Source organism: Amborella trichopoda, chromosome 1 (assembly GCF_054954075.1).
Source record: "Amborella trichopoda isolate Santa Cruz 75 chromosome 1, AtrichopodaSantaCruz75HAP2 v2.0, whole genome shotgun sequence".
Lineage (NCBI taxonomy): Eukaryota > Viridiplantae > Streptophyta > Magnoliopsida > Amborellales > Amborellaceae > Amborella > Amborella trichopoda.
Window position 1 is genome coordinate 50,811,427 of NC_142336.1, and position 124,594 is coordinate 50,936,020.

At 36.1% G+C, this 124,594-nt stretch overlaps 6 protein-coding genes and 1 long non-coding RNA gene across 76 annotated transcripts; 4 read left to right on the plus strand and 3 right to left on the minus strand.

Moving 5' to 3' along the window:
* Positions 1 to 4,335: 4,335 nt before the first annotated feature.
* LOC18448933 (peroxisomal membrane protein 13) lies at positions 4,336 to 16,792 on the plus strand. 11 transcript variants are annotated; one of them, XM_088871001.1, is made up of 6 exons: positions 4,336 to 4,460; positions 6,422 to 6,517; positions 13,272 to 13,490; positions 13,602 to 13,681; positions 15,167 to 15,208; positions 15,358 to 16,792. In XM_088871001.1, the coding sequence occupies exons 3-6, from the start codon at positions 13,277 to 13,279 to the stop codon at positions 15,670 to 15,672; spliced, it is 651 nt and encodes a 216-aa protein (XP_088727127.1). In that variant the 5' UTR covers positions 4,336 to 4,460; positions 6,422 to 6,517; positions 13,272 to 13,276; the 3' UTR covers positions 15,673 to 16,792. The 11 variants fall into 11 exon arrangements, with proteins under 11 accessions (XP_088727127.1, XP_088727130.1, XP_020532054.2 ...); XM_088871004.1 differs by lacking the exons at positions 4,336 to 4,460; positions 6,422 to 6,517 and adding an exon at positions 7,735 to 7,893; XM_088871006.1 differs by lacking the exons at positions 4,336 to 4,460; positions 6,422 to 6,517 and adding an exon at positions 8,039 to 8,161.
* Positions 16,793 to 20,536: 3,744 nt separating this feature from the next.
* On the plus strand, positions 20,537 to 32,228 carry LOC18448934 (MACPF domain-containing protein NSL1). Of its 4 annotated transcripts, XM_088871009.1 has the most exons (9): positions 20,537 to 21,013; positions 21,542 to 21,632; positions 21,886 to 21,955; positions 22,085 to 22,241; positions 28,029 to 28,215; positions 28,869 to 28,949; positions 29,057 to 29,240; positions 30,643 to 30,809; positions 31,241 to 32,228. In XM_088871009.1, exons 5-9 carry the CDS (start codon positions 28,072 to 28,074, stop codon positions 31,904 to 31,906), a joined length of 1,242 nt encoding a protein of 413 aa, XP_088727135.1. In that variant the 5' UTR covers positions 20,537 to 21,013; positions 21,542 to 21,632; positions 21,886 to 21,955; positions 22,085 to 22,241; positions 28,029 to 28,071; the 3' UTR covers positions 31,907 to 32,228. The 4 variants fall into 4 exon arrangements, with proteins under 4 accessions (XP_088727135.1, XP_088727136.1, XP_006859050.2 ...); XM_088871010.1 differs by lacking the exon at positions 21,542 to 21,632; XM_006858988.4 differs by lacking the exons at positions 21,542 to 21,632; positions 21,886 to 21,955 and having other exon boundaries at positions 22,003 to 22,241.
* A 3,005-nt stretch (positions 32,229 to 35,233) lies between these two features.
* Positions 35,234 to 39,782, plus strand: PRPS20 (chloroplast 30S ribosomal protein S20). Its single transcript, XM_006858989.4, has 3 exons — positions 35,234 to 35,488; positions 36,236 to 36,402; positions 39,429 to 39,782. The coding sequence occupies exons 1-3, from the start codon at positions 35,353 to 35,355 to the stop codon at positions 39,654 to 39,656; spliced, it is 531 nt and encodes a 176-aa protein (XP_006859051.3). The 5' UTR covers positions 35,234 to 35,352; the 3' UTR covers positions 39,657 to 39,782.
* A 2,390-nt stretch (positions 39,783 to 42,172) lies between these two features.
* On the minus strand, positions 42,173 to 75,979 carry LOC18448936 (ARM repeat superfamily protein). 12 transcript variants are annotated; one of them, XR_016058746.1, is made up of 17 exons: positions 75,913 to 75,979; positions 75,568 to 75,631; positions 75,332 to 75,437; positions 72,648 to 72,710; positions 62,440 to 62,543; positions 61,213 to 61,279; positions 61,034 to 61,105; positions 58,443 to 58,604; positions 57,335 to 57,408; positions 57,140 to 57,237; positions 50,673 to 50,794; positions 48,471 to 48,568; positions 47,903 to 48,040; positions 46,789 to 46,836; positions 45,528 to 45,642; positions 44,746 to 44,843; positions 42,173 to 42,388 (listed from the first exon to the last, which is right to left on the minus strand). XR_016058746.1 is itself a non-coding variant. In XM_011630512.3 (17 exons), the coding sequence occupies exons 1-17, from the start codon at positions 75,971 to 75,973 to the stop codon at positions 42,302 to 42,304; spliced, it is 1,563 nt and encodes a 520-aa protein (XP_011628814.1). In that variant the 5' UTR covers positions 75,974 to 75,979; the 3' UTR covers positions 42,173 to 42,301. The 12 variants fall into 12 exon arrangements, 11 of the variants coding, with proteins under 11 accessions (XP_011628814.1, XP_088727161.1, XP_088727155.1 ...); XM_011630512.3 differs by having other exon boundaries at positions 50,687 to 50,794; XM_088871035.1 differs by having other exon boundaries at positions 50,687 to 50,794; positions 61,205 to 61,279.
* Positions 75,980 to 79,856: 3,877 nt separating this feature from the next.
* LOC105421783 (Tetratricopeptide repeat (TPR)-like superfamily protein) lies at positions 79,857 to 83,651 on the minus strand. Its single transcript, XM_011630543.3, has one exon. The coding sequence runs from the start codon at positions 83,419 to 83,421 to the stop codon at positions 80,638 to 80,640; it is 2,784 nt and encodes a 927-aa protein (XP_011628845.2). The 5' UTR covers positions 83,422 to 83,651; the 3' UTR covers positions 79,857 to 80,637.
* Positions 83,652 to 98,073: 14,422 nt separating this feature from the next.
* On the minus strand, positions 98,074 to 100,956 carry LOC105421779 (uncharacterized). The gene is made up of 2 exons (XR_967148.3): positions 100,531 to 100,956; positions 98,074 to 98,280 (listed from the first exon to the last, which is right to left on the minus strand). It is a non-coding gene; the product is annotated as an uncharacterized LOC105421779 (long non-coding RNA).
* Positions 100,957 to 106,051: 5,095 nt separating this feature from the next.
* Positions 106,052 to 117,391, plus strand: LOC110008524 (uncharacterized). Of its 46 annotated transcripts, none has more exons than XM_088871059.1 (7): positions 106,055 to 106,546; positions 107,754 to 107,776; positions 108,518 to 108,595; positions 108,800 to 110,152; positions 110,668 to 110,704; positions 115,564 to 115,620; positions 115,987 to 116,528. In XM_088871059.1, exons 4-7 carry the CDS (start codon positions 109,966 to 109,968, stop codon positions 116,084 to 116,086), a joined length of 381 nt encoding a protein of 126 aa, XP_088727185.1. In that variant the 5' UTR covers positions 106,055 to 106,546; positions 107,754 to 107,776; positions 108,518 to 108,595; positions 108,800 to 109,965; the 3' UTR covers positions 116,087 to 116,528. The 46 variants fall into 46 exon arrangements, 15 of the variants coding, with proteins under 15 accessions (XP_088727179.1, XP_088727204.1, XP_088727178.1 ...); XM_088871068.1 differs by lacking the exon at positions 108,518 to 108,595 and having other exon boundaries at positions 106,062 to 106,546; positions 108,800 to 108,880; positions 109,995 to 110,152; XM_088871053.1 differs by having other exon boundaries at positions 106,053 to 106,546; positions 107,754 to 108,595.
* Positions 117,392 to 124,594: the final 7,203 nt, after the last annotated feature.

A 124,594-nucleotide genomic window follows, 5' to 3' on the forward strand; every position in this document is an offset into this window, starting at 1 on the left:
ATGGTCCCATAATATATTTTTCCACTTTTTATTTAAATATTGTAATACTCGGATCAAGTGTCGGCAGATACTAACAGCTAGGCCATCTGAACTATCGCCGGTATGGGCCAAGATGGAGAGAGCAACATGTCCACCGATTGAAATATCGAATTAAATATGGTGGGACACACTTACTCCATCACTTATCAGCGGATATATGGATGGTGAAACCTGAGATTCACTAGTATGTTAATGGTAATATTGATTTTATTTTATTTTTTGCGAGGAATTTACGTGCATAATCTCTAATATATTTGTGAAACAAAGTTCAGCCTTTTTTCTTTTGTAATTACATTCATAAATAGTTATTGTTTAAAATGTTGTCTTCAGATCTTCAATATCTAAAAATAAACAATTTAGGAATTACATATTGCTTTTAAATTTCGGATCCTAAAAATTGAAATTTGTGTGTGAAATATGTGAAAATTTGGCCCAATTTTGGATTTTGAATATCTGAACAAATTTAAAACTTTTGACATCCAAAATTTTGGATCTTAAAAATATGAGATTGTACATGTTTCCTAGTAGTTTGGAACGAAAAACAATCAAAGAGAAAAAATATAAAAAATACAATTTTAAACTAATTTAAAAATTCCATTATTTCATTAATTTTATGAATATACCTTTTTTTCTTTTTTATTTTTTAACCCAAAATATGCCTTCACAAATGCGTCCATGTGGACCCCTCATAGACCTAATGGCCACAAATAGGCCCCAAAACTCAAATATGTTAGATCCATGATGAGCATTCACAAACCACTCATCCCGATTCATAAGCAAAACTCAAGGTTCAAAACAACGAATCGGTGATCGGACGATTTTGGTTTAAAAAAAGTTCAAAAATCACTAAAAATAGTATTTTTTGAGTTTCGAAAAAAAATTTGGTTGTTATATTGTGTTTTCGTTATTTTATAATAATATGTGAATATTGATACGTTGTTTTCCTATCTTGATGTCTATATAATAATTACTTATATTATGATATTATAGTATTGCATTAAACATGGTTCAAAAAAATACTAAAAAACACTTTCATATTATTAGATTACGGAAATTAGTACCTCTTATAAAGTAAAATTAGTATCAGATCAAATATTCATTTATTCTCTATACTCATCCAAAATTATCACAACCTAACCAACAATAATACTTTATACTAAAATTATAATAATTACTTTATATTTTATAACTATTATATCATACAAATAAAAATATTGAATCGTCTTATAATATCATCTAATATAACTTCCCCCTCCACGTTTTTCTCTCTTCTCTCTCCTCCCCCATGTACTATCACCTAACTCGTATATCTCTCTTTCATAGCTTATATTTCTTAATAACTCCTCACCCTACTTTTTTGCGCTATTCTCTCTCCTACTCAATACTCTCTCGTGTAACTAATTTCCAAATAAAGCCCTCTCATCTATCTCTTTCTTCTTAACCTCACTTAATTCCTCTCTCTCTCGTAACTCCTATTAAGCATTTACAGTAAATATTTATTTATTCATTCTCTCCTCCTATACCCTCTCCTCGTATCTTCCTCCAATCAGTTTCTGTCTTTATCACTCTCTAAAATTATTTATACAATTGTTACAAATATGTTTTAATATCTATCCCTGACTATATTCATATTTATGAACAAATAATACTCATTAATATAATAATATGAACATATAAATTATAATCTTATAATTTCAATTTATTAAAATTAAAATGACAACAATGTTAATCATAGCTCCATTTATGATAATTATATATTATTCATACAATAAAAAATAATACTTATATTGGTGAATGCAAACAAATAAAAATATTATATATTCTTTCTCTGTTTGTATTTTATTAAATTTATCAATTATTTATAATATAATTGTCTTTTATGTTTAGCCTTTAAATTTTTTATTATTATGATTTTGACCTTTTATTTCAATTTTTTGAAAAAGAGCACCTCAAATATATAATGATAAACTCTTTTTAAGTAACCCAATATTACTATTATTTTTGTCTCCCCTACCATATTAAGTCATTTTTACGTGTAACACTGTCTCATCTTCATTATATATATCTTTCTTTGTACATTCTAATTCATTATTTGACTCTCTCAAATCCTCTCTCCATAACATACATGCAACTCTATTCCTCGAATCATACAATTTACTCATCTCTCGACGCCTTTTTGCACATGCATATCGCATTAAATGCAAATCTAAGTTGCTTTTTATTTATTTGGAGACTTTTGATTCTCTTTCTCATGTATTCTCTCCCTATTTAACCATTAATGGCTCTCTCTCTCTCTCTCTTGTTTGCGCTCGAGTACTCACATACATACCTCTTTGTCCCTCAAACATGTACACCTCTATTTCTCTCCTATGATAAACACTTTATATGGATGCGAGTTCGATATCTAATTTCTTATTATTCACTTGCAGTACAAGCGATTATCTATTTCTCTCTAAGGTGATGATGTGTGTTCTCTAAATAAGTATGTTGATTTCTATTTATTTTGTTATTTTATTTTTTATTTTTATTTTTATTTTTATTGTTTATCTAACTTGGTGGAGACATGTACTATCTTTTTTGAGTGCATATAACCATGTGGGTGGGATGGTTTTTTTAAGGCTATGATTCATTTTTTTAATGCTATAATTTATTTATAATAGTTTTAATTAATTCTCAAATTCATGTCTTCTAATTCCCATTTTTCCATTCCTTTTGCAATTTCTATTATAACAGTAATATCATCTATTTGGGATGACGTGGCTTCAATGTTTGAGATAGAGTTTTCAAAGAGAGACAATTTTGAGTAGAGATAGAATGTCACTATGAGAGAGAGATAATTAATTAAAGTAATTAATACATAATTTTAATAATAACTATAACTTGAGATATTATGATAATATATTAAATAAAAAATAATCTAAAATTATAATTTATAGATAATATTATAAAATTATAAATTACAAACAATATTTTTTATTTCATAATTGTTGAAATTTCAATGAGGTGTTCGTGCTTCATAGATATAGGCATTGTTTATCCATCATCCATGTAATATTTTTAAATAGTTGAGCTATCTATTGCCCTTAAATAATTGCTTATCCATTTATTGTCAAACTTTTTTTATTATGGGGTTATGGTTTCATGCCTAACAAGTTTAGCATCATAAACATCAATACAACATCTCAAGTATCTACAATAAATCAAGAGTTATTCATTTTAATCATCCAAAGAGTGACGAAGTGGAAACGGGCCTTTCTCATCACAATTTAGATATTGGTGATTAGTTACATCATGGGTTTTTTCTTCTTTTATGGAATAAGTATTTGTTACCTTTATATAGTTTCATAGTTTATCTCATAAAAAATGGCCAAAACACTGTCTTGGTTTGGATGGCTCATGTTCAAGACTAAACAATGTATGTGTGTAAGGACCATAATTTTCTCCCAGTCCAGTGGCGCGCACGACGATAGAGGGTGAGACAGAGGCCTAACGTCGTTTGGAGCATCGCCGCGAGTGTATAAGAGTTTAATGCCATCTGTGGTAAAGAGGTAGAGGAGAGAGCAAAAAGACACATCACCATGCATATAAGGGGCAGAGCCATTTGCGCATAGCCGCAAGTGCTGGTGGTAGCGCCACATGCGTGAGACTTATCGCCGTCTATGAATTTAAGGCCAAGCGTCAGCCGTGTAAGAAGATACAGCGCCGGCTGTGTAAGGAGACCCATCGTCGTCTATGAATTCAAGGGCAAGCGCCAGTTGTGTAAGAAGACGCAACGCCGGCTATGTAAGAAAACCCATCGCCGTCTGTGAATCCATGGCCAAGCACCGGCTGTGTAAGAAGACGCAGCGCCGGCTGTGTAAGGAGACACATCGCCGTCTGTGAATTCAAGACCCAACGCCGACTGTGAAGTAAGGAAGGAAGAGGCACCGCCAGGACTGTTGGAGCAGGGTAGTCCATGAGGGACTTCATTTTCTTTTCCCCACTTCTCTTTCTCTTTATCGTTAAAATATATGGCTGCATTCTTTATGTCACTTGGAAGTGGTTTGTTGCCACCTCACCTCCCTCCTTATGCCACTTGGAAGTGGTTTGTTGCCACCTCACCTCCCCCAAAATATATGGCTGCATTCTTTATGTCACTTGGAAGTGGTTTGTTGCCACCTCACCTCCCTCCTTATGCCACTTGGAAGTGGTTTGTTGCCACCTCACCTCCCCCGTCTCCTTACCCATTTATCACCCAATTCGCTCTCTCTCTCTCTCTCTCTCTCTCTCTCTCTCTCTCTCTCTCTCTCTCTCTCTCTCTCACTCAAAAGCCTCCCAACCTTGACCCCTTTGGTTAACTACTATCCACCATCGAAGAGTACTTGTTAAAAGCTTTAAGGAGGAGACCGTGGATGAAGTTTTTGGGATACCGGTGCATTTAGGTAAGTGGATCCATCACCATTGCATTATAGTCATAAGGATTCATGGATCTTTATGCTTATGAGATGAGTAATGAAAATGTATACGATGTGGCGATTTTTTATGATTTGTTCATTGAAATTTGGGGCTTTTGTCTTATGATGAATGTGGATGCTGAGAATGAAAGTATGATTTATAAATTTTGTAAGAAATACATGTTTATATGTGTGTACAATGTAAGATAATAGTTGTTATCATGTCTTCACCATGAAATTGAGGTTATGGAACATGTTCTTGAGGTATGTGTGGCATTACTGTGAAATTTTAGGACTGTACATGTTTTTATATAAAGCTTTTGAATAGCCAAACGATGTCCGATTGGCCTCAAATCACCACTATTGGAAAGATATACGAGTCTAGTAAAATGTCCATGTTTGCTCATTGTTGAAATTCTTTATAAAAATGAAGTTATTTTTCAAAATATAAGTGTGTATCATTATTGACTGTTTTCCCTGAATTTTCCACTGATACTATTGTGGTAATTGATTTTAACTAACCAAACGAGATCCATTTCCTGTCAAACTACAGTCATTTGAATGGTCTTTGAGAGGGCTAAAATTTGCATGTAAAAATTATTTTGAAATTATTCTTAGATGGAAAGTTGTACTTTATTTTATGAAAATAGGCCACTATGGACAATTTTGATCAAACTCATAATTATCACATTGTTTGGCACAGACCTTTAAACAATCAAATGGAGCCTAAATGCTTTTAAATTGCTTTGTTAGAAAAAAAAAAAAAAAAAGATATATATATATATATATATATATATATTGGCTTAAATTTTAATTTTGAAATTGTCTCAAAATACTTCACAGTTTAAGAATTATAGTGATACGAAGAAGGCAATGTCGTTGTTCCATGTACAATTGTCTTCAAAATCACCCCCATTTGAAAGATGAGTGTTTCTACTATAAAATTCATTTTGAACTATCTTCAAATTCCAAACGGACTAAAAGTTACGACCTTAATTGTGAGTGCACGTCATTGCCTATAATAGCAATAAATGTGATTTGTGATACTCAATATGTGATACTGCTATTGTTACAATGAAATTGTTATTGTTATTGTGATATTGTTGCTATTACAGTGATACTGCTACTAATATTGTGATACCGCTACTGTTACTGTGATACTGCTACTGTTATTGTAATTTACTACTTTTACAGTGATATTGCTACTGTCATATTGTAATACTGATACTGTAAGCCCTACTGATACTGACCACTACGCAATTGGCCACTAATTGGTAATGGGTACAATGATACTATTTTATACTGTGATATACTGTTGAATACTGTTATGTCGGTATTTGTTGAGTGTACTTCGACCCCAATAATATGAATGGGGTCGGGAGGTGAAACTGGATAACAGGGTAGGTCGCTCCCGCCAAATCTTTATTGGCACTATGCATTAGGTCACCCAATGGTAGTGCAATGCAATCGCGTCGGAAGGGCCCATGTGAGGGTCATGTCTTGCAAGGCCATTGCCTATCAAATACCTTAAAATGCGTTGGGGACGTGTGTGTGAGGGCATTACAAAATGGGACACCTACTTGTCATCGTCATCCATCCTGAACGAGAATAGAGATTTTATAATACATGATTTGCTTGACCTGATCAATGGAACTTATATTTTAGGAGTAGGCTCTTATAGTTTCTATTGTGTGAAACTGTGAAATATTAGTCTTACTATCCGCTTAAAATGAAATGATTTATGATTCATACACTGCATGTTCCTGATTATTGATATGTGTTTATCCTTATACTGTGAGAGTATTATAGAGCATAATAGAGGAAACTTTCTTGATATATCTGTAAATTAGTGAGCACTGCTATCACCGCTTATAGAAGTTGAAATGCAATGGTGGATATTTGCTTACTGGCCTGTTAGCTCATTCCATGTTTTTTTCCCATGATTGTAGAGTGATAGTCTTGATCTGAAGGACAAACGACGGCTTGCGTGCCGAACACGTGTAGCTTGAAGTTTTGGAGAAAATATCCTGCAGAAGTTTTTCATAGTAGGTGTTTAGTAGCTGTGCCATAGTGATGTTTTTGTACTTTGTATTATGTGGGCCAGTAGTGCCTTGAAATGACTGTAAAAGCATTTTTGGTTAGCGGATGTTAATAGAAATGACTGTGTTTTTGTGTTAATATCTGTAGGATGTATGGATTTCTTTTAGTTTTATTTCGTAGTTTGCTCTTGAGTTCGTCTTTTATATGCGATGTGCCACTCCCACCTCAGTGGCGTTCGCGACCTCCGGTCGCGATCCCGCACTTTGCCGCCCTCCAGTAGGGGTCAGGGGGCGGAGTCATGACATTATGCAATTATGCAAACAATGCAGCTGATTTAATCATAGACAAAAACAACTTATATACTTCTATTAAAAATCATTTGAGCTTGCTACTTTCAAAGTCAAAAGCAAATTTATTGAGGAAGAAAAATAAACAATTTTCTAAATCAAAAGTAAATTTATGATTTTATTTATTCAATTATGTTTTATTTTTTTATTTCTTTCATTTTCTGTATGTATTTCTTTATAATTTTTTAAATCCAAAATAAAATTGAAAAGAAAAGGAAAAAAGAAAATTTTTCCTACCATTATGGTTAGTTTTGATTGCAATAGACAAATGTTTATTATAAAAATTTTATAAATCAAAAGCAAATTTCTGATTTTCTTTATTCAATTATGTTTTTTTTTCTATTTATTTAATTTTTTGTATGTGTTTCTTATAGTTTTGAAAATCCAAAATAAAATTGAAAAGAAAAGGAAAAAGGAAAAATTTGTTTACCATTATGATTAGTTTTTATTGCAATAGATAATGTTTATTATGAAAATTTTCTAAATCAAAAGCAAATTTTTTATTTTCATTATTCAACTGTCTATATTTCTTTATAGTTTTGAAAATCCAAAATAAAATTGAAAAGAAAAGGAAAAAAAGAAAAATTTCCCTAACATTATGATTAGTTTTGTTTGCAATAGATATATGTTTATTATGAGTTTATTGTAAGTATCATGTGACATATATTTTGTATTTTTATGTTATCTAATTTTATAATATTCATTTATAAATAAATAATATATTTACTTATGTAATTAAAATTAGCTCTTTATAATAAATTATTATTTTAAAATATAACTACAGGAAAAAAATTTATTTACGTAATTAAAAGTAATTTCACGTGCACAGCAAGTGCATATCACCGGTATTTGTTACTACTCGACTTGCTGACTATAGGGGTGATGGTTACTTTTGTTCCCAAGTTTTAGAGAGAGAGAGGGGCAAATGGCAAAAGCGATATATATCTGACATACTAGAGAGAGAGAGAGAGAGAGAGAGAGAGAGAGAGAGAGAGAGAGGTGCATGTGGAAATAGCACTTAGGTTCCCATGCAGGTCAGTTATTAATAGTTATTTATTGTCATTGTGGCCACCCATAAATGTTTTTTACTTTATTACATCTCTGTAACTTGTGATTGGTAAATTGAATATCTTATGATAAAATTTATATGTCTTTGATGGGTTACCTTGATTTTCTTGCCTAACCTGTTACTATTATTAGATGGACTCTTTCTTATACAAAGAAACGTGGTTTAATTCATTAGTTTGTTACAGGTTCGACTGTTTCTTTAACGGTTGAAAACATTGAATGAGTCTTTACCAGGTTACAGTTGAATAAATGAATTGAATTCCTGGTTTTCCATCATATTTTAAGGTTTAATTCACTAGTTTGTTATAGGGTCCCCTGTTTCTTTGTTGAAAACATTGAATGGGTTTTACCAGGTTAAAGTTGAATAAATGAATTGAATTCCTGGTTTTCCATCATATTTTAAGGGTAAGAAAAGCATGACAATGTTTACATATTTATACGTCTTTCATAACTTTATTCAAAAAAAGAAAAAATGTCTCTGATTCATATAATACAGCAGCTTCTTTGAATTCGAATCTGAATACAAAATTATCTCTGTAAAGCTTGGTGCTTGATTATTTATTTGTGGTTGTTAGTGTATAAATGGTTATCACTTACCAATGTCAATCAATGTTTTTTTTCCTTGAAAATTTTAGGGTGCAGATATAGTCATGATATATGCTCATTGAAATTCTTCAATTTTCAGCTGGGGCAATGTGGGACCTCAACGCTACTTTAGAAGTGTATATTTGTTCGTTCTATTTTGGCCTCATGGTGTGACCTCTTCATCTTTAGTCCTTATTAACCCAACTCCCAAGTAACTTCCAAGCCTATTTCCTACAAAGAAAGAAAAAGAAAGTCTTTTGATATTGGAGGTTTTGTTTCAGACACATTTCTACTTTGTTAACAGTTGTAAGCCTCCTTATGTGGAGGAGACATGCCGATTTCTATACTTGTATTGTGGTTTAGGCTTGAGGTATGGCTTTTAATTATCAAAACGATGAGTTTCGTAATTAATGGATAAATCAGTGGTTTCTAGATTTCCAGGTTAGCAAACCAGGGAAATTGAAGACAATAGATTTATCCGGTTTTCATAGATAGGTCACCAAACATGGGTTCCTAGCTTCCAAATGACAGTTTTCTACTACCACCTTTATTGGTGTGTATTTATAGAGTTTTCTTGTACTGATTTGTTGGTAGAGATTGATTTTAAGGTGGGTATCTCCAGTTCTTTTACAGAGGATTTTGGTACTGGTTAATTTTGAGGGAAGATTGACCTTTTTCCTGTTGTGTAGATTTAACAGTGTTAGAGTCAGGTAAGTGGCCTTTTTGTGTTTTTGAGTTGCATCACTGGACCACATGTCAACTATTTTATATTTCTATTTAACTTTTGATAAGACTTTATTAGCCAATTTGCAATTTTTGATCGTTCAACCACTTTTGCTCATTTTACGAAATTGAAACATTCAGTTAGAAGAACCTGTTGTCAATGGATTCAACAACCTGCAGATTTGAGGAAGTCTTCAGTCATCTGAGTGCTAATAAGTTCTTGTTTAGCTTGAGCCCATTAAGAATCTATGATTTTTAATGGCCACACATAACACTTCAGCACATCGACCTGTTCACCAAGATGGAATGACCATAACTTTCTGGCTTAGAGTTTTCCTCTTTACATTAGATGTCACTGTTGGTCTTGATCTATGTGGAAATCCATGACGGAGGTTAGAACCTCTTTGATGTACTTCTACTGTTGTGAATCCCTGGAAAGCAGGTCTCCGTAACATCTAATGATCGCCATTGTATCTCGCAGCCTCTCTTGCTATAGGTGTCTCATATGAAAAGTATGACCATTATTTTCTTTCTATACTCCATATTGTTGCAAACAAAGTGGCTCATCAATGTAATGAAATTCATTTCTGACTGGAAGGTAACAACACTGACCCTGCGCTGATGTCTCACTTGAAATATTCACCAATCCAAGAGCCTTTCAGGAAAAATTTCAAAAAAAAGAAGAAAAAAAAGGGTTTAGACTCATGCCTCACTTGAAAATATTCATAAATTCCTATGCATAATAAAAAAAGAGATTCCTTTCTAGCTCCTTTTCATCCTACTCCTTGCCTGATAAACTGTAGAAAGAAGTTCCTTGCAACAGTCATCTACTGATCTGCTGTGCAATAGAGTGCTACAATAAGAAAAGTAAAAACATCTAGAGAGGCTAAAATAAATTTATTCATACTCCGAACCCTCTCAAGAAGCTCTTTCAAATAATTGTATGAAACCTGGCAAAACCAGTGTGGTCAATCGGTACAACTTCTTTTGTGATATTTCAAATGCATGACTGTAAAAGATTAGAATTGGAAGGGTCTATGTCTGATGAAATAGAAATAAAGGACATAACAACTGAATCCATGATAACAATGAATGAAGGTAATCTGGTTCAACAGGACTTTTGTTTTTTTTTTATTTTCTGTTGTATATCTTTAATCCAGTAGTACGCAGAATTGCAGACTGTAAATGCCCAAAGTTGAAAATGGAGGTCACCTGTAATTAATATTCTGTGGAAGCAGATCCAGTTAAGAGAGTGTGGGTCCGAATGATTGAGGAGAACAAAGAATTATCAATACAGAGCTTAATGTGTAACTGTTTTGAAGGTTGAAGTTCACAAGATTCTAATTTGTATCCCTCTACATCAGAATTTACCCTATGATCAACATGTGTTTTATGAATTAGTATCTAGGACTTAGAGTTCGTCCTGGCAATGGGCTGGACTGTCCAGCCTGGGTAAACTTGGGCCCAGGTCAGGCAGTTCATGGCCCGACTGCCCAGCCCGGCCACATATAAAGGAAGGCCCCCAGCACAGCCTGGCTGGCCCTGCGAATGGCTGGGTCCTATACTAACATGAGTTTTTCTGTTTGGTTACCTTAGCCACATTGGGCACGTATCAACATACATACCATATTCTTTTAGATTGTTCTCTTGTCTATCGGCCATGATTACATAATTTAGAGGCTTGACCTTCTTTTTTGTCTTTTAGTTGACAGATGTGAACTTTGAAAATGTCTGGAATATTTAGAATATTTATGGATTCAGCCAATTAAGGTATAATTGATTATTTCTTGCTACTTGTCATGAAATGCAATATTAGTAAAACATTGCTGGTTTTGGTTGTCTCTTCATAATATAGGTGCCTCCCTGAATGCTTTTCTTCATGGCATGAGAAATCCGACGGTCCTTATCTGTGTAAGACGTTGACAGGCGTACCTGTCTCCATGTAACATAGTCTGCGTCAGGGCCTGGGCCAGGTCTCTGGCCTGTCTGTCTGTACCATGTCAGGGCTGACCTGGTGTGTTGCCAGGCCCACTTAGAGTATGTGAATTATTTGGAGGACCTAGAAGAATATCTTGAGGAAACAAACTTATGATCAATTGGAAGTTAACTTTATCAGGGGAAAAAAAACTTACGATTAATCTTTGAGTTTAAAGAAAAACAATAGAAGGATCTCAATAACATTTCATATTTGACCACATGCCTCATCGAAAGAAAAAATGGGACCCGTATATGCTTATCTGAATTTACTATGGCTGTTGAATGTTAGCCATCTTAGTAACAATTGGAAATATGTCTCAAGATATGTGCAGATATCAGTGAATATACACCAGAAAGATCATTTGATTGCCTGGGGTTTGAGATCCAGGAGAATATAGGTTGAAAAGATAAGAAAGCAAGGGTTATGAACCTTCTCCGAATTTTATAGTTACCCAGGTGGTTTTATTTCCTCTTCTAGCCATGAATTGCATCTGTTTAAGTGATAATACTTGGAAGGATTGATATTGCAGAGCTTTTCCGGTAAAGTTCTAATATGATTTTAACTTCCAACTTTATTTATAGGACTTTGATTAGGTTTTGTGTATGTAGCTAATTAGATTCTCAATGTACTCCTAAGAGTTTTTAAATGAGTTTGGTGATGTAAGGAAAAGCAGTTAAAAGTTGAGGAAAACCAGCTAAGAGTGACGAACTTTTCGTATCTGAACAAACAGCTTTGCAATGTTTATAATTAGAGTTCAATACCTATAATAAATTGACTCGTGTAACTTCCTTGAAATTCATTTTAACATGATCTTTGGTGGGAGAGCATGAACTATGTCAACGATACGTTTAACTGATATTTTGGCAACTTTGATTTCTTTCTCGTAGTAATGAAAACAATCTGCACTGCAATACATGTCAGTGAAATTAAGAAGGGACAAAGTAGAGAACATACATGGATATCTTAGACCTCTGTTGAGCTTCCTTGTAATCTCTTTTGGTAAAACAAAAAACAAGTAAATCGAATATACAATAAAACTTAAACAATTTGAGCAACTCATCCAAGTCACCATAAGTCTTCCATGTGGCTCGGCTGAGGCTTGAAGAACCTGAATCATGATGTTTAATGACTCGATTTCTTCCTGATCTGGTTATACTCCTGTGATCAGAGTTACTCGCTGGAAATGATCCTGTTTGAACTGCTACTAAACCTCCCAAATTATCTATCATCAAACGCCCTGTTCTTGTCTGTGGTCTAAAAAGTATACTTCGTTCAGTGCTCAACCCAGTCCCAAGCTTAGCCAAATAACCGAGTGTTTGAGTAAAAGAAAAAGATATTCATAGAATTCCTCTCTTAAACTTACTTTTAAACTCACTCTTTAAATAATGCTTTTAATCTTTGTTATAAAATCTGTCCACAAATATCTCTTTTCTTGTAGGTTCTTCACTCTCTTTTTCTCTGATTCTTGTTTGCTTTTTCCAATTTTGAATAAAACCTTTTCCTCAAGCCTCCCATGCTGAACGACATCTGGGGATCTTGTTTCAATTGCTTAACTTAACTTTCCCTTGATTACATGGATATGATTGTATTGGAGTTGATTTGAATTATTTCTTTATTCTCCATGGTTGAGAACAATGCCTTGGATTACATTTGGTTAGGAATCTGCATGTAGACCAGCTGGAGAGGGGTTCTACTTTGTTGGAGATCTGTTTTTGAACTCTGACATACTCACATTCCCCAAATTGAAAAAAAGATAAATATTGGAAAGTTCATGTATGATGTGCAGATAATGTGTTTATCGGTCAAGGTCCTGCATATCTTTTTCCATGCATTGTTATCATTCTTGGAATATAGTTTCTGATTTTTTATCTGTCATCTGCTTCTGATATAAGCTTGGATTATGAGAGGCTTATAAACGGTTGGGCTTCGTACTATTGGTGGTATAAATAGTGTGATTGATACATTAACTTGTGAAAGCAGCCTGTGGTGATTGGAAATTTTAGGCAGTCATGTGCCGAAAACTAGTGCATTCTGGTTTACAATTTTCTGTCTCTACAGGTAATATGTCCCCTCCAAAGCCTTGGGAACGTATGCAGAGCTCAGCTGGACTGTCACCTTTTAAGCCTCCTGCTCCTGGCCGCACAGCTGATGTTGTTGCGGCTTCTGGCACTGCTAAACCTGGAGTTCCAGTTGCTCAATGGAATCCTGTTATGAATGGAAATCCTGCTGGAAGGCCTCAACCTAGTAGGGCTTGGGAGCAGAACAGAAACAATTGTGGTAGTGAACATCAATTTTGATTCTGGATTTTGGCTCATAAAAACGTCTCTTGCTTCTTCAATAAGTGCATCTAAAAATATTTTTGTCATGAATGATTCTTGGTCAATGCAGAATACGGAACAAATATGAATTACAATCCTGGGTATGGCCCTCCATCACCCCCAAGCTTTTGGATTTCCGTCCTTCGAGTGGTAAGGCTCTTATTCTGATATCTGCTGCAAGATTTGGTTCTCCTTGTATGAATTCTATTTATAATCAATCTTATGATAATTATCGCATTGGGTACCTTTAGTTTTAGTAAGTGATACTAACTTATGAAATCTGGGGAGTGATAATATGTTTTAGTAGTTCTTAGTTGATTAAAATACTCCTGATCGGATACACATTGTTAGCCATTTCCATGGTGTAATTGTATATCTCTTCTGATGGCCCTCACATGGCTGGTTATTGTGTAGTGAAAATACTCGTGGCTAGTTATTGCATAATGGGAATGCCATGGAAGAAGAATCTTTGGCCGCTATGTTAAGGAGGCCAGATGGGAAAGCTAAGACGTTTGCCCTTGTGGCTGCCTCCATTTGGTGGCAATCCCATCTTGAACCACCATTTCCATGTTTTGAGAGCTTAACCGCAACCATGATTCTTTGAAGAGAACTTCGGAACATGCTTTCCTCAAGTTGGGTATTGTTTTAGACATAAGACAGTCTCAGGGTCCATGAGTAATGGCTCATGATAGGAGGATCTAAGGTGCTTAAGTTTTGTTTGACGTTTTAGGACCTTTTAGAGCACAGTATTCTCTTACAGCCTTTTACATCATAGACGTTTCACGTGTTTGATGTTCAATGAGAAGGAAACATTAACCATCATCTGCTCATCGATTATTCACTAGCCGCTTCAATATGGGCTTCAATGCTACAAACTTTCGGCTTGTAGTTGGATATCAATGGGACCGTGGTTGGCTTGATTGTTGGCTGGGCTGTGGATTCTGTCCATTTTAGATGCTACATTGTTATCCTTGGGATTTCTGGAGCATTTGGAGAGAGAGATACAACTACATTTTTAGACAGAATAAATCTTCCGTAGTGACTTCGAGGGAGATCATGTGTAGGATACTGATCTCCTGGGCCTTTGTTGATTTTGAGTCAAGGGTTTCAATGCGGTGGGCCGGTTTTATGGGTGAAGGCATGTGGTTCTTTAATGCCTAACAATACTTAGGTCGACAATTTGATAGATACTGTTGTAGGACCTATTCCATCATGGTTGGAGGTTCACTTTGGGACTCCCAAAGAGAGATGCTTATATCTGTCGAACCATTAGGGGTGCATTATGTGGCTATTGCTTAGCTTGGTGTTCTTGTCACTAGTCAATCACTGATTCCATTACTTGTGTACGGCTTGCCTCAATGTTATCAGATGCTTAGTGAACGAGTCATTAGGTTCCTGGCGAGTGGTGCATTTTATGGGTGGAAGTGTTCGTTATGTACTTATGTACTGTTAATGCAGTGCCATTCTTGGGTGTTTCGTGGGTTGCAACAAGGAATTACTTGCTCTTTTGTTTGCTTTGTAAAATATTCATAACTGTAAAAATTGTTAAAATTTATGGATCATGAATCTAGGATGCTTCTGTATGTGCTTTTGGATGATACTGTTGTCTTTGACTTCATTGGTCGAATTTATCAGAATAGCTATGCCTTCCAAATGTTCATGTCTGGGCTCCTTCAGGTGATTCTTCTTTTTCTTTTTCACCTTAGTTATCCCTTCATTACCTTAATTATTATCCTGTGCTCACATTACTTTGCTTGTTTCCAAGTTTTAACTTGTCTACGACCACCTTCCCCTCCTTTCCCTCCACTTCTGAATGTCTGTTGCAGATATTGATTGCTCAGGGGTACTGTATGCTTAGCTTGCGAGGTTTGTATTTAGGTTGCTCGGGATTAGAACAAAACCAAGTAAGTTCATTCAACCTGGACCCCAGGGAGCACTCCCTGGCCTCAATGCTCAAGGAAACAACTCTTTTGGAGCACCAAAATTCAACTTCAACTATAAAGCACTTGAAAGTGTTTGGGAAAATAACACGAAACGAAGTTGATTTCGAAATTTCATTTTTAGCAGCTGTGGGTGGTGGGTTAAGAAGTAAGAATCTTTCAGTGAAGTATGGATCCATCCAATGCTTGTTAACAAGATGAGGTTCACTTACCACAAGGTGCTTTTATGGGACTTGGATTGGTATCCTACAGAGAAAAGAGAAGCGAGGCGGTGCTTTTCTGGGCTTTGGATTGGTATCCTACAGAGTAAACAGATGCGAGGCGGTGATTTTCTGGGACTTGGTCTTTTGTTGCTTTGAGGAGAGGAGTGGGTGATGTGTGTTGGTAAATTCTGTGTCATGAAACTTGGTACTCATAGTGACCCATAGCTTTTCATATAGAGTAATACATTTTTTTAAAACTCTACTAGAATAGGGAGATCAACATATAATTGAAGCTGCATGTTGCTTGTCAATATTCATTTTGTGAAAAAATTCATATTCTTGAAGTGGCAGTTTGGTGATCTCAAGCATTTTGGTCCTGTTTGATTCCTTGTTGAAGATATCAGTTAAGTGTCTTTCCACTCTCCATCTGGTTTAAGTCCTTGAGTCACAAACCAGCTTTGATCGCAAACGTCCCATCTACTCATTGTGAGGATGGATCAAGTGTTTGTGTAGTTTTGAGTATGGAGCTCCTCTAGCATGTGTGATTCAGTCAACTTTTCATCAGACAATGTCCTTTGTTTTCTTGCACCCTCTAGGTTGTCCACTCCACCTACAAGCCCCTCCCCATATCGATTGCTCCCTTAGAGGATAACGAAGAATACAAGAAACATGTTTGATGATTTTGCCTCTCATAGCTACATTTGAAAGGCCGTTACCATTTTTCTGTACATAACTGATTCATTTCAAATTCCCATGGGGAGTAATGGAAAACACAAGAAAAACAGTTTGATCGGCAACCAAAGTTGAGCATACTACGATCTTCATGTTTAAATAGCCCCATATATCAAGGGAGGAAGGGTAGTAGCCAATAGTGAGAAGGGGCACCGTCCCATCTGGATGGGCAGAATGGATGAGAAAAAGGTGCCATGGAGAGGTGCTTTGTCACCCAAGAGAAACAAAAAGAGCTGCCCGCCCCGCCCTCGGAATGGTACTACAAGGCAAGTCGTCAAAGCGCCTCTTGATATATGGTATTTGTAAGTTATGGCCGTACCAATTTTAAATATTTTAAATATGACAATTATGGACTGGTCCCAATTTATGAAAAATTTATGTTGAGGTACATCGGTTTGATATTTACAGCATTGGACTGGGATTTTTTTATAAAAATACCCTGTTTTTTTCTTCTCCTATTTTGTCCCTCAGTCGGAGGTTGAAAACATCAAAGTATTTTTTTATTTTATTTTGGGAAAATTACATACATATGTATTATAGTTTTCATTATTACGGCTGTACTGAATAGTTTTTTTTATTACTTTCATGTCCGGTTTTTCATGTCAAAACGGAAATTTAAAAAAAAAAATGACTTTACTATTTTTTGGATGTTGAACAATCGACGGTTGTTCAAAAATTGAAAACGGGGCCAATTTCGATATTTGAATGATCATAAATTTAAAATTTTCGGTTCTTCTCAATGTCAAGATGATCAATTAGATGTTTTTGGATATCAAAATAACGTGTTTCAAAAGATTTTCGAGGTGGGTGACAATCTTATGTAAACTTTTTTCTACTTTATACTTCTTTTAGGGTGTGTTTGATAAGAAGAAGTTCTTGAAAATGGGAGTTAAATATCCCACTTCTATGTTTGATATTACTATGTGGAAGTTGTAAAGTGGAAGGGCAACTTTCTATGCAGCTTTTTTTTAGTGTTAAAATGGGTTTATTTTTGTAAGCCCTCTCTTCCATAAAAAGAGATAGACGTATGAAACACACCTTAAAGTACATAGTCGGATCCCCCGATTACCAACCATTATCTCCACTTTATCGAATTATGTTTTAGGTGGTCCGCTGGACCACAGTGTTTTTGAAATTTTTTTTATTAACGTTTGATGCCATCAGCACCGTCTTACTTTTCCAAAAATGGCGAGTCTTCCTAAGCTCCGAAATTTGAAAACAAACGTTTAAATTGTCTATGTTTTAAATTTTTTGTGTTTTTTTAATATAGATTTTATGATCATGGTGGTTGAAATTTGGATAAAACAATTCCTCTTAGGTATGGATTTCGGAAGGATCCTGCGCTTGAGAACTTAGTGATAATTTTCGATATCAGTTTACTATCGATAGGGATTTTTTTGGGATATTATCGAGCAAGCCATTTTTATCAGAAAATTATTAGGACTTCAAAATATTATAAAAATCAATTTTTGCATTAATGAATAATTGAAACTTACCTGTTATACTTGTCTTGAATATCAGGTAGAGGCTTCATTCTATGGAGCTTTATTTGTTAACTAAAATGAGTATATACTTGAAAATTTGAGATATATGGAGCACCCAGTAAACAATTGGAAGATGGAAAAGAGTGGGAGATCACCGAACCATAGCATAGGGATGGTCTACATGGTTCATAACTACTCTTGTTATTACTTATCCAGCGAATATTTAGATCCCGTCTCTACCCAAAATTTTTTGGTTCACCCCAACATTACGATCTTGCTCTATCCAAAATTTTCTGGTTCACCTCAATATCACCCACTTGTATGATTGTTGCTGAGCAGTTTTTGGATATCAAATGAGCCTCCCCCGTATGGTAATCTTAATATAGCCGATTTAAATGGGAATTCAAAGGGAAATTTTCCATGAAAAAATATTATATATCTAGATAAAAAAAGTTTGGCAAAAGGAGAATAAAAAAGTTTAGCATTGTTGTGATATAATTGATATATTAAAAAATACTTATATTTTTGGATGGTTGGACCTTCATGGATTCATGCTCTTCCACTTGGGCATTTATCATAAAAAAAAAAAAAATTTCTATTCCACCATTGTGCTCCATGCTATATCTCATTCACTGTGAGTCACCAAATCTCTTCTCACTGCTTCCATCCAAAGCTTCTTAGGCATTATTTTGCTCTTTTAAAGCTTTCCACTTGAACCAAATCGTCTCTCCTAACCAGATCACGTAAGTATAATTTCCCTCATCTTATTACTTATTGAAGCTTAGGGTAGCAATAGGCCGAGTGGCCCGGCTAAAAAATTACGGTTTGGGCCACAAAATGTGGCTTGAGGGCTGAGCAACCATGGCCAGAGGGTATGATGGGTTGGGCATGGGCCATGATCAACCTGGTTTGGCCTAGCCTTGCCCTCTTTTTTTCTTAGTTTTTTTTTTTTTTCTATTTTTTCTTATTTTATTTGGCCTAGCCTAGCTTGGCCGAGCTCTGATAGGGCTAGGGTACGGCTATTTTGCCCCTGTTAGGGTTGACCCGGCCCTATGAGAACTAGGGCCAGACTCAGCCTGTGGCCAGCCCGAATTGGAGCCACTCCTAAGTTCTTTCGAATGTATTTATTCTAAATTTTACCATTCTTATTTTGCTACTCATTCTTATAAATATTTTTGTTATTTTTTTATTGCCTAATGTTCTATCTCATAAAAGCAGGACTAATCTCACAAAAATTATCGCCTCCCATAAGGGCCTTATAGAAATGATCGTGACCCAAAAATCACTAGTTTTACGAAAGTTATCATATGTTCGCCTAATAGTCCGTTCTCATAAAAACATAGCTCGTCTTGCAAAAATTATCGCGATAAATTAATATTATTGGGATTGTATTAAAGTTAACGTCACTCCCCGAAAATATCACAAGAAAAAAACCCAATAAACTGAAATTGTCGGTGATAATCGTGACGATGCTCGAGAGTGTGTCGACGTACCAAAATCTCGTCCTTCTCTAAATAATGTAGAAACGTGCATACATACCATCTCCTTTCGGTCGAAGGAGGGCTCAATTGCTATTAACCCATTGATTTTCAATTGGGGGATGGGAGTGTCCAATTTATTAGGCACATGGTCAAAAGTACAATCATTATAATTTTATATTTGATGGCTCAGATTAATTGTGACATCTTTCTAGAGAAAGTAAATACTCTCATTTAATTAAATAGGGTTATTATGAGACTATTTACTTTTGATGCAAAAGTTACGATTATTCTTAACCAGTAGATATGATATTTAATGGATCAAAATGCGTCACAACATTTGCAAAATCTTGATTCTACTATTGTGCATTGTTAATGTCACATTCCCAAACACTGGATGTTATATCTAACAATCAATAGTAATTGTGACTTCCTTGTACTAAAAAGAAGGGATTTCATTGCATACATTTCCTTTTATAAAAGTCTTTTAAATATTTGGTAGTAGACTCCGATCTAATGATACGTAACATCCAAATTTGGCTGAATTTAATTGAAAATTTCTCAAAAAAAGTATTTAATTATATTTAGTTGATTGGAATATGGAAAAGGTTTCTATAAGGCCGAAACTAACAATCAATTTAGGGCGTATTTCAAAAATTCACTAAAAAAGTTGTTTTGAGGCCCAAAAATCATCCTATTGATCATCTCGACCTCAAGATGTATGGACACAAGAAAAAATGGATTTAAAGTCTTAAAAATAGTATATCTAGTAATACATATTTGAACGATCAATTTTTGAAATTTTCATCATAGATTTGCTTAATCTACACTGCTTTTAAAGTTTTAAATTTTATAATTACCAATAAAAATAAAATTTCAAGCCACCACAAAGATTTCTAGTATTGAAATTGTTTAGGGCCCCGGCTTCTACAAACCACACCCTTGGAAAATTGGCTGCGCATAGCATCCAAAATTTCGAAGAAATTCAACAAAATGGCGTAGAAAACCTAGTATACCACTTTGTGGACGACTTTTCGGTATACTTCGGTTCCATCCCATAGAAACGAAACCGAAATCCAAACCTCGTTTTAAAAATTCGCACGTATTTTTTACGTTATTTGGAAACAGTTGCCGTTTGATCTCAAAATCCAAACCTCGTTTTTACGTTATTCGCAAGTGAGGGTGACGTCCAAAGTCGCTGAACCAGTGGCTGAACCCATTTCCATGGCCTCAAAAAACCCTAGAACTTTCATATCTAATCTCATGTAACAAAACCCTAGCCCAAATTTCCAGCTCATCAGCAAAAAGCCTAGAAAACCCTTTTGTCTCTGCAACTCCTTTAAGAGTTGGGTAAAAAACCCTAGATTGGTCCGCAATGGAGTTTCAGAGGTTTCCAATGGACCCTCAGATAGCTGGAGAGAAAGCAATCTGGGCCGTTGGTTCTGGCTTTGATCTAACTGATGATATTTGGTTGTCAAGATGCAAGCGTGGGCCTTCGGGATTGAGATTGATCAAGATTGAAGAAACCTTGGTTCGAGATATTGATTTACCAGTGGGTGTTATAGTTTCGAATGTTCCTAAATCGATTACCTGTGGCAAAGGAGAGAGGACAAGGTTTTCATCTGATGTTCTTTCTTTTCAGCAGGTAAAATTTCACTTTCATTACACATGCAGAATTTTTTACTTTTTGGTTTAACATATAGTAGTGGATTTTGATTGTCAATTTTGGATTTTTGTTTGACAATATGGGTTGAGTTGCTTTTATAAAGCAAGCTATTCCTTTCAAGTTCGGCCATTTAAACCAATTTCATATTACATAGTGAGTTGACATATGCGAGTGAATTTGGTTGTTGGGTTTAATTTTTTTCTTTTACTTTGTAATTATGGCATGATGTTGGAATTCTATTTTTAAAGCGTGCTATCAATGTGTTTATTCAAGTAAAATGATAAAGAGTAATGAGAAAATAAAAGCGTGTCTATGGGCAAGTCTTAATTTTTTTTAAAATTACACATTTATTAGTGGGTCAACTTTTATAAGTTTAGATTTTGGCATTTTGGCAACAAAGTCAGTTTCAGTTTAATCAGAATTACTTAGTTGTGCATGGCCTCAAGCGTTATAAGAAACTTGGTGAGGTTATCCAGAGAGTGTAACATTAGACACTTTGAATTGTAGATTGCCTTGAAAAGTTGGTTTGAATTAGCCAAGAGAAATTCATTGGGCCATCCACTGTATTTTATCGACAATTTACTAGGACCTGTATAATGTAAGTTATCTTCCCTCCTTTCCAATTTATTTCTATTCTACTTTCTACAATGGCATAGGTGAGCTTTTGTGCTTCATGCTTGTGGGCATGCGTCATTTGAGATCCATGCCTTCAATCCCTCTTTTTATTGACGGGCCTATGGTCAGTATCTGTAGTCTCAATGTGTGTTCAAATGGAAATTAGATAGATAAGGCCTATATGTTTGATTGTATTGAATGGAGTGGATATATCTATGGTGTTCATTCTTGTGCAGATCACCTATAACGACGACTAACTGTACTTGAAGTTTACTGAAACTGGTTATCGTTTACTACACAATAAAGGTACATAGTATGTGATATATCTTTTCACTTTCTGGTTGTTGCTGCAGATGTCAGAGCATTTCAATCGTGATCTGTCTCTTTCGGGTAAAATTCCATCAGGTCTATTCAATGCTATGTTTGGTTTTCCAGGGTGTTGGCAGAAGGATGCAGCTGCTTCACAAATCCTTGCCTTTGATGGGTGGTTCATAACGTTCTACAGTGTTCAACTCACTAAATCACAGTTAACACTATGTGACCATGTTAAGCAACAAGTTCCATCGTCATGGGATCCTGCTGCTTTGGCTGAGTGAGATTCAAAACTTTGTTTTGTCCCAAATGTCTTTACAATTTTTTTCCATCACATGTGTTTGCATTTTGTGCCTTTAAACAGATGATAAGCTTCGATAACAATGATGTGTGTCACATGCGTTTAGGAGAATGAGACATGCCAAATAACTAGACATGCAATTTGATGCTCATGGCATGAATAAAAACAGAGGAAATCTGTGTTGACATGCATGTCTGGAAATTTCCTTTTATTTATTTATTTGAAGACATAATGTGTCTTCTATATGGACATGTGAGGCATAGGACAAGTAAGAAATCGTGTCTGCTTCTCAATACAAATTTCTTCATTGTTAGTTATGCATGTCTGTTGACACTTATGGGTGCTCTTAGTGTTATTAGTTATTTTGGAATTGTGTGCGTTTGATTTAGACCCATATGTTTTATTTTTAAATTATTATTATTAAAAAAATGTTAGGGAAATTATTGGTTCGAACCCTCCACTAGATTGGGGTTTCATATAAAATCATCAGTTTGTTCCATTTCAAGAAGCATGGTGATCTAGGATTAAATTTTGTAAGTGCCATTCCAGTGTTTTAAAATGCAGGATGTGGCCCTGATGCGGTGGGGGGCCGATGCGGCCCGGATGCGGGTGCATCGTGATGATGCGGTCAATAAATGTAAAAAAGTTCTAAAAAATCTAAAAAAAAAGTTAATGCATAAAAAAATATATGAAGGTGATATATGTATTAGTAGGTATTTTAGTTTAATGATTAACTTCAAAACTATTAGCTGTCCGAGATTCTGTATCCAGTTATCCACTATTCCCTGATAGAAACTAGAAACTTGAAACCAGCTTCATAAAGCATTCAACAATCAACAACCATAAGCACAAAGTTGCACCATAAGCACAACCATCAACAACTATAAGTACAAAATAGTGATATTACAAAATACAAACCAAAAGTCAAGCTCAAGAAGAGTTAATAGTTAATAACTTAATACAATCATCCATTTTGAGAGTCAATTTTGAAATTTGAACTTCATTTTTTCAAATATCAATAAAACAAGTCATCTTGAGAGTCGTCATGCGCATCATCATTATCATCCTCGACGGCCTCCATGTATTCTTCTTCATCGGTCTCCTTTGAGTCAGCTTCCTCCTCCTCGACCTTTAAAGCTAATGTGCGAGTTCGACTAGACCCAGCAACTCCTCTACTCCTTTGTGCTTTAGTGTTAGGTTGATCGTCTTCATTAGCCCCTGTTGCTAGCTCGACATCAAGCCATGTAATATCCTCACCCTCAAACACATGCTCTTGTCTTGGATCCATGGTCCACTCACTTATGGAATCACCATCAACTTCATATAATTGAATAGGGTTGAGCTTCGTGCGATTTTCATACCTCTCCCTAAGCCGCTCGTTATACCGCACATAAACCATATCATTCTACTTTTTCTGCACCCACCTAGTTCTTTTTTTTGTATGGAGTTGTGGTAGAAATTTGAAATCAGATAAATTAGATTTTAGATTAGAAATTGAAATTCAAGAAATAAGGATTAAGGAATAAGGAGTAAAGGACTTACATGCTCAAGTGCACTCCAATTGCGCTCACCATGTGAGATTCAACACTCGAATAGCGAGATGTTCTAGATTTGGTGTCTCGCTTCCATATAATGCCCACCATGCAGCTGTATAATATTTTATAATTTAGAATATAGTTAAAAATTAAGGGTAGAAAATAAATAATGGAACTATACATAAAATAAGAGACAAGTAAGATTATTTTTGGGCTTTTGGCCTTTACCTGGATCTGTAGTGTCCTTATTTCGAGTGGCAATATCTCTCCCAAAGTTTCTCAAGGCTAACTTGAACTTAATCAATTCATGGCTCTGGATCTCATCCTGGATATCTTTGTCTGACACCAACCTCTCCAGCACATTTAAGAATCCACCATTTATTACATGATCTGACTCAATGGATGGGTGCTTGTAGTGAAGAGATGGGTTTAGAAAGTAACCGGCTGAATGGAGGGGCCTGTGAAGCTGGGTATCCCATATCCTATCAATAATTTCAAGTATAGCTTTGCGCATATTTTCATCATCCTTTAAAACATCTTTTATTTCAGTTCTTGTCCTAGTCATTGCCTCATGTATGTAGCCCATGGTGGGCTTCGAATCACCATCAACCAGTCGAAGCACTCTCACTAAAGGGCGAGCCACCTCCAATGCAAGAATTATTTGACTCCAAAAAGATGTATTCAGAATAATTTTTTCAGCCTTTCTCCCATCCTTATGCTTTGACCATTTGATTTGACTCCATTGCTCTGAAGCAAACATGGTCCTCAAGGCACTTTTTTGCTTGGCTAGGTTTCGAAGAGTGAGAAATGACAAGGCAAATCTAGTGATACCCGGTCTCACTAATTCTCTCTTTTTTGTAAAAGACCTCATCATGCTTAGGACTATGGTTTGATTGTAAATAAATCCAACAACAAGCATAGCTCTTGAAATCACCCCACTAAATAAAGATGTTGTACCATTTCCTTAAGCATAAGATTAACACAGTGAGCTGCGCAAGGAGTCCAAAACATATGCTTCATTTTCAAAGTCAAGATATGCTCAGCTGCAGCATAGTTGGCACCATTGTCAGTGATAATTTGTACCACATTTTGCTCCCCAACAAAATCGACAATCTCATCCAGCAAGCCACATAAGTATGTACCATCATGTGACTTGTCTGATGCATCAATAGACTTAACAAAAAACGTACCTGTTGGGCAGTTAACCAAAAAATTAATGAATGCCCTTGATTTCCCATCGGACCAACCATCACACATAATAGTGGCCACATATTTCTGGCACCCTTCTCTCTGAGAAATCAAAATTTTATTCACATCAAATACGTCATCCTTCAACAAGGGCTCCCTAACCTCATGTAGTGAAGGAGGAATAAGTCTTGGGCCACATTGCCCAATTGCTTGGACCATGCATGCAAAACTATCCAGAGTTATAGTATTAAAAGGAATGCCGGCCATGTAAATAAACTTTGCAATCCACTTACATACTGACTTCCTTTGTTCTTTCTTATATTTATTTTCAATTATGGTTTGTTTTGTTTTTTTCTTTCTTGCCTGAACCACAATTTCGGGGCTAGGGGTGAAAAAATAATCCATTGGCCCCTTAGAGAGAGGTGTTCTTCTCTCAATACTACCACCAATATTTATAACCCTCTCTCTTGAAGTTGGAGTATGAGTACCTCTTTGCCTCATAGCAACTTCAGACATATCATCATGATCATCATCAACATCATAAAATAATTGCATATCATCACGTAATTCTTTTTTTTTTCTCATTATCTTTTTTCAATCTATCCAAATATTCTCTAATCTCCTTTTTTATATCATCTGTAGCTTGTGGGCATGCTCTTACATTCCCAGAAATTCTTGCTAAATGCTCTTTTTGTCAAAAAATACCACCCATATAAGTATTTCCACAGATCAAGCATATCACACAATTTATATCTTTCGGATTTTTTAGTTTAGCATATTTCCAAGCTGGATCCTTGTTATTAGAAGATTGAGAAGAAGACATTGCCCCAAAAATAAGTATAACAGTATTATTGTACAAGAAGGAATAAAAGTTATCGACTCTGTAAACTATTGCTCGATTTCTTCACGGCCTCTGAAACCCCCAATTTCTTATCACAAATTCACCTTAACATCCCCCAATCAACAATCAAAGGCATCAAATAAACATCCAAGTATCAAACAACTACCAAATCAAAGATTTGGATGAAAAGAAAATTTCCGCCAAATTTGTTTTTCCCCTCGATTTGATGCAAAAAAAGCCACCAAAGTGGTTGGAAATCTTCGTTTAGGGGGTATAATAACCCCTCAAACAGTTTCCCTAAACTTTGGAAGTTCAAAAAGACCATTTTGCCCCTCATCGATAATTTTTTCCGTGGAAAACAGATGCGGGCGATGTGGCCATGATGTGGGATGCGGCCATGATGCGGCTTGATGCGGCGCATATGCGGCCGCATCTGTCAAAAGCGCATATGCGCCAGTTTGCGATGCAGATGCGAGCGCATCCCACATGATGCGGCCGCATTTTAAAACACTGCGCCCTTCTGTAGAACATGATCCCTTTCTTGATATTTTACTCCCAAAACATACCCTTTTGAATATGTGAAGTCCAACTAAGATCAAAGACCTAACCAGTTGAAACTTTCTCTCGTCCTCTCATTCATTCTTTTTGAAGCCATCCTTTTCTCTCGTTCTCGCTGTCATGCTCTCACACTGCAATATATTTTCTCTGTCCAAACCTCTTTATTCTTTTTCGCATAAATCCATCAAGTTTCTACAACTGAGAAGGGGCTTGTATAATTCTTTACTAGGTTTCGCTCTCAAAACACTATTGGGATGGCAGTATGTGGGAGAAAGAGAGTAAGATCTTGTCTTGAAGAAGAAGGGGAGGGTTTTACAGTATGAGAGAGAGAATTTAGAGGGAGGGAGGGAAGGGAGATTTTATCATGGGTTTTAATGGGGAGAAGGGAAGTGTTAGCCTGTGTGTGAGAGAGAAATTGGTGGGCCTTTTAACATTGAAAATGGATAGATGGATTTATCACTACAAAGGGGTTATTTATGGAGAAATAAAGGAAATAGTTTAGGTTTCTATGGAAGGGGTGGGCTGAAATTCTTTTATAACTACCTATGCCATGTGAAACAAATGAAAATCTGATTTTCTAGGGGGGTTTAAATTGATATTTTCCTTTATTTTTATCTATAATTGTATACTCACTTATGCATTGTACAGACTTGTATTGATGTGTTCCAACAAATTGGAAAAATATAACTATATAAGCGAGTGAGATTCATCGACTCCGACTCAGACATATATTCTTATATCATTGTCCTTGACTCCTTGTTTCATAGACATCTTAGTATTCTGCTTGATAAGTTTGCGAGGATATTTAGGAGCTTAGTGTCTTCACTCTGATTTTCTACTAAGACAATGTAGTAGGATTTGTTATTTGTTGAATACATAATTTTGTATTTATAACCTTAAGGGATACAAAATGTTGAGATATCTTAGTTGAACCCATGGAAGCTATCATAGAAAAAGATGCATGTTTGATAGGATTCTTTGTTGATTTAGTTGCAGTTAAAGAATACAAAGACTATGGTGTATGAGCTAGTTTTATGGAAAACTAGAGTTTTATTTCAATTTCTTGGTATATAAGAAAGAGGAAAAATAATGATAAAAGAGACTCCAAAGAAAGTTATACCTAAAAATGCTAGAAACTATTGAGAGTAGTCAGTCTGCAGTTTAGACGTGTCTGTCAGGACTGGGGGGATTCAATGTGCTCTGCACTGTATATTAAATTGACATTTTTATTACTTGTAAAAGCGAACCTCTGTATTTTGGTTAAGCACAATTACTGAGGTGCTCATGGCGGAAAAGGTAATGTACTGAATGAGGGCTTTATATCATGTATCCACCTGCATCACCAGTTTTCCTTGTTTCAATCAAATTTCCAGACATTGGCTTTTCTTGTAATGGCTATTTTTTTGAAGAAATAAAAATCTGGTTAAATTTTTTATATTCAATTGAGGAACACTCACTGTTCTTGTTTCCTTAATCATTGTTTTGCATTACACGTCCTGTACTGTTACATAGGAATTCTCTGTGCCATTGAAAATTGTGGAGTGAATGGTGGGTTTCAGAGAGGGTTCAGCCCTTGTGTCTCTTGTTGGTTTTGAACGTGTACTTAGCTTGCCCTAAATGGTATGGGATTTTTTTTTTTTTCAGGTTTATTGAGAATTATGGTACTCATGTTGTTGTGGGTGTAAAAATGGGAGGCAAGGATGTTGTTAGTATCAAACAGCAGCACAACTCTTCTCTCAAGTCAACCGAAGTGCAGAAAATACTGAAGAAATTAGCTGATGCAAGATTTTCTGATGTCATCCCTGATTCTGATAAGATATCAAGGCAGAAGGTGTGTAGATGTCAAAACTAATGATTTTTTCTAGTGAGTGTTAAAAGTAATAATCTTTAATGAATGAAAATATCCAAGCAGACTACCATAAAGTATGCTCTAAAAGGTGCTAGTTTAGCTGGGCGAATTAAATCTATGCAGCCAGCTACAACCATCAGACAAAGCTACCTGGATTTCTGTTGGACGAAGGCTATGAGGCTTTGGTCCTTTTTGTGATTACATTATATGGACTGTTTTTCAGTGTAAGGCACAATTTTCTCCCATTTCTAGCCATCTATACCCTTATCAACATCCGCAGATGGAAAGGAAGTGTCTTCTAACAAATATAGATGATCTTTTCTTTTTCCAAAAAGAAACTGAGATTTTAACTGATACTTCCAGCATATATGTGCTTTTCTGAAAGATATTGTGCTTGTTTGAGGGCGTGCAGTTCTGTAGCATCTTTTGCAATTTTTTTCCCCCTCACGATAACATGAGGTCAACTTGTCTATTCATGTTATATTCCCTCATGTCTTTGGGTGCCTGTAATTTTGGATGATGAACTGTGGGTGTCAACATTACATACTGTCATCTCTCTCTCTCTCTCTCTCTCTCTCTCTCTCTCTCTTAATATATGTATAACTTATCTTCAGTTGGTTTGTTCTCATTTCCAGGAGTCTCTACTAGGAAATCTGGAGTCTCACTTAATGTTCTCAAACTCTAAAAACAAAGTTGTGTCTCATTCTAAGAAAGAGGTATTTTCTTTTACCATTTTTGGTTGGGTTTGACAAATATTATGGTTTGGAAATTGGTCTTCATTCAAAGGAAATAACAGATTGTACCTTCTATTATTTTGTTGCAGGAAATTGTAAGCATTTCCATTAGAAGGGGAGGAATTGATATAGGTCAAGGTCATACCCAATGGTTAGGCACAATTTCACAAGCACCTGATGTGATATCAATGTCATTGGTGCCAATAGCTTCTCTCTTGCATGGTATCTCAGGCAGTGGATTTCTCACTCATGCAGTAAACTTGTACCTTCGTTGTGAGTACAAATACAGAGCTTAAATGGTATTTTATGCGGTATTTGGCTTTGTCCCTGTTAGTGTAGATAATCTCAGGAGAAAACACTTTAAAACACTCATGAGCAAATATCTATGGCATTCGCTCTTTACTCATCATTATCAAACGGTCACGATTGTCTGAAAGTGTTTGAATTTTAATAATTTTTCAACAAATCAGATTAACTTGAAATTTTGTGGATGTGTGCCTTAGTAAGGTGCACCTAAATAAAATATAAAAAATAATCTAATTAATAAAAATGGCCAAATTACCCCAATGAATATTTTAGAGGTATTTTTGTAATTTTATTTTTTGAGAATTATTTATTATCAAATATTTTTATTTGGGTGAAAATTGGTTAGTTGTATTCACGCTCCAAATTTTAGATGAATCTGATTTACAAAAAATTATTAAAATTCAAATGCTATTAGGCAACGAATGATGGATTTTGGATAGTGACGAGCTATGAGCGAAATACTGTAAAAATTCCCTCATGAGTGTTTGCAAGTGTTTTCCTATGTGTATGTATATGTGGACAAACATACATACACACAAATAGCGCGCGTGCACACACACACACACACACACACACACACACACACACACACATATATATATATATATATATATACACATTCAGTTGAGGCTAGCTTTTCTATTAAAGTTGAGATTGTATCATATATTTCATCAGTTCCATTATTTTTTAGGGCGCGTTGGACACGTGCAATTTATGTGCGAGGAAGGGAGTCTCCCATTTATTATGGAAGGCCTTGCTTTCATCATTTTTGATGGAAGGACAGCCTTCCAAAAAATGGGCTTGTTTTAACATTAAAAAAGAGGCGTGTTGAAGGGCGTAGAATGCCACCCTTCCAAACCTCCTTGCTATCAAATGTGGAAGTGGGATGTTCCACTCCCACTTACAAAAGCTCTCGGTTATCAAACGTGCCCGTATAGAGAAATACGGAATGGTTATGAGGAAATAGCATGGCATTCGTCCAAATGAACTGGAAATAAAAATGGAAAAAAACAAATAGTCCCATTGGAGCCATCATCATCTGATAAATCCATAGATGGTAATGGAGAAAGAGTGTGACCACCAGAACTGTACATGACATCAGTAGTGGTCCCACTCCGAGTAACATCCATCATTTCATTGGATAATGATGACCCAATTTGGTTATGATATTTCATTGTCCACTGGAATACATTGTGCTTTCCCTCTCGAAAATTGCTAAGTAAGGATCAAACAAGCACACATACATGCATCTTTCTTTGTATTAATCAGTAGTATCAGGTGTTAGGAGGAATTTCAAGTGCATTATTCATATGTTGATGAAATTTCAAGTACGCTGTTGATGAAATTGCTGATCCAACAATGAATTCAGATAAACCGCCCATTGAAGAACTCCGTTATTTCTTGGAGTTCCAGGTACCACGACAATGGGCTCCAACATTTGGAGAGCTCCCTCTTGGGCCTCAGTGCAGGCAGACCGGATTGCCACATCTCCAGTTCTCCTTTATGGGTCCCAAGCTTTTTGTCAATACCATGAATGTGAGTACCTCATGCTCATTTGCTTGTGAATAGGTTTCTTCATCAGTTTAATTTGTAATGGAGTTGTAAGGTATTTGCAGAAATCTGTTTCTTTAATAGATTGTGTTACATGTTCTATAGAGAAATGGAAACCATGAGCCTGAAATTGGTAATGGTGAAATGGTCCTGTAACCCTCCACTGTAATAATTATGCCACAAAAGATCAAGGGAGAACATAGTGGGAGGTCTCTGTTATACTCTAGTGCATTGGCTGTTTTACCCTGTGTGATTTCTTGTGCGCCCTTGCTAAGCACTTTCAGAAGTTCTCTCTTCCTCTCTACACACATGCACAAGTCATATGAACAAATGCAGGTGAAATAACAAAACTGTTCGGTGTCATTTTTCACAGACTGATCTCTCTCTCCTCCACACAAATCTTGTTCCATTCACAGGTCGATGTAGGAAAATTCCCGGTCACTGGCATCCGCCTCTACCTCGAAGGAAGGAAGGGCAATCAACTTGCAATCCACCTCCAACATCTCTCCTCTCTCCCCAAAATCCTCCAAGTCTTTGATGAGCAGGCCCGCGAACCTGCCCCGCCCAAGCCCAATTACTTTGAACCCCTCAAATCCACCTGCTTTTCTCACATATACACTGCCCCCGTACAACATCAAGGTGGCCTCATCGATGATAATTCGGCTCCCATAGTCACGAGTGCACGATTAGAGGTGAGCCCAAAGAGGGCTCTATTCTTGAGATTGGGCTTCTCTGTTGTGGGTTCTGCTAAGATCCGACGGTCAGAATGGGAAGGGACCTCAATGGGTCCCCCTCAGAGATCAGGGGCTCTTTCGTCAATGTTGGGTCTGGGGCGCCTGGGTCCCTCTGAGAGGGTTGAGAAGGTGGAATTGAACTCGGCTGTGTTCCCGAGGGCACCACGAGGCCCAATGCAGACCTCGGGGGTTTTGAAGTTTGTGGACGTTTCAGAGATGGTGAGGGGGCCGGAGAGCTTGCCGGGATATTGGGTGGTGAGTGGTGCTAAATTGTGTGTCGAGGGGGGGAGGATATCGATGCGGGTTAAGTACTCATTGTTGACGATAATGGAAGGGGAGGATACCTAAAGAGAACAGAGACTTGCAACAGAAGTCTGAATTAGACGAGTGCGCACGTCTAACCAATGGCCTAGGTATTTGGAGAGTTGATGAATTCTTGTATAATGTCTTGAGCACCCGTTCCGCTCCCTTGTGGGAGCGTGCTGTGTATATACTCCACTGGGTGAAAGACCTGCTCAGGAGAATATTTTTTATGTGGAATTTTGGAATGCTCATCACTAGATGCGTATTCCCAAACAGAAAAAATTGGGATTTCAATTTCCTATATGCTTCGGTTTGATTGTCGGAAACTTGGACATTCTCTATTCAATATGAGGGTGTTATTTATTTATTCTATGCACTTATAGGGTGAGCATGACTTTTTTTTTTGGAATTGGTTGCTTGATTGAAGAGATTATATCCCAAAATTTTGAAATCCCAAGAATGATCTTCAATAGGGTTTTTACCTTGGGGAGAGTCTCCGAAATACTAGAATCTTTCGACTAATGTGTTATATCAATGTTCCTGTTGAGAGATGAGATGAAAAGGAAAGATAGGGTGTTATTCCATTATGGAAGAGACTTGTTATAGTGCGTCGGTCCATGATATATGTGCTGACTGTATAATTGGATGGTGCAGATCAGACACTGGAAGCCCAGGTTCCCCTCTTTAGTCTCTATTTAGCTTGCCCTCTCAATAACCTCACTCTCTGTTTCTCTCTAACCTCCTCCATCCAACCCCACTCTGTGAACATCCTCTCTATCAGTCTCTACCTCTCAAAATTAGCCTGCTTCTGTGTCTCGCTAACCTCTGCTCTATTAAACAACCCACCCCCAGCCCCCTCTATTTAAACATCCTCTCTATCGATCTCTGTTTCCATCTCTAAAACTTAAAACCTCTTCAGAAGATCGATCTTCATGGGATAGATTTTTGACCTATGTTTCCTCTGATATATACTCTGGTGTCATGCAACCCTTGTTCCTAGATACTCAACCTCTTTGTTCTTTTTAGGCCTAAGTTTTGCAATTTCTTCATCTATGATTTTGCTGGAAACATAAAGAAAAGCAACCCAGGAACAGAGAGATGTAAGAAAAGTTAGTCCAACTCATAATCTGAGTCTTCTGACTTAATCCTTGATTTTCATTCCAATTTCACAAGTGAAATTTGATGAAGGAAAAAAAGATTTTGGACTCTTAAAATTAGTGAGGAATTCTATGGTTGGGGGGGAGGTGAAAGCAGTGTATTTTAAAATAGTGGAAGCAGTGCAAACCCTTTATTTTTCCCATTTCAAATGAATTATTGCCACTGCTTGGAGTTAAGTAATCCATCCATACACGTCCTTTATTTGTTGAGGAGGTGAAAATAGTTTCCGACTTGGGCAAAGAAAATTGGTTTCCTCTTTTCCGGGATCAAAATGTATATTTAACCCTATATTTAATGGAATGTATACAATGTGACTCGCTCATATCAACATAAAAAGAAACAGAAACTTGAATTCACACCCTAGAAATGGCTGAAAAAAAGACACCATAATAGCAAAAGACAAACATCCATTTTTTTGAATGGACGAGATTCATTGTTCATGAATTAAATAATTTATGCTTTTTTTAATTATTCCTATGGCGAATCTAAAGTGCTTCCCAAAATTTTGAGACGAGGCAAATCTTTCGAAGTTTAAGTTGTTGCAATGTTTAAAATAACGGATATGTGGGGCGGATCGTCCACCCCAATCCTAGTTCGGATAGGCTGGATTGGCGATTTTGATGGTTTTCGAATTGTTTGGATAAGTGATCTAAAAATAAAATCTTAAGATAAAATAAATAAAAAAATTAAAATAGAGGTTCATGGGTGGGAATTGGAGGACCACATAAAACATTAGATAAGCTTCAAACAAAAATAAAAAAGAAGAAGAGGAAAAGATGATTCAGGGGAACTGGCCCAGCAGCCATACCATTATGGAACTGATTTAGTCCCAATTGATTTTGTATCCGGATTGACAATCCGGATTAGAAATCATCGGGTTTTGAAACACTGGTTTGCTGTACAAATGGATCGGTTGAGGAGGAAAATGTGTTACTCTTTTAAATCCTAGCATATATGGGCACATATACTATACTCTCGCGAAAGCACAAAAGGTTAGGGGAGGAATTTTTCAATTTGAAAATTTGGGAACAACTTAAGAATTGATTATTTTCAAAAAAATTGGCGGTCTAAATAATATATTATAAGATGCTCTATTTCCAAGACTTGAAATCTATTTTTTCTCATGTACATAAATGTTGAGCTTGTGATGATCTAATTGAAGTTTTTTCAACATCGAAACAATGAATATAAAAGGGGCAACTTAATTTGATTGTTCAAGCCCTTTTCCTTATATAAACTTTTTCCTTTAAACCTTGTACAAACCTCACCCTTTTTTTAAATCTGGATTTTACGAGGATATGCGTGTAAGTTTCTCAAAATACATTCTTTCCCTTATATTATTAGGACCATTAATTATAGGGTGTGGTTTCTATAAAGTTGCAACCTTAAACAATCCAATTAAGCTTCCACATTCTATCATAACATGTACTTTTGGGATAAAAAATTCTCTATTTTTACATCTAATTATAAAGGGGAAAAGTTTATATAGAGCCTAGGCTCTGAACAATCAAATTAGAGCCTACCTCAAAAATTTCACTAGATGAGGTTGTTTTGATACCCAAATAATATCAAATTGATCATCTCGACATCAAGATGCATGGATATGAGAAAAAAAATGATTGTCAAGTTTTGGAAATAGTGCATCTTGTATCGCATTTTTTTACCATCAATTTTCAAGGTGGGCTCAAATTTGATTGTTTAGAGCCTCGACTCTATACAAATCACACCCATTATAAAATTTTAACTCCAAAAATAGTTAAAATCAAGTAGATCAATGCATATGAAAATCTTGAACATGGACAGTCTAGATAATGTTTTGCAAGATACATTACTTCTAAGACTATTTTTTTTTTCATATTCATGTTTTCAAACATCAAATTTGATCCTACCTCAAAAAGTTCACTAGAAGAGGGTTGTTTTGGTGCCCAAGTATCTTCAAATTGATCATTTCAACATTAAGATGTATGGACATGAGAAAAAAAAATAGATTTCAAGTTTTAGAAATAATGTATTTTGTAACACATTTTTAAACGGTCAACACTATTTTTGAAGCTTTGAACTTTATAAATCAATATAAAAATATATTTTAAGGCTATCACAAAGATTTCCGGTAGTGAAACTACATCACTCGCACTATTTGAAGGTAGGCTCTAATTTAATTGTTTAGAGCCTAGGCTCTATACAAATCGCACCCTTATATAAATACTCCTTAGAAAGTCGAGCAGGGGCCTTTTAGTCATCTTGTCCCTTAACAATTTTCCCACCCAACGGATAAGCACCCTGAAGAAGGGCACGGTCTGGTCTCTGTTACAACGCTGAAAGAGAGAGTGATAATGGCGATTTGTTCAGTATCTTCAGTTTTTACCCTTTTCTGCAATACCAAACCCTCTTCCACCACAAACCCATCCACTCTTTCTTTTTGTAGCCTCAATTTCTCTAAGAACATATGTGAAAACGGCATAATTCGAGGTAACCTTGGAATTTTCCTTCTATATTTGGTCTGATTTTTATGTGCTCTCTGCTTTCATTCTTAGCTTTTTCCCATGTTTTTACTCTCTCTCTCTCAAAATATCCATTTAGTGTTTCTGTAGCCTAGATGAATCTTTTTGTTTTTTTTGGCAATGTTAATGAATGTTGTGAAGTGTTTGTACTTCTTTTATGTCGTTCATGAATTCATTGGCACGAAAAAATAAATGAATAGGGTTTTTGAACCTGAATGTATCATTATTTAAAGGGTGCGGTATGCATAAGGTATCAGCTCTAAATAATCCAAGTAAAGCACACCTCTAAACCTTGGTGTCAAAATTTTTAACGATGACATAAAAATGTGTTTCACATCTAATTATGGTGCAAATCTACAAACGCACTAAAATCTTGGCATGCTACAAGATGTGTCGTTTTTAGGACTGGAAATTCCTTTTTTTTTTTCGTTCATATCCATACATTTGAGGATTTTTCTACAACATCTTCCAATGAATTTTTTTCAGGGGTGCCTTACTTCTACAATATAGGGTTGATACCTTATATGAACTTTATTCCTCATTTTGGCAAAAATAAAATTATCATGATTTAAATGAGCACGAAACTTCTGTTATACTTTTTCCGAAGAGGTGTTCTATTTCTTCTCATCTGTTTGGCTTTTCCCGAGTACATAGTACTGTATTCTCTCAACTTTAACAAAGAAAAACTTTCATGTAATTCCCAATTTGAATTTAGGGGGTCACACATATGGGGCAATTAAGATGGCTCCTCGAAAGTCTATTGTTTGTGAGGCCACAAGTGGAAAGAAACCTGATTCGGCTGAAAAAAGAGCTCGCCAGGCTGAGAAGAGGCGCATACGTAACAAGTCTCGAAAGTCTGAAATTAAGACTCGGATGAAGAAGGTATATTGATCTCTATTTTGCCATTTTATGATTTTGTAGGCTTAATTAGACTGTTAAAGAATGGCAACATTTGAAATTTTTTGAATTTAAGATGTTTTAAATCCACAAATGAGAAATTTTTATTGGGTTCATGTGGTAAACTTAGAGTAGATTCACATTTGTGATCTGTTATTTTGTATCTCCTATGATGGGCTTCGTCGTACTCATTATATCCCATGGAATACTGTTTGGTAGAAACTTTTAAATTGGAAGTTTTCTGGAATGTGGATTGATGTTCAATCTTTGATGCTTTTAATCCTTACTTGAAATCATGGAGCTCGTTATTTGGGCTCTGGATGTGTTTAGGTGAAGCTATATATCATGGCTTTATTTGGACTAGCACTTGAAAGTTTATTTTGGTTATCAGTTCTATGGTGATCATATGTATGGGTGCTGAATTACATATTTTTAATTCAGGTTATATTTCCTCGTTCTTGTTTAAATCTTTTAGGCAGTTGCATAGGCTCCCATCCCAAGAATTTATTTCTTTTGTGCTATAGGCAATAATGGAGGATGGTACTCGAAGGGAAACACTGATTACCCTTAAATTTGCTGGTTAAAATATTGGATTATTTTCTCTTATGGGATGTGCCATTTTGTTGGAGGCTAGTGACTGAGGCCTGCCTTATTTTGTTTTTTGGGTATTAATTTCCCTTGTAAAAGGAAAGACATTCAGCGATTCCAAGGTAGGTTGATAATATGGTGGCATATAATCCTATGGTTTCAAACCATTCTTATTCACACTCTACATTTGCTGGTCTATCAGCAATATCTTTTACGTTTTTAGAATCATGGGTCCATCCTTAGTACATGAGTTTGAAAAGAAGTTTCCATTCTCCAAAAACAGTGATCTTGACAAGTAAGCTTATTTTCTTGCAAAAAAATTCCCTAATTAGCCTACATTATAAATAGTAAAAGTTCTAACATACATGTCCTGTTGCTAACCATATTTGCATTGGACCAATGTTTGGATTGGGATCCAATAATATAGAAATTATGCCTTCTCTATTTCCATCCCAAACTTGACTTCCAATCATGATGTATATACGAAATGCTACTTAATTTCAATTTCCATTTGGCTGGTAAAGCATGCCATAGTCATATTCTTAATGGCAAGGCCTCCATTCTCCTTGTGCTAACATCCCTTCTTTTATTGCTAGGTGAAATCTATTTCCTTGTGATCTGCCCTGTGCAGTAACTCCATCAAATGATTACTAACCACTTCAGTAATCTTAAAGAGTGACGTTCAGGAATAGGGAGGTTTGGTGATGCGGCTTCACTGATGGTAATGGGACACCTGAAGGACATAACTACTTTTCTATCCTCCTAGTTTACTGATTACAGACTTAGACTCTAAAATCAGATCCCACACCTTAATCCTTGAGTCTCCACATGGAAGGGAGACCCTAAGTTGTGGATTTGTTGTTGGGGTGGTGGGGCTCAATCACTTTGTCAAGTATGGTTGACATCCCCAGTGTTCCTATTCCCCATCCTAACACCCATATCTTTCTCTTTTGGGAGCTGTATCAACCTTGAATGATTCCAATTGAAATCATAAGGCTATGTAGGTAAACTTCCAAAAAACAATACTAAACAAAAAAAAAAAAAGAACTAAAATTAGGCCATATTCAATCAATGCCAAAAATAAGTAAAGTTAGGTCATGTTCAATCAATGCCCGTCGAAGCAATTATTTAATCTACAAATTTGGAGGTAGGAGAGATTTGACATCCCTAGGGTGAATCCCTCATCGCATGCCAAGTCTGACCTTTTTGCTTAAGGTCTTTGTTATAACGGTGAATAAAAATGGTGATTACAGATCCCATTCTCCTGAGCCTATTGTAAACAATTCTTTGGGGTGGGTCATTTATCATGATCAAGAACGATGCTATGGGTGTGCATGTCTCTTTGCACTCAATGAGTGCACCAAATTGACAGGTTTTGGCATGGAATCCTTTATAACATCTTGATTAACAAGGTCTTCTTTTGAATGAAGTGGGTTCTGTAGCTTAGGCTAGTGTGATGGCAGGCTAGAAAACGATAATGGCTTGTGTTTATGGGGGGCTTCAGTTATGACGAGTTGGAAAATAAGAAAGAAAAAATTATTCGGTATACGAAATTGGAGGGTTAATTTTTGAACGGATAAGTGGTATGGAAAATAATAAAAATAAATTATTTGGCACGTCCACCTTCTATTTCCTTAACTTCTTTAGGGTGTTGGGTAATGAGTTGTTTCCAAACGATTGATCTTGTTGGTTTGGATTTGAGATGTAAATGATAAAGTGCCCTCAGAACTTACAATCATGATATATGAATAGTATGCATAGAGGTCAAACTGTTCTCTCATGTCTTTGATTTTGTCATTGTCCCTTTGCAGAATTGGAAATTTAGAATTTGTCCATCAGATTTTGGAGTCCATGAGTTATCCTAGGGCCGGAATTTAGTCATGTTATTCTTTAAAGGTGTAAGATTTTACTCACTTCGTTTCTGAAAGGGGAAGTTGTTAATATGTATTCAACTTTGTAGTTGTCATTTCTGCCCTATATTTCCTTGTAACCTAGGAAAATCACATCATATTTATATGGTTTTACGCAAACTTTGTGTGAACAAAGGTTTTTTGATCCTTACAATAGTAATTGTAGTGTTTCTAAAGAACAAACCAGTTTCTGAATTTGACTCTTTCTTTTTGAGGCAATTGCTGTAATTTCTAATGAGAACTTGTATAGGGCACCCTAGGCTCCTTGTATATGCACCCGTCTGTGGGTAGCCTATTTTTTGGGCGGAACCCATGTGTGGGTATCCAGACCCTCATTTTCTTTGTGCTTCTTTTAGTTAATATAGAGTTAACATATTAAAAAAAAAAGAGAATTTTTTATAAGCATGATGCAAGTGGAAAGAACTACGGTTAATGGAACCCTTTCATTTTCTTGAGCAAGAATCGTAATTCATTTTTTTTATTTCAATTCAATTCTTATTTATTTTATAATAGGTTTTTGATGCTCTCGATGAGTTAAAAAAGAAGACTGAAGCTCAGGCAGACGAGATCCTCCCCGTTGAGAAATTGATTGCTGAGGCCTATTCCGCCATTGATAAGGCAGTTCAAAAAGGCACCCTGCACAGGAACACTGGTGCCCACCGCAAGTCCAGGCTCGCGAGGAGAAAGAAAGCTGTGGAAATCCATCATGCTTGGTACACGCCCCAGCCTGTTGATGCTTAAAAAACTGTAGTGTATGTACATTTAGAATTCACTAAAACTAAGATTGATGTCAGTCGCTTTTTTATCTCCGGTTCTTGTCTGTAGCACTTTTTAATTGATTGAGAGCTTTTTTAAGTGTTTTGTTTTTGCGGTGTTTTGGAGTGGAGAGGAGATTTTGCTTACTCATTTGAGAAATAGGGGACACTGGGGTTTGCATTTTGAGCCAAGAATCGGTGAACTTCTTAAAATAGGAAAACTGGTTGGGTGATTGGCTCAATTTATGAAATCGGTGTTTCGATCCGAACTTTGAAGCAAAAGGTTCCATTTTCTAAGTTCTTTAAAAAACTTTTCACTTGAATTCTAGTCATTCTTGTGTACGGGTCGGGGCTCCATATGCGCGGTGAGTCGGCCAATAATTTGGGATGTGCATCTCGTCCTGAATCCCTCTTGGCAGGCAAATTCATGAGTAGCCCAACTCACTCACCAAGGTCCAATGGTTGCTTTCTTTTCTTTTTTTTTCCTTTTGTAGACCAATCTTAAGCCTACAAATAAATATATTCAATAATTTGGGACATGTTTCAAGTCCCATGTCCCTAGCATTCCACTCACTCTGGTGTCCCCTTTCGCGCACTAAAATTCTTCCTAAGGGTTATAGTAAACTTTTTATCCTAACAATATAAACTTAAAATATTTTCCTATCAATGTAAACCTTATTTTATTTTTCATCCCATTCCGTACCATTTACAGATCCGTAGTTGCGCACACATACGCAGATAATACGGATTCAGAGAATTATGTGGGTTCTCTTTAAACGAGAGAGTGAATACAAATATGATTTAGGGAAAGCTTTATGTACTTTTCCTATGGTATATAAGTTATATGATTAACCTTTCATCCAGTCAAATTTAGATCAAATGAACAATTAATTTTTTTTATCTGGATTTGACATCTTAGAATATTTTATTTTAATTTTTTTACAAATTATATGAAAATGATATTTGGTACATGCCATCATCTCAATGCATTTAAAAAAAATATAAAAATAATCCTAATAAAGTAAAATAATTAAAATACCATTGAAAGTTTCAGGGTATTTTGATTCTTTTATTTTATTAAAAACATTTTTTATATTTTTTGCATGTGCGAGTTTAAAAGAGGAGACGGCACCACATCAAAATGTTCTGTAGAAAAAAATTAAAACTAAAATAATGTAGAGGCATGACATGGTGATTGCAGGATTTTATACTATATAAATATAAAAACCTTTCCCATATGATTGACCACCTTAAAAACCCTGATGAAGAGTGGACAGAGAAAAATATACTTGTTACTTAACAAGTCCGAAGTTACTTCGTGAAATCAATTTTATTTGTTAGGTTAATCCTAGGAAACTGGAAACCTGGGTATTTCCAAGCAATACGTCATCAATTAGTTTATCTCTAGGAAGGAGATTTTTTGGCCATAGCCCATCATAATAGGACAAAAAAAGATTGATGATTTAGATCATAAATTCTTTATTTACAATTAGCATCACAAATTGTTATTATTAATAAACTTTTTTACATCAAATTGAAAAGGAAAATGTTCAAAACAAGTAGAGCATCTTATAAAAATTCACAAATGATTGCAATTTTAGCAAAAAACCTTGGAAACAATTATCTCGGGCAAACTGTTATAGTTGTAAAAAGAAATTAAGATTCCAAGACCTAAAAATAATATATATCATAAAACACGGGTGTGGTTTGCATAAGGCTGCAACCTTAAATAATCCAACTAAAGCGCACCTTTAAAATTTATTATAAATGTAATTTTAATATAAAAAATTACTTGAAAATCTTTTTTAATTATAAAATTTTAAACTCTAAAATTAATACAAATCAAATAGATCTATAAACACATAAAAATCTTCAAAATGGATCATCCAGACGATGTATTACAAGACACTATTTCGCAGACTCAAAAAAAAAATTTCTTTTCATATTTATACATCTCGATGTTGAGATGATCAATTATAGGTTTTCCAACATCACAACGGATTTTTGAGGTGCACCTTAATTGGATGGTTTAAGTTTGCAATCTTATATAATTTTTCGTTCATAAAACATTGCCTAGACCATCCATTTCACCCTAAAAAAAGGGTTCACATATATGCAAGATCAGTACCATTTTGAGCTTCAAATTTCATATTCGGCATTTGAAAATTGATTTTAGAATCATGAAGATTTCCAATGCCTAAAGTGCTTTCTAAATGAAGATTCGAGGTGAAGCTTTACTTTTTCCTAAAGCCTGGGCGTATAGAAACTGTATCCAAACCATAAAGTAGTCTGCTATTTTCTCTCTCTAATAGATCTTTTCAAATCAAAGCGATTAATCAAAAGTATTCCATTATGCTCTCTAGATCCAACTGGTAGCTTTATCCTTAACTAATTGATAATTTGATATAAATCTAATCAATAACCTATACACATCTTCTCTCTTTGCAGGTAGTGCCTATAACTTATTATAAATTTCGTAAACAAAAAAGCAAGCCACAAGAAGAGACTAAACAGTCTGCATTATTGATTACAACCTGAAAGTCTATCCATTGACAAACGTACAATACTAAAAGAAGCTTACTTCTCTATAAATGATACACAGTTGAAATCATTGGATTGAGTTATTTGTGATCAAAATCTCTCAGCTGTCATAACAACTGGTTGAGCTTCAACACGTTGTTGGGTAAGATATGGGCCTCTTCGTATCGCTTCTTGCACCTGTGGAAATAATAGTATGCATTATATTTTTAAAATGTTTACAATGAGACCATTTACTTTTGATACAAAGTCACAATCATCTGAACATTAGATTTCAAAGATTTCAAATAGGATGGTTGAAGATGTTATTATTTAGGTACAAAGTCCAAAATGGAATTTCTCGAATGTTGTGTCATACTTCTATCTATTCTATCTATTGGGTTTCACATTCAATGGCTAAAAATGAGAGAGACTCCTTATAACAAAAAATAAATGTTCTCATAGTATAGAATCCCTTATATCACATGCGACGTTACACAGCTAAATCATAATCTTCAAAAACATGCCAACCAACAAATGCAAAAATTGGAGAACTATGGATCGTTGCCCCAACCACTGACAGACCAAATAGGACACAGCTCGACTCAGATCAACACAAATGCATTTTACAAATTTTGAAAGATTTTAAGCCACAAAGAAGTTTGATACGATTCAACTAAGGAAAAACTTGAATTCTTTTCCTTGGCATTTTGAAGATCGGCATCATAGCATTCTATAGAAAGTTGGGGCATTTGAGGTACTAAGAGAGAGACCACAAAATTTGCACTCGAAAATGGCTTTCCAAGAAAGTTTAGGCTATCAGGTATGCATACAAAAGCATCTCTCTCTCTCTCTCTCTCTCTCTCTCTCTCTCTCTCTCTCTCTCTCTCAGTATATATCATCATCATCATCCAAGAAAATTTGCACTTCAGAATGACCTTCCAAGAAAGTTTAGGGTGCAAATGAAAGCATATTCAGATAAAATTTGAAAGCATATCCAGATACAAATTTCATCCTCCTCCGAGCATTTTGTTTATTTACTCCCTCGGGTAAAACCTAATCAATGAGTATCTTTAGGGCCCTAAATTTTGCCAATATAACTTCTTGAACTCATAGATTAACCTCAATAACGTGAAAAAAATAATATCTCAACATTGAATAGAGACCCACGTTAAACTCAAAATCAATTTTTTTTCTTTTAAAAATAATCATCTTGTGATTCTTATATTATAATCATCATCCAAGTCTTATCCAAATTATTTGAAATCAGCTACATGAATCCTATTCCTCCATTCTTCTCTATCATCTATCCATGTTCTTTTGGGCCTTCTCCTTACCCTTTTAGAGCCCTCTGCTTGAACAAAATTTCACCTCCTGACCAAATCCCATCTAGTGATTCTTATGGGGTTCTCAAGATTTCCGATTAAAAAAAAGGCAATTTATCAAAATGCCTACGACAGATCAACAATTTAATATTTTACCCATTTTGCTTAATTTAATTTCAAAATACCCATCAAAATACGAATGATTATGATCTCGAATAATTACATGTGTAAAATGTTAATAATACACCTCACAAGTATTTTGTTAAATTTTCCTTAAAAAAAAAACTCCTGAATAGGTCTTCTGCCCAAGGTGTTACGTAGTTTTCTACCACAGAAACCTTGAGAGATAGAGAGATTAGTCATATAACTAAGGGGAGGGAGATGAATGTAAATGAGGCAAGAAGCACATATTCAGCCTCCGTAAATTTACATTAGTCACTTCGTGATGATATACAAAGCAAGGAGCAGTGTTCAACTCGGACTCGGGCGAGTTACTCAGGCTCCCATAGGGCAAGGGTGAGTAGGGTGCACATTATATAAATATTAAGTGTGGCCATTCTATTACAAACAGCACCTAAATGGGTTTTTGGTAACTAATCTCAAATCTCACATCAAAGAGCTCGGGAGGTCTAACCTTCGTGCAACTCCAATGTTTTTGTTTATGTTTGGTAATGTATATAACTATAATTTCTTTATTTCTCTTTTATTTTTTAAAAATTGCACACGACTCGAGTGAGTTGCTTGGACTCGGCCAAAGTCCGAGTACCTTCGTCAAGTTGTCTTGCAAGGAGTATTTATAGATGTTCACGTGAAAGTGTATGGCAATTTGAATGCTAAAGGAGCAATCATACAACGTTAACTGTTAGTTTTAAACTCTTTCTTTAAGTCAGTTCATTTTGAATTATTAAGAGACACTACTTGAACTTTGAAATAATTGGGTTCTTCATGATTATACTGTAGCATATAGGTAGCTACATATGTTTCGTAATTCCTCCATGGGGGTTAATCAGGTCGGTGCCACCCCTACAAATGCACCATCTCCATGGGTCCAACATGGGCATGGTGTATTTGTGGCCCGTGTTAAGGAAGGACAGCACTCCGACTGAACAGTGCTCTTTCTTTGTCTATGTATTGACCTTTCAAGAAACGATTAGCTTAAAAATCAGTATGGCTTGCTTTGCTAGTTCAGCCTGGGGTTTTGACCTATAAACTAGAGGTCAACAAGAGCCATACCTTCGTTATCAGAGCTGTATTGCTTTGAATCTTCTGATTATCTGAATTTGCCAAAGCAAAGCCAATTGCTACACAGCATGAATGTCGAGCTTCCATACCTGCAATTAGTTCAATCCATAGGAGAAATGAATTGAAAGAAAGGAATCTACACAAGACTAACTAGTCAATCACCATTTTTTGCAGATAAGTATAAGATACTTCCATTTCCAAAGAGATGACCAAGATAACTGCGGCTAAGAAACCTGTGACTGGCTTCCACAGAGCAGCATAAGTTCTCTGTGTTTAAGTATTGATTTCAGCAGTTTAATTACTTAACATGGAGTAATATATCCAACAGCCTCCCACCAAAAGCTTATTTTAGAACCTAGGTTCCTAAGGACATTCTTTGCGAGCATTCCGTTAAGGCAATTTCCTTAATTACTCAGGGACACAATGGATAATGACAGTGAGTTCACCAAACTCCTCCTGCAGTACTAGACTGGGCCTGCTGTTCCATGAGCAGTTCCATTCATCGGGGTGAAACATAGGTGTCAGCAATATTAGGCTACATGATCATAGCCCACAACTTTGAATGATTTCTCAACTTCACAAGCTATTTAAATAATTATGGAGGTCATTTCATGGGATATGAAGAGTTTTAACCAGTATTGTAAATCATAACTTGGACGTTACATAAATATCATAGCAATAAATCATGATATTATCTTTACTGCTACATTATATATTAGAAGCACTAACAAGAAAACAATTTTTTTAAGAAAAAATTGATCCTAAAAGTTCACCACTTTTGGTGGTTTCAGCATGCGCATCAGTGACGAGATTGACTGTCTCTTCCCTTGAGCAGACCTCCAACAAGCACCATTTTCTAGCCACCAGTCCACCAATCAGTCTATATGCCTGCAACACACAATTAAGACAGCACAAATAGAAGGAAAAAACCATGAGAAAGAGAACAGCCATGGTATGGGAGGTTCAATATCAAGAAAATGAGGAGTTAATTTTGGGGTAAAAGAAACTATGAAGTCACAAATGCATAATAATTCAATTTTAGGAAAAATATTTGGTAGTGAGAAAGGACATGGGGACTTATGGCCCCACTGAAGGAATGACCCTTGATAAGTAGAATGACAGCTCTGGATTTGTCTAGCCGACCAAATAGTGGGGAAAAGGCTCTGATTCTGATGATGATGATGATCCTCCCTTCCCCATTCTGGGGGCCTTAAGGACATTTCCTTAGGGGCATTTGTTTAACCCTAAAGTTGTTACACACATCCACTTGGCCTGATGAAGAATCCCCTGAAATTTGGGGCAAAACAAATAGCCTTAAGGCCCCAAAATGGGGGAGAGCAGACCCATGTAGATGTCCATCCAAGGGCGGATGATAGTGTTTTCATTCGGTTTGCTATTTCATTTTTGTTCTAATAAAAGTTCCAAGGAAAGTCTTGTGGAGTATTCATATTTTGGGAAACTTTCTTCAGAAGCTAGTATGATCTCATTTCCCCAAGTTTTGAAGCATGTCATCTATTTTTCAACACATTTCCCCTATTTCCCTATTTTTTCCCACCAACAATGCATTCCACAAGTTTTCCCTGCTTTCCCTATTTCTTTCCTTCATTCCTCAGTCCACCAAGTTTTCCATGCATTGCCTGTGAGATTCATTCAAATTTAATCTTTTCTCCAATGCATTACCATTGTGTATCACAAAGTTTATCCTGTAATTCTCTAATTGTTCAAAAATTCCCAAGTCATGCCTATTTATAAATAAAAAAAATATTTATGTTCACCAATTTGTGCGGTTTGAAAGGATTTACTCATTGATAAAAAGAATTATAAACCAGCAGTCAGACAAGAACAAATACCAAAAACTTAAGAATTCATAGATAATAAGTTTCAGAGTTGTTATTTATACATTGTAGGTTGTGATGCAAGCATGGTACAGAAATTTAAATAGCATACTAGCAAAGCCAAAAAAAGAAGATAGAAGTTTGAGCAAAATCGGGACTTGTCAGCAGCGAAGTTTGAGGGTTTATACTAGGTTATTACCGCCAAACGAACCTCTGCATCCTGTTGCAAAATTGATAGGACAAGACCCTACAAAATATTTGACTGTAAGTAAAAAATTATAGAAGAATTTAGATTCCATCACACAAGCCAAAAGATAAATTGAGCATCAATGAAACACAAACAGATCCCTCTACGCATCCATGTGTGCTCATGTAAGTGTTCAACACACATTACATGTGAAGAACATGCAAATTCATGTAATGAATACTTTGGCAGAAAAAGAGCTAAAAAAAGCATTCAAATCAGATGATGGCCCTCCTGTATGATTTACACTAGCTGCAGTCAATTACCAAACTATCAAGTAAATTTCGGTGATCTCAGAAAAAATCTTCATCCTCAAACAGACACAAAATCTGAATACCTATATTTTTCCTTTTCAATAGTTTAAAATAGGTTATTATCTTAATTGGAAGGTGCAAAGAATGGACACTTCTTATTAGAACCTTACTATTATATTGATGAATGCCTCGCTCCCTCCCTCCCCGAACCCACCAACCACCCCCACACACACACAAACGCAAGAATGCATGCACACAAGCACATGTGCACACACACAAACGCAAGCACATGTGCACACACACAAACACAAGCACATGTGCACACACACACACACAAATGCCTCCCTCCCTTCCTCCCACCCCAAAAAAAAATAATTTGTTCACTCATTCATACATGCACACACACATGACACACAAAGTTTCTTGTACCAGGAAGTCCTCTTCAGCCAATAGGAGCCGCTGAATGTCAGGTTTGTTTTATTATTATAGACCATATTCATTTCTTTATGAATAGTCCAGATTTTCTAGAAGTAAACATACTTTCAGTCTGAAACATCCTTTCAAGTGAAAGTATCAGTTGTAATTTGCTGACAAAATTAAGCACCACATACCAGCCAGTCTACCCACCCACCAATAGAACACCACTGAACTTCTTTTAATTCATAAAAGCTATAATTGTGTCATTTGTATTTTGTTACATAAGCTCTACTTCAGAGAAAATACTAAATGGAATAAAGGAACAGAAACAAACCCGACAAAAAATAGGATTTTTTTTTTTTTGAGAATGTTAACAAAAAGTAGGAATTGAAACCCACTGATGGTGTTATCTTTGTAGTTTTGGCAGCTGTTTCATAGATCAACTGCCGAAGGCACTCCTCTGAATGATAGTTAAGCATTTTGCCATCTTCCGACCTAGTTGCTCCACAAATGTTTGCAAGTGCATGTAGACCAGCCTGCTTGACAACAAACACAGTATGAAATAGACAGCAGACAGATACATAAGGTCCTCATTGCATTCAAATTTAATGACTTTAGGAAGGGCAATTTTTAATAGAAGCAGCCATCATGGTAATTGGCGCAATAGTAATGCTCATCATCACAAGAAAAACATCAAAGTCTTTCCTAAGTGATGTTTCCCATAATAATCCTGATATGCAGTACTGCAAATTTCAATATATTTTAAAACTGGAACTCATAGTTAATTGATCCCAGCCAGCTAATACTGTAAGGTCGAATATGCACATAGCTTAATCAACAATGCACAGGTACAGTAGTCTAGAAAGGTCAGGCATAGCCATTGGATTATCAGAGGTAATGGACTCATGAGGAACTCATTTGGAATTAGAACCGTGAACCAACTCTTGGAGTACGTGACTTTCTTACCAATTGTTTACCAGGTCCTTGCCTACAAAAAGCAGCCTCTACTGCATGTCTAGCAACTGGCGGTGAACTGGAAAATAGCAACTCAGCTCCTCGAATTGCTACAAAACAGCAGAAGACAAATAACATATATTCATCAAGCATCACAAAATTTTCAGTGTCTCAATTTCAACACTGCAGTTGTCATCCACTGACATGCAATCTAACGCGTAAAATAGACAATCATCACAAAACCACTGTAAATGAATGGAAATGACGAAAAACATGCAGCCATCTGATTGTCCAATAAAAACTTCACAAAATCCAGAAGCTACAGACAAATGAAGGTAACCACGATGATGCAGATTATATTTCAGTTGTACAAAGACAAAAACACAGTTGGCTGCCCTTAATTCTATCAAATAAATAGCAGGACTGCAAATGGGGAAATTTTTTTGAAAAAAAAAAGAGAGTATGTTAAGGGTGAGACCTTTCATTGAAAAATGATAGGGAAAAGTAGCCATCCATTGTTGAGATTCAATGGGAAGGAAGATACTTGTTAAGAGGTTTAAACCCTTTAATCTGATTATTACCAAAGGGACTCAAGAAATTGATCTAGCAAGCATATAAAATTTGAAAACAGCAGATGCCACACTAGGGAGATCTTAAACTAGGGTATTGAAAAACAGATCAGTGGGGTCGATTGCTCATTCACCGATCCAATCCGAATCAGCCGAATAGTCTTTTGAACCAACAAGGCAGCAATCCAAGTCCACGATCCAGGGGGAGGAGTGAGGCGGGATGGGGTGGGGGTGGGGGTGGGGGTGGGGGTGGCGTGGGGGGAAGAAATTAAAATGAACGTTTACAATTTATAATTTATAAATGTAATGTAGACAATGCATCAAAACAGGCTGAATGGCTATGTTGGCTAGACATTGCACTTCTTAAGCGCATCGTCGAATTTCCCCCTCCCTCCCTCCCTCCCTGTGTGTGTGTGTGTGTGTGTTCATGCATGTGTGTGCGTGCCTCTGGAGAAAGTGTTTTGTGAGTTGGGGGACGCATGCCCCCCATGAACATTTGACATCCATCTTTACGACGGATGTTAGCAAAAGGGCACCCAAATAGATAGTGCAAAAAGATTTTTTAAAAAATATTTTAAAACTTTAGAATTTTATTTATTTATAATATATTCAAGATCACCATCAGTGTTTCAAAAAGCTTTAGGCAGCACCTAGGCGGTCGGGGGGATCTAGGCCGCCCAGCGCCTAGGTGGGCGCCAAGAAACTGGGCAACCCAGTAGAAAATTTATTTATTTTTAGTTTTTCTTTCTCTAAAATAGGCTCTAATGGGTTTTAGGTTTCAAATGAACCTAAAACCTACAATTTTGCATCTTTAGTATTAAAAAAATGACCCAAAAATACCCTCAACAAGAGGCATTTCCGCCCCTGGGCGCGTGCCCAGGGATATCTGCGTTTTTGGGCGCCTAGGCCTGGGCGATGCGCCCACGTCCCCAGAACCGCCTAGGCGGCCGCCCAAGCGTTGGGCGATCCACTTTTTGAAACACTGATCACCATGACCTGGATTATAAATATCTTAAAAATATGGATCCAAAATCTGTGGTTAAGAAGGGCTTTAGAGAGGGGATGCACATCTACAAAATGAGGCGGGGGATTCATAGAAACCCATACATACATACATATCAAAACGGCCCTTAAAAAGGATCTCTTCAAAGAAAAAAGCACCACTGGGGCGTAAGAACCCGGATCTTTCACAAGAAAGCTGCATACAATAGCCAACTAAGCCAGTCAACCTTACCTGTCTTATTGTGACATATTGTGTTTCATGTACTGATAAAAATTAAACTATAGCTCTTTAAAAAAAGAGCACTGCTGGGGAGATTCAAACCCTCACTTCCGCAAAGTACCACAAGCGATGGACAACAAAGCCATTTAAGGGTAATTGTCTTGTTATTAATTACTATTTACACATACAATAAAATTGCCGATTCGGACTTAGAATCTGCACAATCACCAGTCCCTACTATTTGGGGTTCGCAAATATTCAAATTCATGAAATTCATAATTAATTATCATCCAACTCTCATCTTACTAGTGAATTGAAAATTACATAACGTATTACAGAAAGGACAACCAATAGCAAAACCAACAAGTGCATCTGAATTCATGCAGCAGTGAAAGCAAAAAACCTTCAGATTAATAGAGGTACCATTGCATACGTACAGGATCCTATTTGTCCAAGAGCATCAAGTGCACTCTCACATTCATCTGTGTCTTCACTCTTCAAACATTCCAATCGTCCATCAATTGCCAAGACAGCAGTATTAATGCCTGAAAATTCAACATTTACATAGCAAGAGGAATACTTTACAAGCTAACCAATCTCACACAAAAATCTCATCCTATGGATTTATAGAGATGTGGAAGTGTCTATGCTATAGTCATCTATTTCTTCACATCCAAAGCAAAACTGAGAACCAAATAAGTGGGGCACATCTACACAGAATGAACCTTCCCTAGCAAAACTAGACCCATCTGCCCTGCCAACTAATCTATTCTTTCACATCCTACTGTATTTGAGTGAGATAAAAACATGAAACATCCATCATCATTCACTTTCAAGTCATGCACTCAGATGCTAGGTCTCCAAATGTAGAGCTCACTAAAAAGGCATGTTGGTAACAATCGGCCTCCTGACCAGCAGCTGGGGAAGCCCCCCGCATCACGTTGTCCAAGATGGATGCCTAGGCACCCGAGCAATGCCTAGCCTGCACCTAGGCAGCCCTTGATGCCCCTACGCTAATGGTTGAGAAATCCTTGGCCAAGGACAAAAAAGGTAATTTTCCCCCAAGAAAAGGGGGGGGGGGGGGAGAGGGGATTTGGGGAACATTCCAAAGTTCCCCAAAACTGCCTGCCTGCACCTAGGAATCGCCTTGATGCCCCAAATCCAAAGTTCCCCAAAACTGCCTGCCTGCACCTAGGAACCGCCTTGATGCCCCATGGCCAAGAACAAAAAGGTAATTTCCCTGTAAACAAGAAAATAGAGGGAGGGAAGGGTGGGGATTTGGAAGATATTCCACCCTCCCCCACCAAAACCACTGATTCATTTTGAGAGTGAGTACATAGAAAAAAACAAAACAAAAAATAGGTCAGATTTTTGTCAAAATTGAAATTTTTTTCAAACTTTTTGATTTTGCAAGAAATTGTAAAGTAATCAATTCGATACTTTTTTGTGCTTGAAATGGTTGCAAAAAACATTTTTCAGCAACCAAAGGTCACTAATTCAAATCCAAGATAGATTGGGTTTTGAAAGGTTGGTGTACTCCAATATTTAAATAAAATCTCAAACCATATCATTTTTTTCTAGTTTATGAGCTCTTAAATTGTTCATTAACTGAAAAGAGGAAATAAAGTGTTTTTTTTTTTTTTTAACTTTATTGCCCCTTTATAGTATTTGGTATTTTATTAATATTTTATGTGGCATTTACGATTTTATAATATATTTGGGTAGTTGCATTTTTGTTTTGTGATTTTTTATAATAATAATTTTTAAATTATTAAATATTTTTCTGCTTTGGGTTACTTTATTGATTTTTTATTGAAGTTTGATTGTTTCATCTTGATTTATGTTAATTATTAAATAGTATATAGTCGAGTTGTTTCACTTGCATCAATACTTTACAATTTAGTTTTGTAAATCAACAAATGTTTCTTCTTGTTATTCGGTTATGTTTAGTGACTTTTATCAAATCTCGGATAACTGAGTTTTTGTTTTGTGAAATTACCTAGTTTTTCATTTTGTATATTATTAAGAATTTTTCTAGCTTGATTACTTCATTCAATACTTGAATTTGAGTATCTCGACCACTTTCTAAAACTGGGTTAAAATCAGGTTATTTTATTCAATACTTTCATTATTTTTCTTGCATCCCTAGAGTCCCAAACTACAATACGGCTACTTCATTCAAAACTTATGTTTGATGCATTTTTTGGGGTTTGGGTGGTGCTATTAAGTAGGAGGCACTGTGGGGTCCATGACAATGTCTACATTAGGTCCAAATACACAAGTCGATCCAGGTTGAAAGTATGGATCATGTTGCAATCTAAATGACAAGAATAGGGTGGAGTGCAAATTCGTAAGAAGCCCTATAATTCCTGCATCAATTGAGTGAAAAAACATTTGGACAGCATTAGAGGGGATGTAGCCCCATGCACTCAGGTATTGCTAATGTTAGGAGAGAAATTTTGGAGCATTTACAGGCAGGCCAAAAGAAAAAAAAAGATGCAAGGAAAAAAATATGATGATACCATAAGATCTATGGACGTTTTTGTAGTAGAAGAAGAAGACGATGTATATGCCAAGGAAGGAGGTTCTAGTACCAAGCAAAAGGGGTCTGGGCATAAGAGGCCTTTGGATTCTTAAATCAACCCATGATCTTGAGGACGGGGTTCAAGAAACATAGCAGAGAACTATATAGAGAAGCACATAATGAAAGAAGGTAGAGTCGGGTGTCTCAGATTGTATCTCAATGGTTTTATCAAGCAGGCTTGTCATAACAATGCTGCTTTCCAAGCTATTTTGGAAGCAGTACGGCAGTATAAGGCCCCTATACCTTATGAGCTCAAGGAACCGTTAATGAGAAAAGAGGTGGAACTCACAAATGACTACCTATAGACCCACAGTGATACACGAGGGAAGAGTGGAATCACTATGTGACTCATACATGGAAAAATAAGAGGAGAGAAGCATAACGAACATAATGGCAAATTCTCCTATGGGTTGTCCATTGGTGCATCTAATAAAATTCATGATGCGAAGTTCATTTTTTAAGTTATTAACTTAGTATGTTGAGGTGGGGGAGGCACATATGGTCTTGGTAGATACTGACAAGGCCAAGGCCAAGGCCAATCTGGCAGCTGCTAGAATGTAGGAAGTTAAGAGTAGCACATTTTCTGGCAAATATGTGCAGCGCATTGCATTGACCTTATGCTTGTGGCAAATTAGCATTGAGGCAAATTAGCAAGATGAAAATGGTGGAGGGGATACTAAAGAAAATAAGGGTCATCACAGTTTTGATATACAACCATACCGATGTCTTGGCCATGATGAGCAAGTTCGCAGAAATTAGGGGATCGGAGCAGCCAGGAGTTACAAATTGCGTACTTGTCATTGAGATTTACTTTGGACCAAAAAGATGAGCCCAGATGCATACTTGCCTCTTCAGATTGGACCTAAAGTGATGCAGCACAAATTGATGTTTTTTTCTTGTTAAAGCACAACAAGTTCAGATCTGTGCAAATGACAAAGAAGAAGGAAGTTCTAGAGTGAAAATCAAGAAGAAACACATGAAACAGGGTCAGAATCCACATTAGAGATGAAGTCCTCAAAGGAAATGGAGAAGAAATGGTGGACTATCCCTTCTTCCTACCATGTCCTACTCAAATACCAAGCAAAAGGTGGCAATGTTTGCCTTACATAAGGTTATATTTGTTTTCTCCCAAAATCCTATGAGGGGTGCAATACCAGTCCCTAGATTTGAAAAATTTATTTTAATCTATAGACCCTTCACTACGCTGGTCAAAGCAACATTGGCAAATGCTCCGGTGTACCTAATGTCTATCTTCCACATGCCAGCCTCAGTGGCCAACCGTCTAGACCAGCTTATGAGGAATTTCCTCTGGTTAGGACAGGCTGAGAAAACCAAATGTCACCTCATCTCTTGGGACAAAGTCCGACTACCCGAACTTCAAGGAGGGCTAGGGATCAGGAACCTAAGAAAACACAACCTAGCCTACTAGGGAAATGGTGCTGACGCTTAGCCACCCAGACTAACTCCCTCTAGGTTCAGGTTATACGCAGCAATTACAGGATCCCGGAAGAAACTTGGGTGCCTGAGAGGATATCCCCGAGTAGGGCCTCAGGAGCATGGAAGTCCTTCGCCTCCTCTCTCTCACTGTTCAAGCAAACCATCCGATTTCATCCTAGAGAACGTACAAGAGTGTGCTTTTGGTCAGACCTTTGGATAAGACACACTCTTCTAAGGGACCTCTTTCCATCCCTCTACCATCTTGCCTCTAACAAAGACTCTACCATAGCAGAACAAATGGTCACGTCAGGGGGACCGAAGAGTCTGGAACCCCTCTTTCAGAAGAAACCTCACTGAAGAGGAAACTAGACTCTTCCTCTCACTTTCGGTTGCTTTGCACCCCATCTTCATAGCTCCACTTGGGAGGGACTCTCTAGTCTAGACCCTTGCTCCCTCTGGTACCTTCTCAAGTAGAACAAATGGTCACGTCAGCGGGACCGAAGAGTCCGGAACCCCTCTTTCAGAAGAAACCTCACTGAAGAGGAAACTAGACTCTTCCTCTCACTTTCGGTTGCTTTGCACCCCATCTTCATAGCTCCACTTGGGAGGGACTCTCTACTCTAGACCCTTGCTCCCTCTGGTACCTTCTCAGTGGCCTCGTTTTACAAAAGACTTATTCAACCCCCCACCTTCCCACTCAATCCTATCTCTGTCCTTTCCAAAGTCTGGTTCACCATTGCTCCTCTCAAAGTACAGACCTTCGATTGGATTGCCTGTTCTCAACGGGCTCTCACAGTTGACCAGCTTCAAAAGAAAGGGATTCCGATCCCCAACAGATGTGCAATGTGTATGAGTGAGGAGGAATCGAATCCACACCTTTTCATTCACTGCAGTCTCCCTTATGACCTGTGGAGCCAAGTGCTATAGTTGTTCCGCCTTCAATGGGTCACTCCACCCACGGTCAAGGCTCTTATCTCCTCGTACTACGCTTGTCATTGGCCGAAGGCCGATAGAGCAATGTGGAAGGCTGCCATCGCAGCTACCATCTGGGTCATCTGGTTAGAAAGGAATGTGAGGGTCTTCCAAGGTCACAAAAACGTAGCCTTGGTGCTCTTCCACAAGGTTACTACTCTAGTAACTTTCTGAACCTCTAACCACAGGGCCGTCTCAAGGATTTCAGCAAACACTTTTCTCGGCGAATGGGAAAACATTCTCTATCTTCAGCCACAGAAGCTCCAAAGACCCAACAACTGGCTGCCACCTCCAGAAGGCACCATCAAGCTTAATTTCGATGGTTGCTCTCTGGGGAACCCTAGCCCTAATGGCGCCTGAGGTGTTTTCCGAGACCATCATCGCAATATTATGTTCACTTATTCTGAACACTTGGGCCATGAAGACTCTCAGTATGCTGAAGCCATGGCTCTGCTCTTGGGTCTTAAAAGCTTCAACCATTCATGGGGATCACAAGTGCTGGTGGAAGGAGATGCCCAAAATGTCATCTCCTGAGCAACAGGCACTTCACCACCTCCATGGTACCTTTCTTCGATTTTTTATGAGATTGCTAACATTTGCAGGGATATGGATGTCTTATGGAACCATATCTGGCAAAAGTCCAACGAGTTCGCCGATCTTCTAGCAAAAGACGAAGCTAGGGCCCATGCAAAAGACCCCGCCCGGTCCATCTCCTTTTTGCTCTGGACCACAGAGGGCGTACAAGCGTTTAGTTACACCTTAGTACAGATCTTGTAATCGGGCAAGTCTATAAGCCCCAATGTTTTGTAACTCACAAATATATCTATTGTAATCAGACAAGTCATAAGCCTAGTTTTTGTACAGGGTCACTTGACCTATTTTTTTACCGAGAGACCCGATTTGTGGGTACTCTCGGATCCCTCTTCTGTACTCTATACAACAATACAAAAGTTAACTTTCTGTCAAAAAAAAAAATTAACCCTTCAACAGAAATAAAATCCAGAAGTACTAAAATGTCCCTATAACTTACGTGAGTATAGAAAGACCAAAAAATCCCAATTATTACAAATAACCCCTTTTATTAGCTCTTTTTACTAGGATAGGCCAAAGAACGTTGGCAACTCGCTTTTAACATTAGATATCTACATGGTCTAGGCTGTTGAATCCACGTTTTTTTAACATTGGTCGACGATACGTCCATTAATTTCTCTCAATGAACAACTGGCAAACAAGACTAGTTGACTGTCCAACTTCGGTATTGTTGGTTCATTATTTTGTCCTATCTTGCAATTGAACAAAGTCTCTAATATCTACACTCTCAAAAAAAAGATGCAACGTTATGTCGTTTCATACAAGAAATGTGTACCATTTAAGACAGCATCCCATCTTCCTATATGATGTCTACTATTTAACAAAAAAGCATCTCAACCAGGATATACTTTGTAATGTTTAAGAAGGCATCCCATCTTCCTACATAAAGATCATCTACAAAAGCTAATTGTAGAAGGTTTTTCAGCATTCTATTAGAAAATATGTACCTTGGGGATACTTATTCTCTTTTCTTATTTTGTTACTGCTGAAAGCTTTATTTGTATGCCATTGGCTCCCATTAGGATATGCTTCTTAGCACCATTTCACAGTCCTTGTAGAAAGATAGAAAGCTAACATTCACATCTTAAATGCCCCTCTTTATAGAAACATTATGTGGCCAAAATCTATGACATTAGAGGGATACCAAATACATGAGACCGATAGTATATATTGTAATGTCAGACCATTTGTGCCCGATATATACAAACTAGTTTTTTTTAGTGCGCAATAGTTCAAGTATAGAAACTAAGGAAACCACAAAATCTGCGACGCAAAGGTGATAACAGTAATAAAAGCCACTCCTTACTTGATTCACCGATAAGAGAGAATATTTCATTTGAAGACAATAGTCTCGCACATATCAAAATTGCTCTGGAGCGCAATATGGACTCCGCTGATGAATTGCTGCATCAGGAATTTTGTAAGGTCATCAGAGTAAAAGGATACAGATGGTTATGAAACCCCTAAATGTGACTCCGTATAAAGATTGTGCTTTTATTACCTTATCATTGAGATCAACAGCTGAAGCAGGGATGTCTTTAAGAGAGATTCTGAACTATATGGGGATGCTGCTAACTGTGAATAAAGCATAACACAAAGGCCCATATGTTAGGGTTTTCTCTAACTGATCAAAACACAAGTTCAAGGCTCAAGAAATTTTCATGACTTGAAAAAACATATCATGGGATTTACTTGTAATGCTTGCAGGTGTTAGTTATGTATGTATTCATTTGAAAGTAAAGAAGGGAAGGAAAATTCCAGCTATCCATTCAAATATCAATAGATATCCAAACTATCCACAATATGTTCAATCTGCAGTCATGAATAGCTGTTTGAGGGGACCAAAAATTGTTTCAACTCTTGTCTTTGGCTTTATCCAGAGAAAGTTAGGACTTCCTCAAGGACCCTAAGGGATTAAAAGTCAAGGAAGAAGCAACTGAGATCCAATTCAACTCTAGGCCATATGTTAGGTGTGCTAACCAGAACTTCCCAAAAGTGGTGGCAAAGATGGTCCACATATGGCAGCAATAGGACCAAAGTTCAAAAAGGTGATACTTAACTTTTAAAAACTTACATGTTTTAGGAAAAAATATCTTTTCAAATGATATTCTGATTAAAATATATAAAAAAAAATCCAGATCCCTTATAAAAACAATAGAAATACTTTTGAAGTGATTTTGGCTAATATGCCATCCGAAATCCTTATAAAGTTCATCCACTATGCACAAAGCCCTATGCAGATCTACATTCTTAAACCAAGCTTGAAGTTGAATAAGAAAACACAGTTCAAATCCAGAAGCAACTAGATAGGTCAGCTTTCCTAGCATATGCTACAAGCTCAGCTATAATAGAAAAAAAAAAGTCCAAAAGGTCAATTAGCACTAGGATCCTAAATCATACGCCCATAGAGTGGATTAAACAAAAGAATTCATCGATCTTTCCTTCAAGTTGAAGTGCTTAAAAATGACGAAGTTTATATTTGCAAATCCAAGGATTTAATCGCAGGTAAGAGGATAACACAATGAATCAGTCAAACCATCAGAAATAGTTCAAACCTAAGATGCTGCCAGAATGATGTACAAGACAATTTCCAAATTATGTCTTATTACCTCGTAGAGAACTTCCAAAGCACTCAAAGTCATAAGCACATCAGATGTGTTCTTCACTTCTGCCTCCAATACGTTAAGAAGACCTGATTCATAGACGGCCACTGCTACTGAGCTAGATATGGAGAACAGCTTTGCGATGAGAGCCAAAATCCGAATCCGTGCCTGGAGCAAGTCGATATCAAAAAGCACAAGTTACACAACATAGAGCAGTAGAAACATCGCATATTTGTCCATGGCCAGAAAGAAATCAACATGATATGCAGACAATGTGTATGATATAAAACAGTACAAACTAGCACAGACATTGTCGATGCATCTTTCAGATAGTTCAGATAGCACACACAAAATTAATAATAAGCAAACATATTTCAGATAGCTGAGTTTGCTAACAAGAGCACCGATTAAATAATTGCTAGACAAGTTAGGATGTCCAAAATGTAAAGCATGACTTCTCCAAGAAGTGCATAAAAACAATGAAAAATAAATTAATAAAAGATTTTTACAAATACTACATAATAATAAGTTTGATTATATTGCAATATAAAGAGATAGACAATTATAAATAATGCTCAACATGTATTATCAAATAATTCAAAAATAAACGACAAATAATGCTCAACATGTACTATAAGATAATTAAAAAATAATGTTGCCTCAAAGTCAATGAGGTCTCAATACTCCTGACTGGTTATGGCAATCTCATACTATCCCATACATTTTAACAATAACATTAGCCGTAGTATATCGCATCCACTAGACTTAGATATTATTCAACACCATATGAAAAATAAGACATTTAATTTAGTTTATAAAATTTAGAGTATTTAGTGGAGTTTTGAAAGCCTTTTTCTTGCATTAAAATGCAATACATGAAACAATTTTACAGTGTTTGTCAAAAGCTCTTACAATGGAGCTGCTCTTCAAACTCATTCCATTCTCCCATTACACAATATAAAAGGAAAGATCCCTTGGGCTCTTTTCATGACTATTCTATTATTTACAATTTGCCGCTTACATATAAACACAGACACATACATATGATAAAGTAGATGAAAATGGCCTTTTAGATGCAATGCACATACCTCTTATCTAAAGATAGCTAGGGGAAACAGATTATTTCTATATTGGTAAGGGTGAATTTATCTACCACATCACTTTAGAAGTGGGGCAGAGCCCTCGAGTTGCCCACAAACTTTAGATTTGGAATTTCAATGACGGATATTGCAGTTCCAAGAACACAAAACATGATTTTATCTTCCAAGTAAACAAAACTCTAGGAGATGAAAGTTAATTTATAGAAGTGAGATGTTTTACAGGAGGAGCATTGCCAAAGTTGCAAAATTCAACAATGAAACTGAAATTCAGGACAACAAAGCACCCAACAAATTACTTTCATGTTGGCAAAACACACATTCTCAACAAACTATAAGAAGCAAGAGCATGCATTGCAATAGTATATTTCTTTTTGGCAATGGTCAACAAGGCTTATGGGGTGAAATGTTGGCCGGTTAAGAAACAACATACCTATAGGATGAGTGTAGCTGAGATGAGGATGTTGAGATGGGTGAGGGGCAAGACAAGAAAGGATAGAATTTGAAATGAATACATTAGGAAAAACTTAAGTACGGCTCCAATACACGATAAGATGAGAGAGAGTAGACATCAGTGGGTTGGCCACGTGCAGCGCAGATCCAGTACAATACTTATTAGGAGGTGCGAGTTGGTTAAAATGGAAGGCTAGAAAAGGGCAGAGGGTAGCCCCAAAAGGACCACCGATATGAAAGAAATCACAATTTTTCAAACTAATTGACCACCGATACGAAAGAAATCACAATTTTTCGAACTAATTGACCACCGATACGAAAGACTTGACTAATTTTTTTAACATCGAAAAGCTGTCAAATCTAGTGTTTTACTCTCAAATCTAGAGTTTTCCATATATAGATAAGGAAAAATTTAACTAAGGAATGAATGTGTGTTCAAATCCCTTGGGTTTAGGGCTCCAAATAAAATAGAAAAGGAAAAAGGGGGCAGATTCCTCGTCTTCCCCCCTTTCATATTACTCAAGAAGGTCTGTATAGTGCTCGCCCAAGTAGTGTACATGGTACATGTACCATGTGCCAAATTCAGCAGGGACTTGCTCGAGTCCGAGTCCACTAGGGTGAGTTTTAGAACACTCATTTTGTTTTTTTTTTCAGTCAAACTTTCTCATCAGATTCCCTGAGGGTCTCCTAATAAAGATTTTTCAACCTCACTTTAGAAAGTGAGCTTCAATTCCTTATACTTGGCCATAGTAAAAGCCATGTATGTGGCAAAGTTACCAATACAAAACCGGGTATTCCAGTTATCAGATCTATTAATAGCACCAAAGAACAGATGCTGAACTCATATTTCAGCACTTCACTTTAGACTGCAACAAGAAGCTTTTTTTCTACATGATATTTGTCAGCCTCAACCAAATATTACATAGTTATAAACAAATGGCTTGTATGGGAATCCTATTTGATGATAAGAAAAAAAGAAGAAAAAAATCATCACATTAATCATATTCTACTATAGTCATTTTATTGTGACAACTGAAATGAACGTACCAATGATGAACTGCGAGCTGCCAGGTCTTTGAGTGATAGAGCTAAACCCTCTTTCGTTGGAAACATAATATCCTGGACATAATTAGCGCAAGCAAGACGATATCGATAATTTCATGACATATTCAAAGTACTAGCTACAAGAAACCATAGAAGAAAGATTTCATGCATTACAGCCTTACTAGCCCTTGAGGAGACCTTGCAAGATTCTTTATTGCTTCTGTTGAAGCTTTTGCAACTTGTTCATAACTGCATTACGAAAAGAACTGTATGTTAAGCTCTTGCAACTTGTTCGTCAATACATCACAACAAGAAACATTATAAAAAAGCTAAACAACATCCAGAAGTCCAAACAGTGTCCAAGAAACTAGCTCAAGGATAACCATTATAATGAAGGTCGCCGCTTGCAATGTATAGTTGAAACATCGAAAATCCAAAGCAAATGTTAAACTCATAACTTAAAAGTTTTTATATATGAAGAAAAGAATACAAAAAGTTAAAGGAAACACAATGAGTTTTTTTTTTTAACAATCAAAAAGAAAACATAAAGAAAATAAAGTACTGTAGATGACCTTAGATGTTACCATTACAGCCCAATGACATAAGAACTAACCCAATAGACCGATGCCTAATCCACAAACTTCCTCCGCCAGGACCATTGTTCACTTGGAAATTGCTAGATATATATTCAGGAAACACATGAAATGCAACTTTCAAGAATATCAATGGAGCATAAGTTAACTAAATCCTGAAGGAGCTTACAACAGATCCCCAACACAAGAAATGATATGGTCATGGATCATGCAGTTACGACTCTTTAAGAATCAGAAATAATATAGAACAAACCATGGAAAAATGACATTTTGATTAAATTCTGATGATTCTTGGAATGTTTTACAAAGTTGGGAAACAATTAGCAATATTTTACAAAATTAGGAAACAATTTTGAGTCATCAATACATGCTAAGCATCCCAAGATATTCCAAAACCATGCAGCCAAGTTCACATAAACACCAGTCCAGATCTGCTCAAAGTATATCTCAAATAGCATCCAGCATTCTATTCCTTTCACCAGATCATGATCTATTGAGAATCTACCAACTTTAGGATGGTACAAAGTAACGTTTAGCAAAAAATAAATTATTCATGGTCACGTACTACTCCACCCCAGGCCCTCTTTAACCATGTGTATTGACATTGGTTAACAATATCTTACCCATTTAAGATTTCACTATGGGAGACATATTAAGAAGCCTTTGCACCGATTTTTTGCATGCTTTTTTGTATAAGCATTAAAAACCTCTCATACTGATTCGAGGAAATAGATTCATAGTGAATGAAAATTGAGAGGGCCTCATATACATTCAAGAAAAAATATACTGCATCAAGAAAATGAGAAGATCCCCTACCCATGAATGAGACAATTAACCAGAAGTGGATATATATCATAAGCAACAACTAGTTGCACAGCAGTTCCAACGTCCCTATCATCAGTGTCCAACAGACTTGCAACCTGAGAAGTCGTGAAAGTAGGAGAGCTATTAGAGAACAAAGACACAGGATGAAACTCAATACAAGACCCAAGAAGCCCAATGACCCAAAAAGCTAGCTGGTACATAAGCAATAAAAATACCAAGAACAAGGCACACGCAAGAAAGCAAGAAACCCAAAAAAATATGCAAACATCTAGAATACTCAACCAGAAAACATCAAGTTGAGAGATAAGTCGGATAACAAACATCTATTGATCCATTTCACCAGTAAGGGATCTCATGTGAATGTGTGTAGTGTAATGAAAGAAAATCCACATTAGACCAAGATCCACATGCAAGAGGTAGGAAAACTATGTATCTACCACCATAGTTGCAGTTCTACTCTCTCCTATCAAAAGACAGTTTCTCGAACATTCACAAAACATTAAGCTCTCAAAAAACGAAAAATTCGTATAAAAATTGGATAGGGGTAGCAATTGGGTCAGGTTGACCGGCCAACACAATGGATTGACCCAACACAAGCCAAGTCTAGACCGGTTTTGGACCCGACGGGTAGGCCTTGCAAAGGGCCTGAGGTTGGGTCTGCCCGCCCAAACCAGACTAAAGGGGCCATCGCCTAGGCCCTAGCCTGGTCTGGCAGGGCCTAATAGAAATTAAAAAAATTGAAAAGATATTAAAGGAAACTACAAGGCCTAACCGGGCTAGGCCGGCCATGGTCCTAGCCCTAGACCTGCCCGACCCTAAGGCCATGGTGGCCAGGACCTAGCCCGGACCTCCGGCCAATTTTGTGGTCCATGCCCTACATTTCATGGACGTGCCGGGCCGGGCCAGCCAGTCAGCTCGTTGCCAAGCCTACCAGCTGGTAGCATCTGGGTCCGTTTGACTTGGACCCAACCCTGGTCAGGTCTAGGTCCATCTTGGAGCAAATCTGGTTGGGTCGGAGTCAACTCAAACTTATATTTATATATACATAAAGTAAATATATATTTATATGATAATTATATATTCCACAATATGTTATGGCCTATACGAGAACCAACTTGAGGGGTTAAGACCGTATCCAATTGACCTGGACCCATCTCAGGTCCAATCTGGGTCCGGGTGACTCGGTTTGGGTCCAAGTCCAACTTGGAACCAGACAGGTTGGACCCAACCCGGGTTGGGTTTGTTTCTACCTTGGTCCCGCTTAGCTCAGGTTTGGGTCAATGTCAACCCAGTATGGACCCGCTTAGCTCAGGTTTGGGTCAATGTCAACCCATCTTGGACCCGCTCAGCTCAGGTTTGGGTCAATGTCAACCCATCTTGGACCCCGAACCGTTAACAGCCCTTAAATTGGTTGCTCTTTATGAATTGATCATTGGCAATTATCTTTGTTCCATGAATAAAATTTCTTATTCCACAAGAACACAGCAGATTTGAGCAGATTAGCATGACAAAAGAGTCAAAATCTAAAAGTAAAAATTAACAAATTCCCATTTTCTAGAAATTATATTATAAAGATAGCAAAAGAAGAGAGCATGGTAGGAGAACTTAATGAAAATGAAAAGCATTTTGTTGTCATGAACATTGTTTTTACAATGTGGTTGCATAATGCATTATGCCTGCATATCCGGGATAGGGATAATAAGCCCATCCCCCCCCCCCCCCCCCCCCCCCCCCCACCACCCCAAAAAAAAAAAAAACGACCCTAAGAACAAAAATAAAATAAAATAAGACACATTAGAACCATTTTACATGGTTCTAAGATGATTAAAAACAAAAAAAATCCAAGTTCGATTTTTTTTCTTGAATCAAAATTTTTTAAAATAAAAAAAATTAAGAGATTTTTTTGGCTATCCCTAGAGATTGTTTTGAGCATTATTTCAAAGGTACTTGGCTGAAGATTCACCAACTAATTGAGGGTTTTCAAGAAGACATTACAACATACATAGATACAACATACATAGATAGCCAAAAAGGAAAAAGAAAAGAAGAAATGAGATAAAAAGAATTGATGAAAGAAATTCAAGTATTTCATGACAAAGAAAAAGAAGAAGATGCATAAGAGTTGGAAGTAGGAATAACATTAAAGGGAGAGGATTGTAAATATTGGTAATGTTCTACAAAAAATACATCTCCCTGGCCAATTGATGCATTTTGCACCCAACCCTGAGGTTGTGCTCAAGGAAAGGAGGAGAAAAACAACACAAACCACAATTGACAATATATGCAAGAAAGAAGAGAGGAATAAGGCATATAGGTACATCGATAAGTGGTTTTATTAGGCCATTATTCATTTCAATACCGTAAGCCTCGGCATTTTCAAGGTTATGATCGAGGCAATAAGGCAATAAGACCTAGGACTCAAGCTCCCTTCATTACATGAGCTCAGTGACCATCACGTGATGGATTAATCTGCGGCCACCCCACCACCCCCATCTCCTCACAGGGCTTCTTACTCTTAGGATTTAGCCTCCACCAAGTCGGCCACCATCATTTCTCCTAACCCCGCTCCACTACCGCAAAATACACCTCGTCTTGCCGAACAATCTCCCTTCCCCCCTTTTTGCATCCCGTCCCACATGAAGAGATTGTGAAAACAAGTCTAAGCTTCTCTCGTCCCTGATCGGAACCTTCCAACCTAGTCGCCATAATATTAGAGGGATTGAAAAGGCCGCTCAAAATCATTGGGGAGAACCAAACCTTAACTGCAAATGCCTAGCAAGTGGCGATATCCTCTTTACCTTCCCCTCATCGAAGAGCGCCCAACTGGCATTACACGAAACCAAAACTATCACCTTCCATGGAGCTCAGTGCCACCTCCGGGCCTGGTCAGCCAAAGTGGGATCTATTAGGAAGTAAAGGGTGTGGCTAACCTTAACCATATCCCACTCCAAGCATGGTCTCCTGAAACTTTCCGACGTCTAGCGGCAGCTTGCGGGTCTCTCATCTCAATTCATTGGATTTCGATTGAAACCCTCCCACTAAGTTCTATACGAGTGTTGGTGGAAGTTTTGGACCCCAAACGCATTCCCCAAGCATTATGGATTGAAGTTGACGACCTTTACTTTCCAGTGTCGATCTCCTGGTCCCCGGCTTCCCCTCCTTCTCCCCATTTCCTCCACTATGATGCCCCTGCTAAATCATTGGACGCTTGCTCTGATTCATGGACCCTGATTTCTAAGAAAGCTCGTCAGTGTAGGAGACGCCGCCGACCTCCAGATCTGGCCATTGGTAAAAGTACGCCACCATGGCCCCCAGCTCCCTCCGCCTCCGGCACCGCTGCTTACTCCCGACCCGACTCTTAGCGAGCCTGCCTTCCTTGGCCCACCTGCTGATGGTTCACCTACCTTTTGTCGTCGACTCGAAAAGGAGGCGTAGTGTGCTTCACCACCCATCTCTCTGTCTTCGGGCCCCATTAAGGACCCGGGCCCGTCTTTCTCAAAATCCCCCCCTTCCTTAGTTCAAACATCTTCCCGCCCTCCTCCCCGGCCTGACATTTTCCCCACCAACCCATCCTCCTCTGTACCCCTGTCGCTCCCCTCTGCACCCCAGGGCTAGGTGTCGTCTGAGGCTTTCATGCGTACACCAACTTCCCATGATGACACTGCGACAGCGCCGTCTTCCACAACCCTCCTGTCCCCCTCACCGCTTTCATCCCTTCAACGATCAACTCCTGCCCACCTATCACAAGCTCTGCCTCCCTCGGCTGCGACCTCTCTCTAGGTGTCACCCGCCCTACCAACCATAAGCCATGTGTCACCTGCGCCGCCACTGCCTACTCCCCCCTCTGGTGATGTAGCCACATCACCCCCCTTTTTACCCTTGCCTCCCTGCCATCCGTTTCACCTAACTCCATGGACGTGTCACGTCCTGTTTTCACTCCCCCAGTAATCGAAGAACCCCACCCTCTTGATCACTGACACTTGTCGACTGTGCAGCCTTCCCCTCTCCACCTGTCACCAGCACCGTCTTCGGCTTCCCCCTCCTTAGCCGACGTGGCTACATCACCCTCTCCCTCTACTTTCGCACCCCCGTCCACTGTCCCACCACATCCGTTGAAGGGTCATGTCCTGATCTTACCTCCTCAGATCTCCCTCCTCTTTTAACCCCTCCCCCTATAGGCTCGCCAGCCTTTCCATCTTCCTCCTCTTTGGTACCTCTCCCTTCTAACCCACTCCTTTCCCTTACCTATCATTCTTTCTGCCTCACGAATATCCTCACTCCTTCACTTAGTCCAGAGGAGTCCTCTGACCTTCGTCTTTTCCTCACTATGGACAAGAACCTCCTCCCTCAAGGCATTGTGACTACCCAAACCTAGGACCAATACCCCTTGGATCTTGACTCAATCTCTTCCATGCTGGCCCCTTATCTCTCCTACACCCCATACCTGGTTCAAATTACCAAGGTTAATACGCTCCATTTTACTTGGCCTCCCTCTCACCCTGCTCAATATGCTACTCTCTCCTCTGTTCAGACACATCAATTCCTAACCTATTTCCCCTCATCCCTTTCGTCCCCTCCCCTGCCTCAGTACCCTGCCTCGGTTAACCCACAAGCCCTCTTCTCGTCCTACTCCCCTTCCCTCATACTACTGCAGCCCACTTCTTCTTCGGTTCAGCCCTTTATCGCCCAATCATCTTCCCACAGTTCCTCCAACCCGGGTCCCCCTATCCCTATGCCTCTGCCTGGGGCTGTCTGTGAGTCCCTTCCTCCTTTACCATCTGAACTCTACCCCCCCCCCCCCAACAATACAAAGGTGCAGTCGGAATCAGTGGAAGAACCAACAGCGAGCCAAAGTCTGCCCAACTCCCCCCCCCCCCCCCCCTACCCCTTGAGGACACAAAGGAGCCAGACGAGAAACAACAGCATCGAAGCAAAAATGAAGGAGATGAACAAAATCATGGGTTTCCATCATGATGGCCCAGAAGGACCGGATCACAAGTTCTTAATGGCAAATGCGCAAAGCAGATTCAAGGTGAGACCCAAAGGACAAAGAGAATTACTTAGTCCTTTCTCTTCTATCTCTTTTCTAGATAAGCCTTCCTATGACTCCCCATCTGCTTCCCTAACCTCATGCCCCAGGAGGTCATCTAGGCTGGCCTCTTTCTCTTCTTCCCCTCCAGACCCATGAAGATAGTCACATGGAATGTTAGGGGGCTGGGACAGCAACCCAAAAGGAACGCTGTCAAAGATTTAGTTCTCAAACACTCGCCCACTATCCTAGCCCTTATCGAAACCAAACAACCAGAGCCTACCCTTCAGCTCATCCACCAAATTTGGGGCAAAAGACCTACCCAATGGGTATCACTACCGGCAAATGGGGCTTCTGAAGGTATCAGGGTGATTTGGAATCCCTTGGACCATTCTCTTATTTCTTCACACATAGGGGTTTTCTCTGTGACCATTTTATTATCTAGTGTCCCTGATGGTATTCCCTGGAAATTCACGGCCATTTATGAGCCAAACTCTACCTCACTCAGACACAGTTTGTGGTCTGAACTGGATTACGTTGAAGCTCTTCCACAACCTATTTGGTGCTTGGGAGGAGACTTCAACGTTACCAGATGGTCTTATGCGAGAAACTCCCTTACCCCCATCTCTCAGGACATGAGGGACTTCGCTGATTTCATTAGCAGGAATGAACTCATTGATATTCCTCTTCAAGGCAATCGCTTCACTTGGTCAAATCATACCCAAAATCCTTCCCTCTCAAAACTTGACCGCTTTCTGTTCTCCACAAATTGGGAGGAACAATTCCCGGGGTCCCATGCTTTGGTCTTACCCAAACCTATCTCTGACCATTGTCCCATTTTCATGGACACCAACACAGTGAGAAGAGGCCCAAACCTTTCAGGTTCAAACTAGTGTGGCTAGAAGAGGCGACTCTTACTACTATGATACCAACCTGGTGGGATTCCTTCTCATCCCAGGTTAGGGGTAGAGCAGGCTATATACTCCAGTCTAAAATCCAGATTCTCAAAGCTTCTATCAAAACTTGGAGCAAAGATATATCTGGAAACTATTCTCAAATCAATCCTACCTCGTGGATACCATCAAAGGACTAGACAGCCTTGAAGAATCCAGACCTTTGGACACCTCCGAAATTAACCTCAGAACCCAGCCCAAACTGGATTACATGTCCACTCTTAAAAAAGAGGAGATTTGTTGGTTCTAGAGATCTAGGATAAAATGGTTAAAAATGGGCGATCAAAACACAGCCTTTTTCCATAATACAGCTAACTACCGTAGAAGGGAAAATACTATTGCAATGCTTAAAGTCAATAACAGCTACCTGGCCCAACCAGCACTAATAGAGCAAGCTATTATAGAGTTCTTTCAAACTCTATACACTACCCAGGCTGGCCCGCGACCTTTAATGGCTGATCTTGATTTCTGGGTCCTCACTAGCGATCTAGCTACTTGGATAGAGCAACCCTTCTCTGAAGTTGAAATTGTACAAGCAATTAATGCCCTAGCCAAAGACAAAGCTCCCGGTCCAAACGGTTTCCCGATTGCACCCTTCAAAATTTTTTGGAGCACCTTTCGTCCCGACTTCATGAATTTCTTTGAGGAATTCTTCCAAAGGGGAGTCATCCACAAAGCAATCAATGCCACTTCGTAGCCCTTGCTCCAAAAGTTGAAGGCACAGAGGAAATCAAGGATTTCCGCCCAATTAGCCTTTTGAACTCGACTAACAAAATATTGGCTAAGGTCCTCTACTCTAGACTTCAAAAGGTCCTCCCCTTTGTGATCTCTCCATCTCAATCAGCCTTCATCCAAGATAGATAGATCTTAGATGGAGTTTTGGTGGCTAATGAGTGTATTCACACAAGACACTTAGCTAAGAAACCTAGCTTAATCTTCAAAATAGACTGGGAGAAAGCCTATGACCATGTAGACTGGTCCATCTTGGAAGAGGCCATGGTTCGAATGGGGTTCAAGGAACGATGGAGGAGTTGGATGAGAGGATGTTATTCTCATCCTCATTTTTCCATTATCATCAATGGGACACTGAAAGGCTACTTCCCAGCCTCGAGGGGACGCCGACAAGGGGATCCCCTCTCCCCCTTCGTTTTTGCCATCACAGCGGAAGTTTTATCGAGCTCCTTATCCCATCTCTATCAATCTGGTCCTCTTTCCGGCTTCAAAAGTAGTAATCAGGGCCCAACAGTGTCTCATCTGCAATACGCAGACGATACCTTGGTCTTCCTCGACGCTACACCAAATGAAGTCCATAACCTTAAACTTTTCCTCCTGTGTTTTTAGAAAGCAACAGGCTTCAAAGTAAACATGGAGAAATCTAATATGATAGGAGTAGCGATGACAAATGCAGAGGTAAGAGAGCCCTTATCCCAAATTGGGAATGTAAAGTGGAAGACCTTCCACTAACATATCTGGGCCTTCCTTTGGGACTGGGGAAACCAAAAAAGAGGCTCTGGTCCCCGGTTTTAGATAAAGTTGAGAGACACCTCGCTAGTTGGAAAGGTGGATACCTTTCCCCAACAGGAAGAGTTACCCTGATCAAAGCCACCTCGGCAAATACTCCGGTCTACTTCATGTCCCTATACCAGATGCCTGCACAAGTAGCCAACCGCATAGAACAACTTATGCGGAATTTCCTTTGGTCTAGGCAGGCAGAGAAGACTAAATTCCATCTTGTAGCTTGGGAAAACATTTGCCTACCGAAGAAGCAGGGGGGCTTAGGAATCCGGACCCTAAGAAAACAAAACACAGCCCTCCTAGGCAAATGGTGGCGGCGCCTAGCTTCTCAACCTGAGTCTCTCTAGGCTCATGTGCTACGTCGCAAATACAAAATCCAATACGGAACATGGGTACCAGAGAGGCTCCACAAACACAGAGCGTCAGGGGCTTGGAAATCTTTAGCCTCCTCTTTGTCACAGTTCAGAAGACACATAAGATTCCATCCTAGATAAAGACATAGAGTAAAATTCTGGACAGATTTATGGGTTGGAAACTCTCCACTGTGCCAGACCTTCCCAACCCTTTATTCACTTGCATCCAACATAAACTCCACTATCGCCGAGGAAGTGCCACTTTCAGGCCGACGGAGAGTCTGGAATCCTTCTTTCCGAAGAAACCTCTCAGACAAGGAAACCTACAAATTCCAACTACTTTCGACGGCTCTCTCCTAGCGTTTCTTCCCAACAAATGGGAATGATACTATAGTTTGGAGCCTCACCCTTCATGCCTCTTCACAGTACCTTCCTTCTATAAAAGCCTCACCCTACCCCCCACCTTTCCTCTCAACCCCACCTCAATCTTGTCAAAAGTTTGGTCAACCATTGCCCCACCTAAGATTCAGTTTTTCAATTGGATAGCCTATTCCCAAAGAGCACCCACGTTGGACCAATTACAAAAAAGAGGAATTGCAATCCCCAATAGATGCTCTCTGCGTCTTTGTGAGAAGGAAACCAACCCACACCTCTTTATACATTGCGAATTTACCCATAAGCTGTGGAGTCTTGTGCTACAACTCTTTGGCATCCAATGGGTCATACCACCCACAGTCAGGGCCCTTCTATCTTACAATCTGGAGCTCAGTGGCCTTTGGTCGGTAAAACCTTATGGAAGGCCACGGTGGCTGCTACCATATGGACAATATGGATAGAAAGGAATAACAGAATTTTCAATGGACTTTGACTCCACCCACCAGCTCTCTTCCATAAGGTTACCTCGCTGACCTCTTTTTGGGCCGCCAACCACTAAATTTTCTCTGGATTATCAAGGAACATCTTCCTTTCAAAATGTCCTCCACCATAGGCCACTAACAATCTCAAGAGCTAGCAATTAGCAACCACCACCAGAGGGCAGCATCAAGCTAAATTTCGATGGTTGCTCACTTGGAAACCCAGGCCCAACAGGCGCCAGGGGCGTCTTTAGAGACTACCAACAAAATGTCCTCCTCACCTACTCCGTGTACCTTGGAATAAATGACTCCCAATACGTACAAGCCATGGCTTTACTATTGGGTATTAAAAAATTCAACCCATCTTGGGGCACACATCTGATTGTGGAAGGAGACTCTCAAAACACTATTTCTTGGGCAAGTGGCATGATCTCCCCCCCGGCAATTGACAACAATTTTTGATGAAATTACTTACATATGTAGGGATATGAACATCTTATGGAAGCATACATGGAGGACGTCCAACGAACTCGCAGATCTCATGGCGAAGGAGGGAGCTAGCTTTCACATGGAAAACCAGGCCAGGTCCCACTCCTTTTTTGTTCAGGACCACAGCCGCACTACATAGCCTGCCCCCACTCGAGCAACCAACAGCTCCTATGTCTTTTTGTCTGTCTTTTTTTGTAAACTCATTGTAAATCTTGATACATGGGCGGATCTTATAAGCCTTTTTGTACATGAATGACTGATGTATTTTACTGTTAGACACCCATAATTAGAGGGTGTCTTCAGTTTCATCACAATTTTGTAACTATTACTGTCATAGTAATACAATGTTAACAATTCTCAAAAAAAAACCAAATAGACATTCTTCAGCCAGCTTTTTTTCTTTTTATTTTTCCATTTGACTTCTGATGTATGTGAAAATAGAAAATAGGAAAGTAACTAATGACAATTAATTAAAGGGTGCGGTTTGTATAGAACCTAGGCTCTAAACAATCAAATTAGAGCCTACCTTCAACTAGTGTCGAGAAATGTGATTTCAATATTGGAAATTTTTGTGATAGCCTTAAAATATATTTTTATATTTATTTTTAAAGTTTAAAGCTTCAAAAATAGTGTAGATTGACAGATTTATGAAAACTTGAAAATCTTGAAAAGTGACGGTCCAAAAATGCGTTACAAAATACACTATTTTCAAAACTTGAAATCTATTTTTTTCTCGTGTCATGCTTCATGATGTCGAGATGATCAATTTGAAGATATTTGAACATCAAAACAACCTCTTCTAGTGAAATTTTTGAGGTAGGCTCAAATTTGATTGTTTAGAGCCTCGGCTCTATATAAACTTTTCCCTTAATTAAATGGCATCATCTGCATGATACAAACACTAGTGCAAACACCTAAGACGTAATGTGTAAACTACCGATTATGACTTAAAATTACAAAGCGTGCAAATTAATCAATAAACCAAGAGACGGATTGAGATACTTACAGCCTTGCAAGCTAAACATTTGACTGCTTCAGAGTTTGCCTGCAGACCAGCTTTTACATATGGCTGAAAATTTTCAAAAACATAGACTTCATGGAATCAGGCACAAGCATCATTCTATGAGATAACCTGAACTATTCAGCACTGTGGAAAAAGAATATCCCACGTTCAGTAGGATATTTCAATTAATCTTTTGTTGTTTTCATTGCATCAAGTAACTTATTTGGGCTTTTTTTAGAAAAAATGGTATGGGACAATGAAGTAACTACATGTCTCTTGAGAAAAAAAAAAGTTCCTAAGACTCTAGACTAACCCGTAGGATCATGTTTGCACGGTAGAAATCTAAGCTTCCTGTCACATCCCAAGTTCACTAACATTCCTGAGGTGAGACGGACTATTCTTATACTATATATATATATATATAGAACAAATTCAAATTCTTACTTACCAAAACAGATTTTTTCCATTTCTTTTAACCTGTGCAAAGTCTATTCACAACAAATATTATACATGAAGGCTAAGTATATACATTTCTTGATAGAACAAAAATTACAATGGTGCAGATAAAGGGAATGGTGACGTTCAATTAAAAGTTGTGAGGGAGGACACAAAAGTGTTGAGAGAGAGAGAAAACATACACATGCAATCCATCAAAGCTCAGCACCCATACTCATCCTTCTACAAAAACGACATCTCCACATGAAAATAAATAGGAGAAAAAGATATTTATGCAAAATACTACACCTCATAGTGCATAGGTGTCCACGATACATGAAATAGAGGGTGGCTAGCATACACATCCTGATGGATGTGTCAAGAGGTCAACAAACCTAATTAATAACCTGCCACGTTAAACAAACAATGCCCTGTAAAAGCATGAGTTCTAAGATGGTTAAAAAAATGACCGATAGGTAAGTGATCTCATTCTCCTGAAAAATAATCTGCTTTTAATAAAATTGTAATATCTCTTTCTGATTCATCTTTCCCATTTGAAGTATAACCATCGTCACTGTAAAAAAAGAAAAAAAAGAAAAGCCTTCTTAAATAAGATTCTTCATCCACAAAAGCAGACCTTAGAAGTCCCATTATAGAAAGCCCATTGGTGGGGTGGTCCATTATAGAACTCATGCTTTTACATGGCATTGTTTGTTTAACGTGGCAGGCTATTAATTAGGTTTGTTGACCGCTTGACACATCCATCAGAATGTGTATGCTAGCCACCCTCTATTTCATGTATCGTGGACACCTATGCACTATGAGGTGTACTATTTTGTATAAATATCTTTTTCTCCTATTTATTTTCATGAGGAGATGTCGTTTTTGTAGAAGGATGAGTATGGGTGCTAAGCTTTGATGGATGGCATGTGTATGTTTTCTCTCTCTCTCAACACTCTTGTGTCCGCCCTCACAACTTTTAATTGAACGTCACCATTCCCTTTATTTGCACCATTGTAATTTTTGTTCTATCAAGAAATATATATACCTAGCCTTCATGTATAGTATTTGTTGTGAGTAGACTTTGCACAGATTAAAAGAAATGGAAAACAATGTTTTGGTAAGTAGGAATTTGAATTTGTTCTATATATATATATAGCATAAGAATAGTCTGTCGCACCTCAGGAATGTTTATGAACTTGGGGTGTGACACTTCCACATATGGAGTAACACTGATTCAATCACTACTTCAAGTTATTTGTAAAATTTTCCTACCAATCAAAAAAGACAAAAAAAAATGTAATTCAGTCACCACATGCAAAATATTCTCCATAAATCAAATCACGATGTCTGTATGAAATTTATCTTCAAAATGTAAATGAAGCATGGACAAAACCATGATTACAATAACATAACTCCAGCCACAAGTAGAAAGAACAGAGACCCAGCTCAGAGCATTCATGAATTAGTTAGAAAACAAATGTCAATCTAAGCAAATAATAAGATTTTGCAAAGGCCAATGAAAAAAAATAGAGAAAATGAATCAACAAGCAAGAAAGTTATTTGAGCTCAGCTGAATGACAATTGATCTCATCAGTTGAGAGTAAAAGTAAAAGTGGAGTGAAAGATCCAAATGAATAACTATGTTCAAGCAAAATATCCATTGGCAAAAAAAAAAATGCCAAAGAGAATCACATGTTCAGAAACTCAGTCACCTCCAAACAAACTGCAGAACTTATGTGACATGGCCCCTTTAGAAACAATACCTTCCTGTTATATTATTCACATTCTTTAAAGACAATATGCATCATACTTTGATGTAATATGGAACTTTCATGTTACAATACCTTCCTGTTCTAATCAAATTTTTTTTCAAAAAATAAACGTATACAGCTACTTAAACCAAATTTCAAAAGCTCGAATCAACTAGATCGGAACGAATCCCAATCTATTTTGGGGGTTTCAATTTGGAGTATTTGAGGAACATTTGACAAAGATGGGAGGGATCGGTTTGCACAGAACACAAAGATTGGAAGGTCAGCTTAAAAATTTTGAACAATTATCATTTTTCAATTTAAAATTCGTGCAATTGAATTTATTTTTGAATGAAGTGAGTCGATCTAATAATATTTTTATGTTTCATTTCTACAAACTTTTCAAATTTTTCTGGCCATCTTATCGACTACTTAAAACCAAATAACAGCACAAGCAAACTGAATGACGAACAAATAAAGATCAAATAAAAAAAATACCATATATTGGGGAATGAGAGAAGTCCCATATGAAGTTTTAAAAACCCTTTCCAGACAAGACACCAAAGTACTCTCGAGTCCGGTAGTATCAGGTTCTTGCAAAACACTGAAAAATGAAATCGGGAAAAAGATAAAAATTAGAGAATTTATGGAAAAATAAAATTCATGGAAAAATAATTTAAGAATAACAATGCAATGAGTAAGAAAATGTGAAAAACATGTTGAGGGAATCTTACGAAAAGATGACAGGCAGAGGAAAGCGATCGAGGAATTCCTTAGTGGAGGCATCAGCTGGCGGACCTGCACAAATTTTTCAGAAATCATTTCCCCGTGGCTAAGATAACAATAAATGCCTCACCGCACAATCATATTGAAACGAATGTTAGAGACTGAGAGAGGTGGAATGGAGATGCAAAGGAGAGAGAGAGAGAGAGGGAGATACAACGACTCAAGGGAGGAGACAGAGGATGAGAAAGAAATAGGGCGAGGCAGAGAGAGAGGAGAGCATATACCGTTCAAAAAAAAAAAAAAAGAGGAGAGCATAATCTAAGTGAAAAAGGGGATAGAGAAACTAGACAGACCCGGGTAAGAAGCGAAATCAGAGGCCGCGGCAAGTAGCAATTCTTTGTCTACGAACTCCATTAAAGCCTGCAAGAAGAGAGAGTAGAGAGAGATTTATTTGCGAAGGGGGTCGGGGAGTTGGCGCCACTACGCAGAGCATGCAAGAAGAGAGATTTATTTGCGAGGGGACTTGGTGAGTTGGCGCCACTACGCTCAGCAAAGTTTAAGAAGCGTGTCGCATTTTATGGTCGGTGCGGTTTCTCCGAGGTTGCAACCTTAAACAGTCCAATTAAGGCACACCTCTAAATTTTGTTAATTTTGGTATAAATTTTTTTTTAAATTACCTTAATATCGATTTTCATATCTAATTATAAAACTTTCAACTCCAATAAAAAAATTTTAGAATTATCTTAATATCAATTTTCATATCTAATTTTAAAACTTTCAACTCAAATAAAAAAATTTAGGATTATCTTAATATCCATTTTCATATCTAATTATAAAACTTTTAACTCCAATAAAAAAAATTTAGGATTATCTTAATATCTATTTTCATATCTAATTATAAAACTTTCAACTCCAAAAATAGTTAAAATCAAATAGATCTATAAATATATGAAAATCTTGAAAATGGATGGTCTAGATAATGTATTGCAAGATGCACTATTTCTAAGACTCCAAATAATTTTTTTTTATATTCATACATTTCGATGTTGTGATGATCAGTTAGAGGGGTTTCCAACATTAGAATAACATCTTTCGATGGATTTTTGAAGTGCATCTTTAATTCTACATTTTAAGGTTGCAACCTTATATAAACTTTTTCTTTTTACGGTATAGGAAAAAGTTTGTATAGAGCCGAAGCTCTAAACAATCTAATTAGAGCGCATGTCACACTCTAAGAATTTACAATACTGATACTCCTTAGATGTGACAGTCAAAACATAAATACATCTCTTGATAGGACAAATTTACAGTGGCGAATTCTTACAAATAAACAAAAGACAGTTTAAGCACAACTACAATATCTTCCAGAGTTAATCCTGACGAGCAGTCAAAATGAAACCACAGTTATCCTGAAAAAATGTTTACCATAATTTGATGAGTTTGGCTACTCAGTAAGTGATCATCATAATCCTAAAAATAATAATGGTTGAAAGATGTCAATATTTTCAAAAAGGAGATCTATTAACAGAAATGCATCAATAGTTTCACTTTCAAAATGCATAATTAAGTATAATTCGAATAATTGAACTGCGTATAACATTTTAACGTCGGTGCATAATTCAAAAGATTTCACAAAAACCTTATTGGCGTCTCAAGTAGGTCACCTATATACCCCATCAGCGTCCTCATGGATCCACTTAATTCCTATCGGCGTAGCGGATAGGTCCACTTATACCTCACCGGCGAACCGGATGAGTCCACTTACATACTTAAAGTATTTCTAAATCTCTTTAAATATCCGAAAGCAGCAATATCATGTACTCAACATATCACTGAAATTATTAATATGAATTTCATTGAAACCATTAATAATAGTCACTTTCAATAACATTTCAAGAATAACCAGTCAAATATTTTGGGCTCAGATTTAGAAAGGTAGCAGTTCTTAAAGACATTCTAGCATAATTGCCAATCTATTATGTATAGAAAAAATCTTATAGAAATTAAAGAATACGGAATTATCACAATTTATGGGATGTCAATTTGCAAATAAACATTTCACAGACAATGTTATAATCAATTGCAAAAATATAAAATTTCAAATAATAAGGCAGTCATTTGTATATGAAATTTACAATGTCTAAATATTCAAAAATAGTAGAAAGAAATCTCACAATTTTACTAAAGGCAGAAATATCACATTTATTTCTAATAATTTTACAGTATCTAAAATTCTCTAACAATAGACAAGAAAATAAATTTATTTCTAAGAATTTACAGCATTTAAAATTTCTAACATAGATAAAATATCACACTTTTATTAAAAAGATTATTTTTCAAAATAATGAGGTCACTTGTGCATAAAATTTATCGTGCCTAAAATTTATGATAATAAGCAGAAATAACTATTTCATTTTATTTTTTTAAAAAAGGGATTATTTTTCAAGATAATGAAGTCACTTACCTAAAATATTTGAGAAGGAGCTTTCGATAAAAATTAAGCTAAAGACAGAAAGATCTCAAAAATTTTCTAGGGTGGGAGTCATCGCCTCTCCTATTTAAATTCTTAAGACACCTTATTATTTTATCTTATTAAGTTACACCTAATACATGAGGTATAACAATCATATTACACCTGAACGTTTAAAGCTCACGTCCACTAAAGGACGTGGCAAAACAGCAAAAACTTAAACCAAAAGCTTTTGAAAGTAGTGATAGTCGCTAAGGACCATCATGCTCATATGGACCATCACTTATTAAAAGTTTTTTTTTTAAAAAAAAAAAGTTAAGGATTGTTACAGCGCACCTCAAATTTTTCACTAGAAGTGGCTGTTTTGATATCTAAATATCCTCAAATTAATCATCTCGAGATGCATGGACATCAGAAAAAAAAATAGATTTAAAGTTTTACAAATAGTGCTTCTTGTAATGCATTTTTGGGATGTAAGTTTTCAAGATTTTCAAGTTTTCATGGATCCTGCTCGGTCCACACTATTTTTGAAGCTTTAAATTTTATAATTAAAAATGAAAATAAATTTTAAGGCTATCACAAAGATTTATAGTATTGAAACCACATTTCTCAATAGTATTTAAAGGTGAGCTTTACTTTGATTGTTTAGAGCCTCGGTTCTATACAAACCGCACTCGCATGTATAACACGGGTACTTTAGTTGTTTTCATTGAGCAAGGTGCCTCTCTTACCTATAAAGCTTTTTGGAATTTGGTATAAAAAAATGAGCAAGGTGCCTCTCTTACCTCTAAATCTTTTTGGAATTTGGTATAAAAAAATTGTGATGTGCTGAAAGTCAGTTTGATCCCAATTGTAATATGGGATTGTACACAATGGGACAATTAATCGGTCACATTTCCTTACAACTATTTGATGTGAAAGTTGATAGCTTGGATGTATCACAAAGTTCGAATAAATTTATTTTGAAGTTTGAACTTGGTCAATGGAGTAATTACAACCACCCAATTTCACATCTAATGGTCAAGATTAATTGGACCACCTTGTATCAAAGGCATATGGTCTCATTCAATGTTTTCCTTTACAATATTTAAAATTCAAGAAATAATCTATATATCAAGCAAATCTATAAACACTTGAAATCTTGAAACTAGATGATTCAAATAACTTGTTACAAGATGTATATTTTTTAAGACTTGAAATTCTTTGTTTTTCTTTATATCCATATATTTTGAGGTCGAGATGAACAATTGGAATGATTGCAATTTCTTAACGCTCTTTTCTACTAGATCTTTGAGGTACACCTCACTTCCATAACATAAGGTTGCAACCTTATATAAACTTTTCCAAAAACTAAAATGCTAAGAACATTTTCAAGTTTTGAAAATTGTCAACAGAAACTATGGACGCTTAACCCAATTCACAGTGAGAAAGCACTCACTCGATTGGACTAGAAGTCAAAGACTACATAATACTTCAACATAAATAAATAAAAAAATGTCAATTTCTATAACAAATCAATTGGTAATTGGGAAAATAAAACTCTCAAAAATTTCATTTTAGAAGGCAGCTTCATTTCTCAGTACTCTTTTCTTTTTTGAATGGTGGCTTCCTTTCTCAATACCCTTATAGTGGGTAGTGAAAGCACTCAAGCATGGCTCACTAATGATAACAAGGCTTTCAATCCATGGTATTTTACAGAATATTATGGAGTTCCAAACTGTAAACAACCCAGGTTGCATTCCCCCCCATGATCTAATATTTGTGACAATTTATTACTTCCCCCATGTCACTGCTTACCAAATACTTAATAAAATCTGAAGAAAGAGATTTATGCACTGTACCCATCCATTGTCATATTATTTATGCACTATAAAACCCATCCATTATAAGAATGGCATGGTTTACATCAGCATTTGGAGTCATTTTGACCATGTACTGATATTTTTATGTTATTTTCTCATAAATACAAGAACTCGGCTGATCAGCATCACGTAAAAGGAAAAATATTCCCTTCTTGGAACCCAGCATCGCATCCCGAAATTGAACAGAGCTCCACACTGGTTGATTCGATAGCATGAACTTGAATCAGTAAATCCATAACTCAATCCCAACTCTTAGTTTGGTATGTTATGAACTTCTCATTGCCCTTCCAACAATTATTATCATATTTCAAGTGTCAAAACTTATGAAACAAATAAGGGATCTACGTTTCAGTAAAGGAGCGCCTAAAGACTTCCATCTTCTCGTACGCCCATTACACAATTAAAATACAGTTTTGGGCAACTCAATTCCACCCAATACAATCACCTAATCGAGATCATTCATGTTCTTTGACAGCATACAACCTTATTCAGTAGGTATGCAGAGGCCAAGCACAAAACTTCAAGTGATGATGAGCACATTCAAATTGAGCTATTGGCTAGAAAATGTGGGCAAAACAGTGAAACTATCAATAAAGTAAGATGGGATTAAAGGCAGCACCATTCATGCATTGGATGGCCTATTCTGAGGCCAAAAAGCCATTACCCAAACTTTGACTTCTATTGGTACATCATGTAACCTCTTTCTCAAAACCTCACCAAAATTTTTCTTTTGTAACAAGTTGAACTTACCAATAATCACGGCATGAGCAAGACCCATCTTTAAAATGATGGAATCGATTTATATCTCTCATGATGATCTCCCTCGAAACAATTTTGCATATATACTTGAAAGCAGTATGGCAATCCCCACAGACCCGAAGGTTCTTCTTGACTCTTATTGGTGCTCCTTCAGGGGTGCTAATGAGCCCAAAAGCCACAGCCAACTTCTCACTGTGGTGATAAAGAAGCCTCTCCTTCTCCCCTTGTTCTACATCATGAAGATCAAACTCAACCTTGGGCACATAACCAGCCTTGCTCATCAATAGCCCCAGTTCATCAAGCTTGGCATAAATCTCCTCTGTCCTAGAATGGCTTCTATCTCCAACTATAAATGCATGAACTTTATCCTTAACCTCAATCCAACTCATACCAGGCTCCTTCTTCACCTTACTATCCTTCATCATCCTTCTAACTTGTCTTACCTTGTCCCACATTCCCCATGCAGCATACATATTAGCAAGAAGCACATGGGTTCCCGATTTCTCAGGTTCTAATATAAAAAGCATCTCGGCTGCTTTCCTACCCAATTCAAAATTTCCATGAATTCGAGAAGCCCCAAGAAGAGCCCCCCATATTGAAGCATTAGCTTTAAAAGGCATCTGCTCCACAAGTTCAGTTGCTTTGTCTAAGTTTCCAGCCCTCCCATATAGATCTATCATGCACGCGTAGTGTTCTTGGGCTGGTTCTAAACCGAATAAGTTACCCATTGAATTGAAGTAATATTCAGCCTCGGTTACCAAGCCTGCATGATTACATGCTGATAAAACACTAACTAAGGTTATGCTATTTGGGGTTACACCTTCATTAATCATTGCATTGAAGAGATTTAACGCATCTCTTCCTTGTCCATGTTGTGCTAGCCCTTGAATCATGGCTGACCATGAAACAATTCCTCTCATGGGGATCTCTAAGAAGGCCTTACTTGCATCTTCTACACTTCCACACTTAGCATACATGTTAACAAGCGCGTTCCCTGCGTGCACATCCAAATCGAATCCTAATTTCAAAACATGGCTGTGCACTTGTTTCCCTTGTTCAAGAGCCGATAAACTAGTGCAAGCATTGAGCACACTACTGTACACAAAACCATCAAGATTAAGCTCCTTATTAATCATCTCATGAAAGAGCTTAAACGCCTCCTCACCTTGCCCACATTGAGAATAACCAGTGATCATTGAAGTATATGACACAATATCACCAAATAAGCAATCCTCAAAAATTTTCCTAGCATCTTCCATGCAGTTAGATTTGCAATAAGCATCAGTGACACTATTCATGACATACATATCAGATTCAAACCCGGATTTCACAACATGGGCATGAATTTGTTTTGTGGCATCCACTGTGGGCAAACCAGATGAAGCTTTAAGAAGTGAGCATAGAGTGGATTCGTTGTAGCCGTATCCTTCATTGAGCATCGTTAGAAAAAGGAAAAGTGCTTCCTTATCATTACCATTCTGAACATAGCCTGATATTATTGCATTCCATGAAATTAAGTCGTGATAGGGCATGCAATCAAAGGATTTGCTGGCATATTCAACCAATTCGCACTTTGAGTACATATCAATAAGGCCCACACACATGAACATATCATGATCAAACCCTGACTTTATAGCAAAGGAGTTTATTTGCATGCCCAAATCGAGCATTCCCATAACAGAGCAAGCCTTTAGAAGACTGGAAAGAGTGAACATATTGGGAGATGTCCCTGAAAATTTCATCTCTTCTAGTAACTCCAAAGCTTTATGATAAAACCCATGAAGAACAAACCCAGCTATCAAGGCATTCCAAGATATTATATCCGGTTGAGATAATTTCTCAAAAACTCTCTCTGAAGCTTCTAAATCACCCGTTTTCGCGTACATATCAACAAGAGCATTAGATGAGAAAGGATCATCATAGAAACCCAATTTCACCAAATACCCATGAATTCTCTTTCCTTCACATAGATCCTCTGAACTAGTACAAGCGTTAACAATGGTAGATAAACTAAACTCATCAGGCCTAATACCAGTACAAACCATCTCCCGAAACAATTTGATAGCTTCATCACTGAACCCATTCTGTGCATAACAAGAGAACAAACTGTTCCATGAAACTACACTTGTTTGAGGAGTCTCATCAAATAATTGTTGAGCGTCAAATGTCATCCCACATTTAGCATACATAAGAATCAAAGCATTAGCCACAAATATATCTGCTTGGAACCCATTACTTAGAATAACTCCATGAATTTGAGTTCCAATTGTCAAAGCTCCTTGAATTCCACAGGCCTTAAGCACACTTGGATAAGTGTACTCATTTGACTTGATACCCAATTTGTGCATAGAGCAAAAGGCTTTAATGGCTTCTTTTCCAAGCCCATTTTGAGCAAAACAAGCTACAATGGCAGTCCAAGAAACCAGGTCAGGTTCATGAATTTCATTGAACACTTTGTGGGCTTCTTCAAAATGTCGGGCTTTGGAGTACAGGTTGATAAGATGGTTGCATAAGGAGATTTCATTCAAAAAACCATGTTTTATGATTTGTGTCTGGATTTGGAGGCCAGGTTTGATGGTTTTAGAGCGAGAAAGCTCAGCCAAGAGTTTGGAGAAGATGTTTGGAGATGGGGCTGACTGCACAATTGCGCTGAGACTTACTGCGGTTTTGTCACCGCTTAATTTGGAGGTGGTTCGGATCAATTTGGAGAAAGTGAGAAATGGGGCGATGGATTTAGAGGGGAGAGAAACGTGTCTAATCGAAAAATCCATGCACGCGTCGAGCGTCCATATCCTGTAGCTGTTAATTATTCGCGCGTCCCAAGTTTAAGGTTTGGAAAGAACTCATATGAGGTTGATCTTTTGTTCATGGTGTGGTTTCTATAAGGTTGCAAAACAATCCAATTAAGGCGCACCTGGGTGTGGTTCTACAAGGTTGCGACCTTAAACAATCCAATTAAGGCGCACCTGGGTGTGGTTCTACAAGGTTGCAACCTTAAACAATCCGCGCACCTCGAAATTGTATCGTAATTTTATTGTAAAAATTATTAGGATTATCTTAAAATCTATTTTTATATCTAATTATAAAATTTTAAACTCAAAAAATGATTACATTTTTTAAAAAATGGGCTAGGATCGTGGCAGTAGCACCCCCGCACCCCGCTATTACATCGTATCCATCCCTACCCTTGAACCCCCAATTTAACACTTTTAAAATGTAACTCCCCCAATTTATTGAAAAAACGGGTAGGAGCATGTCTTTCCCACTGAATTACCCCAAAAAAAAAATGATTAAAATCAAGTAGATCTATAAATCTATAAAAATCTTGAAAATGAACAGTCTAGATAATGTGTTGCAAAATGCACTATTTTTGGGACTCAATTTTTTTTTTTTTTCATATTCATACATCTCAATATCGAGATCATCAATTAGAGGGTTTTCCAACATTAAAACAAACTTTCAGATAAATTTTTGAGATGCATCTATAATTCTAAATTTTAAGGTTGCAACCTTATATAAAATTTTTCATTTATTCATACAAGGTTATTGTTTTAAGGAAGATTGTTTCATGGGAGCTGAGCTGCATTTCTACACTATGCGGTCCAGAGATATAAAGCATCTATCTTAAAGATGGATGCAAATAGGCGGTCCATCTAAAAACAAGAGTAATTAACGGTCCAAATATTTTCTTAATATAATTATTATTTTTAGTTTTCAATTTTTTTTTCATATTCATAATCTCATTATATATTATTTAAAAATTAAGATCAAATTATATTTTAAAAATATATTTTTTGCCATGCCCGCATTTCTACAATGTGCGGGCTGGCCGCATAGAAACTATGTCCATGTTTTAATGTTCGACCAAAGATGCTTTGAAACAAGAGGAAAGAATGTGGTGATGGAACCTATAATGGGAAACGGGCTCAGGTTAAGCACTATCTAGGTTTCGGACTCTATTCTCACTAGAGTCTCAAGTAGTTTGTTTTCTTTTTTTTTGTTTTTTTTGTTTTTTTTTGCTTTTTTTTGTTTTTTTTTAATTATCGGTTACTATGAAGTTTAATCACACGAGGACAACTACAGAAAGGAGGTTCAAGAAAGAAAAGATGTAACTGCCCTCAATGGTTGATGTACATCACCTTTTTACTAAATGTTTATTATCATAGGGCAAAGATTATAAAATTTGTGGCTATGAGTACTTATTTTTACGTTTTCCTATTTTTTTGAAAACATTCAAAAATTCAAAAATACCCTTAGGCACAGATAGATTTTTTTTTAATAATTTTTTTACTACTTTTCAACTCCAATTTGATGTGTTTTATTTAATCATGCCTTAAATATATTTTTTTATATTATTTTGTATGATTTTGTCACTATTTGGACCGATTGGTACTTGCTTGGTTAGGCTGGTTGAACCGATCGATTTACTGGTTACTCATACCCGGTCCTTAGCCAGATTCCAAGGCCAGTTCGATTTTTTGAATAATGCCTTGGACTCTCATGTCTCAAATTACTATTTAAAAAAAAAAACCGAAAAAAATTATTATGGCTTGAAAAATGATTTTATATTCAAATTTGAAATTTAGAGTTATGCTGGAGCTTGTATATGAATATGTGATGTTTTTTTACAATAGACCGTCCAGATAGTATATAATAAAGTATAATATTTATAGGACCTAAAATTCCTCTTTATATTTTTATAATATTCTTTATGGTGCAGTTGGATGCATCTGCAGGTGTAGAGGTAAGGTGCACCTTTAAATTTCATCATGGTATATAATTTTGATATAAAATGTTCTTAGGATTATCTCAAAACCTATTTTTCTATCTAATTATAAAATTTTAAATTTCAAAAATGGTTAAAATCAAGTACATCTATAAACAAATGAAAATCTTGAAAATAGACGGTGTAGATAATATATTGTAAAATGCATTATTTTTTAGACTTACAATCTTTTTATTTTTCATGGTTATACATCTCGATTTCGAGATGATCAATCAAAGGGTTTTTCAACATTAAAACTACTTTTTTCGATGGATTTTTTAAGTGCATCTGTAGTTCTACATTATAAGATTGCATCCTTATACATAATTAGGGGAAGATGAACTATTTGAGATTTCCTTTTTCAGTGTCGTAACAATCGTTCGTCGCAGATTTTTTAGGTTGTCTTACTTTTATTATGTGTTTTACGTCAAACATGTAATTGGACATCTCCTCGCCTTCATTTGTTTTTCACGCAAAAAAAAAAGCCAACATTTCACATAAACATTTTCCTTTATATAACATAACATAGCGTCATTTCAAAAAAGGAAAAAGTTTATATAAAGTCGAGGCTCTAAACAATCAAACTAGATCTCACCTCAAAAATCTCACTAGAAGAGGTTGTTTTGATGTCCAAATATCCTCAAATTGATCATCTTGGCATTAAGACGTATGGACATGAGAAAAAAAATAGATTTCAAGTTTTGAAAATAATGCATCTTATAACGTATTTTTGACCGTCAATTATCAAGATTTTCAAGTTTTTATAAATCTGCTCAATATACACTATTTTTTAAGCTTTAAATTCTATAATTAGATCTGAAAATATATTTTAAGGCTATCACAAATATTTCCAGTATTGAAACCATATTTCTAGACTCTATTTGAAGGTGTGCTCTACTTTAATTGTTTAGAGCCTCGGCTCCAGACAAACCACACCCTTTTTCTAAAGGTGTGAACCAGGGTTTTAAAAAACGCCGAGTCGAACCGGACTCGCCCGGTTCGACTCAGGAATCGGCACTGGCCGTGCCGGTTTCGGCATTATACACGGAATCGCCCAATTCCAGAGAGAACCGAGTGATTCTGTACAGTGACTCACCGATTCACTGTACGGAATCGGCAAGTCCCGTGAAGAACACGGGCTGCACAGTGTTCTTCACGGGTTTCTTCAAATTTTGTCTTTTGTTATCATATTTTTTCTTTTTTTTGCCATGTGATCGAATATTCAGGCTTTATGCAGCTTTTTTCAGCCTTTTCATGGATTAAATGGTGGAGAAATTTCATGTTTTTTTATCATGAAAGTTGTTGGTTTTAGGGTTTCCGCTTTTCCTTTTGTTTCATGTCAAATAAGGCTTGAATCTGTGAAAATTTTGAGGCATATTGATCGTACGTTTGTTCATCAAAAAATCCTGTCACGAATTTGTGATAATCTTTGAGAAAAACAGATTAATTTGGAGATTGAAGCCACAGGTTCACGAAACCAGGTAAGAACTCTGAGATTTTTATTTTTTTTTCCGCCAGTTCATCAATTCAGTCCATATTTTGAAAATAATCAGTTAAATTTGTAGGGTTTTAAATCTTTATCGTGTCTTTTATCATTTACCATATTCAAATTTATTTAATTTACTCAATTACAGCCTGAGTTTTTAGAAGAACATAGTGATGTCTGTGAAACAAATTTCTGCTGTTTTTTTTATTTTTTCCGCCTTTCGATCTATGTTTACGATATATTACAAATAATGTATTAGATTTCTAGGGTTTTTAATCGCTATAGTCTTGTTTATAATCATATGTATTCACTTTGAGCTTCATTTTTTAGATTCAATGACGGTTGTATGTGAAGAACTGCGTTTTTTTTTTTTTGCTCAATTTAATCGATTCGATTTGATTTATTGATGATAATGTGTTCATAATATAGGGTTTTGATTCCTTATATTGTTGTTTATCAAAACATGTACTCAATTGGATGTAATTTATTCGTTTGGAGGTGGATTTTTTAGTTGAAATGGCTGCTGTAAGGTGGCTCTGTGAAGAAAAGATTTTTTTTTTTTTTTTTATTGTAATCCACGATCGATTGTTTTTGAAAATTTATGATTTTCTGCAAGGATGTGAAAATCATGACAAGGTTTTGATTATCATGAGGTATTAAACCATATTTTTAATTTTTATTGTTTGAGTTTGCTGTACTTTTTTTTTTTATCCATGATCGAATATTTTGAAAAATGATGATTTTCCTAAAAGATGTAAAAATCGTGACCGTGTTTTGATTATCATGAGGTATTAAACCATATTTTTAATTTTTATTGTTAAAGTTTTTGTTGAAAGTATTGTATGTTGATAGATTATTTATGCAAAAAAATGCATGTTATTATATTTTTAATGCAAAACTGTATTTTTTTAATTTGTTGTTAATGTATTTTTGAGTTGCAATGACTGATGTTAGGTGGCTCTGTGAAGAATTGTTTTTTTGTTTAATACATGATAGATTTTTTTTGAAAAATCGTGATTTTTCGAAAAGATGTGAAAATAGTGACCAGATTATGATTATCATGAGGTATTAAACCATATTTTTAATTTTTATTGTTAAAGTTTTTGTTGAAAAAATTGTATGTTGATAGATTATTTATGCAAAAAAATGCATGTTATTATATTTTTAATGCAAAACTGTATTTTTTTAATTTGTTGTTAATGCATTTTTGAGTTGGAATGACTGATGAGGTGGCACTGTGAATAATTGTTTTTATTTGTTTTTTTTAAGAACATGATCATTTTTTTAAAAAAAATCGTGATTTTCCGAAAAGATGTGAAAATAGTGACCAGGTTTTGATTATCATGAGGTATTAAACCATATTTTTAAATTTTATTGTTAAAGTTTTTGTTGAAAAAATTGTATGTTGATGGATTATTTATGCAAAAAAATGCACGTTATTATATTTTTAATGCAAAACTGTATTTTTTTAGTTTGTTGTTAATGCATTTTTGAGTTGGAATGACTGATATTAGGTGGCTCCGTGAAGAATTGTTTTTTTTTATTTTTATTTTGTAGTACATGATCGATTTTTTTTGAAAAATCGTGATTTTCCAAAAAGATGTGAAAATAGTGACCAGGTTTTGATTATCATGAGGTATTAAACCATATTTTTAATTTTTATTGTTAAAGTTTTTGTTGAAAAAATTGCATGTTGATAGAATATTTATGCAAAAAACATACATGTTATTATATTTCAAATGCAAAACTGTATTTTTTTAATTTGTTGTTAATGCATTTTTGAGTTGGAATGACTGATGTTAGGTGGCTCTGTGAAGAATTGTTTTTATTTGTTTTTTTTTTAATACATGATCGATTTTTTTTGAAAAATTGTGATTTTTCGTAAAGATGTGAAAATAGTGACCAGGTTTTGATTATCATGAGGTATTAAACCATATTTTTAATTTTTATTGTTAAATTTTTTGTTGAAAAAATTGCATGTTGATAGATTATTTATGCAAAAACATACATGTTATTATATTTCTAATGCAAAACTGTATTATATTTTTAATGTAGTTTTGCATTAAAAATGTATTTTCAATTTTTTAAATTTTGAACGCAAAAAATACATGTTGTTAAATTGTATTATCGTGAGGAATTAAAGTGAATATCATTGTAAAAAAATCGTGGCATGAATGACAATTATATTATCTTGCATTTTTTCAATTTTATTATTAATTTTTTAATGTAAAAAATGTATGTTCTTGATAATTGAGTTGTAGCCATGTTTGGAGCTTGCATTTTGTATTATATTATCTGTTATTTGTAATTGATATGTACGGAAATATTATTGTCAATAGAAGAATTTTACAATAACAAATAACAACAAATATAACTACATGAACTACCCCAATATATTATCACTACACATGGTGATTATTTTTTTTGTTGAACTGTCGAGTTAATTTTTAACTTTTTACATATTAAAACAGTTGAATCATGTCAAGATCTGCAGAAGACCCTGCATGGCAACATGGGGTCAGACTTGATCCCAACAAAAAAGATAAAATTATTTGTAATTACTGCCAAATAGTGATAAGTAGTGGGGTACATAGGTTCAAGCAACACTTGGCAGGGGTTAAGGGAGATGTTTCTGCATGCAGTAGTGTCCATAGTAATCTAAAAAAACAGATGGCGACATTTCTTAAGGCTAACAAAGGTAAAAAAATTGTCAAACATATGATGAATGAGGAGATAGCTAGTTTATATACGCCATCAAGCAATAATGATCCAAAAGAGCAATATAATAATGACCTAGAAGAGCAATATAATAATGACCTGGAGATGGCCACAAGAATGAGTTTACATGAATAATATCAGAGGGAACGTGGGTTTAGAATGCCCGGTGGTTATGACATAAGCATGCGTGGTGGGTCTAGCTTTGACATGCATGGTGGGTCTAGCTCAGACATGTATGGCGGGCCCAGCTTAGACATGCATGGCGAGCCCAGGTCGAGCATGTATGGGGGGCCCAGCTCAAATATATATGGAGGGATTGGTGGCAGTATGTGTCAATAAGAATCAAACGTTGAAGAAATAGTTTCTAGCTTATCTAGAAGTGCCAATATTGCAGGTCATGGTTGTATAGACTCATTTCCCTCAAAGCCTAAATCACAACAGATGACCCTAAAAGACATGGTTAAAGGTACAAGAAACATGTTGGGGAGATATGTTAGTAAATGGTTCTACAATAAAGGGATTCCCTTTGATGCAGCCAATAGCCCATATTTTCCACCTATCATCAGTGCAATCCAGAGAGCCGGGCCTGGGGTAAAACCTCCGACAGCATATGAGCTCAGTGGGCCAATATTAGATGAAAAGGTGGAGGAAGTTACAAAGTGGATTGAAGAATATAAACAGAGTTGGCCAATGACAGGCATTACTCTCATGACTGATGGTTGGTTGATTAAAGTTGACAAAAATGAGTTTTTAAACTTCTTGGCATATTCTCCAAAAGGTACAGCTTTTTTGTCTAGTAAAGACGTATCAGGGACGAAGAAGGATGCAAACTTATACGTACGACTATATGATCAGATAGTGGACGAGGTGGGAGATAAGCACGTAGTCCAGTTTATTATGACAATGCACGTGCATGTGTTTCTGCAGGCAGCAAGTTGATGGATAAGATGAAGCATCTAGTATGGACCCCGTGTGCTGCATACAGCATCAATCTTATGTTAAAGGAGATCGGTGGGATCAAAATTGTGAAGGAGACTCTAAAGGGAGCAAGGCTGGTGTCGAGATTTATATACAACCACTCTAAAATTTTATTTTTGTTTAGATAACACTCTAAGAAAAAAGCGATAACCAGGCCTGCCATAACCCGCTTTGCAACCGATTACTTAGTTGTGGACTCCATTCGAGAATCTGAATGTGCATTAAAGAGATTGTTTACCTGTGAATAGTGGTTAAATGACCGCCTCTCGAAGTCCAGTACTGGTATAAAAGTAGACGGCATAGTCTCAAATAGGAGGTTCTGATCTCGATGTTCCAATGTCGTAGAGGCTACTGCCCCTTTGGTCACGATGTTAATAATGGTGGATGCTGACAAAAAAGCTACCATGGGTATTATTTATGAAGGTATCGAGAGGGCAAAATCAGCTATTGGGGAGAAGTGTAGTTTTGCCAGCAAAGTGATCAAGATTATAGAAAGGAGGTGGAACTCCAAATTTGGACGTCTAATTCATTATGCTGGTAAATATATATTTATATCATTAGAATGTTTCATTTTAAATCATTTTTTTATGAAATTGTAAATGACATTTTTCTATCTATATATTTTCTAGGTTACTACTTCAACCCAAAATTTTTCTATTTGACACCTGAACATCCCCACAAGATTATGGAAGGGGTCAGATACATTATTGCAAGGTTGGAGAGAAGCCATAGAAACCAAGTAGCAGCAATAAAAGATGTATTATTTAATGTTTGGGTAAGAACTTCATTGAGTTGTTATATTTGTGAAAAATAATGCACTAAAACAAAATATATTTGTTTTAGCTTGCTATGTATAGGGATGCTATAGGATCCTCCGGAACTAGACTTGCTAGGAATTCTCGAACTAAGATGGATCCAGGTTATTCCCTAGCTAATATTTTGTTCATTCATATATTTAATTTGATGAATTGTTATTGCCCTTACAATGCTTATTGCATTTTAATCCAGCTGAATGGTGGGAGATATATGGTACTGATGCACCTCACCTAAAGAGGATAGCAATCAAGGTGCTCTCCCAGACATATTCTGCTACTGGCTGTGAGCGCAACTGGAGTACGTTCCAATGGTTGCACACTACTAGGAGGAATTGACTCGCTTCGAAGAAGCTTCATAAACTAGTATACGTTCATTACAGTTTAAACCTTCGAGAGCGACAAATAAGAATGAAGCTTGAAGACTATGGGCCGATAGACTTAGACACAATATTTGCCACAGACACAGCAGACCAATGAGTAGTAGAAAACGAGGAGCCAGTGTTGCACAAGAGAGAGTTCCTTTAAGTTATCGTTGAGGAAGATCTTGAAGAAGGTGATGAGCAGCATGAAAGAGGAAGCAGCCAGCCAACGTATCCACAATTCGTTTGAGATGTCGGTGATATTGCACCTAATGAGGGAGAGTGGGAAGGGGGTCTAAGGGAAAATGAGAGAGATGATGATTCTGAAGCCACCATATCCCAGCCATATTATTCACATATCGAGTCCCAACAGCAACAAGGTAGGGATGAGCACGACAGTGTAGGTGAGCATGAAAGATGGACAAGCTTCGGGGATTTTGGATTGGGAACACAACAGAACACTAACACTCAGGGATTTGGGTATAGTCAGACGTATGTTATGATTCGGTTTTAGATCGAATCAATGAATTGTCAAACGAATTCAGTCAATAGCACCAGCGTGACCAAGAAGAAGAACGACGTCGTCTGTCATTTTATTTTTAGATCGTATGTTACTAATTGTATGATTTATTGTGGTCCATGTATGTTGATACACTTATTCCATGATAATTCTATGTTTATCCTTTTGTGTGATGTAAATTAAATGATAAATAGTAGTTCATGCATGGAAAGAACATATCAATATTGGCATATTCATGCAAAGAAATGAAAATTTTTAATAGAGTACCCTCATTTCTTATTGAATTCCTAAAAAACAATATTTATAATGAATTTTAATAAATTTTTCAGATTTTTTTTGAAGCTTTAATCTGATCGATTCAGCCGATTCCCGATCCAAAAAGCCGATTCACCGATCCGGATCAGTTTTTGAGGTGCCCGATTGGGCTCACCGATCCGCTTTTTAAACCATTGGTGTGAACCTAATTTATAAAAAGGTGTGGTTTCCATAAGGTTGCAACCTTAAACAATCAAACTAAGGTGCACATTCAAATTTTATTATAATATATAATCTTGATGTAAAATGTTTTTAGGATTGTCTCAAAATCTAATTTTATATCTAACTAGAAAATTTTCAATTTAAAAAATGACTATAATCAAGTAGATCTATAAACATATGGAAATCTTGAAAATGGATGGTGTAGATAATATGTTGTAAGATGTACTATTTATGAGAATCAAAATCTTTTTATTTTTCGTAGTTATATATCTCGATGTTGAGATGATCAATCACAGGGTTTTTCAATATTAAAATAACATTTTTCAGATGAATTTTTTAGGTGCATCGCAGTTCTACATTTTAAGGTTGCAACCTTATATAAAGTTTTTCCTTTATAAAATCAAAGTTTCAATTTCATTCAATTACTTGGTCGGTAAAGATCTATCATGTCGTTTAAGACAATATTGAAAATTTGGCACGTCTTGTTGCACAAAGCCCCACCATTCAAATAAAATGAATGGTGTAGATCTTCTGCAAGTAAAGGTGCCTCCTTGGTTTGATTCGCATGGATACATGGTGTAATATCTGTGAAACTGATTAATCTGTTTTATTTTTTTACTGGAATTGGGGCTTTATTTTAGTAAACTTACATGAGTATCTCTTTTTGTTTTTGTGAGAAAACTTACATGAGTATCTCTTTCTACTGAAATTAAAACCCTATCTATCTATCTCTCTCTCTAATTGAATTAACAGGGTTGCTAATGAAAAAAATTATTCTATTGAGAATTAGGATTTGGTTAATTCACTGTACAACACAACCTTTCTCTGAAACATGCTGAATATTTCTTTCTTTATCCAACTATCGCATTCTTCATGTGGATAATTCTAGTTCAGTTTTAGAAAATTGTCTCATGTAGGCTAGACCGCATTTCTACAATATGCAGTCTAGAGGTATAAAGCATCTATCTTTATACATAATTCATCTAAAAACAAGTGTAACTAACGATCCAAATATTTTTTTAATATAATTATTATTTCTAGTTTTTATTTTTTATATATATTCATGATCTCCATGTTAAAGATTATATATTCTCTAAAAATTAGGATCAATTTATATTTAAAAGATATATCTATTGCGAAGCCCGCATTTCTACAATATGCAGGCTGGCCATATAGAAACCATGTCTTCCAGTTTATCTCAGATTAGTAGTTTATTGTTTATATATATATATATATATATATATATATATATATATATATATATATATATATATATATATATATATATATATATATATATATATATATATATATATATATATATATATATATATATATATATATATATATATATATATATATATATATATATATATATATATATATATATATATATATGCCGTGCCTTTATTTAATGACTTCATTGTGTTGGGTTTGGTGGTAGCTTAATCACCATACCCATATTTTCTTCTAAAGATTAGGGTATTATGGGAAATAAAAAATTGAATTTTTTGAGAAGCAAGAAAGTGATATCTTTATAAAAGAGTTAAGGATGACATAATACATATCATTTAAGGGGTTATGGGAAATGATCTCCAATATGGAGAGAGACATGGCCTTTTATGATGTTGATCGACAATGTTGTTTGGTCGGGAGAGTGGGCTTAGAAGGGAAGATCGGTGATGGTATTTTACTGATGTTTAAATATAGGTATAATCTATTGTAACCCAAAACTGTAATCTTGTAACCCAAAACTGTAATCTTCATTGGTGATAGTGGGTTTCTAATTGCCGAGGCTGTGGATGTATCCCTAAGGCGTGAATCACGTAAATCGTGTGTTGTTGTGGTATTTTTTTATGTTTGCTTTATTTGTCGCAGTTGATTTATAGTTATATTTATCTACTTCGCATTTAGTCAATCATGTACACGATATTGAGTGGGATCCCGGTATTTGCGATTCCCAGATTCGCAAGCTAAGGGTTCACAAGAACCCTACACGTTGGAGTTACAATTTTCTCATAATCTGGCTATGTTTATTTATGGAAATTAGGGTTTCTTGGAACAAGTAAGCTATAATCTATGCATGTGGGTTATCAGTAATTGTATTACGATGTCCTTATTCTGAATTATAATTTATTTGAGGGAATTAGCAAAATATCAGTTTTGTTTGAAAAAGTTGCTGATTTATTTGAGGGAATTGGCAAAATATCAGTTTTGTTTGAAAAAGTTGCTGATGATTTCATTCGATAGTTAGGGTTTATATCAATTCATTGGGAATTATAGTTTATATCAGTTAATTTGGGAGTGTAATGGATGATCTCCCAAAATTAAATACATATGTTGATTTTCACAATTATTTTTTTAATAGTTAAAAAAGTAACCAATCCCTTTGACTCTAGGCTTTGACCTAAAGGATAGTACTGTAATCTTAAATATATTGTCTATATTTTAAAAGGAAAAGTTTATATGGAATCGAGGCTTCAAGCAATCAAATTTGAGCCTACATCTAAAATTTCACTAGAAGATGTTGTTTTGATGCTCAAATATACTCAAATTGACCATCTCGACATTGATATATACATACATGGACATGAGAAAAAAATGGATTTCAAGTTTTGGAAATAGTGTATTTTGTAACATATTTTTGGACCGTCAATCTTCAAGTTTTCATAGATATGTTGATCGACCATATTTTTGAAGCTTTAAACTTTATAAATAAAGATAAAAATATATTTTAAGACAATCACAAAGATTTCCAATATTGAAACTACATTTCTTGACCAAAAGAGTAAGTGTAAGTCCATGTGCTTGCATTTTGTTTATAGGTGCACTTGGCATACGGATGCATCCGTAGCTGTAGAGGTACGGTGCACCTTCAAATTTATTGTGGTATATAATTTTGATGTAAAATGTTCTTATGATTATCTCAAAATATGCTTTTATATCTAATTATAAAATTTTAAACTTAAAAAATGGTTAAAATCAAGTGTATATATATATATATATATATATATATATATATAAATCTTGAAAATGGACGGCGTAGATAATATGTTGTAAAATGCACTATTTATGAGACTTAAAATCTTTTTAATTTTCATGATCATACATCTTGATGTCAAGATGATCAATCAAAAGGTTTTTTAACATTAAAACTACCTTTTCCGATAGATTTTTAAGGTGCATTCGTAGTTCTAGTTCTACATTACAAGGTTGCATCCTTATATAAACTTTTTCCTTTGTTTATTTAGACCCTCGGGATAAACTTATAACTCTGAAGAACAACAATTCTCATCTTTAACAAACTTTCAAATGAAATAGATGAGTTGGATGGCCTACTTTCTAGCCTTGAAGCGTTTCAAATTTCGTAGCTTTCGTTTTGCTTAGAGGAAATAAGTAAGAACATTAATTTGAAAATGATATAAATATTAACTGAAAACAATATATTATACCTATAGTAAAACTCACTGCATCTGATAATTTTTTAAGCATAAAAAAAACTATCTACATGCTATACTCAAGACACGTGCGGAGCACATTCCCTTTGCTAGCTTGGCATTAAGCACTATTGGAAAAGTCGGGCCGTAGGGGCGGCACGAGAGAGCTCAGCAACTCCGCTTGGGCCCCACAAAACGTTTAAATGCAAATCGGCTTCTCACCTTTGGATTTCTTAGAAACACCAACTAACCTGCCCTTGTTTCCAAACAATCTCAAAGGAATGCTCTTATTCCATATATGTTTTGAGCTAATATCAAAATACATTTAATTTTGACTTGAAGTAGTGGAAAAAGAGTAAAATGTGTAATAGTTAATGGGTGTAGTTTACATAAGGGTTGCAATCTTAAACAATCCAATTATAACGCACCTTTAAATTTTACCATAAATGTAATTTTAATATAAAAACTTTTTAATGTCGATATTTTGTTTTCTTTTCATATTCATACATCTCAATGTCTAGATAATCAATCAGAAGGTTTTCCAACGTCCAAACAACCTTTTATGATGGATTTTTTAGATGCATATTTAATTCTACATTTTAAGGCTGCAACTTTATGTAACCTTCTTCCATAGTTAAAATGCAAGGTCTATTTTGATCAATCTCCCGTTTGTATTCGATCATTTATTATTGCCGGTGAAACTGTTGGGCTTTTTAAGCGGCGCTCATAGAATTCGACTAGCAGCAGGAATGAGAAAGCCCATTGGGCCCTCTGAATTGACTGGGTTTGCCAGAAGCCTTAGTGGGAAAGCGGCTTCATACCTTCGATAAACACGAACTCAAACACATTCTCTTGCACAAAACGATTTCAAAAAAAACCAATCCATGGGCTAGATCTCAATGCCCATGAAACCCTCATTCTCTATCCAAAGAAAACGCAATCAAAGATAAAAAAACCTAAACAATCAAAGGAAAGCACACCTTCAAATAATGTTTGAGAAATGTGGTTTCAATATTGAAAATCTTTGTGATAGCCTTAAAATATATTTTTATTTTTAATTATAAAATTTAAAACTTCATAAATAGTGCAGATCCAACATATCTATAAAAACTAAAAATTCTTGAAAATTGAAAGTTCAAAAACTTGAAATCCATTTCTTCTCATGCATCTTGATGTCAAGATTATCAATTTGCAGATATTTGGACATAAAAACAACCTTTTCTAGTAAATTTTTTGAGGTGGGCATCAAAACAACCTCTTCTAGTAAATTTTTTGAGGTGGGCATCAAAACAACCTCTTCTAGTAAATTTTTTGAGGTGGGTTCTAATTTGATTGTTTAGAGCCTCAGCTCTATATAAACTTTCTACAAAGGAAAAAAAAAAAAAAAAGGCGCAACCTTAAACAATCCACACCTCCAAATTTCATCATAAGATATAATTTTGGTGCCAAAAGTTCTTAGAATGACTTCAAATCTATCTTTATCTCTAATTATAACATTTTAAACTCCAAAAATAGTTTAAATCAAACAGATCCATAAATACCTAAAACTATTGAAAAAAAAAGGCCCAGATAATTTGTTTCCAAATGCAACGGTTTTGAGATTCAAAATCTGTTTTCTTTTTTATATCCATACATTTTGATGTCAAAATATCAATTAGAGAGTTTTCCAACATTTAAACCACCTTGGATTTTTTAGGTGCAACTTAATTCTACATTTTAAGTTCGAAACCTTATATAAACTTTTTCGAAAGAAAAATCCCCCTCCATTCAAAGTTTCAAACAAAACCTCGGGCAATAAAAGAAAAATTATCTGGCTCTCATAGTGATATGCCAAAACAAAGAATATTAAGTGTCGAACCAAAGCAAAATGAGCAAAAAACAATCTTTATTTCTCAAAATGCATCTCGTATTAAACCGAAACCCTCTCACTTCCCTGCTTTTGTAAAGGGTGTTTTATTACGTAGAGAAGCAAGCAATATTTACATTTGTGCTGAGGCATGTAGCAATAAATAGGGGTGGCGCATGAGCCTACAACCCAACTTCATTTCTTCTACCATCCACCAAATCCAAGAAAACTGTTTCACAAGGAAAAATATCGCATCGTCAAATAATACATAATAATAATAATAATAATACCAACAATAACAATAATAATAATAATAATAATAATAATAATAATAATAATAATAATAATAATAATAAGTAATAGAGAGGGTACTAATAAAGCCAATGTCAAGACAAACAAAAATCAAAGAATAGATATAGATAGCTTCACTGCTGATCAAGAGGCTACCAAATACGTGCTTATGCACGTGTGCATTGAGATAGAGAGAGAGAGGGAGGGGTTTTTATTTTTTTCATTTTTGTTCTTTCTTTTAAGTTGATTTGAAAACTTAAAGCAGGGTATTTGGGTAAAGGGAAAAGGAAAAAATTTATATAAGGTGTCATATTAGAAAGGTACACCCAAACAATCAGCTAGAGAAGGTTGTTCTGCGTTGGAAAATGCTCAAATCGATTATCTCAACCTGGAGATTCGTATACATGAAAAAAAAGAACGGAATTTCTAGTCTTAGAAATAGTTCATCTTCTAACGCATCCTTTTTCAAGATTTTCCTGTTGTTGTAGATGTGCTTGATCATCACCCATTCATGGAATTTTAAGTTTCATAACTCGGGACAACGATAGATTTTCATATTATTGCGGCACCGAAACTGTATTTTCGGTATAGTTTTGAGGTGCATCTTATTTCAATAGAATAAGTTTGACACCTTGTACAAACCTCACCCAAAGGAAAAAGGTTTGATAGGGCTGCAGCTCCATCAAAATAGGTAAAGCCTCCCTTCATAACTCATCAAAAATTGCAATTCAAGTATTGGAAATCCTTTACTTCGACCATCTTGGCCTGAATACCATGGTTGTGAAAAAAAAAAACAAAAAGATTTCAAGCTTTAAAAATAGTGTATATTGTAACAAATTATCTAAACCATTCATTTTGCCCTAAAAATAAGTATACAAAGATCTGCAAGATCTGTATCACTTTTTGAGATTCAAATTTTATCGTCCATGTTGGAAATTAATTTTAAAGCAATCATGCAGATTTCTGTTGCCGAAAGTGCTTTCCAGATAATGATATAAGGCGAAGCTTTATTTTGTTTTCATAAAGCCTAAGCTTTCTAGAAACTTCATCCGTAAAACAGGCTATTTGGGTAGACAAAACAGGCCCACCATTTGTTTTGACTGGTTTTCTACCAAGGCTATTTGGGTAGACAGTTCACAACATTGTTTTTTATTGGTTTCCTATCGAGTTTTTGTTTTGGACTAGACCAGCTTATCCATCTTGAAACTTGATAATTATGCTTCACCCCACCACTTTCACCACTTTAATACAAGGTTATATCAGTTTAGCCATGCATTACTACCTTCCACCCGGGGAAAAAAAAAAGGTGGGGAAAAAAAGAACCACATGAACAAGTGTGAAAAGTGGAAACAAAACTGAGTGGATGACGAAATGCATACAGATAAAGATAAACAAGGGGAAAACCGTTCTCCAAATAACAAAATGAAATGGATATCTTCACTGAATTGCGAAAAATAAGGAAAAAAAATCAAGTGAATTTATAATAACAATAAAGAGAAGAATGATGAGAAGGTAATCCCTAAGTGCACATGACAGTTTTGGGAATCTCAATAACAAGAAATTGAGAATAAAATCGAAGGCTAAACAGGTTTCATGTGGCCACCTATCCAAAATCCAAAACAGAGTAGACAAAATACACCAAATCTCCAATATATGTGAATGTGTTCACCAGTAAATTCAGAAAAACTTTTAGGGGGAAACGGTCTGATCAATTAAAGCATTGGAAGAGAAGCAATCAACAGCATTTCACATGCTCTTGCTCAAGACTGATAAGGAAAAGTCATAAAGCCCCAAAAAAATAAAAAAGTAGAAGAAAATTGGGTGGAGAGACACATGAACATCATAAACAGCATTGAATCGCAAAATCGCCACACCAATTGCCAAACACAGAGTGAGTTAATCTAAAAACCAAATAATTGAACCATAATATTCCCCCATTGAGTAACAATATTGGGAATTAAATCCAAAGGAATAGATTAAATAGATTACATAGTAAACAACAAACAGAGACGATATATGCGCATTAGAGATGATGAAATTAAAAAAAAACAAAAAAACAGGATAATCACCAGAGATCCACAGAAAACCACAAAAACAAATTCAAAGAAAATGTTTGCGCTATATCTTTACCAAACAATCAAACCAAGCAAGATTAAGCAGAAAAGTACAAGACGAAAGGAATAATTACCTCAGTGATCGAACAGCAACATGTTGAGCGAGAAAATGGAAGAAGAAATTAGCTCCATGGAGGAAAACCACCACACCAGTACAACCAAGAAGAAAGAGCTCCAACATCTTCTCGTTCTCTAAAACCCTAGCTTTTCCTCTCTGTTTCGATCACTTAAACGCAGCGTTCTCCACTCTCTCAAACCCTAGATTTTGTGTATCCTCTAGAAAAGCCTAGCTTTGCACAAACTCAACAACCAAGAAACCCTAATTTTCTCTCTGAAACTCGAGCTGTTCTCTCTCTCTAAATATTCGAGCCTCTGGTTAGAGCCATCGACTCTGACCGCCCACCCCACTTGTTTTCGGAGGGGTAGGTATCCTATGATCCACATGACCTTGAAATGAACGATATAAGTGTTTACTACTGTTCGATAATTTGACGGACAGTAGTGATGCTTGTGATTGTGGTTGTTTTATAGTCTTGATGATCACAGAACACCTTTTCCACGGTTGCTTGACGCCACGTCAGCATGAATGTCCCTGACGAGAGTGCCCTGACATAAAGACAAATGACACTCATATCCCGAATTGCCTTGCAATGAAAAAAATAAAAAAAGAAAAATGGTTTCATGGGGCTGCAGCTCAATTGACCTTACCTAATAACTATCTAAAATGAAATAAAAAAGTAAATCTTTACATCTTGACTTTAATATTATGGTTGTGGAAAATAAATCGGATTTCCATATCTAAAATTAGTGTATGTTGTAACAAATTATCTAGACTGTCTATTTCACCTTGAAAATAAGTGTTGACAGATCGATAAAATCATTAATATTTTTTTAATTTCAAATTTTATTATTGGTGTTGAAATTTAATTTTAGAACTATCATGTAGATTTCCTTTACCAAAATTGCTTTCTGAGCGAGATTTGAGGTAATGTTTTATTTTCTTTTCATAAAACCTATGCCTTATATAAACTCATATGTACACAAGGGTGCGACCTTGGCTATATGCTATAAAAAATATAGACACACATGTTCTCGGGTTTTACCATATGTCGATAGTTGGCGGACAATGGCAATATACTTATGACCCGAACCATAAATTTTACCGTTATTTGATTCAACTGCCTATAATCAATGCAAAGCCTCATAGACCCATCATTCTTTTCACAAAAATGACCGATGCACCCCAAGTTGGCACACTGGGTTGAATGAACCCCTTCTCTAAAAGGTCCTACAATTGCACTTTCAGATCCTTCAATTCTGCTAAGGTCATCCGCTATGAGGCGTTATATATGGGAGCAGTGATAGGGACCAAGTATATCTCAAACTCTATATCCCTTACTAAGGGCAAATAGGACAACTCCTTGGGAAAAACCTTTGGGTACTCCCTCACTACTGGGATCTCCTCCAACTTTTACTGCACGTCCCAATTTTCTACTAGATAGACTGAGTACCCAACGCATCTTCTAGCTAGAAGACGATAAGCCTGAAGAGCTAAAATAAAGTATATAGGGGAAGCATCATTGATACAAAAAAAGTGCAGCGCAGATTGGGTAGGGGGTTTAAAGATTACATTCTTATCAAAACAGTAAATAGTGGCATGGTGTGTGAACAATTAGTTCATGCCTAAAATAACATCATAGTCCTGGATATCTAAGAGTATCGAGTCTATAGGCAGGACACACCACTCAAGCAATACCCTACACTGCATGTACACTATAACAGTTACCAAGGAGTTCCCCATAAGCATGAACACTTCTAAAGTATAATCAAGAGGTGAAAGTTCAACATTTAGATGACGTGCAAAATAAAGTGCAACAAAATAATAAGAAGAATTAGGGTCTATCAGAATCTTAGCCTCTCTACCATAAACAAATAGTATACATCGGATCACTGAGGTAGAAGACTTAGCCTCCTACTTCATGAGTGCGAGTACCCGACCCTGAGTCTTTGGTCTGTTATCTAGCTTCATCATAGGGCAATATTTGATCGGGTGGTCAGGCTTTCCACATCTGAAACATGCTATCATCTTCTTGTAGTACTCATTTGCATAGTGGTTGCTTATCCTGTAGTACGAGCATGTTGGGCGTTGATTCTTCCTCACATCGCCTGATAAAATCTTAAGGGTCTTCACATTGACTTGCTTAGTCTTTCTCCTGAAGTCACTCTTAGGCGGCGGCTGAGTATTCCTCCAAAAAATTGCCAAATGGTATTTATAAATAAAATATCATTACTTTTTGTTTAAAAAATTATTTTAACATGTAACCTAATAATTAAGCGAGGAAAATTTTAAATTTTTTACCAAAATATGACATTTTTGAAGTTAGTATCATGAAACTTTATTTGTGGAATACCCTTGTCATTTAGTAAAAATATAAACTTTACCCCCTATGGAGATGACAAAAATATTAATTGTCTTGTAGTGATATTTACAAAATTATTTTTACTTAATGAGGAATATATCACAAAAGGTAACTTAAAAAAAAAATAAACCACAAAGCTAGTAATTCTACCATTCATAACTCATTATATCATTAACCTTTGTAATTTGAAAGGTTGTGAACTTTAGAGAATATATATATATATATATATATATATATATATATATATATATATATATATACAGGAAGATACTACAAAACGCCTATAGGAGAAAATAAACAGTGATTTCGCTTACCCTCATCACCATCCAAACTTCATCGCACGATTCCAAGTGTCCGGTAGTATTTCAAATTTTATTTTGTTTTTACTAATTGGAATGATCTAAAATTTGGAGCGTGTGTACATCTTAGTGAGATGCACCTAATAAAAAATTGAAAAAAAATAAATTGAGAAATATAGAATAACCAAACTACCCTTGTAAAATTTTGGGGGTATTTTGGTCAATTTATGTTATGGGAATTGTTTTTTTATATTTTTACTAGGTGCGCCTCACTAAAATGTATACACGCTCAAAATTTCAAATAATTTGAATTTGTATAAGAAAAAAGAAAAATAAAAAATGAAATACTACTGGATAATTGTAATCGTGTGATGAAGTTTGGATGGTGATGAGGGTAGACGAAATCACTATTCATTTTTGCCTATAGGCATTGGCAAGAGTTTTTCATATATATATATATATATATATATATATATATATATATATATATATATATATCTACACGGGTGCGGTTTGCATAGAACCTAGGCTCTAAGCAATCAAATTAGAGCCTACCTTCAAATAGTGTCAAGAAATGTGATTTGAATATTAAAAATATTTTTGATAGCCTTAATATATATTTTCATATTTATTTATAAAGTTTAAAGCTTAAAAAATAGTGTAGATTGAGAGATCTATGAAAACTTGAAAATCTTGAAAATCGGCGGATAAAAAATACGTTACAAAATACATTATTTCCAAAACTTGAAACTTATTTATTTCTCACGTCCACGCATCTTGATGTCGAGATGATCATTTTGAGGATATTTGGGCATCAAAACAATATCTTATAGTGAAAATTTTGAGGTAGGCGCTAATTTGATTGTTTAGAGTCTTAGCTCTATGTTAACTTATATATATATATATATATATATATATATATATATATATATATATATATATATATATATATATATATATATATATATATATATATATATATATATATGGGTTTATCAAGACTTAACAACCCCTCAAAATACCAAAGTTCAAGTTAGAAGGAGTTGTGATATGTGTATTTATCAAAATAATAATTATTTTTTTATTAAAAAATTATTTAAATAGGTAATTTTACTATTAAACAACGTCAAATTTTAATTTTTTAAAAAAATACGATGGTATTTTGGAAGTTAGTGTCCTAAAACTTTGTTTGTAGAGTGCCGTTATCTTTGAGTTAAAATTTAAACTTTACCCTTTATGGAGATGACAAAAGTACCATTTGTCTTATAGTAATATTTACAAAATTGCCTCACAAAAGTAACTTTTTTTAAAAAATAGACTATAAAATTAATAAATCTACATTTCACAACTCTCTCTATCTTTAACATTTGTAATTTGAAGGGCTGTGAAGTTTAGATTTTTTTTCCTATATATATATATATATATATATATGAAAAATTAAACTGTAAATACGAGATGCTATCATGTCCGTGAGATTGGCCCACATGCAGTATGGGCCGATGGGATTACACTATTCCGTCAACCCGTGATCTTTTCCGATATATAATTATGTAACTAATGCTATATATGGGCTACGACCAATCAAAAATAGGAAAACTAAAAAAAATAAAATTCACAATGGTATTTAGCTTATAAAAAAATGAAAATTGTTTGAAATGTGATTAATCAACTATAAACATAATATTTAATGAATTAACAATGGAATAAAAAAAAATATTTATTTTTAAATAAATATTAAAGACATTTTTCATTTATTATCCTAAAAGAAGCATTGCGCAATGCATGAGCATTTGCTGGTATTATAAAAAGGCGATTTCTATTAGCGTCATCTCATTATATTTGACTGCACTCCCTGTGTCACATTCCTGATCATTTTTATCAATGACTTAGGATATTTTGTTGTCTACTCAGGTAATAGGTGGGTTATTGTCATTTATCATAAATTGTTCTGTTCACTAAAAAAATATTTAACTCATTTTCCTATTTTATAGTTGTTTATTGAAACAAATATAATAGTTTTATCACTTTCACTGTCACTATATTTATGGAGGAAGTGTTATCTCCATCGTATTACTTCTAAATTTATTTGTTAAAGTGGAAAAACTAGTGCTTCTCATCTTCGGATCATTTCTCAAAGTCTTATTTAAGAAAAGACATATTAGATAGAGAGTGCATTCGACAAATATATTTTACTATCCTTATCATGGAATTACAGTTTTAGAAGGGAAATATTGTCTGATTGCCATTCCCAAATACTGAATATGAATTTTAGTTTTAGGAGAAGGCTGACGCGTAGAACATACGTGGCAGTCTAACAGTTAGGCTAGGGGTGGCAATGGACCCATGGCCTAACTCATAAAATGCTCGGTATACTTGCCTGGCGGCGTGGGTATGAGTTCAACATTTGGACTTAACAAGTTAAGTCATATCTGGACCTCAACACTATTTCGGTGTGTATTAAAGATAAGATAGTTTGAGCCCTATTAGTTTGAGTGCATTAAAAATAAGATAGTTTGAACCCTATTAGTTTGAGTGAATTAAAGATAGTATACAATAAAAACTTCTAGTATATTAAGTTATTAAACGACAAGTTAGATGGTTTGAAATCTAATAACGGGTGATCGTAAAAAAAAAATGGATAGGTAGGGTATGAGTCCAATTTTTTTACAAATAGAGAGGGGGATACACTTTTCCAATGGGCAGGGCTGCCCGGCGCCTAATAAAGCCTGGGAAGACATGCTCGTATGGCCCAGCTAGTTAAGGCCTAAAAACTAAGGTAAGAAGCCTGCCCCACCGGTTACGAAGCCCGACCCGCCCTTTGAGGCCCGTTAAGGCACCAAGCCCGAATCCCAAAGGGTCTATTAGCCCTAGGCCGTCCCAGTTTTACTCGAATCTTTCTTTTCGGTAAAAAGTTGTTCCCGCCCGGACCAGAGGCATTATGATTCTTTGGGCAATAATATTCTTCGTACGGCAGGCATTTGTGGTGAAGGGTCATGCGATTGTTGCAGATGCTTTGAAGATAGAGGGAGAGCTACATACTGACTTTCATACAGTAGAGAAAGAAAGAGAAAGAAGATGAGAGACCTTACAAGAAGACCCCGTTATCTCTCTGTCTCTCTCTCTCTCTCTCTCTTTTTGAGCATTAGGAAAACCCTGTCATATCTGTGGCCCGTGCTCTCTCTCTCTCTCCATACCGATGCCCCTGCTCCCCTATCTCTCTCCTCTGTAACCCCTCTTTCTTTTATCTGTGATTTCTCTCTCTTTTCAAACCCTAGCCCCCATATTTGTCACAAGCTATTCTTTCTTACTCTCTTAAAGCCCTAAACCCCATCAATGCGCCCTCTCACTTCGAGCCTGGACTTCATTTCCAGGTATGTTTTTTTCGTTTCTCACTTTCTCTCTTTCTTTTTTTCCCCTTTCATTTCGTTGTTGTTAGTGTTATCGATTTGGTGGAGAGGTAGACTTGATATTTGGTGATATTTATCTGTAAATATGATATTTACTGATATTTATCAGTAACTATGGCATTTACTGGATTTTCAGCAGATTTTTTTTTTGATATTTTACTATTTTTTTTAGCAATATCATGTAATGTGATGATAATGTTATACAGCTGGTTTTGTTGCTTTGTGATTCAGTACTCTGGTTTTCCTGCCTTCTACTAATACCTAGAGCGGAAAAAATGAATTTGGCTGGCCGATATTTCTTAGAAAAATAATAAATATGATATTTATTATAGCAAGAATTTTAGTGAATTTATTAATATTTAATGGTCAATATGGAAATTTGTTCCCATTTACTGTTCTTATCAGTAATAATGCTATTTACTAATATGCATACTGTTCTTTATCAGTAGTAATGCTATTTACTAATATGCATAGTAAAAGTGATATTTATCATTAATATACAGTTAATCAGTATATTATTCTCTAAAAATAATTGATTTTTATAAGTAATTGATATTAATCAGTAATTATATTACCTACTAATTTTTATGAGTAATGCTGTGATTTATTGGTATTTATCAGTAAATTTTAGGATATTATCAGTAAATATCAGTAAATTTGATGAGTAACTGGCATTATCAAAAAAAATTATTAGTAATTTTTTCATTACTTTTAGTGATATTGTTAAAAAAAAAAATGATAGTATCTGTAATGTGCTATTTTTGCTAATACTTTATCCGAAAATATTAGTAAATTTACTGATATTATCATTTTACTGCTGTTTTTCAGTAACTTTAGTTACTTTATCGATAAAATCGGTTAATATGAGATTAACGGATATTTTACTTATATCGGGGGAGGTGCTGGTCAGTGTCCTTTAACTATCTTGTGTGTTTATGTAATCTATATTTAGTTACTTACGGCGTAAAATTGGCTTGTATTTGTTTAATTTTCAAAATTTGGCTTTTGTTGTGGTTTTATTTCCTTAGATAGGTCGGTTGTGTTGGTGAAATATATGAAGGAATTTTTTTTCCCTTAGCAACATGGCTTACCTTATTAGTAAACTTGTTTTTTTTCCTTGCGCTTCTTTTCTTTCGATGTAGTTATTATTTTTCCCTTTGTCGCATTGCAGTTGGGAGCACGAGAGTTGAAAAGGTCTGTTGTAATTATTCCTTTTGCCAAATGATCTAATGTTGGACAAATGATTTGTAGAACTGTTTTTATTTCAATAATGATAGACACCAGCTGAACACCATCAAGTTTTATGGATGGATGGTGTTGGAGAGACAGTAAGGTCATCCAAGACATGAAAGGACCCAGAGTAGTAGGTCTCCCTCTCTCTCCAACCTTGTCCATCCTTCAAATCAATGGTGTTAGGCTGGTCTCTACCCTATATAGGTACATTTGGATCTACTTGATCATTTCTCTTAGACTAATATATGTTTCTTATATCGTGAAATAGAACCCTAATATCAGGTTGTAGTATTTATAGTTCAAATTGGAAATATTTATGATGGGACAATTTACTTTTGATACAAAAAGGTCTCAATCATTGCTAACCTTTGGATGTGAAATCGCATGGGTGGTGATGTGTCACTAGTTGAGCACAAAGTCCAAAACAAATTTTCTCAAAAGTTGTGATACATTTTAATATGCTAGATTTGAGTCTTGTGCTGTTCGAATCTTCATGACCATGTGCTTGTAAGTTTTATGTGTGTTGAACACCGGAACCTAGAATCGTTGGCATCTTGAGGGACATGGGTAAACTTCTTGAGCAATTCCATGTTATTACTTTTTGTTGTTTACATCACATTACCAAAAGTATCTATTGGATTTGGATCTGGTGTGTCTGTTATATTTTTTATGGCACTAGTACATAATCTTCTTTTTATTCAGATTAATGGAGTGGATAGTCAGGACATGTGATGGCTCTTCATGCTGCTCACATGAATTATTATCATAGTGATTCTGAAGGTCTGATTAAGCTGATTGGCTGTTTCTGTTGACCAGAATACAACCTAACTCATGGTTTCTGTTTTTCAATGTACTCTGTTGTTTATCACCAATAGTTTATATTACATCATGCATGTAAAAGATCATCTCATAAATTGCCAGGACTCTTTACTTTATTTGTAATTGATATACTTGATATTTATTTGTTGAATTCTTAATGTGCAGCCTATTGTTGGTGGAAGTGCTTGAGCCTTTACGGACTTTATTTTGAATTAGATGTATGGAGTCTCTTGTTATGAAATTGATGTAAGAATACGTGGTCTCTGAAATTGATGCAAGGATATGGGGTTTCTCTTATTTGAGAATGATGTAATTCTATGGATGTACAGGTCTCAACACTTCATATAATGAGGGCCTCCCATTTTTATTTAAGTCATATCACCTTTTTTCTGACTAGGGAGTCCATAATGTAGTTAGAGAGAGACATGGCATTTTTTGAAGAGAAGTGGGAGCCGTTGTGAGAGTAGACAAACTATTTGCTTTAGAGAGAGAGAGAAGGGGTGTTGTTTGTGGAACTAGAGAGAGAGAAGGGGTGCTGATTTTGGAAGTGACCGAATCTAGATTCGGATCCGGATCCTATAGATACTTTTGGATCTGGATCCAAATCCAAACATTCTGGATCCGATAGGATCCAAACCCAGATCCAAATCCGATATATACTTTTTGGATTCAGATTCAGATTTGGGTGGATTCGGATCCGGCCTTGAAAATTCTCAACCCTATATTTATTGGTATTTTATCAGTAAATATCAAGAATTTGATCAGAGATTGACTATCAAAAAATGTTGTTGGTAATTTTATCAGTAATTTTTATTGATACTGTCAAAAAATAATGATATTATATGTAACTATGCTGATCGGAAGACATTAGTAAATTTATTGATATTTTCATTTTACTACTGTTTATCAGTAACTTTACTGATAAATCGGTTAATATGAGATTAACGGATGTTTAACTTATGTAGGGGTGGGTGCGGTCAGTGTCTTTTAACTATGTTGCTGTAATCCATATTTATAGTTACTTACAACGTAAAATTGGCTTGTGTTTGTTTGAATGTTCAAATGTTGCTTTTTATTGTGGTTTTATTTCCTTAGATAGGTTGGTTGTGTTGGTGAGGGATATGAAGGAAAGGTCTTTATTTTTATTTTTGCTTAACAACATGACTTACTTTATTACTAAACTTTGGTATTTTTTTTCCTTGCTCTTGTTTTGTTTTAATATGCTTATTATTTTTCCCTTTCTTTATTTACTTGCAATTGGACCACATTGCAATTGGGAGCACAATAGTTGAGAAGGTGTGTTGTAATTATTCTTTTTGCCAGATGATCTAATGGACTGTTTCTATATTAATAACGACAGATACGAGCTGAACACCAGCAAGTTTGATGGATGGATGGTGTTGGAGGACAATGAGGTCTTCCAAGACATGAGAGCACCCAAAATAGTAGGTCTCCCTCCCTCATCAACATTTCCATCCTTCAAACCAATGGTGTTAGGCTGGTCTCTACTCTTTTTAGGTACATTTGGATCAACTTGATCATATCTATTAGAATGATATATGTTTCTTATATGGTTGAGGTTTGTATAAGGTGTCAACCTTAAACAATCACTGTAAGGTGCACCTCAAAATCTCATTAAAACATTTATTTTCAGTGCCAAAACTCTAATCATGCCTTAAATTCTATTTTTCACCCTATAATAAAATTAAAAGCTCCGAAAATGGTGCAAATCGAGTAGATCTATGAGCACTCAAAAATCTTGAAAATGGACGGTCTAGATAATGTGTTACAATATGCACTATTTTTAGAGTTTGAAATTCGTTTTTTTCTTTCATATCCATATATGTCGAGGTCAAGATGATCAATGGGAGAATTTTCTAGTGACAAAACAACCTTTTTCAATGGGATTTTTAGGTGCACCTTACTTCTACATTATAAGCCTTCTTATATTATGATAGAACCTTAATGTAAGGTTGTAGTGTTTATAGTTCAAATTACGTTTACTCGTATTAATTATGTACTTGTATTTGCAGGGTTTACACTCAGGCATTGGCGGTATCGGAAAAATAGGTACAATGTACATGCTCTAAATTTGTACGTGTTTAACAATATTTTTGTTGACATGAAAATAATGTCTCATCACTCAATTGTATAATATTATATTATAAAAAGTGTCATACATAAACTATAACTAGAATAGAGAATGTAGATTTCGAGGATAAATTTGTAAGAAGATATCATCATCGTCACGTCATTTGAGTCTTGTCCCAACTATTTGGGGTTGATTATATATGGGCCATACCCTCATTCCTGTTACCCTTTAAAACCTTCCACTTGAACCAAATTGGTCCTTCTAATTGGTGTTGTATCAGGCTCACACTGTTCATAGCCAGCCCACCTAAGTCTACTTTCCTTTATTTTACCGCCTATTGGACCCACACCCTTGAATTCCCTAAGATGTATTTCATTTTGAATTTCTATTGTTTCGTGTCTTGCGACTCATCCATCTCAACATTCTCATCCAAGCTGTACTCATCCTATGGATATGTTGTTTCCTTACCACGCAACATTCCGTCCCATAAAGCATGGCTACTCTTTCAGCTGTCCTATAGAACTTCCTTTTCAGTTTCATTGGTATATGGCCATCGCATGAAACTCCGGATGCACGTCTACTTCACCCACACAGCTTTAATTTATAGGAAGATATGTAGATAGCAAAATCAATGGAGATCAACAAATTGAAGAGATATAAGAGAGATTCACTTATGGAAAGTTTTTCCATGATACTATATAGTGTTTTCTAGGAGGGAGAAACTTCCAAATACCAAGAATAGATGGAGGATTTCACCTATGCTTTGAGAGAAAAGTATAGGCATAGACAAATTTCTTAGTAGCGTAAAATAGATGTGTACATGTCTTCCCTTTTTTTTTTTAATCTATCGACACTTAATTTGAATCAAATATTCTTTAGCGTATAAAATTCTATTCCTAAAATGGAACAAAGAAGACCCCTCAAGAGATATCAGGAAGGGACTTCTCCATCTCTTTGTTCCTAATGTAACTTTTTCTCATGTACTAATCTCCCTTATATATTGTATTTGTTTTACTTGCATTAATATTTTTTACGATTTGTTTTAATGAATAGGTTTGGGTTCTTTATTCGTTGATTACTGTCTTTTATGTTCACGTGCATCTTTTTCCTTAGGGCGTGTTTGACACGCGGAAGTGATAAAATATAAGGAACTTCGCTTTTCTTGTTTAGGGCCCCAAATGGGGAAGGTTGACTTTCTTGTCGGGCATAAAAGCCCCTCACCATCTCCTTCCCTCACCGCAGCTCCTTCTTTCACCTCTCGTTGCTGCCATAGCCACCCTACTTCTGGGTACCCCTCCGCTCTCTCTCCCCTCTTTCTCACTCCCTCTCCCCCCTAAAATTCCCCTCCCCTGAAAATTTCTCTCTCTGTCCATTCCTCTATGTGGCATCCGTAAAAGGGGCTGATCCAAACCTCCTCTCCCACTCTCTCTCTTCTCATGGTATCTCTCTCGCTGGGTCTCTCTCTCTTTCTCAGTCCCTCAGTCTCTCTCTCTCTCTCTCTATGATCTGCTCCATAGTTACCGGGAGCGAGAGTGGGAACGGCTCTGGCTTTGGCTCTGAGAGCGGGAGCGTCATGTTGAGGGCTGCCCAAAGCTCAAGAGCTCGGGGAGCGAGTTCCGGCGAGGGTAAAAGTAGTGGATCGAGATATCATATGAACAAGGAGCGCATTATCAATACATCGAAATCTAGATCCTTATTTAACGGGTACGCGTTCCATTCAAATGGGATTGTTTTGCCATGTTCATTAGGATCGTGCTCCCATCGACAACAGGAAAAGGATCCCATTTGAAGTTGAGTTGTGCCCCCTTCTAAGAGTGACTACGTTCCTATTTGGAAAGGATCGAGCTCCATTCAAGGAAGGATCATGTTTTGTGCATGATTGATCTGCACTCCCATCGCAGAACTCCACTTGTATTAAGAACCCCACTCCATTACACATCGATTCGTGCTCCCACTAAGTAGGCTGCCCGTTCCCATTATCCCATATAAATGCGATCTCGTTTTGGTTTAGTCTAGAAACCGCCTATCTAGCAATGGCCCATGGGGCTAGATCCATGCACAACCAATCCTAGATGTCCATGGATTAATCAAATTCCATTAATCTTGTATGAGATAAATTCTTTCAATGATCTATATAATTATATTCTTGAAACGGTTAATGCTAGTATTGTTCAACATTTATACATGATATGAAAATGGGTGGCACCTTGGTGTTTGTGTACCTGGAAATATATTGTCTGGGAAACAAATTATTAGAGTAATACAAAACTAGAGTAATATATTATCTGAAAATGGAATGTTGTTGTATGGGTACCATTGTCCTACTGTTTGGCTACGTTTCTGGGGAATGCATTACTGTTATTTTGAATTGGAAAAACTGCATAAAATTTTTGGGGTTATAAGGTTTCTAGGGGATCTTTTAGACATCACTCACCTTAGAAATCATTTCCTTGTGTCCTATGTGGGCTATAGTGAATCTAGATGGGGAAATCATATGTAGATGTGATTCAGTCCAAGTTTGGATAATTATGAATCTTGTTCCCTAAAAAGATATTCAAATTACGTACGGCGTGGCAACATGACTTTGTTCGAAATCAATTCCCATGTGCCCCTCTGATGGAGGACGGAGAGAAACGAGAGAGAAACAATTCACAATCGGCAAAATTTATGGGATGTCGACTGTGATTCAAAGACAGTAAGCTAAACCCAACAAAGCCTAGCTCAATGGCTTCTATATGGGTTCAAGGACCACCCAAAATGGGAACTTTGTTCCTGATTTATGAAAATTTACAGCAAAAATATTGATTCCAACAAGGTAAAAGTCTTCCTTTTCTAATAGTCTTGGATTGGCTCCTAAGCCAAAGCTTTCTTAACTTTCCTAGGAGTATTAATGGACGCTATCCCCATGCAAAGGGCCTCTTCCCAAGCAAATTTTAAATTTAGATTCTGACCTAACCCTCGTAATTTTTCCCAATGCTCAAATTTTAATTGGAACCCCCCAGCTTTTAGTAAATTCCAGAAAAGTGAATTTAAGAGAAAAATTACCCAAAATTCCCCCCCTTACAAATAAAACTAAAAGAGAAAATGTAGTCCACAAAATGTTGGAAAACTTTATTTTGTTTTCTGTATCAATATTTAGGGGCTCAGAAAACTCGTCCATGAGTTTGAGCCGACAAAATACTCCTCAAGGGCTTCCAGATCAATCTTCATCAATTCCTCTTTAATCCACAAACTCTCAAAATTGGGCTTGCCCTTCCACTGTACCACATGCTGACTATAATCCCCGCAGCAGGTAGAAATGATGCCGATGTCCAAGATCCTCTCCACCTTGTTCCCTTTTGCTTAGCTAAATGTTTTTCCCACCTGGCATCACCTTCTACAACATCCTCATGATACTCATATTAAGTTGGAGACGTTGAAAATGGGAGAAATTTCATATCTTCCGGGGAGCTTAATTTTGTAGGCATTTTACCTCATCTGGAGAAGGGCCAATCTTCTTATATTTAAGCTTATGGTTCGGGCCTCTTATGAAACACTCATGCCTAAAGTAGACCATTACCAAGTCTCCTACTATTTTCCCAATGGTGTAAGTTGGCACGGGTTTGTACTTGTTGTAAGCACTTTTGTAAGCTTTCCAGAACTTGTTGATAGAGGTCTTGAATTTGCTCAGCCAAAGCTTTCAAATCATCGCTAGCTCTCGCTTCCTCGGGCAAAGGGACTTGGTCAAGCACCTTGCTTGGTGGTTGAGCAACACTACCTCAAGGACTACCTCCTTGAAGAAAAGATCAGCTGCTTAGTCGCATCTAAAGTGTTTCCGCAAGGAATGAAGTGGGCTATTTTAGAGAACCTATCTACCACCACAAAGATAAGAGTCAAACTCTCTCGAGGTGCCTGGAAGCCCCACCAAAAAGTCCACACATCTGTCCATGGTCGGTCAGGGATGGGTAAGGGAGTGTAAAGGCCAGTTTTTTGAGACCGTCTCCACGAACAGGATGAGATATCTCTTTAGTTTGGGCCAAAAGTACTTATATTCCACAAGGGTTGTGGTCTTATCCTGCCCAAAGGAACCTCTAAGGTTGTCACCATGCATTTCACCCCTAATTTGGATGCAAAGGACATCCTGTGAATGCTAAGCCGGATTCCTCAGAGGAGAAAACCATCCTGCAAAACAAAAACAACAAATGCTTCCCTTTCTCCTCATGCAAGCTGCTCAAGGATTTTAGAGAAGAATGGGTCAGTAGTATAAGCTTGAGATTTGGACTCAAAACTGCTCATGAGGTTCTCAAAACATTAGAGAGCCACTAGAAGTTCTCGGAGTCTCATTACCATGCTATTTTGTTGGATTGGGGTGTTTCTCGCAAGTCAATTTCAACTTGTATGCAACCTCTTTAAACACCATATTGCCTCAGCTGCCACTATCAATAATAATAGTGCACACCTTCCTAAGGATTGTAAACGAATCCGAAATGCTTTGTTTTTGGACCCACAACTCTTCTAGCCTCAAGATGAGAGCACTCCATTTGTTCACTCCGAGAATCAATTCGCAGACATACTTACCAAGGCCTCTAATCGAGTTCGACTAAAGGATATATCGGGTAAGCTGGGCATCCATATATAAGTGTAGCAACTATTATGGGCTCATGCAACTGTTATGTGCTCATGCAACTGTTATGTGCTCATGCTCATTAAAACATATGTAACAATAGTTACTCCTATACATAATGCCCATTAAAATGTATTCATTTATTTTATTTTATTTTATTTCAAAGTCCAAATGCATTACATACATATTGAATATGCATCCCTTTATCTATTCATTTATTTTATTTTATTTTAGAGTCCAAATGCGAAAAGGGATGCGCGATACATATGCAGTGATTGGTATAACATCGAGGTATGTGTGTAGTCTGCAAGTGCCGTTTAACTTTTATCCAGGTAGTCATACTTATGTGCGAAGAATGTATTATTAGTGGGGATGACAACTTCAGTTGAGAAGTTAGTTGGGGTGGGTTGCCGCAAGAGACTTCTAACTACAAATGGCCTAACACAATTTAAGAAGATGTACCAAATACATGTCATTGTCATGAAACTATGAAACTTCAATTAGGATTGAAAGAAATTGGATGGGATTGTCTTGAAACTTAGATTAGGATTGAAAGAAATTGGATGTAATTGTCATGAAACTGCGATTAGGATTGAAAGAAATTGAATGTATTATAGAAATTGAATTTATTATGCGTGTGGATGATACTTGGGTTAGGTTGACTCAAGTCACTTCAAACAATGGGTTGCCTCAAGACACTTCAAACAAAATACCGTCGGCTGTTATACCAGCAATTTTGGGATACTCACGATTGTGATGGAAGCAATTTTGGATTCCGAAAATTGAAGTGATTTTGGATTCTGCCCTTATATAATCGATTTTGGGATACTCAATAGGGACTTAACACAATGATTTTGGGATACTCAAGATTGATAGGGACTCAACACAATGGAAGGATCTACCGAAATAGATGTGATGCAATGTAATAAGAATCTAAATATGATGCAATGTAATAAGAATTTGCCATATAAAACTGTTGGTTGAATCTAACACATAAAACTGTTAGTTTTTTCTATTGGGTTTGCTTTTCGTGTTTTTCAAATATGTAAATATAAAAATTGATTGAAAAGATCCATGTCACTCCAGTAAGAGTCGACTGGAGAGGGAATTTGTTGAGATTGTTGATGTTGTTGTGTTCTTGGGCCGTTCATCTTCCATTTTGCTAGTTGATAACTAAATGAATTTGTTTTGATTGTTGAGATCCTTCCCATATGAATTTGTATCATTTTAAGTTCAAATATGAATTTCTTTCGGATTTGATCGCTTATCTTAATCCTTTGATCACTTATCTTGATCCTTTGATCATTTATCCTTAAAACATAGCCTAGGATGATGATGAGGACGGGCTTTGATCGACGACGGGAAACCTTTCCGTACATGCGATATAACCTTAAGCGACGTTAAAATTTTCCTGCCTTCTCATGATTGGTGTAAACTTTTTAATCCAAAAAAATTCTATTGTCAACTCCTTCAATTCGTAGGTTTCTTATTATGATTTTTATTTGGGATTTCATTTTGTAGTTGTATTGATTTGACGATATAAATCAGGATATATTGAGAAAATGTAGGAATAGTGTGGGTATATAAAAAAGAAGACTACATTGTTTGAAGCACGGGTAAAACCGAAAGCCCCTCTTGTTTCAAAGAGAGGGGGATTCACATTTCATTTGATAGTAAGAGGCAAATTGAAAGCTAAGCAATGGTTTCAAAGAAAAAGAGGGATGGGTTATTCACATTTTATTTGATAGTAAGAGCAAATTGATTTTATTTGATAGTAAGAGCAAATTGAAAGCTAAACAATGGTAATTCCAAAGATCCCTTGGGAAAAATGGAGATGTCTCGTACGTTACTTGTAATGAGTGCCACTAAATATGCCCAAACAAGCATATGGAATCAGGCAAGTCGCCCAGGCAATCCAAAACCACAATTATGAAATAGCGCATGTATCCATAATTACCGAAATTGAGGGGCTTTCATAGTAGTCCGCACATTTGTATTTTGGGGCATCCGAACTTGTTCTCCAAAAACAGAGGTGGTATGTATGCAAATCGAGAAAAGAAAATATAGCAACAAATAAGAGCATGAACCCCTGCACTTGTCGTGAGAAAAAAGTGGTCCCCTCATATTGCATGACGTATTTTTTTCTCTCTTTTCTTCCTCTCTCTTAATTATCTGCACATGTCCAAGTTGGGAAAATAATGAAAGGGAAGTGATGTTAAGACAACTGGTTTTTAGAGAGAGAACCATTTACGTAACGCAAAAACTTCTTTACCCCAAGCAAAATGTAATAAAATCTTGAGACAATGCAAAAATGTATAGAGAGGGGTAGCTCAATGAGATCCCCAAGTATCTTCCTCGTACCACTGAGTTGTGGAGTGGGTACAAAACATAGTTACTGTTTTTTTTTTCTTCTTCTATGTATCTCGTTTTTTAGGATCTCGTTCCCTAGAGCGCCGGGATCGAGTTTTTTAGATTTAACATTATAAGGAAATGGAATTCCAGCCCCTAATAGTATTTCTAGCTGATGAATCATGTAAGGATAGCCAGTTGTATTAGTATGCAAGATAATGAGTGTACATGCGTTGAGAACTGTACGAAGTGGAAAATACATTAAGTTTGGTCTAAAATTTAAAATATATACTCTTTTCATTCTAATGAACAATCACAAAAAGAAAAATTTGAAGATGTAATTTTAAATCCAATTAACATTGGCGGTCCATTTTGATAAGATGATTAGATGGAGGCTTTTGAAAGATTTTTTTGTTTCCAATATTTGTTGATGGTTTTATTATCATTAGATGAACAAGGTTAATAAAAAAAAGAAATGATTTTGAGTTTGTAATAGTCTAGATTGGTTGTTGAAGGGGTTTCATTTTGACCACATCTAGAGTTCAAATGAAACTTTTTTTTTTTTTGGGATTGATTATTGAGATGAAGAGAGTGTATATACAAAATTTTGAATCATACAAATACCACAAACATGATTTTCTAGAAGTGTAATTGCATTATACTATGATACAACTGTTGCATTAGATCGTTGCCCATTAAGAATCGATATAAGGAGCCTATAGTTACTGAAAATTTTTTATATAGAGCCGAGGCTTTAAACAATATTGTGAATTTTTTTTTGAGCATTGTGGTCGTTGAGCTGGAGTTAGTGGCATTCACAAGCTTAGGGATTGTGATTGAGATAATGTTTCTCGAAATTTATTGAAAATTGTAATTCATAAAAATAATTGTTGAAGATTGTGGCACAAAATTTGGTTCTTCCCAAGGAGCACCCCTGAGTTGTGGGATACTTGGTCCATAAACTGCTATGAGCTTGTACTGGAAGTGGTTTGGGATTTTAGAGAGGCAAGTTGAGTATAAATATAACACCTATGAGGGAGGAGACGAGATTGGAAGCATTGGATCTCGGAGGACCATGGATCATCCCTAGAGGTCACTTGGGCTTCCAGAGCAAACCCCATTGGCGTGGGCAGACGCCATTCGTGCCAAAAGAGCTACAAACTTGATACCCCAAGTGGTTTGTTTGTGAGATAATTTTATTTTAGGAAAAACTTTCATGTCACTCCACCTATATATATATATAATCTCAGCCGTCAGATCTGAGTAAACAACTAAGATGGCTTGAGTCATAATGTTACAAGCTGGCTCTTAAGCATGAGATCTTGATCTTATGGCTCATAGTATTTTATTGTTATTTTAATTTTATAAATTTTGCAGTGAAATTTACTAGTATACATACATCTTACAAGGGTGCACATAATAAAAATAAAAATAAAATGTTTCTTGCGATAAAATTTATCAAAATACCCCTAATACTTTTAGGGCCATTTTAATTATTTATTTTTATGAGAAGATTTTTTTTTCTAAGTGCGTCCTAATAAGGAGATAAGACACTCCAAATTTCAGGCCAAAAGGTTTTGTAGAAAAAATAAAAAATCAAATAGTATTTTGACGTGACATTGTAACATGAGCAATTCTAACTGTAAATTCAGATCGAACGGTTGAGAAGTGGAGTCATGTATAATTTATATGTGGTTGGGGTCACACAAAAAGCTTTTCTTTTTTATTTGTAGAGAAATTTATACTATTGTTCTTGCAGATTACTATTATTTAAGAAATCTTTTAAAATAGTTCACTATTCTCTAAAAAAACAGTGAGAATTAATATCCAATATTTTCAAAACAAATTGATATCTAAAATGGTGAAGTATGTAATTGGAGTTTTTACTTCTGGTACAACAGGTCAAAGCCATATCTAGTCATCGAATGTAAAATTAGACAACTTTTTGATGCATCTATAACCTCCTCATTTTATATTTATATCTAATGACTAGGGATGATATGACCTTGTACCAAAAATAAACAATTTTATAGTATACAACAGTTGCAAAATAACCTACATTTTATCATATGCATCTTAAACCCCAGAGGTTGCAAAGGACACTGTTCAAAGAACCTCTTGCGGGGAAATTGATCTTTCTCATTGCATCCCAAATAGCTTCTTATCTCATAGGAGAGAGTCATGCAATATCTTCCAAGCATACTAATATGTTATGAGTTTAGTTTTTGTTTTTTGGGGTTGGAGGGGGCCCTGCTTGCCTTTTGTAAGAAGTGAGTTTAAGATATAGCGTTGCAAATTGTCAAACACTAATCACGTTCTTTTTTTAATACCCCATTGCAATATGAGTAACCATGACCTAGTGTGACGCACCTAGCACGTTCTTTTTTTAATACCCCATTGCAATATGAGTAACCATGACCTAGTGTGACGCACCTAGCCCCTTGGGGTCATCTCACATCGGAAGCTTCACGGACTTTCGTAGTTGTAACAATAGTGTGCACAAGTTATATTTGGTCCTTTTCATATGAGATTTATGTTTGGTCATTTTCACGGACTTTTGTAGTTTTAGGAGTTAGTTTTTTTGAAGGTGCTAGTGGGGTGGTGTTATTAGAAATAAAAACCATAACATGTGATTAGGGTGTGGGGGTGCTATCATCATTTACTGTTATTAAGTAAATCTCCTTCCACAATCACCATGAACCCAAATTATCTATCGAAATAAGTTTCAACCAATGCCAAAGAGCATTGATTCAGTCTGATTTGTTGTGCCCATAACGCAAGGACCCAATAGAAAACAAGAACTTGCCCACGATCATTCATAATGAGAAAACCATTCCGTGAAGGATCTGCTATCATTTCTAACTAGACCCCATTCCTTGGAGGATCTAGGATGATTTTTAACCAAACCACCATGATTTAGGTTTCCAAAGAGCTACCATCAAAATTAAGTTTTAACACCCTATTATTAGAAAGAGGTTTTCAATCACTTCCAACTTTCACTTTTTTTACACCCAGTAATCTCTCCCAAATTATTAACTAAGTCAATTTTTCGAAAGTGATCTATACTCTTTCTTACCGAAATATAGCTAATGAGAGACACTAGCGCTCTGCATTTAACTCTTTCTCTAACCCGTCCCGTGTCTTAAAGGTCCTTCTATTCCTTTCTTCATTCTCCAACATTCCCCAACTCTCTTAATAAGGTTGGCAATTGGGGCCCGTGGACCCGAGAACGGGTTCGGGTATGAGTCCAAAATTTAGACCTGGAGGGTTGGGTCCAGGTCTGAGTCTATATAGACCAGACCAGACCCGAATTTAATTACTTATTTCAAATAAATATCTATAGTTATAACATTTAAATAAGGATATAGTTTATATAAGGTTGCAACCTTAAAAATTAAGGTTGCACCACCAAATTTTATTATAAGATATAATTTTGGTGTCGAAAATTCGTAGAATGGATTGAGAGTCTATTTTTATCTCTAATTATAAAATTTTGGATCAAAACTCGTTCAAATCAAATAGATCTATAAACACATGAAAATCTTGAAAATGAATGGTTGCAAGATGCACTATTTTTGGGAGTTGAAATCCTTTTTTTTTTTTTCATATTCATATATCTTGATGTCGAGATGATCAATTAGAAAGTTTTCCAACTTCAAAACTACATTTTACAATGGATTTCTTTGATGCACTTTAATTTTACATTTTAAGATTGCAACCGTTTTCCTTTAAATAATAATATATACATTTTTAATATTGCAATTTTATATAAACGTTTTCCTTTAAATTATATATAGATATATCACATATTTTATGAAATACATGTTTAATACCGACCGTTATTCTGTTATAAGATGAATGGTGGGAACTAATTATCTCATAATTAATTTTACTCTTTATTTCTTAGGGTTTTTCTCTCTCTCTCTCTCTATTTTAAAGTCAAGTTCAGGTCCCTTATAAACAATTTGGGTCTAGGGACTCTAGACCTGGTCGGGTTCGGTTCCCACTGGTATATTTTCGAGTTGATCCATTGCCACCCGTATCCCTTAACGATCATTCTATTCCTTCCTTTCCATATTGTCCATAAAAATTGCATATCGAAATTCCTCTCGCAGTACTTTATAAACTTTTGGGAGACAACGTAAATTGTCTCACAAGCGACATATGAAAATGACAGCAGCTGGGATAGCATCAGTTTAAATGTCAAAAGATAAAAAGAAAAAAAATGTTCTCTTACAATTATATGCTTTTACTTAAAAAATCGTATAATTATAATCAAAGATCGAATAACTGAAAAATATCTTTCAAATTACATATCTTCAATATGTCTTCTACGTGGTCATGGTGGCGCCGCATAAACTATTCTTAAAGGTGGAAACAGGTAGCCGTAATTTTCTGAAGAGAAGGCCTGCATATTCAAAGCGATCAACTACAAGAAGATGAAATGTATCACAAATATTGTATTATTATTAGCTCACCACATGTTTGACTTTGGTGGAAATATGTTATAATACCAGCTAGAAAAGTAAAAAAGTGGTGTGAATAGATAGCTCACGAAACCCTAAAGACAGCTCAACACTCACATGTTACCCACATTGCATTATACCATGTTGCCCTATGTCTGTCAAGTGTAAGGAGGGAGCTAGACTTTGTTTTTTTTTAAATTTTGACATAAATTTGGACCACAGGATACAGCTCCTTGTCCATTCTTTCTCAACAAGATCTTGTTCATACTAAGCCCCTCCCCCCAACACACATACACACACACAAGTAGATACTTCTCTCTCTCTCTGTGCCCTAACTCTTTTTTAGCAAGTTGAGTTGTTCCTTTTCTCTTGCCGGACAATGTCGACTTGACCGGTGGACCACAGGATACAGCTCCTTGTCCATTCTTTCTCAACAAGATCTTGTTCATACTAAGCCCCTCCCCCCAACACACATACACACACACAAGTAGATACTTCTCTCTCTCTCTGTGCCCTAACTCTTTTTTAGCAAGTTGAGTTGTTCCTTTTCTCTTGCCGGACAATGTCGACTTGACCGGTGGACCACAGGATACAGCTCCTTGTCCATTCTTTCTCAACAAGATCTTGTTCATACTAAGCCCCTCCCCCCAACACACATACACACACACAAGTAGATACTTCTCTCTCTCTCTGTGCCCTAACTCTTTTTTAGCAAGTTGAGTTGTTCCTTTTCTCTTGCCGGACAATGTCGACTTGACCGGTGGAACCAAGGACTCGTTGCTCAACTCATGTCCAACAATGCCCACTCATTTTGTGATTGTGTGGGCTAAAGGAGAGATGAAACCACCATGGAAATTGATTCCCCTGTTTGATGAGATTTCTAATTTTTTAGCTTTCGGCTCTCCTTCATTGTTTTAGAGAGCCTAATTCTGAAGATGATTCTCTTTCAAAGGGTAGTGTACACCAATCTTCTTTGGTGGTTGCAAAGGGTAGTGTACACCATCTGCATGTAATTTTTGCTAAAGTTTAATGAATCTCGTGGTTATCATTCAAGAAAAAAAAAAATAGTGTCCACTCGTTCCTCGGCTCATCACCATCGTCCAGTATGAACAATTCATGGTTGAGGTGTCATGCAAACACACTGTTTATGTGCTACATCCATCACAGAGATAATGAACTCCTAAATAAAGAATGGGGTCGGGACATGGTCGTTAGGGGGAGGAGGTGGTAGATGCCTCAACATAACATCCTACCCTTCATTCCCACCATTATTATAAGGCAAATTGTTTCATGCGGGCGGGACCGCATGACTATATATGCGATCCAAAAAGTTTAATGCATCCATCTTAAAGATGGATGCAAGTAAGTGTTCCATCTAAAAACAAACTAACGGTCCAAATGTTTTCTTACTAGAATTATTATTTTTAGTTTTAAAATTTTACTCATTGTTTCATATTCATGATCTCTACGTTAGAGATTACATGTCTTTAAAAATTAAGTTAAAAAATCAATGTAAAAAATAAATCTATTAATAGGCCCACATTTCTCCATATGCCAGCTTCGATGCATAGAACGGATCCTTATAATAATAATAAATAATCAAATAATAATAGTGTCACGGTGTAAAGAAAAGGAAGTAAGAAAACCCTTCACGACCTAACTGGCTCCTTTAAATATTTCTTGTTCCATAAGCAAATTTACTATTTGGATCTTGGCTCATTCGAAAGACAAGACTCACGTTACATGAAAATGTCGAAATTTTGAGTAAAATAAACAAAAAAAATCAAATTTTGAGTAATTTACACAAGATGTATGAACGGTTCGGATTTCTTGAACCAAATCGGGAACCTCTAGACGGTCAATTCAAATGAACACCCTTCTTTCTCACGCTTGCCATAAGCCACCCACGTGCCCTTGTATTAAGTAATTATAAGATAATAATCGTACGAAATAAATAAATGAAGGGGATTCCCCTACGCACGCTCCCATGTTGCGTGCATACAAATCTTAAAAGATAAGACTAGTGCACTCCTGCATGAGCACATTGTTCACTTACTCCTTGATTATAAGAGCTATTGTGAAGGATTTTTTTTGTTTGAAATTTTGGAATCTACTTTGCAATTGGGATCTTTCCGTAGTGAAAGTCTGGGATCTATTTCACAATTTCCAAACAAGCGTTTTCTAAAATATAGTACATTTGTTGTTTTAAAGCACTTAGATCTGACTATCTTAATATCGCTTGAATCTTAAATGTTATTTTTTTCATGCATCTATTGTAAGGATATGAATTTTTATTATTTTATGGGTGATTTACGTACGGATACTAAAATACGAAATGCTCCAGTGTAGAAATTACAAAGAAGATCGGTCAACTCTTTTTTTTTTTCAAAACTACCACTCTGTTAACCTAAATTTTGATTTTTTTTTTCTTTCTAGTTTTTTCGTTAGTA

Bases quoted from the DNA above. Each gene is read 5' to 3' on its own strand.
- LOC110008524 (XM_020676422.2), top strand. From the start codon at position 106,509: ATGCGCCCTCTCACTTCGAGCCTGGACTTCATTTCCAG. The intron at 106,547-109,994 runs GTATGTTTTTTT...TAATAACGACAG, and splicing joins AGCCTGGACTTCATTTCCAG to ATACGAGCTGAACACCAGCA. The intron at 110,153-110,667 runs GTACATTTGGAT...TTGTATTTGCAG, and splicing joins CTGGTCTCTACTCTTTTTAG to GGTTTACACTCAGGCATTGG.
- LOC105421783 (XM_011630543.3), bottom strand. From the start codon at position 83,421: ATGGATTTTTCGATTAGACACGTTTCTCTCCCCTCTAAATCCATCGCC.
- LOC18448936 (XM_011630512.3), bottom strand. From the start codon at position 75,973: ATGGAGTTCGTAGACAAAGAATTGCTACTTGCCGCGGCCTCTGATTTC. The intron at 48,569-50,686 runs GTACGTATGCAA...GCTGTTTTGTAG, and splicing joins TCTTGGACAAATAGGATCCT to CAATTCGAGGAGCTGAGTTG. The intron at 45,643-46,788 runs GTAATAACCTAG...TGTGTGTTGCAG, and splicing joins ATGCAGAGGTTCGTTTGGCG to GCATATAGACTGATTGGTGG.
- PRPS20 (XM_006858989.4), top strand. From the start codon at position 35,353: ATGGCGATTTGTTCAGTATCTTCAGTTTTTACCCTTTTCTGCAATACC. The intron at 35,489-36,235 runs GTAACCTTGGAA...ATTTGAATTTAG, and splicing joins TGAAAACGGCATAATTCGAG to GGGGTCACACATATGGGGCA. The intron at 36,403-39,428 runs GTATATTGATCT...ATTTTATAATAG, and splicing joins TTAAGACTCGGATGAAGAAG to GTTTTTGATGCTCTCGATGA.
- LOC18448933 (XM_088870990.1), top strand. From the start codon at position 13,223: ATGTGCCGAAAACTAGTGCATTCTGGTTTACAATTTTCTGTCTCTACA. The intron at 13,682-15,166 runs GTAAGGCTCTTA...CGAATTTATCAG, and splicing joins GGATTTCCGTCCTTCGAGTG to AATAGCTATGCCTTCCAAAT. The intron at 15,209-15,357 runs GTGATTCTTCTT...TGTCTGTTGCAG, and splicing joins TCATGTCTGGGCTCCTTCAG to ATATTGATTGCTCAGGGGTA.
- LOC18448934 (XM_006858988.4), top strand. From the start codon at position 20,744: ATGGAGTTTCAGAGGTTTCCAATGGACCCTCAGATAGCTGGAGAGAAA. The intron at 21,014-22,002 runs GTAAAATTTCAC...TTGTTGCTGCAG, and splicing joins ATGTTCTTTCTTTTCAGCAG to ATGTCAGAGCATTTCAATCG. The intron at 29,241-30,642 runs GTGAGTACAAAT...CAATGAATTCAG, and splicing joins AGTAAACTTGTACCTTCGTT to ATAAACCGCCCATTGAAGAA.